Source organism: Dermochelys coriacea, chromosome 2, assembly GCF_009764565.3.
Source record: "Dermochelys coriacea isolate rDerCor1 chromosome 2, rDerCor1.pri.v4, whole genome shotgun sequence".
Lineage (NCBI taxonomy): Eukaryota > Metazoa > Chordata > Testudines > Dermochelyidae > Dermochelys > Dermochelys coriacea.
In genome coordinates, this window is record NC_050069.1 from 36259812 (window position 1) to 36381707 (window position 121896).

Genomic DNA, 121896 nt, shown 5'->3' on the forward strand with positions numbered 1-121896 from the left:
TCTCAGAGAATGTTGCCCTTGCAGCAACAGGTGAATGCCTTAATGAGACCCAGAAGCCTGTTCAACCTTTCCAGTGGGTGAAAATGTAATCACCAAGAAATTAGCTTGCAATGATTCATGGCAGCATATGTTACAGATACCATGACTATCATAGATACTACAGCACCCACAGATGTAGCAGTTAGAATAGAATTCATGATGTGGCTCCAAACTGTCATCCTCTATGCCTATTATACTAACATAATATTAAAGAAGTGCTTAGAGACCCCATTTTGCCAAGGTACTGTACATACATGTAAGAGTCTCTGCCTGGAAGAGCTTACAGTCTAAACAGACAATGCAGACAAAGGGTGGAGAGAGGAAATATCTCAATTTTACAGGTGGGGAACTGAGCTTAAAGAGCAGCTAAATCGATACTGTTTGCAGACCGTCTTTTGGTTCACTTTGCTTGTATGTTGTTTCTCTTTCCCCTACCCAGAGTCTGTCTTAGCTATTGCAACTGTAAGCTCTTTGAGGCAAGGACTGTCTATTACTCTGTGTTTATACAGTACTGAGCACAGCGGGGTTCCATTCTTGACTGTCTCTAGGCACTACCATACTACTAATACTCAATCATAGGAGAGAATGATGATTGCATGAGCATTCTACTAAATTCTCTCCAAAAGGGGATAGGAATACCAATGTACACCCTAGCACAACACAAGCAGACCCTGCTGATGTCATTGTTATATATTTTAAACACAGTGGCCTTGGTCCAGGCATTTCTGGCAGCAACTTCTATTGCCTTTCATCATTCTGCGGTGCAGTTATTGAGTGTGCTCTAGAACTAGAGTAGACATTGCCTCAGAGAGGACTCAGGTGCTGAATAAAGAGCTTGCTTATTAACCTCCTTTTCCCAATTGCTGTGCAAACAACTGTTTTCTTGTAAACATACCTCATTTGTGTAATAGATGAAAGGTGATATTCTTGGTTTCATGCTCATTGTGTGGTGTTATAAAACTAATGGAATGTTATGTTTGAAGTTCTGATTTTCTATTGCTTACTTATTTATTTTAAAATATATAAAATGAGTTTAATTATACAACTTGGGGCACATGTACAAAATTAAAAATATTAGTGTTCCACAGACTTGGGATCTGTTGAACTTACAGGCAAAATGAACTCCAGCACACAGGGCCTGTCTGCCCTCTGCCACATGGCATTTAAATAGCTTTAGGACTGTTAGCATTAATACCGCTCATAATCTCTACTGCCACAATGGGAAGGGATCTATTTCTTCAGTTCGCTGGGACTCAGATCATACAGGACTTTAGCATTCATAGTTAACACCTTAAGTTGCACACACTCTTATTCTTTATTTGTATTATGGTAGTGTCTAGAGGGCCCAAAATCATTGAGCAAGGCACTGCACAAACGTACAATAAGCATCAGTCCCTGTGCTGAAGAGTTTATAATCTATATGAACAAGACAAAGAGAAGGGAAAGGGGAGATTGAAGAGAGAGAGACAGAAAGAGATAAGGGGGATAGGGATGGAATGAAAGGAAGAAAAGGGAGATATAGAAGGAAGGAGGGGAATATAAAGGATAGGGAAGTAAGCCTGAAGTGTAATGAAGTGATTGTAAGGGAAGGGGCAAGCAAAGGTGGAACCAACAGCCAATCAGTAGAAGGGAAAGAATATCCAGAGTAAAAATCCAAGTTAAAAAATACTGTGATGACATCATCGGTGTCCAAAGTTTCCTGTTGAAACTGCTTCTGTAGCAGCACCCACCAGGTGAGTTGTGGGTGGAGGAATGCTTACCTATAATGACAATCTGGGTTTGGTTTGAGAAGAAGCATCTGAGCCATTTCAGGGTATTTATGTTTTTCTGTTTTAATGCACAATAGTAGTATGGTGTCAATTACTGCTCCAGCATAAAGTTATTCAATTTGTTCATCATAAGATCCTGTAATGCTTTGCTAGATATGGCTGAGTTTAGCTCAGGAATCGGCAACCTTTGGCATGCGGCCCAGAAGGGAAATCCGCTGGCGGGCCGGGACGGTTTGTTTACCTGCAGTGTCTGCAGGTTTGGCCAATCACAGCTCCCGCTGGCTGTGGTTTGCCGTTACAGGCCAACGGGGGCTGCGGGAAGTGATGGCACGCACATCCCTCAGCCCATGCCATTCCTGCAGCCCCCATTGGCCTGGAATGGCGAACCGCGGCCAGTGGGAGCTGCGATTGGCCGAACCTGTGGACGCTGCAGGTAAACAAATCATCCTGGCGCGCCAGCGGATTTCCCTGACGGGCCGTATGCCAAAGGTTGCCGATCCTTGGTTTACCTTAACTAAACTACTTTCTACACACAGTGCCATCTAGTGGCTGAACTGTATAATACAGTTTAGCATTCCATTACATCTCCCCCTTTAAGTTCTACTTTCCTACCATTTACACCAGGGGTCTCAAACACGTGGCCCGTGAGCCGCTGCGGACAGTCATAGCTCTCCTCACCCCCTGCTCTACCCCCCCCCCCCCGAGTGCACTGTGTCTCTGCTCCTCCGCCTACCTCCCAGTGCTTAGGACTTTCCAGCAGGGAGTGGGGACACAGCGCACTTAGGGAAGGAGGCGGAGAAGAGGCGGGGCCAGGGCAGGGATTTGGGGAAGGGGTTGGAATATGGGCAGGGAGGGGGTGGATTTCGGGGAAGGGGTTGGAATGGGGGCGAGGAAGGGGTGGGAAGAGGCGGGGCAGAACCGGGGCCTCATGGAAGGGGTGGAGGTACGTGTCATAAGTACTGGAAATAAGGGTGCTGGGGGTGCTGCTGCACTTCCTGGTATCCATTATATACAGGGTTTACAGTTTGGTTCAATGGCTCTCAGCACCCCCATTATACAATTTTTCCCAGCATCTGTGTATCTGGTGTATATAGAGCCATGTGAAAGAAGGGATGGAGGCAGTTATCTGACAGTCTGACAAATGCCATTATCATCTCATTATCTTGCATCTTAATTCCCATAACATCCTCTTCTCTGGTCTTTACAAATCCAATCTTGCCCAGCTCACATCTATTCAAAATACTGCAGCAAAGATCATTTCCCTAGCTTGTTGCTTTGATCATGCCACTCCACTCTTTGCCTTCCTCCACTGGCTCCCCTTACTCCATCACATCAAAGATGAGATTCTTATTATCAGTTTCAGGGCCCTCCAGGGCCAATTCTACCCTATATATCATCTGTTGCTCACCACTGAGATATTGACTCCCACTTCCGATCATCTCATGACTCCTTTGTCATGATGCCTACAAAAAACTTGGCAATGTTTAGGCAGCTGGTGTGCTGAGATCACTACCTGTTTTACTGGCCAATATTGTTACAATGTTTCCTTGTACTTCCTCATCTTTCTTTTTGTATCCACCTGTTGTCTCTTGTCTTAGAGAAGATCTTTGGGGCATGGATTGTCTTTTTGTATTGTGCACCTAGCACAATGTGGTCTTGGTTCATGACGGGCACTACTGCGATTAATAAATGGTGATTGATGAAACCAAGGGGGCATAGGGTTCACATGCAGCTCATCCAGGGAAGAACCAGATTTACCCAAAACCTTGATGGAAGTAATCTGTCATTTTAAATCTGATGCAATAGCATATGAGGAGCCAGTAGAGGCATTCAAAGAAGAAAGTGACCAAATTGGTTCAACAGGCCCAGAAGATGATTTAGAGGCTCAAAAATCAATGGTTTTCTTTTAAAGAATTGTTTTATTTTTTACTATTTATATTACCATAGCACTAGGAGCCCCACCCAAGGACCAGGACCCCATTGTGCTAGGTGCTGCATAAACAGAACAAAAGACAGTCTCTGCCCCAAAGAGCGTAAGACAAGACACAACAGATAGACAGAGAGCTTGATGGGAGAGTACAATGAGACAATACTGGTTAGCATGATAGGTATGGTCTCAGTACCCTATGTGCTATGGATCTAATTGTTAAGGTTTTTTTGTAGGCATCATGGAAAAATAGTTTTAAGGAGCGTTTTGCAGGAGGATAACGTGTTAGTTTTGTTGAGCTCCTCCCAAGCGTGAATGGAGGGTGCATCATGGAGTGATTAGAGGTGCAAGTCATCAGCTTGATAGTGAATGAAAGACGACAGATTTTTGCTGTGCATGGTTACCTAAGCCTAACATTACTATAGAAAATTCTATCCTGGGTATCTGGCTGGTGAATCTTGCCCATATGCTCAGGGTTTAGCTGATTGCCATATTTGGGGTAGGGAAGGAATTTTCCTCCAGGGCAGATTGGAGAGGCCCTGGAGGTTTTTCGCCTTCCTCTGTAGCATGGGGCATGGTTGACTGGAGGGAGGCTTCTCTGCTCCTTGAAGTTTTGAACCATGATTTGAGGACTTCAATAGCTCAGACATGGGTGAGGTTTTTCATAGGAGCGGGTGGGTGAGATTCTGTGGCCTGCGCTGTGCAGGAGGTCAGACTAGATGATCAGAGTGGTCCCTTCTGACCTTAGTATCTATGAATCTATGTATATTGGCTGTGTATTTGCTGATTAAGGCCTGGTCTACACTAAGAAATTAGGTTAATATAACTAAAGTAAAAGCTTTGTTATCCAGCATGTTGGAGGAATGGGGGGTGCCAGTAAGTTAAAATTCTGGTTAACTAAGAGGGAGGGAGTTTGGGTGCAGGAGGGGTTCAGGGCTGGGGTGCAGGAGGGGTGCGTTGTGCCGGATCCAGGTGGCGCTCACCTCGGTTGGCTCCCTGCAAGCGGCGCCATGTCCCTGCCGCTCCTAGGCGGAGGCGTGGCTAGGTGTGCTGCCTCTGCCCGCAAGCACCGCCCCCGCAGCTCCCGTTGGCCACGGTTCCCGGCCAACGGGAGCTGCAAAGCCAACGCTCGGGGCGGGGGCAGCGTGCAGAGCCGCCTGGCGCCTCTTCATGGAGGAGCAGCAGGCCCATGTCGCCGCGAGCCGGGAACCAGGCGGAGCCAGGCAGGGAGCCTGCCAGCCTCACGCCAACTGGACTACGCCCCGGACTTTCAAGGAAGAGCTGAACTGGCAGTTTATGGAGCTTTCCAGCTGGCAACGCGCCGGATAACACGACGTTTACTGCACAGTGCTCAGGACTGGGGAAAAGCCACCCCCCCCCACCCCGCGATAGTTAAACCCACCTCACCCCCATTGTTGCCAGCCCTAGGGTGACAGGATAATTCTCCTGTTGGGCCAGGAGGCAGATTATCTACGCTCCCTCCTTTTGGCGCAGGTAGTGCCCGCGCTGAGGCGCCGCCGCCATTTAGGTGTAGACAAGCCCCAAGCCGCACGATGGCCGGTGTCCTCCAGTGCCCAGAGGCTGGCGCCATCCCCCCCTCGCTCAGCTGGGCAGCGGTCACTAGTGCGGGAGGCTGCGGCCTGCGGCTGCCGGGAACCTGCGGGCGGGGCCAGCGGCGAGCAAGGCGACACCGAGGCGGGGGCGGGCCGCGGCGCAGCCACCTCGTCGCCCCCGCCCCCTCCGCGGCCAGCCGTGGGGGTGGAGCTCGGGCTTCTGCTCCTCTCCCCTCCGCCGGCTCCCCGCTCCCCGTCCGGGGGCCCGTGGAGAGCAAATCCATGCGCTCGGCCCTCCACTGCGCAGCTGCACTGGGCCCCGCCGGAGCGCGCGAGAAGCAGGCCGGGCCCGGCGGCGTCTCATGGATCCCCGAGCCGGCGGAGGAGGCGAGGGCCGCTAGCTCCCCCCGAGGCAGGCAGCTCCGCGGGGCTCAGGTCTGAGGGGGCGGCGGCGGCGGCGGCGGCTCTAGCGCGGGGCTCGGCGGCTACAGCTCCGCCCCCCGCGGCGGTGGTATGGCCCCTTGGTGGAGCACAAAAGGGTCCCCAGGCTGGCGGTCGGCGCAGCTCCTGTTCCTCGTCTTCTCCTGCTGCGGTAGGTACCCGTGTCCGAGGGGCCCGGGCCGCCCCCTGGGCAGGGGGCGCCCGCCTGCGGAGGGGGGCTTGGCGGATGAAGGCTGCTTTGTCTCCCTTCCCCTTCGTGTGTGTGAGGGGCGGGCATCGGAGCCCCGCTGCTGGGGAGAGGTTCCCCTAGTTCCCTACCTCCGCCCCGGCTTAATTACCCCGACCCGCTCTTCCCCCAAACCCCTTCCCCGGGCCTGATCTCGATTTAACCCTCTCCCCCAGGCCCTCTCTTCAGATCTCTTCTGCCTTATCTCCCTGTTGTTGTTCCAGCCTGTGGCGGTGGACTCTTCCCCAGGGCTCCCCTAAACTCAGCCTGGGACTTGGCCCAGATGCCTCCTTCCCCCTATGCACGCATCTGCAAACTCCAGGGCCGTTGTGTGACTGTAAAAATCACTGAATTAATAAATCCCTGCAAAGTGCTCCAGCCTGGCCAGTTTGAGACAGATGAGGCCTGGTCATTGCTGGACGTGATCCCCTGACTATGTCAGATGATAAAATGATAATGCTAATATTATATGATGAGTTCTTGACCCATCCTCACACAGAGAAAGGCCTTGAAGCAATTCCAGAACTCTGTGCTCTCGTTTTGGTTGAACAAAAACAACAACAACAAAAAAACCCTGTGTAATGATACTGTGTTTATTATATTAACATAAACATCCATATTTCTTTCCTAATCTCAGCCTTGTGTAAAGAAATACTTATTATTTCTATCCCTTGCAGCATTTCTCCTCCTAAAGTAATTCAGAATGATTTACAGACAATAGGCCAAATCCAGCAGTTGTTACTCAGATTTTACTGTGGAAAATTCCTGTGGGCTTCTTTTGGGAGTTCTTCCTGAGGACAGAATTTCATTACTGGGTTCTGGTGGTGTTTGTTTCATTAGGTCCCTCAGTGTGTTAAAGTGCTTCCTAAGGTAAATGATGTCTTATGCTGTAAAGAGCTTACAAACTGCAGCTCTGATTCAGCAAGCTGCTTAGGCACTTGCTAAACCTTAAGTATGTGCTTAAGTATATTGTTAAATTTGAGGCTTCTGGGTTTGTTGTGCTAATTAACAACAGGTGTAAGGCCCTGATCCTGCAAATACTTAGGGTATATCTACATTGCAGCTTGGGAACAAGGCTTCCAGCTGCGTTGAAAAACTCATGCTAGCTTTTCTGGAGGTAGTGCACAGAAAATAGCAATGTGGACATTGAAACTCTGGCAGACACTCAGGCTAGCCATGTGAGTTCAGACCAAGCAGGTTGGGAGGGCTTGAGAGTTTGAGCCACAGTGTCCATTTTTAGCTCGCACGGGGGGAGTGGAGCTAGTGCAATGCTGTGTACCCAGGCTGGGAGGCACAACAGCTGCAGTGTAGACACAACCTTAAGGATTCCTGCTCCTGAGATTTTTGCAGCAGTGTAGCTACACTAATGTAGTTACGGTGCTGACAGCACTGTAACCTGGCAAGGTTGATGCAGTGCACTACTGCAAGTTGGAAATGAGTAAATTGAATGGGTGCAAGTCCCATTTTACGTTAGAGGAGCACATCTATCCTGGAGGTCTGTGTTGATGTAGCTACTGCTATATTAACTGCAGTGGTGCACAAATCTATAGCTTGGACAAGCCCTTACATGTGTTTAAATTTACACATGTGAGTAATCCTATTGAAATCACACATGAGAGTACTTATCTGTGTAGAATGAGGCCTGATCTTGTATCACATTCTTCTGTAAAGACAAAGATAGGGAAAAGGAGTATAACTTTGTAAGTAAATTGGTTAAGGTTTGAAGTATGTGCACCAATATGGCATCAGCACAAATGAAATAAAGCCACAATTGGAAGAAAACTGATCCGTAGTACAGCAGGAAGTGGTAGGGAAGTCTTGGCCCAAGGCACTGGGCATACTATAGAATGTGCTATGACAGGAGTAGCCAACCTGAGCCTGAGAAGGAGCCAGAATTTACCAATGTACATTGCCAAAGAGTCACAGTAATATATCAGCAGCCCACTATCAGCTCCCCCCACCCTGCTCCCAGTGCCTCCAGGCCACCAGCAGCCCTGCAGATCAGCGCCTCCCAGTCAGCTGTTTAGTGGTGTGCAAGAGGCGGGGTGGGGGGAGCGAGAAAGGGCACTGGAGGCTGGAGGAGGGGGCAGGAAGGGGTGGAGTGGGGGCCTGTGGCAGAGCCAGGGATTGAGCTGTGAGCACCCCCCCACCACGTTGGAAAGTTGGCACCTGTAGCTCCAGCCCCGGGGTCGGTGCCTATACTAGGAGCTGCTTATTAATTTCTGAAGAGCCACAGGTTGGCTGCCCCTGTGCTATGAGATCTTTAATTTCCATGCAAAGGAGACATGACTTGGTTTTTTAGGAAACTGTGAATGCCCATCCATGCATTTTGCATGGCACTCAGCCACGATGAGTTAATTTTTTTTAATTGCTCTGTGGCTTTTTGACTGAACCAAACAAAAAGAAAATCCATGTTTTTTTTATAATGGTTCCTGATGTCATTTACAGTATTTGTACAGTATCATAAAACCATACATTTGCAAGAAGATGTCTAACATATCTGTATATTTTCAAAAAACAAAAATCTTCCTTGATCACACTATGCAGCTTTAGTCAAGGTTTTGACAAGGTTTTTATCAAAGACCTACTAGTCAAAGATAAGAGGACAACTGAGTCTGGGGGCTCCACAAATGATTTCCTTGGGCAATGCTTTGCTGAGCAGCTCAACCTCCTCTGTTATGTCTATAGCCCAGGAGAAAAAGGGTGCTGAGACTTCTACCCGGGTGCTGTCTCTAACCTTTCTTGAAGGACTTCTCTATCAGTCATTGTCCAACAGGTGTCTGACTTATTTGCTGACCAGGAAAATAAATTGCTGTAGGAAAAAATATTAAGTGTTCTGAGACTTGAGGTATTTTGTCCTGGACCAGTATTAGTCCAGGTTTTAGAGATATAAAAGAGTGATTTGATTTACAATAACCTTATTGTAAATCAGTTAGTTTTTCTTTTTTAGTTCATCTTGCAGAATTGCCATGAAAACATACCATTCCGGGTACAAATTTTGCTGTCCTACCAGTCTATAATGATGAGAGAGGGAGGAATAATAATTTACTAATCCATTTAAAAACAGTTTCTTGACTCAGGCAAGTGGGTGAGAAGAACTTTGCTAGGTTAATTTAGTTAATTTCTTAAAGAAATGATAATTCATGTAGGTTAATTTGAGAGCCAAAACACGTTCTCCCAACAAGATCATTTAGCGTAACAAATTGCTGTACACTAAATTCAGATTCTTCAGTTACTTTTTAGTAATATTTTTACAATTTACTCGACAAGCATATTTCCATAAACAGTCATTGTTTGTTGGAATTACTTTTAACACAACTATTAAAACCAGTATTTTAGAATGATTTTGTATTCCTTGAAAATAAAATAATAAATTTAATAGTACAAACCCATAAATATACTTTAGAGTCTGTTATCACAAAGGGTCCCAGAATTTGTCTGAATAAAATCTTTCACCATCTTCTGTGCAAAGGGGATAAAGCTAACTTGCTCTTCAAAATTGTGCTTAGGTGCCCTTTGGGACCAGGACCAGGTTAGGTATACTTACAATAGACCCATGCCTGTGGCTCCAACTGCAGGGTCATACTATGAAACCTAAATCCTAGCTTTAATTTAAAAAGTTTGTAGACTGCATGGTTGCAAAATGCTCAAAAATGTGACCTGCAAGTAACTGATTCAGTGATGTCTGCAGACTCGGAGAACCTCCAGTAAATGGAAGAGCAGCAGCCACTAGCACAACATTCTCAAACGCGGCCACAGTGGCCGTATGCAGCCACCAGGGGCTTTTCATGCGGCTATGACTGCCTCCTGGGTGGTGATGGGGGGGGGGGGGGGGGGGAGGCAAAGCATCAGCCCTTTGTACTCCTCCTTGTTGCTCCTGGATGCGCCGCTCTTCACTGCCTCTGGAGAGAGGTGGGGTGCAATGCTGCAGGAGCAAGGTGAGTTCTTGACCCACGCTGGCGGGAGCGGGTTTGGGTGGCAGGCTCCAACAGCAGGACTTCAGGAACCTGGCTGTGCGGCCCTGGGCTCCAATCACGGGGCAGTGGGTACTGACTCCTCCCCCCCACCCCCGGCTCTGGCCATGCAGCCCTGGCCTCCAGCTGCAGGGCTTCAGCTTTTGGCCCCTGGTTCCAGCTGTGGGGCAGCCGGCGCTGGCCCCTAGTTTCAGTCCCAGGCTCTGGCCACACAGTGGCAGCCGCTGGCCACAGGCACTGACCCCAGTCCCAGTTGACAGCAGTGGGCTCCAAGCACAGGGCTTTGGGCGCCAAAGTGAGCTACACTGAAGTGCACTAGTATGAGGCCTGCCTTTCTGCTTGAGATGATCTCGCTTGAAATGTAGACTTTTCTCTTTTTACAATATGAATACATCCTAAAATAAATGATTGGGAATTGAAGTCTGGCACATCAGAATAATCAGTAAAAACCTGCTGCTTTGAAAAATCCACACTTCTGAGCTGTGTAGTTAAGTTATCCCTGTGTAGAGACCGCTAGCTCTTGCCTCTGAGGAAGATGGATTACCTACCCTGATGGGAGAATCCCTCCTGTAGGCATAGGTAATATCTATGCTGAAGCACTACAGCCGCATCGTTGTGCTGCTGTAGCATTTTAAGTGTAGACAAGCCCTTAGTACTGCCATAGGGAGCCTCAGGCTCCCATGATTTCTTTTGAGACACTGAAGCTTGGGTGGAAGTTGTAAATAATCAAAGTTTTCCATAATCAGAGTTATAATAAAATGCATACAAATTATCCTTTATATAACAAAAGTCAGTGTTATCAAACAGTAGTTCTGACTACCTTTCCCCCCTTCGGTAGAGTTAAAGCAAGTTGTCTTCAAACGTACAATAACCTCAGAGGCTTAATTTACAAGATGTGGCAGTATTATGAACACCAAGGATGGGTGGTCTACTTCCCATACAAATCAGCACATTTAGTTTTCCACTTATCCTTCTTTGTATATGTGCTGCAGGAGTTTAGGGAAGAAACTACTGTAGCATGCTTGCCTTAAACTAAATGAAAATAGCTTTGATAGGTTATATACCACTATAATCTCAAATTGTTTCCAACAGAATAGTTATTTACCACTAGTTTGGAAACGTAACATTTAAAATCTTATATTGACATGGTAAAGTAAGGCAGGCTAAATCTGAATGTCTGCAAGGGGTGTTTCGGAGCATATCAATTGGGAAAAGGATATGTAAAATAATCATTTCACATCTTTGAATTGCAGCACTGTGCAGCTGAATGCCATATCCAGGGGCTGAATTGTATCCTGGGTTTAATTAGTGAAGGCATCTCTGTTGTGGAGACCACATCTTTCCATTTCCCTAACATGCTTCATGTCAGAAGGTACTGAAAGAGCAACCAATTTCATGGCCAAGATTTAATTAATAGCCCTGGGCAGGGCAGTTCACAAAGGCTGCAAAAGCTGTGGTGACAGAGGATCCCAAGTTGGAAAGGGCCTTCACAAGAAGGCACAGTCATGCCTTCTGTGTTGGGGAGGGAGAGGCAAGGGAATAAGTTCTCTTTAATAGGGAAGAGAAGGAACAATATGGCCCCGACTCTTGGTTTTCTTTTCTGTTTTTAATCTTTTAATTTTTTTTTAAATGGAGGGTGGAGAGAGAAGAAAGTAAGGGATCCACTTCTATTTTCACTGGGAGGGAGTGAGGATCAAGTCAGCATTTGAGTCCTTGCTTCTTTAAGAGTAGGAAAGGAAAGTAAGGAACAGAAGCACTTGATTCAGAAGAAGGATGCTAAGCCACTTGTGCATACCCAAGTGCAATTATGATTAGTCCTCAGGCAATGAGGTATCATGTAAATTTTGAATCCTGTTTGTCCTGATTGAGTGAATGAGCAAGCTGTTACTTGTGAATAGTCAGGTGATCCAATCCCCAGACTTTTACAGGGCGTGTTGGAGCTGCTCAGGGGCCTCTATATGCTTGTTGAGACATGAGTGCAGAAAAAATGATGGGGTCAGGCCCTTTCTAGCTGCCTTACCTGTTGAGTATATCCCCTCCCCTGGGGACCCAGCTAATTAGGCCTGAATGTTGCTGCTGTGTTGGCTGAAGTTGTTTCAGTGTCCCTTAGCTGTTACCTGATTGCTGTAGTATGCATGCTACTTAACTCCAGGCCCTGTCTCTTCTTTCCCCTGCTGTCACTCCTATGTGTGCACTCCCTCTCACAGTTATAATTAAAAGCATGAGTTGGGTAGCTTGATTACATAGGTGAGGACCAACTGAATAGGTTTGCTGGTAACCCTCTGTTGTTGAACTCTTTGTCCCTTGTGTTGGGAACTTAAAAAGCTGGTGGTTCTGGAACTTGGCGGCTAACAATTTGGAGCTTGGGGACTCAACTAAATCAGCTATAAAATGCAGTAGCATTTGAGAACCATGAACAGCCTCAGTAACTACAGAGGAAGTAAAATTATTAGTCTTAGGTCCTGCTTGGTTCTAAACTCTAGTCTAAATCTACACAAAGGCTATTCCTTGACAACTTCTTATGGTATTGCTTAACATTCTTTAGACAAAAAAAAAGTAAATTTAAATGTGCAGTATGGTTAGCAATAAACTACTAAACATATCTAAAATTTGAAACAAACTTCCACAGTTCCAACGTCTTGTGTGCATTATTTAAATTACATGATCCTTTCAAACAATAATTTTTTTCAAGGATTATAACTTGATTTGGGAAGAAAGTGTTTTGGAATAGCTTTAGAATCTATAAGATGCTGAATTCTTGCCTTCATGTAAAGGCCATGTTTGTAGATCAGAGGTCCTCAAACTATGGGGCACACCCCCCTAGGGGGGCATGGAGAAATGTTATGGGGGGTGTGGTGGGATCTGGGCTAGCCCCGACAAAGGGTGTTGGGGAGGGAGCACCGCCCAGCCCAGCTCCACTTCCACCACTTCTCTGCCTCAGCTGCGGCCCAGCTTCAGCCCCAGTCATGGCTCTGTTCCCGGCCCTGCCCCCAGCCTCAGCCCGTGGCCGTGGCTCCATTGCTGGTCCCAGACCTGCCCTCAGCTGCAGCCCCAGCCTCTCCCCACTGTCCATGCCCCCCCGCCCAAGCAGTGGCCCTGCTCCCAGCCCTGGCTTGGGGGGAGAAGGGCGGGGAGGGGTGCAGATAGGGATAAGGAGGGCGCAATCCTAAAAAGTTTGGGGACCACTAATGTAGATAAATGTAACAAAATTACTTGCGCGTATGCACATATGAAGCATTAAGTATATAAATTCCAACACCAGCAAGTTGTTCAGCGCTTCCTTAAAAAGGTCTGATGGTGAAATCTTGGAAATTTAGGGACATGTTTTAGAAATGCTTGAGGTTAACAACATTTATTTGAGGATGGTGATCAATCTTTTGCAGTTTCAAACTACCATTGTTTTGATCTTGTTCTACATTTTTGTCATCTAGAAATCTGCTGTTAATAACCTGTTTAAAATGTATACTGTAATTATAGAATTTTAAGCAATCCATTCTTTTGTACAAGGTAATGCAATTTAAAGAATTAAATAGAAATTAGAGGATCCAGTAAATCTACTTGAAATTAGCTTATCAGGAGCTCCACTGTAGGAGTGGTGGTATTTTTATGGTGACGTTCCATAGAGGCATTGTGAACAAATTGTGAATTTTGTTAGCAAAGAGGCTCTTAATTTGAGTAGAACATATTTTTATTACATTTTTTCTTTCTGTAAAACATAGTGTATTGAAGCCTAACTCAATAATTTTCACCCTCATAGGTGTATTCCTTCAACTGGAAATCTTCACCCATTTTTTTTTTTCTCCCCTCATCTGAGCAGAAAGGAAATTTCTGAGCTTGATTTCATCTTCTGTGACAGCATAGAGTACTCAATGACTACACTATCTTATTTTAAGGCATGTGTCAGCCTTTTAAATAATTATATAAAGTGCTACATTTTGGCGCAACAGTATTCCTTGTCTGCTAGGATTAATGTTTTTGTGAAGAACAAGCTGAGAACTTCCATGTTATCAGAAAACTTTGTGGATTGGGAGCCCAATCCAATGTCCATTAAAGTCAATGAAAAGACTCCCATTGACTTAATTGGGCATTGGATGCTAAACCAGGCCTGATTCAAACTCCTACTTGTCAATTGAAATTGATAAAGTTAGGGAATATCTGTGTTGGGTATTTCTAATATGAACATCTCTTTGGTATGCAAGTGCTAGTATATAATCTATTTTGCTTAAAATTAATTATCGGCAATAATAAATAGGGGTGGATCTTTCAACAGCCCACACAGCCTTGGCCTAGCTCTGCCTTGTTGTAGTCAATGGAAGTTTTTTTTTTTACTGTTGATATCAGTTGGCCTGAAGTTAGATCAACAATGACCGCTTTTGAAAAAAATCTCTCTCCTGAGGTCTCATTGCGGAGAAACTAAATGAATTCTTTGCATCGGTCTTCACGGCTCTGGATGTGATGGAGATTCCCAAACCTGAACCATTCTTTTTAAGTGACAGATATGAGGAATTGTCCCAGTTTGAGGTATCATTAAAGGAGGTTTTGGAACAAATTGATAAATTAAACAGCAGTAAGTCACCAGGACCAGATGGTATTCACCCAAGAGTTCTGAAGGAACTCAAATGTGAAATTGCAGAATTACTAACTGTAGTCTGTAACCTATCATTTAAATCAGCTTCTGTACCAGATGACTGGAGGATAGCTAATGTGACGCCAATTTTTAAAAAGGGCTCCAGAGGTCATCCCGGCAATTACAGGCCTTTAAGCTTGACTTCAGTACCTGGCAAATTAGTTGAAACTATAATAAAGAACAATATTGTCAGACATATAGATGAACATAATTTGTTGAAGAGTCAACATGGTTTTAGTAAAGGGAAATCATGCCTCACCAATCTACTAGAATTCTTTGAGAGGGTCAACAAGCATGTGGACCAAGGGGATCTAGTTGATATAGTGTACTTAGATTTTCAGAAAGCCTTTGACAAGGTCCCTCACCAAAGGTTCATGTGCAGAGTAAGCTGCCATGGGATAAGAGGGAAGGTGCTCTCATGGATTGGTAACTGGTTAAAAGATAGGAAACAAAGGGTAGGAATAAATGGTCAGTTTTCAAAATGGAGAGAGGTCAATAGTGGTGTCCCTGAGGGGTCTGTACTAGGACCAGTCCTATTCAACATATTCATAAATGATCTGGAAAAAGGGGTAAACAGTGAGGTGGCAAAATTTGCAGATGATACAAAATTACTAAAGATAGTTAAGACCCAGGCCTGCTTCGAAGAGCTACAAAAGGATCTCTCAAAATTGGGTGACCGGGCAACAAAATGGCAGATGAAATTTAATGTTGATAAATGAAAAGTAATGCACATTTGAAAGCATGATCCCAACTATACATATAAAATGATGGGGTCTAAATTAGCTGTTACCACTCAAGAAAGAGATCTTGGAGTCATTGTGGATAGTTCTCGGAAAACATAGGTTCAATGTGAAGCAGCAGTTAAAAAAGCGAACAGAATGCTGGGAATAAATAAGAAAGGGATAGGTAAAAGGACAGAAAATATATTGTTGCCTGTTTAAGTCCATGGTATGTCCACATATTGAATACTGTGTGCAGATGTGGTCGGATGAGATGAGACAGCTAAGGGAAGATATGATTGAGGTCAATAAAATCATGACTGGTGCAGAGAAAGTAGATAAGGAAATGTTGTTTACTATGTCTCATAACACAAGAACTAGGGGTCACCAAATGAAATTAATAGGCAGCAGGTTTAAAACAAATAAAAGGAAGTATTTTTTCACACAACGCACAGTCAACCTGTGGAACTCCTTTCCAGAGGATGTTGTGAAAGCCAAGACCATAACAGGGTTAAAAAAAGAACTAGATAAATTCATGAATAGGTCTATCGATGGCTATTAGCCAGGGTGGGCAGGAGTGGTGTCCTTAGCTTCCGTTTGCCAGATGATTAACTGTTCTGTTCATTCTCTCTGGGTCACCTGGCACTGGCCATTGTCGGAAGACAGGGTACTGGGCTAGATGGACCCTTGGTCTGACCCAAGAATAGCAAATATGGCAGGCAACCAGCTTGGCTTAACAGTGAAATCTTCAGTGAGCTTAAACTCAAAAAAGAAGCTTACAAGAAGTGGAAATTTGGACAGATGACTTGGGAGGAGTATAAAAATATTGTTAGAGCATGCAGGGGTGTAATCAGGAAGGCCAAGGCACTATTGGAATTGCAGCTAGCAAGGGACGTGAAGGGTAACAAGAAGGGTTTCTATAGGTATGTTAGCAACAAGAAGGTGGTCAGGGAAAGTGTGGTACCCTTACTGAATGGGGGAAGCAACATAGTGACAGATGATGTGGAAAAAGCTAAAGTACTCAATGCTTTTTTTGCCTTGGTCTTCACAGACGAGGTCAGCTTCCAGACTGCTGCACTGGGCAACACAGTATGGGGAAGAGGTGAGCAGCCCTCAGTGGTGAAAGAACAGGTTAAGGACTATTTAGAAAAGCTGGACATGCACAAAGTCTATGGGTCCAGATCTAATTTATCCAAAGGCGCTGAGGGAGTTGGGTGATCTGATTGCAGAGCCATTGGCCATTATCTCTGAAAATTCGTGGTGATCGGGGGAGGTCCCAGATGATTGGAAATATTAGTGCCCATATTTTAAGAAGGGAAGAAAGAGAACTCGGGGAACTACAGACCGGTTAGCTTCACTTCAGTCATCAGCAAAATCATGGAGCAGGTCTTCAAGGAATTCATTTTGAAGCACTTGGAGGAGAGGAAGGTGATCAGGAACAATCAACATGGATTCACCAAGGGCAAGTCATGCCTGACCAACCTGATTGCCTTCTATGATGAGATAATTTGCTCTGTGGCTATGGGGAAAGCAGGGGACATGATATACTTTGACTTTAGCAAAGCTTTTGATACAATCTCCCACAGTATTCTTGCCAGCAAGTTAAAGTAGTATGGATTGGATGAATGGACTATAAGGTGAATAGAAAACTGGCTAGATTGTCGGGCTCAATGGGTAGTGATCAACAGCTCGATGTCTAGTTGGCAGCTGGTATCAAGCGGAGTGCCCAAGGGGTCAGTCCTGGGACTGGTTTTGTTCAACATCTTTATTAATGATCTGGATGATAGGATGATTTTCATCTTCATCAAGTTCACAGATGATACTAAGCTGGGGGAGAGAGAGAGAGACGCTGGAGTGTAGGGATAGGGTCCAGAGTGACCTAGACAAATTGAAGGATTGGGCCAAAAGAAATCTGATGAGGTTTGACAAGGACAAGTGCAGAGTCCTGCACTTAGGACAGAAGAAGCCCATGCACTGCTACAGGCTGGGGACCGACTGGCTAAGCAGTAGTTCTGCAGAAAAGGATCTGGGATGAGAAGCTGAATGAGTTAGCAGCGTGCCCTTGTTGCCAAGAAGGCCAACAGCATATTAGGCTGTATTAGTAGGAGCATTGCCAGCAGATCGAGGGAAGTGATTATTCCCCCTCTGTTCGGCCCTGGTGAAGCCACAGCTGGAGTACTGTGTCTAGTTTTGGTCCCCCCACTACAGAAAGGATGTGGACAAATTGGAGAGAGTCCAGCGGAGGGCAACAAAAATGATTGGGGGTTGCGGCATATGACTTATGAGAGAGGCTGAGGGAACTGGGCTTCTTTAGTCTGCAGAAGAGAAGATGAAGAGGGATTTGATAGCAGCCTTCAACTACCTGAAGGGGGGTTCCTGAGAGGTTGGAGCTTGGCTGTTCTCAGTGGTGGCAGATGACAGAATAAGAAGCAATGGTCTCAAGTTACAGTGTGGGAGGTCTAGGTTGGATATTGGGAAACAGTATTTCACTAGGAAGGTGGTAAAGTAATGGAATGGGTTTCCTAGGAGGTGGTGCAATCTCTGTCCTTAGAAGTTTTTAAGGCCCATCTTGACAAAGCCCTGTTGGGATGATTTAGTTGGGGCTGGTCCTTCTTTGAGGACTACATGACTTCCTGAGGTCTCTTCCAACCCTAATATTCTATGATTTTATGACCCAGTAGGGCCATTCTTATGTTCTAGTAAAATCAGTATGTCTGATTCTGAAGCACTTTCATCATAAGTGAAGAAACTAATTTTAGATATTACATATGGTATACACATTTATATGCTTTAATTATTTGGTCATCAATTCAAATTAGTTTAAATAAAAAAAACACCTTGGTTTGTGGACTTCAGTTGGTGGTTAATGAAAGTTTTGACCACTCCCCAAAGTAGATCTTAAAAAAAAGAATTTGCCATATTGTATTGCAAACAACACATAGTGTTGTTGGTCATTCATCTTTCTAGTTGAGAATGAAAGGTTGGCCCTACTAAACAGCTCTGAATGATTCAGTTTCTTAGGAGAAAAAAGCCAACAAAAACAAATACCATGGTTTTATTTTTATCTGGCAGCATTTATAACAATTACCATTTGGGGACTGATCTAGGTGAATTCTTCAAGAATGAACATACAGGTTGCATGAGGGATCATCTTGGCTGGAGCTGCCCCAACACGCATGGTGATGACTGAATCCATAATACAGGTTATTTAATAGTGGACATACTATTCTCAATATATCCCAACATATCAGAGGATCAGTTTTTTTAATGCTGAACCGGATAGCAATTTGAGTATAAATGTCATAAAATATAGTATTACTATAGCTATCTCTGTGGCAAATACTTCAGTGTGAATAGGGCCTGCCCTTTACATTCAAAAATCTATGTATCTACTTGTTAGTTTTATTCAGTAACATTTAAATCCTGTAAATAAGGGAGGAGGAATTTTTTTAATGGAAAAGTAGGTACCATAAAATATTTTGAACTCCCTCTTAATACTTCTCTATAGATCTCTTAGTGCTGTCATCCTCTTCTTTAAGAGCAACCACAGCAGGCAATTAGTGTTTTTAAACTATGGTTCATTACTATTGATTATAAGCAAAGTTGCCAATATGGAATTGTGCACTGATGAAAATAGATTACATCCCTTACAAGTGTAACAGTACTTTTCATGCAAATTGACAACAAACGTACCCTAAAGAATACAACTGCTTCTCAATATATATATTTTTAGTTATGTTCACTGTATTTAAAATTTTAGAACGTGTAACATCGATTATTTGATAAAGATGCTGTCTGAATATTGAGAGTTTCACAACAAATTACCTTGTTTTTGTTTTTTTTAAAACTACCTTTGTACTTACTTTTAGGATTTCTTGCAAAAGAGCTTTCATTCATAAACCAGAGATTTTAGGTGCTGAGCTTCTTCAAAATGATTTTACACTGAAAGAAGTCAACCTAATTAGCTTCAAAATTCACTGTGTTTCACAAATATAATCTGCTAATAGAAATACTCCCAAAAGTTGGGGATTTGTATGTAACATGCAGTTTTGTATAGTAACTCTATACTTCTGTATTTTGTAAGTTCTCAGCGTGTCAGTTCAGGGTAGCTACACCTGTATTTCCCCTCAGTGGACTAGCAGGGTCATGCACTCTCAGGCTTCCAGCTTCCTAGTTGTTGCCTTTCTTGGGTGGAGACACGAGTGTCTCTCCCTTCTGACTGGAACATTTCCAGGCTGTATAGTTCCCCGCCTTCTCTATGTATTTCCCAGTAAAGACATTTTCCTTAAAAAGACCTGTTTGCTTTCCCTTCAGAGACTGATAAAAGTATCGCTACTAATAATAGGGCTGTCAAGTGATTAAAAAAAATTATTGCACGGTTAATCACACTGTTAAAAGTAATAGAATTCCATTTATTTAATTATTTTTGATGTTTTCTACACCTTCAAATATATTGATTTTGGTTACCACACAAAATACGAAGTGTACAGTGCTCACTTTAGATTTATTTTTGATTACAAATATTTGCACTTTAAAAAACAAAAGAAATAAATTGAAAAATACTATCTAATACAAGTACTGTAGTGCAGTCTCTTTATCATAAAAGTTGAACTTACAAATGTAGAATTACGTAAAAAAATGAAACAAACAAAAAATCTGCACTCAAAAGCAAAACAATGTAAAACTTTAGAGCCTGCAAGTCCACTCAGTCCTACTTCTTGTTCAGCCAATTGCTCAGACAAACAAGTTTGTTTACATTTGCAGGAGATAATGGTGTCAGCTTCTTATTTATAATGTCGTCTGAAAGTGAGAACAGGTGTTCGCATGGCATGTTGTAGCTGGCGTTGCAAGATATTTATGTGCAAGATGCACTAAAGATTCATATGTCTCATCATGCTTCGACCACCATTCTAGAGGGCGTGTGTCCATGCTGATGATGGATTCTGCTCGATAACAATCCAAAGCAGCGCAGACTGATGCATGTTAATTTTCATCATCTGAGTCAGATGCCAACAGCAGAAGATTGATTTTTCTTTTTTTGGTGGTTTCGAGTCTGTAGTTTTGCATTGGAGTGTTTCTATTTTAAGACTTCTGAAAGCATGCTTCACACCTCTTTACTCTCAGATTTTGGAAGGCACTTCAGATTCTTAAACCTTGGGTCGAGTGCTGTAGCTATGCTTAGAAATCCTCACACTGGTATCTTCTTTGCGTTTTGTCAAATCTGAAGTGAAAGTGTTCTTAAAATGAACAACATGTGCTGGGTCATCTGAGACTGCTATAACATGAGATATATAGCAGAAAGCAAGTAAAACAGAGCAGGATTCAGACAATTCTTCATGAAGGAATTCAGTCACAAATTTAATTAATGCATTATTTTTTTAATGAGCGTCGTCAGCATGTCCTCTGGAATGGTGGCTGAAGCACGGAGGCACATACAAATGTTTAGCATATTTGGCATGTAAATACCTTGTAATGCCAGCTACAGAAGTGCTATGCAAATGCCTGTTCTCACTTTTGGGTTACATTGAAAATAAGAAGCAGGCAGGATTATCTCCTGCAAATGTAAACAAACTTGTTTGTCTTAGCAATTGGTTGCACAAGAAGTAGGACTGAGTGGACTTTTTGTTTTTTTGAGTGCAATTATATAACAAAAAAAAATCTACTTTTTTAACATGCACTTTCACAATAGAGATTGCACTACAGTACTCATATGAGGTGAATTGAAAAATACTATTTCTTTTATCACTTTTACAGTGCAAATATTTGTAATCAAATAAATATAAAGTGAGCATTGTACACTTTGTATTCTGTCTTGTAATTGAAATCAATATATTTGAAAATGTTGAAACGTTAAAGAATATTTAAATTTAAATTGATATTCTATTTAACAGTGCGATTAAAACTGCGATTAATCACAATTTTTTTGAGTTAATGAGTGATTTTTTGCGTGAGTTAACTGTGATTAATCGACAACCCTAAATACGTTACCACACTTTTTTCCCAGTAAGGTTAAAAAAAATTAGCGAAAACATACTCAAACAATAAAAGAACCTACATGCATGCTAACAAACTTACCAGAGTTCATCCTAGCTCTAACATGGATACTAGCAGGCTAAATCCTTCATATATCCCTCCCTTCCCCCCAGTTTAGGGGAGTCCTTGTGGCTTACAAGTTTCACAGCTTCAGCTTTGATCAAGCACAAAGTCTTATGAGGCTTCAGAAGCAAGTCCTTTCAGTCCTTCCTGTAAGGATTTGGGTCTCTGGGGACCATGGGGTCTATCCAATTGCTGGATCAGGAAGAAGGCCCTGAGGCAGCCTAAACTCGGGCTTTTTATCCAAAAAGCTTTTCTTTGCTGATCTCTGGAGAATCTAGTTTGAACTAGTTTATGAATATCTCTACAGGCAGATTTCAAAGGCTGATAATCGAGGAAGTTCACTAGCATTCCTCCTCCCTACTGTAGAAGGCACATTTGCCTTCTGACAAAAAGAAATACTACACTACCCCAGGAGAGTGGACGAAAGCCTGAGTCTGACTGGGCAGTGGGGCCCAAGCCCCACCACTCTGGGCAGGGGCCAAGCCCAAGGGCTTCAGCCCCAGGTTGGGGGCCTGTAACCTGAGCCCCGCCACTCAAGGCTGAAGCCGTTGGGCTTTGGCCTGGAGCCCCACCAAGTCTAACACCAGCCCTCGTGACCTCATTAAAACAAGGTCGCGACTCACTTTGGTGTCCCGACCTACAGTTTGAGAACCGCTGGCAGACAGGAAACTCAGTACAAGCTGAGGAACCAGCATCAAGCTGTTTCTGCCTCTGGATCCCTGGGGTCTGGGCTAGGCTCGGGCACCGGCTGGGCTCTGGTGGGGAGCGGGTGAGAGTGTATGGGTTGCGGGGGGGGGGACAGTTGGGCTCTGGGGAGAGGGGGGTGTGGGTTTCTGGACCCCTGCTGGGCTCTGGCAGGAGGGGGCAGGGAAACAGGAACTGATTTGTCGTAGGGGTTTCCTTAACTCTCTACTTCTGGAGGAATTTTTGTGTGTCTATTGTTACAGACATAGTTGCTGATAGGTATTTTGAAATAAATTAACAAAATAATTGAAAATAGTGATTGTATAGTGTCGTTTTGGCAAATAAAATGTGCAGAATTTTGCAGAATTTTAAAAATATAGTGCACAATTTTTAATTTTTTGGCGCAGAATTCCCCCAAGAGTAATAGGTATTAATTCTAATTCAGTAAGGTTTTACTTAGTTCAGTAAACTTAATTGCATAAAACTTGTGTAGGATTTTACAGGATAGTGTCTGTTAGTCACACTGAGTATTAAGAAATACACAAATATTAATGAAATCTCTGACCACTCTGGTAAAGTAGTATTTCCAGTTAATGGATAGGAAACTGAGGTAAGGAGAAATTAAGTGGCTTCTCCAAAGTCACACAGGAATGTGGAACCAGAAATAGAGCAGATCTCCTAATTCCCAGTCTTAAACTATCCTTTTGTATACGTGTACATACTGTGAGAGAACCTGACAGGGAGTGCTGAGCACATGCAAGATATGCATGTGGTGTCTGACAAACACCTTGAAGAATGTGCATCTATAAAATGTGTGGGGAAGCGGAGGAATGGTGGTGTGGGGAAAGACAATATTCTAAAACATTTAAACAGTAAGGGAAGATAGGCCTCCCTTTCACCCCATGAAATAAAATTTTTTCTCATTGGAACTGAACACATAGTTATCCAGAGGGAAAGCCAAAAGGTTGAAATTCTCCTGTATTTCAAATCCACCCCTACCCCTTTCAACTTTATATCATATGTAAGAAGTAGCTCTTCAATTCTGTGCCCCCCCTTCCCCCCCCCCCCCGCCTCCCACACACCTAAATTCCCAGTCAGCTACCCTACCTCTACTCCTTCTTACCGGGAATGGCTGTAATTGGAAGACAGAAGCCATTGTTTTCTTTCTAAAAAGAAGCACCTGCTGCAAGTTGCTTGATGTGAGCCCATTGTTGAGAACTGCTGCAACTACTGAAATCTGCCTATTAGAATAAATCCTTATCTGGTGGGAACAGAGATGGCTTGGAGGGTCTTGCTGAAATTCTGACATCGTCCAGTTGTCTACTGATTGTCAAACATTAGCAGCAGCTTCACCTTTTTACATGCACCTCCTATACATACCTTCCTTCTCTGTCAGCTGGTAGAAGCAGTATCTCAGAGTTGCATAGTTTTCCTAATATCTCTTTGCATCCTCTCACTTAAACTTCGATTGACTTTTGCAAAGTTTACCTGTTTAATATGTAGAAGTTGCTGTAGAGTCCCAGTGTTTGCATTCATTTTGAGGTCGTTACATAGTGCTTGTTAGGCTGACTTTCAGAGATGCTTAGCCTCTCCAGTTGACTTTCTTGGAAGCTGTGGGTGCTCAGCATTTCCAGAAACCAGTCCATAAGCCTCATGTTCCATCTGAGACAGAAATGTGCTGCTGTTCTGATCACACAAATAATAGGATGCGTGTTCCCCCCTGTGCTGCTGCAGCAGTTAAATATACTTACCTGAACAGTTCTGTTGTTAGATATTGGTGAACACAGAACAATAAACCAGTTAACTATTTAACTAGTGCAGCAATACCTACATAGAAAAATAAAATTGGATTCCCTAAGGACTGAATACCAATCCCACCATGCTTTTGTTGACAGTCCTATATATTTTCTCCAACTACTTTCTTTTGTAGACAGTAACTGAATATATAATTTTTTTATATAGCTTTGAATATTCATATTTCATACTTTCATTCAGCACTTCTCTTAGGAGGGAGTGAGGAGAGGTTTTTTTTTTTTTTCCTGTGCTACAGTGGACCTGAAATTCTGTAGCAGCATGAAAAATGGGGACCAGGAGAGAGGAGAATCTTAATGTATGTTACCTTCTTATTACACTTAAAACATTTTAATTAGCTGAAAAGCTCAGTTCTTGAGTACTTGTCTGTACCTCTCAGTGCTGCGGGAATCAGCATTTAGTATAAAGCAGGACTTGAGGGAGGGATCTTAGACACAGAATGCAAGTAGGGAGCCACAAGCCAGTTTCAGGGGGTCTGTGATCCTGTGTGTTCTGTGGGGCAGAAGCCCTGAGCCCAGGGGTAGAGTTGCAGAAGGTCAGGGGGAGGTGTTGCACCCCCACCCTCCAAACTACCCCAGCCCCTGGTTAGGTCAGAGGCGGGGAGTTAGAGCCGGACAATGTGGGGCGGCTGCTGCTCTGACTTGTCTCCTGCTGCTAGTGCCCAGGGCTGTGGCTGTTCTTTAGCTCCCAGCCCCCTTTGACTGCTTGCGCAGCTGGTAAGAGCTGTCCAGGGGCTGGGGCGACCTGGCTTTGGGGCTGGCAGAGCCATCAGGGAGCTGTGACTGTGGGGAAGGCCTCTTCTTGCACATGGCCTCTAGCTACTCTCTCCCTTCATCCTGAGCTACACCCTAGCTTGCACATGGCCCTTAGTTGACCCCCTGCCTGAATCCTGACCTCCCCCTCTGTCTGCACACAGCTCCTAGCTGCTATTCTCCTTGCCCCCAATCTACACCCCTGCTTGCACACAGCTCTTAGCTGTCCCTCTCCTTGTACCAGGAGCTGCACCCCTCACTGCACAGCTCCTAGCAAACCCCTACCTGCACTCTGAGCCACTGTCAAGCTTTTTGATTTATAATTTTTGGTTGTGCCCCCCTCCCCTCCAACCCAGACAGGCTGGGTGGCCTGCTGAGGTGAGTAAGAGGAGCTGGCCCAAGCCCCAGTGGGCCCTGCCCTGTCCCCAAATAAATGTCAGACTAGGCCTATACCCGAGGGCCCCTGCTTGGTGGCTGGCACCCTGCAGAGCTGAAGCCTGGAGGCCCCCCGTGGGCCCTGGAGTTTTTTATAGTATGTTTGGCTTCAGAAAGAAAGATTGAAACCCACTGCTGTAGAATATGGTTTTGTTTCCCCTGCTGCTGATTAGAAGGGTCTTTTCAGCTGGGGAAGAATGGGCAGGCCTAAGAGCAACACTACTAAAGAAACTTTGGCCTGACCCACCCTCCCAGCCCTGAAGAGAATTCAGTTTTTTTGTCAGTCTCTAAAGTAAAACTACATAGCATGAAAAACACAGTATTTACCATTCCAAGTCCACTTGTTAAAGTCTTAAATTATAGTTTAAGCTAGCTGTTTTATGGTGATTTAAGATGTTGCAGCTGTCTGTCCCATTTGACAAATATTGTTACTAAGTAGACATTGTTCTTAAAGAGTTAAAAAATGTTGTGCAACAATATTAACTACCTGGTAATATCCCATGGCATAAATTCAAAGTCTTATCCTGTGGCTTCATTGGTTCAAATATTTTCAAATGCACTTCAAGCAGAGAAAAACTGAAGGCACTAATAATTCATTAGTGTATGGATTTACAAAGGTTTCTGTGGTTTTTTTGCTGCCAAAGATGGACAACAAATTCTTTGGTAGGCTCTTGTCTGACCTAGTTGGGCTTTTTCCTTTGTGAGACCTGGAATTTGAGAGGTTTCTTTCAAAGAGTATCTCACAGAATTGATCAGTGTTACTAGAGCCCAAGGCTACAAGTGAGTTTACACTTCTCTTCTGAGTGTGCAGGCATTTCTTACTCAGGTTATTGGTCTTCTGTTCCTGACCTTTATGGATGGCTAATCCCAATTTGAGCATGTGATCACAAAAAACAATCTGCTATTCAAGTTATTGTTGCTGTCCAAAGCTGCTGAGCCTGCTGGCTGCAGTGTTTGGACATGAACCTAATTCTCTGCTTGTCTTCCTGTATACATTTGTTTATATACTCACTTTTACATAGAGCCATAGCTGTGGTACTTCTGTACAGTAATGTTACATAACACTGTGAGATCTTAGTTGCTTCACAGGTGTGTGTGTGTGTGTGTGTGTGTGTGTTTTTAATGGCTGAAAGATCCAATCTTGAGCTCAGGTATTGTCAATGCTTCAGGTGGTGGTTAATCACTCAAATCAGTATGTGACTTTTGTGTAGTTAGAAATCTTTGATTTGAGCGAATTACTTGGACACATCAGATTGGGAGGGGGATTTTGATGTCTGAACTTGTTGGAAAATTATTTTTCTTTGAAATCTCCCTTTATCTTGAGCTCAGTTTGAGATTATTCTTGTAGATTACACACACATCAGACACCAAGAAAAAATGTTGAGTAAGTCTATTTAGTTTACTGAGCCAAAGATAGATTAAATAGATGTGTTGCTTTTGCCACAAAGATTTTGCCCTTGACACTATATTTATCATTTGTATTACTATAGTGTCTAGGAGACCTAGTCATAGACCAGGATTCCATTTTGCTGGGTGATGTACAACACAGAACAAAAAGATGATGCCAGCCTCAAAGACTTTTTACAATCTAAGTATAAGGCAAGAGACAATAGATGAATACTGACAGATAAATGGGGAGAGATGGGGAGTACAAGGAAACAATGGGACAATATTAGCAAAATTGATCGGTGACGCACAAGTTGAGTTTCCATGTGTATAGTTGTGGATTACTAACATTTCAATGCATGTCTGTTTGCCAGAGTATTGTTAAGGCTGTAAGTTTGATGTCAGAGGGTCGAGGAGAAAAGTCCTTTTGGTTGTTTTTTCCCCTGCATAAAATGTTGTACTTTCTGAAGATGTGATGTTTCAGGAAGGATTTGAATAAAGAGGGAGTTCAGCTGGAGCAGAAGGCGTGATAGAGAGTTCAGTGGTAACAGGTGGCATGACAAAGGCACAGAGGCAAGAATGAGGGGAATAATAAAAAGGGGAGATTGAGAGAAGTACAGTAGAACCTCAGTGTTACAAACACGTTGGGAATGGAGGTTGTTCATCACTCTGAATAAAACCTTATGGTGGTTCTTTCAAAAGTTTACAACTGAACATTGACTTAATACGGCTTTTAAACTTTACTATGCAGAAGAAAAATGCTGCTTTCCTTTAGTAGTTTTTGTTTAACACAGTACTGTACTATATTTGCTTTTTTTGGTCTCTGCTGCTGCCTTATTGTGTGGTTCCAAATGAGTGTGGTTGACTGATCAGTTTGTAACTCTCAGGTTCTACTGTAATTTGCAGTGTGCTTCCAGGGGATTGGATGTTTCTGAAGTTACCAAAGCCGCTGCCTTACAGAATTGTCCAAATGATTCCCTCCAGGAGTCACTGGGTGCAGGAATCATTAGGTGCAGTTTTATGGCCAATTTTATGTATGTATAGGCATACATGCTATGTATAGTCAGTCTGATCAAATGATTGTGGTGTAGGAAGCATATTTGCATATTCTGACTTGCTGTAGACTTTTATTTTTTTGGTTTTTAAATTGCCCAACAACTATTGATCACATCAAGAACATAAAATTTCTTTCCTACTCCGTTTCTGCCTTCAATGGGCTAAAGAGCTAGGTTTTAGTAATTGTCTTCCCATTCAAATGATTATGCATTCAGAAAGTTTGGATACAGTGCTTTCCTGTCAGGCCATGTCTACACTAGCACTTATATCATCAAAACTTTTGTCGCTCAGGTGCATGGGGGGGAAAAACACCTCCCTCCCCCCAAGTTTTGCCAGCATAAGCACTCCAATACACAGTGCTATGTCAGCAGAAGATGCTCTCCCACCGACATACTTACACTCATTAAGCTGGTTTTATTATGTCGACAGGAGAGCTGTCTCCCATCGACATAACACAGCTATGTGAACAATCTTACAGTTGCATAGCTGTATCAGTACAGCTGTGCCGTTGTAAGCTTCCTAGTGTAGACATAGTCTTAGGCCTGGTCTACAGTATGCAGTTATTTTGGAATTAGCTGAGTTAATTCAAAATAAAACTGATTCCGTCCACACGACCAAACCGTTTTTTTTGGTTTAAAGGGCTCTTTAATCAGATTTCTGTACTCCACTTTGGCAAATGGAGTAGCCCTAAAATCGAGATCGCAGTTCTGGGTTAGAGGTACTATGGACGCAATTAGACATTGATGGCCTCCGGGAGCTATCCCAGAATGCTCCCTTGTGACCGCTCTGGGCAACTCTCTCAACTCTGATGCAGTAGGCAGTAAAAGCCCTGGGAACTTTTGAATTTCATTTCCTGTTTGGTCACCATCAGCACAGGTGACCATCAGTACAGTCCACCATCCCAGGCGACCATGCAGAGTCCACCATCACAAGAGACCACACAGTCCCGGATTCGCAGACGAGCTCCAGCCTGGTCCGAACAGGAGGTACTGGATCTCATCGCATGCTGGGGAGACGAATCTGTTGTGGCAGAACTACGTTCCAAAAAAAGAAATGCAAATACGTACACTAAAGTCTCCAGGGCCATGTTGGAAAGAGGCTACTTCAGGGTCACAGAGCAGTGTCATACAAAAATCAAGTTGCACAGACAAGCGTAGCAAAAAGCCAGGGAGGCGAACGGGCTGTCTGGGTCACAGCCCCATACATGCCGCTTCTCCTGTGAGCTGCATTCAATTATGGGGGGTGACGCCACCGCTACGCCACCACTGTCCGTGGACACCTGCAAGGGGGGAGTTGCATGGAGTGAGGAGGATGAAGAGGACGACAGTGCACAGGCGGCAAGTGGGGAATCTGTTTTCCGCTCTAGCAGGAACTAGTCTTAACGCTGGAGCCAACAGCCTCCCCCCCACTCCCAAGGTGGGCTCCCGGACCATGACCCTGGAGAAGGCACTTCTGGTGAGTGAGAGCCTGATCGGAGCCACGCGGTGGGGGGTGGGAGGAAACCCAGCTGCGCTGGGCTGTTCACATTTAGTTTAAAGGGCTCATCCCTGCTCAGAGCCTCATTGGAGCCATGTCGTGGGGGTGGGGGTGGTGGGTGGGTTGTATGAATTGATCATCCCAGAGAGCCTGCAGGCCCTCCTTTTATATGGCAAACCCACCAGGCATTGCTTGCAATGGGAAAGGGCGCCCGGCAGTTTGAAAGCATTGAAATGGATGTGGAAGAAGCAGAACCCCGCATGCACATAGGGCTTACCATGGCTGCCTGCACGCTGAATTCTGTTGTCCGGCCGCGTGTGATGGCTTACTCATGCCAAAGTGCCAGGCACTTCAGTATAGAGGCAAAATGCGACCTTGTACAGAAAGAACATGTGCTGTATATTACGAATTGCCAGTTTCACTGAGAAAGAGCATCCCCTTTGTTCTCTAAAATGTATCTCTTTTAAAATATTACCCTCCCTTTTTCTCCTCCCACAGGCGCAAATGTTTCAACATGGCGCCGTCTACTCCGTTCCAGAGTCTGGTCCAGAGTAGAAGGTGGAAAATACAAACTCAGGACGACATGTTTGCTGAACTCATGCAGTCCTCCCGCACTGATAGGGCCCAGCTGAATGTGCGGAGGCAAACAATTGTGGAGTCCCGTAAAGCATTAAATGAACATGAAGAGAGGAGGGATGTGCGCGATGAGAGCAGGCAGGATGCTATGGTCAAGCTCATGGGGGAGCAAACTGTCATGCTCCGCTGTATGGTGGATCTAATGCGGGAAAGGCAGCAAGACCACAGACTGTCGCTGCAGCCCCTGTATAACTGCTCTCCCTCCTCCCCAAGTTCCATATCATCCTTACCCAGACGCCCAAGAACATGGGAGGGGGAGGCTACGGGGACCCACACACTCAACCCCAGAGGATTGCCCAAGCAGCAGAAACCTGGCATATCCAAAATTTTGATTTGTTTTCTGGACTTGTACTTCGCTCCTCCTCCTCCACTCCCCTAACCCAATACCACTCCCCCCCCCCCACGTTTCATAGAATCATAGAATCATAGAATATCAGGGTTGGAAGGGACCCCAGAAGGTCATCTAGTCCAACCCCCTGCTCAAAGCAGGACCAAGTCCCAGTTAAATCATCCCAGCCAGGGCTTTGTCAAGCCTGACCTTAAAAACCTCTAAGGAAGGAGATTCTACCACCTCCCTAGGTAACGCATTCCAGTGTTTCACCACCCTCTTAGTGAAAAAGTTTTTCCTAATATCCAATCTAAACCTCCCCCATTGCAACTTGAGACCATTACTCCTCGTTCTGTCATCTGCTACCATTGAGAACAGTCTAGAGCCATCCTCTTTGAAACCCCCTTTCAGGTAGTTGAAAGCAGCTATCAAATCCCCCCTCATTCTTCTCTTCTGCAGACTAAACAATCCCAGCTCCCTCAGCCTCTCCTCATAAGTCATGTGCTCTAGACCCCTAATCATTTTTGTTGCCCTTCGTTGTACTCTTTCCAATTTATCCACATCCTTCCTGTAGTGTGGGGCCCAAAACTGGACACAGTACTCCAGATGAGGCCTCACCAGTGTCGAATAGAGGGGAACGATCACGTCCCTCGATCTGCTCGCTATGCCCCTACTTATACAACCCAAAATGCCATTGGCCTTCTTGGCAACAAGGGCACACTGCTGACTCATATCCAGCTTCTCGTCCACTGTCACCCCTAGGTCCTTTTCCGCAGAACTGCTGCCGAGCCATTCGGTCCCTAGTCTGTAGCGGTGCATTGGATTCTTCCATCCTAAGTGCAGGACCCTGCATTTATCCTTATTGAACCTCATTAGATTTCTTTTGGCCCAATCCTCCAATTTGTCTAGGTCCTTCTGTATCCTATCCCTCCCCTCCAGCGTATCTACCACTCCTCCCAGTTTAGTATCATCCGCAAATTTGCTGAGAGTGCAATCCACACCATCCTCCAGATCATTTATGAAGATATTGAACAAAACGGGCCCCAGGACCAACCCCTGGGGCACTCCACTTGACACCGGCTGCCAACTAGACATGGAGCCATTGATCACTACCCGTTGAGCCCGACAATCTAGCCAGCTTTCTACCCACCTTATAGTGCATTCATCCAGCCCATACTTCCTTAACTTGCTGACAAGAATGCTGTGGGAGACCGTGTCAAAAGCTTTGCTAAAGTCAAGAAACAATACATCCACTGCTTTCCCTTCATCCACAGAACCAGTAATCTCATCATAAAAGGCGATTAGATTAGTCAGGCATGACCTTCCCTTGGTGAATCCATGCTGACTGTTCCTGATCACTTTCCTCTCCTCTAAGTGCTTCAGGATTGATTCTTTGAGGACCTGCTCCATGATTTTTCCAGGGACTGAGGTGAGGCTGACCGGCCTGTAGTTCCCAGGATCCTCCTCCTTCCCTTTTTTAAAGATGGGCACTACATTAGCCTTTTTCCAGTCATCCGGGACTTCCCCCGTTCGCCACGAGTTTTCAAAGATAATGGCCAAGGGCTCTGCAATCACAGCCGCCAATTCCCTCAGCACTCTCGGGTGCAATTCGTCCGGCCCCATGGACTTGTGCACGTCCAGCTTTTCTAAATAGTCCCTAACCACCTCTATCTCTACAGAGGGCTGGCCATCTCTTCCCCATTTTGTGTTGCCCAGCACAGCAGTCTGGGAGCTGACCTTGTTAGTGAAAACAGAGGCAAAAAAAGCATTGAGTACATTAGCTTTTTCCACATCCTCTGTCACTAGCTTGCCTCCCTCATTCAGTAAGGGGCCCACATTTTCCTTGGCTTTCTTCTTGTTGCCAACATACCTGAAGAAACCCTTCTTGTTACTCTTGACATCTCTTGCTAGCTGCAGCTCCAGGTGCGATTTGGCCCTCCTGATATCTTTCCTACATGCCCGAGCAATATTTTTATACTCTTCCCTGGTCATATGTCCAACCTTCCACTTCTTGTAAGCTTCTTTTTTATGTTTAAGATCCGCTAGGATTTCACCATTAAGCCAAGCTGGTCGCCTGCCATATTTACTATTCTTTCGACTCATCGGGATGGTTTGTCCCTGTAACCTCAACAGGGATTCCTTGAAATACAGCCAGCTCTCCTGGACTCCCTTCCCTTTCATGTTAGTCCCCCAGGGGATCGTGGCCATCTGTTCCCTGAGGGAGTCAAAGTCTGCTTTCCTGAAGTCCAGGGTCCGTATCCTGCTGCTTACCTTTCTTCCCTGCGTCAGGATCCTGAACTCAACCAACTCATGGTCACTGCCTCCCAGATTCCCATCCACTTTTGCTTCCCCCACTAATTCTACCCGGTTTGTGAGCAGCAGGTCAAGAAAAGCGCTCCCCCTAGTTGGCTCCCCTAGCACTTGCACCAGGAAATTGTCCCCTACGCTTTCCAAAAACTTCCTGGATTGTCTATGCACCGCTGTATTGCTCTCCCAGCAGATATCAGGAAAATTAAAGTCACCCATGAGAATCAGGGCATGCGATCTAGTAGCTTCCGTGAGTTGCCGGAAGAAAGCCTCATCCACCTCATCCCCCTGGTCCGGTGGTCTATAGCAGACTCCCACCATGACATCACTCTTGTTGCACACACTTCTAAACTTAATCCAGAGACACTCAGGTTTTTCCACAGTTTCGTACCGGAGCTCTGAGCAGTCATACTGCTCCCTTACATACAGTGCTACTCCCCCACCTTTTCTGCCCTGCCTGTCCTTCCTGAACAGTTTATAACCATCCATGACTGTACTCCAGTCATGTGAGTTATCCCACCAAGTCTCTGTTATTCCAATCACGTCATAATTCCTTGACATCACCAGGACCTCCAGTTCTCCCTGCTTGTTTCCAAGGCTTTGTGCATTTGTATATAAGCACTTGAGATAACCTGTTGATCGCCCCTCATTCCCAGTATGAGGCAGGAGCCCTCCCCTCACAGACCTTCCTGCCTGTGCTTCCTCCCGGTATCCCGCTTTCCCACTTACCTCAGGGCTTTGGTCTCCTTCCCCCGGTGAACCTAGTTTAAAGCCCTCCTCACTAGGTTAGCCAGCCTGCTGGCAAAGATGTTCTTCCCTCTCTTCGTAAGATGGAGCCCGTCTCTGCCCAGCACTCCTCCTTCATGGAACACCATCCCATGGTCAAAGAATCCAAAGCCTTCTCTCCGACACCACCTGCGTAGCCATTCGTTGACCTCCACGATTCGACAGTCCCTACCCAGGCCTTTTCCTTCCACGGGGAGGATGGACGAGAACACCACTTGCGCCTCCAACTCCTTTATCCTTCTTCCCAGAGCCACGTAGTCCGCAGTGATCCGCTCAAGGTCATTCTTGGCAGTATCATTGGTGCCCACGTGGAGAAGCAGGAAGGGGTAGCGATCCGAGGGCTTGATGAGTCTCGGCAGTCTCTCCGTCACATCACGAATCTTAGCCCCTGGCAAGCAGCAGACTTCTCGGTTTTCCCGGTCAGGGCGGCAGATAGATGACTCAGTCCCCCGGAGGAGAGAGTCCCCGACCACCACCACCCGCCTTCTCCTCTTGGGAGTGGTGGTCGTGGAACCCCTAACCTCAGGACATCGCATCTCATGCCTCCCAACCAGCGGAGTCTCCTTCCGCTTTCTCCCCCCAGACATATCATCTGGTCCACTCTCCGCATTGGTACCTGTGGAGAGAACATGAAAGCGGTTAGTTACCTGTGTCTGTGTTACTGGAACCCGGACATTCCGCTTACCTCTTCTGGAGGTCACATGTTGCCAAGCTTCTTCACTGGCCTCTTGGCTCCTCTGTGCAACCTGCTCTACATCTTTAGAGCTTTGTGCCCCTAGAAGGCTATCCTGAGTTTGGTCCAGAAAATCCTCAGTCTCTCGTATACAACGCAGGGTCGTTACCTGTTGCTCCAGACCTTCAATCTTCTCTTCCAATATGGAGACCAGCTTGCACTTTGTACAGACAAAGTCGCTTCTGTCCTGTGGAAGAAAGACTAACATGGCACATCCAGTGCAGGTCACAACAGCTGAATCCCCCCCTTCCATATCACCTACCTACTACGGAGCTTCCTCAGAGACGTTGGCAAGATGTAAGCCTCACTGGGCTCACTCCAGGCGAACTCCCAGGCAAACTCCTGCTGTGAGCTGCTCTGCTGTCCCCGATGCTCCGCTGGTTCGCTGCCGCTCAGCTGGTTCGCGAGGCTCTGGCTCGTTTCCCCCGGTCTGCCTTCTGATTTCTCTCAATGTGTTGTTGTGCAACAAATAATAATGTGTTTTAAACAATTGTGACTTTATTTCCTTTCATTTTATTTATATATATATATATATATATATAATAAAAAAATAGGGGGTGGGTAACTTCAAGAGAAACAAACACAACTGTCACACTGTACCCTGGCCAGTCATGAAACTGGCTTTCAAAGTTTCTCTGATGCGCAGCGCGCCCTGCTGCGCTCTTCTAATTGCCCTGTTGTCTGGCTGTGCGAAATTGGCTGCCAGGCGAGTTGCTTCAACCTTCCACCCCGCCATAAACGTCTCCCCCTTACTCTCTCTCAGATATTGTGGAGCTGTCATAAATATAAAGGGAAGGGTAACAACCTTCCTATATACAGTACTATAAAATCTCTCCTGGCCAGAGGCACAATATCCTTTTACCTGTAAAGGATTAAGAAGCTCGGGTAACCTGCCTGGCATCTGACCAAAAGAACCAATGAGGGGACAAGATACTTTCAAATCTAGTGGGCGGGGGAAAGGCTTTTGTCGGTCTGTTCTGTGTGCTTGCTGGAGAGAGATCAAGAAAGCAAGCAATCCAGCTCCATTAGGATTAGTAAGTTCTAGCAAGGAAATGCGTTAGTTTACTTTTGTTTTGGCTTGTGATTTTCTCTGTGCTGAGAGGAAGGTGTATTCCTGGCTTTCTTTTTGTAACTTTAAAGTTTTTGCCCAGAGGGAAATCCTCTGTGTTTTAAATCTGATTGCCCTGTGAGATTAACTTCCCTTCTAATTTTACAGAGGTGCTTCTTTTACCTTTTTTCTTTCTAATAAAGTTCTGGTTTTTTTTTTAAGAGCCTGACTGATTTCTCTATTGTCCTAACACCCAGGGGTTTGGGTCTGTGATCATTTTGTAACCAATGGGTTAGGATATTATTCTCAAGCTTCCCCAGGAAAGGGGGTATAAGGGCTTGGGGGGATATTTTGGGGGAATAGGAACTCCAAGTGGTCCTTTCCCTGCTTCTTTGTTAAATCACTTGGTGTGGCAGCGTACCCTCCAAAGGCAAAGAGTTTGTGCCCTGGCGAAGTTTTACCCTAACCTGATAGAAATAAGCTTGGGGGTCTTTCATGTGGGTCACCACATCTGTAGCCTAGAGTTCAGAGTGGGGAGGGAACCCTGAAAGGAGCATACAACAAGCAGCAATTACAATTGGAATATTGATTGTGCAGAGATCTAACAGAGTCAGTAAACTGCGCCAGCGCACTTTCAAACATCCAAAAGCACATTCTACCACCATTCTGCACTTGCTCTGCGTACAGTTGAACTGCTCCTTACTACTGTCCAGGGTGCCTGTGTATGGCTTCGTGAGCGATGGCATTAAGGGGTAGGCTTGGTCCCAGAGGATAACTATAGGCATTTCAACATCCCCAACAGTAATTTTCTGGTCTGGGGAGTAAATCCCTTCCTGCAGCTGTTCAAACAGACCAGAGTTCCTGAAGATGTAAGCGTCATGCACCTTTCCCAGCCATGCCACGTTGACGTTGGTGAAACGTCCCTTGTGATCCACTAATGCCTGCAGCACCATGGAAAAGTACCCCTTGCGGTTTATGTACCGGCCACCCCGGTGTTCTGGGGCCAAGATAGGGATATGCGTTCCTTCAATCACCCCACTGCAGTTAGGGAACACCAGCACATTAAAGCCATCCAAAATGGTCTGCACATTTCCCAAAGTCACTACCCTTGATAGCAGCTGGTCAATGATTGCGTTGGCTACTTGCAGCACAGCAGCCCCCACAGTAGGTTTGCCCTCTCCAAACTGGTTCTCGACTGACCGTTAGCTGTCGGGCGTTGCAAGCTTCCACAGGGCTATGGCCAATCACTTCTCAGCTGTGAGGGCTGTTCTCATTTTGGTGTCTGTGCACTTCAGGGCAGGGGACAGCAAGTCACAAAGTTCCATGAAAGTGGCCCTTCGCATATGAAAATTTCACAGCAGCTGGGAATCATCCCATACTTGCAACACTATGCAGCCCCACCAGTCTGTGCTTCTTTCCTGGGCCCACAGCATGAACCTGGCTCAGCGCCACCATGATCTCTCAATCGCCACATACTGTGCTTCTAGGAATGTCTGTGTCCATGTCCTCAGTAGTATAGTAATTGTGCTGTCGTCGCTTCCTTGCCCGGTTTTGCAGGTACTGCACATACTGCTAGATAATGCTCAAGGTATTTACAATGGTCAAAATTGCAGCGGATATCTGAGCGGGCTCCATGCTTGCCGCGCTGTGGCGCCTGCACAGGTAATCCTGGAAAAAGGGCATGAAATGTAGGAGAGCAGAGTGGCAGCGAAAGAGGTGCAGTTCGGTTCACAATAGCCAAAAAAAGGCGGGAAATGGTTGTCTTCTGTAGCTTTCACAGAGTGGGAGCCCAGGTCTCCATAAACAAGGGAAGTAGGGGTGCAGGGGGTGCTGCAACACCCCCAGACTTTGCACCCAGTGTGACCCCACACTGGGGGGCCCCGCTGCCACCTGGGGTCCTGGCTGCTGACTCCCAGCCCGAGGCCCCAGGTCCTTCCCCTCCCTCCAGAGCTTGAATGCTGTGAAAAAGCACTGGGAGGGAGGATGAGGAATTGGTAAGCATGGGGCTGCCAGCTCCTGGGGGGGAAGGGGGCACAGGGGGGAGCTCGGTGCCAGTGGATGCGCCGCACCTACTCTGCTCCAGCCCCAGAGCACCCAGGGAGCTGTCACCTATGCCGGACCACAGATGTTGCCGGACCAGGGAGTGCCAGATTAGAGACGTTCAACCTGTAATACTGTTGAAACATACATTTTCCCATTTTCCATGAAACATTTCACTAAATTTATAGCTATAATATTTACAATATCTTTGCAGCAGAGATTCCTCAGCTATAGAAATCTTGTTGTTTTTTTGCTCACCCTGGTTCGGCAGGAAACTTTGGTTGATAGCACCACGGGAGTGTAACTCAATTATCTGAGCATTTGTGCTCCCACTGAGAGTCTAATTTTGTATTATTAAAACAAATGATTACCTCTTCCTTTCTCTACCTGCAGTGGCAACAAACATCTTATTGAACAGCTTACAGTGTTAACATTATTTGACAAATGTTCAATTGAAAGTCCTGAGAACCCAATTCTTAATTCTAAAGAAAGATCATAGAGAACATGCAGTTAACAAGATTTATGTATTTTATTTAACCAACGATCCTGTCGTGTGTTCTTCAGCCAAACAGGAAATTTTAGATCAGAACAGATAATGCCTAAAAGCCAGTTGCACCCCATCCACAATATCTTTTTAAAATTGCCTATTGACATTTAACAATCATTACAAAATAAGTGAAGATTTGTATGGAAAGTAATATGCCCTTTCTTGCACATGCACAGGGGGTAGAGGTTATGTCTACAGAGCAAAGAAAAACATACAGATGGTCCATGGCAGCTGACTTGGCCTTGCAGAACTTGGGCTGTAGGGCTGTTTAATTGCTGCGTAGATTTCTGGGCTTGGGCTGCATGCATTTTGGAAGATGGGAGAATTCAACTTTCATGGTAAAATAAATAGAGAATCTGAAGTTTCTCACAGGTATTACTAAATACATTGTGTGAATATAATTGTGTGTAAGTACAGGTGAGTCGCATCATATGTGCATTTAACTTGCGCGAATTGAACTATACGCATGCAGCAAAAAAAAAAAAATTACAAGATACCTGTAAATAGTGCAGGCGATTCCACCCACCATTCCACTGGAACATATGCCCCAGAGTGAGATGGGAGTCGTGAATCTGCTGTTTCCTCAGTCAGTCTCAGTTCCCGTGTGCCTCTCATAGCGTGAGCATCTCTCCGCGCTGAGTGCGATTCTAGTGTTTAAAGATATGTATTTTTTATACAAGATGGCCCCTAAACACAAGCTAACTACCTCATCTGGTGCTCGACCGAAGAAACAGCGATCTGTTCCAATGCTGGAGGAAAAACTGGCTGTGCTGGACTTATTGAGAGACAATATGTCTGTCTCCAACGTGGCGCGTAAATATGGCTGCAACGAATCTAGCATCCATGCTATCAAGATTCGAGATGGAGAAATTCGTCAAGTTGTCATCAAGTGCTCCAATAACTGCTAAGACGACGAGCCAGGTGCATGATAAGACTTTAGTGAAGACTGAAAAGGCATTAAACTTATGGCTGGAAGACATGAACCGTAAACGTGTGCCTATCGATGACAACGCGTTGCGAGAAAAGGCTCAGCCTCTATGCGCTGTTCAAACCTCCCGCCGAAGAGGGAGAGCCTTCTGATGAGAAGGAATTCAAAGCCAGCCAAGGTTGGCTTAACAGTTTTAGGAACCGCTTCAACCTCAAAAATGTGCAGACTACTGGTGAAGCTGCATCTGCTAATGAAGAGTCAGCAAAACCCTACCCTGAACAATTAAAGAAAATCATAGAAGAAAAGGAATATCTTCCGGAACAAGATTTTAATGCTGATGAGACTGGGCTCTTCTGGAAAAAAATGCTCAACCACACTTACATTTTGAAATCTGAAAGACAAGCCTATGGCTTCAAAGCATCTAAAGACCGTGTGACTGTGATGTTTTGTGGCAATGCGACTGGGCATTTAATAAAGCCGGGCTTGCTCTACAGGGCTGCAAATCCCCGTGCCCTAAAAGGCAAGAACAAAAATCTCCTGCCTGTGTTCTGGCAATCAAATAAAAAGGCTTGGTGAAGACAGCATTATTTCTGGATTGGTTCCACAAGTGTTTCATTCTGGACGTCAAGCGGTACCTTGAAGAGAAAGGACTTGACCTTAAAGTGTTGCTGATCGTAGCTCCTGGCCACCCTGCGGCACTCCAGTTTGCGCATAACAAATTTGAAGTAGTCTTTCTCCCCCCCAATACCACCTCCAGCCTCTCGACCAAGGCATGATTTGCTGTTTCATGGCCACATACACGAGGCTTACGTTCTCACGGATACATAGTGCTATGGATGTTGATCCCAATCTTAATGTGATGGAGTGTTGGAAGTCCTTCAACATTGCCGAGTGCATCACTTATATTAAACAGGCAATGGATGCAGTCAAGCCTGAAACAGTCAATGCATGTTGGCGAAACCTATGGAAAGAATGTGTGAATGATTTTAAGGGTTTCCCGACCATTGACGAAGTGAAACACATTTGTTCAGGTGGCCAGGCAAGTGGGTGGTGATGGCTTTGTCAACATCCTTGAGGAAGAGATTGAAGAATTAATTGAGAGCCATAGAGAAACATTGACTAACAAAGAGTTAGAGGAACTGATAAAATCATCTATAGAAGTCAAAGATGATGACGATGAACAGGAAGAGCCAGCAAGTTGGAATCTTCATAAATTTGCTGAAGTGTTCCAAGCAACGAAACACTTGAATGATCTAATTTCTGAATATGATCCCTCTATGGAACGAAGCCTCAAAAACACGCATAGTATTACGGACGATTTGAGACCGTATCAAGAAATGTTTGAGCAGCTCAAGAGACAACAGCGACAGTTGCCGATCACCATATTTTTCAAGGAAAAACAACCAGCAGTAGATGAGCTTACGCAATCAACTTCTTGAGCTGAACCAGAGCCAACCGCTTCGTCTATGACTCGCTCTCCGTCACCCAAGCTTTCCGTCTCCTGGATCAACATCAAGCTCTGACAACCCCCTGTAATTAAAAATACAGTAATAAAGAGTACATATGCAAAATATAATGTTACAGTATATATTGTACATTACTGTATACACATTACTGTACAGGGTTGTATACACAAAACCATGTACAGTATACTGTACTTTATGGGCGATTTAAGGGATTTTCAAGAGTAATTTTGACTATACGCAACTTTTGCCTTATACACAGGGATTAGGTTCTAAAGTCAGTGTAAGATACAATTCCACTGTATTTAGGAAATATGTGAGTATGGTTCATCGTTCTTTCTGTAGTGACTAGGGGCTCCAACCAAGAGAGAGGCCCCATTGTCATAGGCAATGTACAGTCACATAAAGCTGGACCCAGCACACGCATGCTTACTAGTAGAGCTAGTGAGAAAATAGTCCCCAGTTTGGTCCTCTCTTCTCCCCCCACAGTCTGTTTTTTCAACCTCCTTTCCCGCCCCCCCCCCCCCCAAAAAAAAAGATTGTTGTGGAAGGCAGGCACCTTTTTTGAAAAATGTTATTTTGTCAAATAGTTTCAACCAAAAACATTTGTTCGGTCCTATGTATGGTCTAAGTGAGGGGTGGGCAAACTTTTTGGGCCTAGGGCCACTTCTGGGTGGGGAAATTGTATGCTGGGTCGGGGCAGGGAGTTGGGGTCCGGGAGGGAGTGTGGTGTGCAGGATTGGGCTCAGGGCAAGGGATTGGGGCAGAAGAGGGGTGTGGGGTGTATGAGGGGGCTCAGGGAAGGGAGTTGAGGTGCAGGAGGGCTGTGGGGTGCAAGAGGGGTTCTGGCTCCGGTCCGGTGCCGCTTACCTAAAGTGGCTATGGGGTGGCAGCAACGCTGCCTGCCCTGGCTCCACGCCACGCTGCTCTAGGAAGTGGCCGGCACCACATCCCTGTGCAGACCCTGGAGGAGAGGGGGCACAGGGCTCTGCGCGCTGCCCTTGTCACGTCTCCAGGGACCTCCCCCGAAGCTCCCATTGGCCGCGGTTCCCCGTTTCTGGCCAATGGGAGCTGTGGGGGGCGGTGCCTTGAGCCAAGGGCAGTGCGCGGAGCCCTTTGCCGTCGCCCCCCGGGGCCCCAGGGACGTGGTGCCAGCCGCTTCTGAAAGCGGTGCGGGGCCTGCAGCACCACGGGGGGAAATCCTGCAGGCCAGATCCAAATCCCTAGCAGTCCGGATATGGCCCAGGGGCCGTAGTTTGCCCACCCCTGGTCTAGGTGGACAACAGTCAAAGTGTGGGAGAACTGAGGCACACAGAAGTTGTTACTTTCCCAACAGTTACACAGATGGTAATCTCTCCTCTGTTTTTTCCACCAAATGCATCCGATGAAGTGAGCTGTAGCTCACGAAAGCTTATGCTCTAATAAATTTGTTAGTCTCTAAGGTGCCACAAGTACTCCTGTACTTTTTACAGATGGTAAAGTTTATGATGCATGTATTGTGCATGAGTGGGGAAGCCAAGAATTATTTAATCTCCAGACTTGCTTTTCTAAGACCCTAGTGGCACACTGAGCTAAGTCCTTCCTGAATTCTGATCCTTTTCTTCCAGTTTTACTCATACTAAGTAAGTGATTACACAGGTCACCTCAAATGAGTAGTGTAAAAGTTTTAATGGCACACCATCATGTATTTTGTGTACATCACAGAATACCTATTTTAGGAGAGTTTTTGTGATATACAAAAAATGTACTGGCACTGCCTCTTATCTCTCTGTTTTTGCAATGCCTTGGTTATTAGTGGTATCAATATACAGAGTATAGAGTGAGCCTTTAAAAAGCTATGATTCATCCAAAATAACTTTTCTAGAACTAAAATGGCACAGTTTAATGCTTGATATTTAGTCTTTCCAGGGTTATAAGCAAGTGTTGGGGTCATTAGTGAACTGAGAATCTTCCTTTCTCAATGGCTTAAAGTCACTTATTCTATCTCTGCAGGGCTTTAAGATATCAGACTTAATAATAGTGATATTTATGTATTAAGCATGCTGCTGGTACAGGGTTAACCTTATCTGTCCTGGGTCTGTGGCAGGAGGAGACCTTTCTGGGGCGTGTTGTACATTGTTTACATTTAAGGCAGCTTTATGTATTTGGTCAGGATTTGGGGATGTTAGAATAAATCTCGGGAAAAGATTTGTGTACCAAGTTCAGAACAGGCACTCACTGGTCAGAATAGTTTTTTTAACTCACAATTCTTTCAGTTTATCTCACGGATATGGGTCAGAGTTGTGGAGAGATATCTTCATATACTGTGTGTGTGAGTGAGAATATGAAAATATTAAAAGAATGGGAGACTTCAAAATTAAGCACACAAAAGTCAAAGAATACCAAAGATAATTGTGAACTGCAAAAATAAAATATGGGTTTGTGCATGCCAGTTTACTGTTTTGACTGTTTTTGTTTATTGCTGACTTGGATATATCTGGGATGTCAAGTCTGGTTTTGCTGGAGCACTTCCTGGAAGTGTAATGTGAGCTCTCTGTTTCAATTTCTCATCCTTTCAGCTAAGCTGTAACAAAAATGCCATTTCTTCAAAATGTACATTTGTCAATTAAGTTAAATGGATACTAAAAGAACATTTTTATTTGCTCTGACAAAACATCCTTTCCTTTCAATTGCTCAGCTTTCTGTCCCTTGACTCTAGTGATGTCATCTCACTGCTGGTTCAGTTGCTATGATATCTTCAGGCAAGGAAGGACCTGAATTTTTATTTAAAAAATGTTTAGGCAGGAGAAATAGAGTTGCACAGAGAAATAGTTAAAAACTTTTTTGTACACGTCATAACAAAGCAAAATATGAACACAAGCCCAATTTTTCCCTCTTCTGGTCACCTTCATTCTCTGCTTTGTGTGTATGAACTACAGTACAGAATTCATTTAATGAATCATAATTAGGGCCCTACCAAATTTACAGTCCATTTTGGTCAATTTCATGATCATAGGATTTTTAAAATAGTAAATTTCATGATTCATGGTTTTGTAATTTTTGAGGTCCTGACCCAAAAAGGAGGTTGCGTGTGTGTGTGTGTGTGTGTGTGTGTGTGTGTAAGGTTATTATAGAGGGTGGTTGAGATACTGTTACACTTGCTTCTGCACTGCAGCTGGTGGCGGTACTGCCTAGAGTGCTGGAGGCCAGGAGCTCGGCTCTGAAGGCAGAGCCACCGCCACCAGCAGCAGCACAGAAGTAAGGATGGCATAGTGTGGTATTACCACCCTTACTTCTGCGCTGCTGCCTGCAGAGTTGGGATCTTGACAAACTGGAGGAATGGTCTGAAGTAAATAGGATGAAACTCAATAAGGACAAATGCAAAGTACTCCATTTAGGAAGGAACAATCAGTTTCACACATACAAAATGGGAAATGATTGCCTAGGAAAGAGTACTGTGGAAAGGGATTTGGGGATCAAAGTGGATCACAAACTAAATATGAGTCAACAGTATAACACTATTGCAGAAAAGTGAACATCATTGTGGGATGTATTAGCAGGAGGGTTGTAAACAAGACATGAGAAGTAATTCTTTGCTTTACTCCTCTTTGATTAGGCCTCAACTGGAATATTGTGTACAATTCTCGGTGCCACATTTCAGTATGTGGATAAATTGGAGAGAGTCAAGAGAAGAGCAACAAAAATGATTAAGGTCTAGAGAACATGATCTACGAAGGAAAATTGAAAAAAATTGGGTTTGTTTAGTCTGGAAAAGAGAAGACTGAGAGGGGACATAAGTTTTCAAATATGTAAAAGGTTATTACAAGGAGGAGGAAGAAAAATTGTTGTTAACCTCTGAGCATAGGACAAGAAGCACTGTGCTTAAATTGCAGCAAGGGAGGTTTAGGCTGGATATTAGGAAAAGCTTCCCCCAACTGTCAGGGTGGTTAAGCACTGGAATAAATTGCCTAGGGAGGTTGTGGAGTTTCCCGTCTTTTGGAGACTTTTAAGAGCACGTTAGACAAACACCTGTCAGGAATGGTCTAGATAATTAATCCTGCCATGAGTGCAGGGGACTGGATTAGATGACCTCTTGAGATCCCTTCCAGTTGTATGATTCTATGATTTAGAAAAGCTGGACATGCACAAGTCCATGGGACCGTTCTCAGTATTGGCAGGTGATGGAACAAGGAGCACTGTGCTCAGATTTCAGTGGGGAAGGTCTAGGTTGGATATTACGAAAAACTATTTCACTAGGAGTGTGGTGAAGCACTGGAATGGGTTACCTAAGGGAGTGGTAGAATCACTATCCTTAGAGGTTTTTAAGGCCTGACTTGGCAAAGCCCTGGCTGGGATGATTTAGTTGGGGTTGGTCCTGCTTTGAGCAGGGGATTGGACTAGATGAGCTCCTGAGGTCTCTTCCAACCCTAATCTTCTATGATTCTTCTATGACGTGTTTTTCATGGCTGTGAATTTGGTAGGGCCGTAATCATCATCTTATTTCTGCTGAACGCCACCAAATTAAGGTTGGATAGTCAGTTGTGAACAAAACTGTTTATCCTATAGGTTTAAACCTTATTTTGCAGTTACCTCAGTGTTAATTTCTCTAAGGCCTGGTCTACACTACGAGTTTGTCAGATATAGCAGCATTAAATCGAATTAACCCTGCACCTGTCCACACAATGAAGCCATTTTTTTCAACATAAAGGGCTCTTAAAACCGATTTCTGTACTCCTCCCCAAAGAGGGGATTAGCATTGAAATTGACATCGCCATTTCAAATTAGGGTTCGTGTGGATGCAGTTTGAAGGTATTGGCCTCTGGGAGCTATCCCACAGTGCACCATTGTGACTGCTCTGGACAGCACTCTGAACTCGGATGCACTGGCCAGGTGTACAGGAAAAGCCCCAGGAACTTTTGAATCTCATTTCCTGTTTGGCCAGGCGAGCTCATCAGCACAGGTGACCATGCAGTCCCAGAATTGAAAAAAGAGCTCCAGCATGAACAGAACAGGAGGTACTGGATCTGATCGCTGTATGGGGAGAGGAATCCATGCTATCAGAATTACATTCCAAAAGACGAAATGCCAAAACAGATTTCAAAAAATCTCCGAGGCCATGAGGGACAGAGGCTACAGCAGGGACTCAGCACAGTGCCATGTGAAACTTAAGGAGCTCAGCCAAGCGTACCAGAAAACCAAAGAATCAAATGGATGCTCTGGGACTGAGCCCCAGACATGCCGCTTCTACGCTGAGCTGCACGCAATTCTAGGGGGGGCCGCCACCACTACCCGACCCCTGTCCATGGACTCCGATGATGGGATAGTCTCCGCTATGCCTGAGGATTTTGCGGATGGGGAAGATGAGGAGGAGGAGGAGAAGGAGGACGAGCTTGAGGAGAGCACACAGCACACTGTTCTCCCCGACAGCCAGGATCTTTTTATCATCCTGACTTAAATACCCTCCCAACCCAACGAAGCCAGAGAAGGGACCTCTGGTGAGTGTACCTTTTTAAAATACAATACACGTTATAAAAGAAAGTGTTTTTTAATGATTAAGTAGCCCTGAGGACTTGGGATGCATTCGTGGCCAGTACAGCTACTGGAAAAGTCTGTTAATGTATCTGGGGATGGAGCAGAAATCCTCCAGGGACATCTCCGTGAAGCTCTCCTGCTCTTCTAAAAGCCTTTGCAGAAGGTTTCTGGGGAGAGCAGCCTTATTCTGTCCTCCATGGTAGGACACTTTACCACGCCATGCTAGTAGCAAGTAATCTGGTATCATTGCATGACAAAGCGTGGCAGCGTATGGTCCCAGTGTTTGATGGCATTCAAGCAGCATCCGTTCTTTATCTCTCTGTGTTATCCTCAGGAGAGTGATATTGTTCATGGTAACCTATTTGAAATAGGGGAATTTAATTAAGGGAACAATCAGAGGTGGCCGTTTCTACTGGGCGGTTTGCCTGTGGTTGAAAGGAAATCCTCCCCGCAGTTAGCCATGCGGTGAGGAGGGGGGCCATTGGTGTTGAGCTGTTCATGTTTGGCTAGCAGGGATCTTCCCTGATACTAGCCACGCAATGGGGGGAGGGGTAAAGCGATCATCCCAGAGAATTGTATGGGGGGAGGGAGGGTTAGTTTGTTTTTTGCAGCTGCATGTTAACAGGAAAACCGCAGCACTAAATTGCCAACTCAGTGTGTGCTTTGCTTGGTATGGGAGAGGAGGGTGCTGCTGTTATGAGGGTTACAGAAGCCGAAATGGCTTACCATGGCTGCCTGCAAGCCGAATTCTGTGGCACTGCATGTGTGATCTCTAACACCAAAGCTGCAGGCACTCAATATAAGATGTAAAATGTGACCTTGTACCCAAATCACATGTGTTATTGTAAAGGAGCAGACTCACCCCTGCAGCACCTCCTGCTGGTTATCCAGAAATTAGCTCTTTCGAGCACGGAGTGCCCTTTTCAGGCCGGTGATCCGCACAGCTCTGGCCCCCGTGTTCCCCACAGACCCTGGTGCCCCTTTCTCTGGGGTTCTGCCCTCTGGCAGCACCCCCACACTCTGCCTCTGGGTCTCCCCTTCCTGGGGAACCCGCAACCCACTATCCCCACCTTGCCTCAGTCCGGGCTACTGCCAGTCATCAACTCACCCCCGCTCCCTGGGGCAGACTGCAGTGTAAAGGCCACTCATCATAGGCAAGGGGGTTCGGACTGGCTGCCTTCCTCTGCCTCCCAGTACCTCTGTGGGCCTTGGACCAGGCCCTACAACGTGGGGAGTTGCCAGCTTGGAGCGCCCCCGCTCAGCCTTCTCCTTCCCCAGCCCTGTACCACCCTCGGTACCCTGTGAGGCAGGCAGCTAGGCCTTGCTCTCTCCCAGCCTGGATAGAGACTCCTTGGGCCTCTGGCTCACAGCCTTTTTATATAGGCCCGCTGGGTGCCTGATTAGGGCATGGCTCAGCTGCGGCTGCTTCCGCAATCAGCTATCCCCAGTCACAGCTCTCTCCAGGGCTGCTTTTAACTCCTTCTATTTTAGGAGCAGGGTAGCCACTCCGCTACAGCTATGTAATGTGAATAGTGTTGTTCACTGTTAAAGAGTATAGCCATTGTTCTGTAAAATGTATCTTTTAAAATACTTCACTCCCTTTTGCGGCTGCTGGAGGAAAAAATGTTTCAAGCCTCCAGCCTTTGGAACAGAGGAGATCTCAGATAAGGCGACCGAAAAAAACCCATACGCGATGAAATGTTCTCTGAGCTCATGCAGTCGTCCAGCACTGACAGAGCTCAGCAGAATGTGTGGAGGGATGCAATAGCAGAGTACAGGAAAGTGGCCAATGAACATGAGGAGAGGTGGTGACAGGAAGGTCAGAGGCGGCATGAGGCAATGCTGGGGCTACTGCGGGATCAAATGGACATGCTCCGGCGTCTGGTGGAGGTTCATGAATGGCAGCAGGATCACAGACTGCTGCTGCAGCCCCTCTTCAGCCACCCTCCCTCCTCCCCAAGTTACATAGCCTCCTTACGCAGACACCCAAGAACCCGGGGGGGGGAGGGAGAAGCTCCGGGCACCCAACCACTCCACCCCAGTGGACAGCCCAAGCAACAGAAGGCTGTCATTCAAGAAGTTTTAAAGTGGCCTTTTCCTTCCCTCCTCCCACACCCCACCCGGGCTACCTTGTGAGTTATCTCCCTATTTTTATAATCAATTAATAAAGAATACATATTTTTTAAACAATAGTGACTTTATTTCCTTTGCAAGCAAGCTGTGATCGAAGGGGGGGCGGGTGGGTGGCTTACAGGGAATTTAGAGGCAACCAAGGGGGCGGGTTTTCATCAAGGAGAAATAAACAGAAGTGTCACACAATACCCTGGCCAGTCATGAAACTGGTTTTCAAAGCTTTTCTGATGCACAGCGCTTTCTCCTGTGCTCTTCAAACCGCCCTGGTGTCCGGCTGTGCATATTCAGCGGTGAGGCGAATCAACCTCCCACCCCGCCATAAATGTCTCCCCCTTACTCTCACAGAGATTGTGGAGCACACAGCAAGCAGCAATACAATGGGAATATTGGTTTTGCTGAGGTGTGAGCGAGTCAGTAAATTGCGCCTTCGACCCTTTAAACGTCCAAATGCACACTCTACCACCATTCTGCACTTGCTCAGCCTATAGTTGAACAGCTCCTTACTACTGTCCAGGGTGCCTGTGTACGACTACATGAGCCATGGCATTAAGGGGTAGGCTGGGTCCCCAAGGATAACTATAGACATTTCAATATCCCCAACAGTTATTTTCTGGTCTGGGAAGTAAATCCCTTCCTGCATCCGTTTAAACAGACCAGAGTTCCTGAAGACGCGAGCGTCATGAACCTTTCCCGGCCATCCCACGTTGATGTTGGTGAAACATCCCTTGTGATCCACCAGTGCTTGCAACACCATTGAAAAGTACCCCTTGCGGTTTATGTACTGGCTGCCTGGGTGCTCCAGTGCCAAGATAGGAATATGCGTTCCGTCTATCGCCCCACCACAATTAGGGAATCCCATTGCAGCAAAGCCATCTAGTATGACCTACACATTTCCCAGAGTCACTACTTTTGATAGCAGCAGCTCAATGACTGTGTTGGCTACTTGCATCACAGCAACCGCCACAGTATATTTGCCCACTCCAAATTGATTTCCGACTGACCGGTAGCTGTCGGGCATTGCAAGCTTCCACTATTCCACTATTCCGCTATTGCCACTCGCTTGTGAACTGTGAGGGCTGCTCTCATCTTGGTATTCTTGCGCTTCAAGGCGGGGAAAGCAAGTCGCAAAATTCCATGAAAGTGCCCTTATGCATGCAAAAGTTTCGCAGCCACTGGGAATCATCCCAAACCTGCAACGCTATGCTTTCCCACCACTATGTGCTTGTTTCCCGGGCCCAGAATTGGTGTTCAACGGCATGAGCCTGCCCCAGTAACACCATGATCTCCAAATTGCTGGGGACCATGGTTTTAGAGAAATATGTGTTCATGTCCTCATCACCGCGCTTCTGTCGCTTCCTGTCCTGGTTTTTCAGGTGCTGGTTCTGCATAAACCGCATGATAATGCACGAGGTGTTTACAATGGTCATAACTGCTGTGGTGAGCTGAATGGGCTCCATGCTTGCTGTGCTATGGCGTCTGCTCAGTCAATCCAGGGAAAAGAGTGCAAAATGATTGTCTGCTGTTGTTTTTACGGAGGGAGGGAGGGTTGACTGATGACATTTACCCATAACCACCCACGACAAATTTTTGGTCCCATCAGGCATTGGGAGCTCAGCCCAGAATTCCAATGGGCAGCGGGGACTGCGGGAACTGTGGGATAGCTACCCACAGTGCACCGCTCGGAATGTCGATGCTTGCCACGGTACTGTGGATGCACACCGCCGAATTAATGTGCTTAGTGTGGACGCATGCACTCAACTTTATACAGTCTGTCCCAAAAATCGACTTATGTAAAATCTGAGTACTTTCGTAGTGTAGACATGGCCTAAGGAAATGCATTTACTCTGACTGTACATTGGTGTAATGGAGAGCAGATTTAGGCCTTCAGTATTCAGGGTTGATGATTGTGCCCCTGCCTCATTCGGTGTTCAGGTAGGCAAGTGTGTAGTCAACAAGACCATGGTTTGTACGCACCTTGAAGTATAATATTGAATGATGATTTTTTACACATTGATTAAGACAGTCTTCTAGATTTGAGTCTGATAAACAATGCCATATAACGTTGACATGCATATATGCACGGTGATACTAAGACCATTGGAAGATCATTTAAAAAAACGAAACAAAACTTATTTTAATTTACCACATGTTTGGAAGTAAGATTTTTCAAACCACTGTGATTCTTGTAAATCAAAGTGAATCTCTATCAGTAGGTGCATGTTTAATTTAAGGTCTGTCTCCTATGTCAGATTAACTTTCTGTCCCCTTTGCTTAGGAGTTACAGTTTAAATAAAGATTGCAAACATTTGTTATAACGGCAAAAATATGTGGGAGAAATATTTTGTTTGCTCCAACTCTACAAGTGGTTGACTGTAATAAAATAACACAAGAATACATGTGCAACAAATAACTAATTTTTAAAATTTAGATTTTTAGACAATGTATTTTTTTCAAGATGCAGTCTGGTTAAATTTTATGTTTTGGCTTTGGTAAGACTTTTCTGATGATAAACAAGTGAATGTGTATCTGCATTGTGACTGAGCAGACCTGCAAAAGGGATGGCCACACATTTCTTGTTGAGTTAATGTTTGTCCGGTTACAAAGATAGACAGCCTTTGGAAAGCAGCTGAAGGAAACCAATCAGAATGGCTCATACAATGTATTGTGCTGAAAATTACAGCAAATTGAAGTGCACATAGTGTAGTAAAGCATTAAGAGCTGTTCATTTTGACACCTTATCCCTGATAATTATGTGTTCAACAGAAGTGCTTCCATCCAATGTGGTGCTATGGCATAATGCTAGCACGTTACATTTTAGCTTTTGTTAAATTAGCTATAGTTATCACTTTTTATAGCAATTTTGCCATGGCAGGTCTTCAATTTATAAACCTACATTTTAGGTTTCATAATCTGGCTATTAAAAATAATGGCCCAGACTTAATCTTGACATGGAAGGCTTCAGCTTGTGAGAAGACATGTCTGCAAAAATTCTGGAGGAGGGGAATAATTACTGGGTCTGATTGCAAAAATATAGCATGGTTAATTCTTCATATTTTTCACTTGGATAAAGACCTTTTTTTATTTCAGAAATCAGATGAATTTCTCTTTAAAACAGTCTTTGCATTTCTTCAGTCTTGTGTGTGTGTGTGTGTGTGTGTGTGTGTGTGTGTGTGTGTTTACACATTTCCCCCAAATTTAATTTAATAAATTGAATCAGTAAAGTATTCCCAGACAGTGCATGTATATATTACAAACGTGTTTTAGTTTGTGTGCACTGAAAAATATTCACACTTTAAAATAGGATTTACATAAATTGCAATATATATATCCAATCTGATTGAATACAATAATAGGGCTTACAGTTAAGGTGAAGTTTGCCGTTTCGCTCTTCAACACTGAGGCACAATTGGTTGTTTTTAATCTTAAAATTCCAAACTGTAACTGTTGATAGCCCAACATCGATAAGGATAGAAATACTAGTCTATGCAAGACTACCTTCTGATAGAAAATGAAGGCACAATTAGTCAAAGAAAAATTGTATGCAATCAGTGTTCAAGATGCTTATTTTTGTATCATTGTTCACCTTGTTCATCAGAAATTTCTCTTGTTTTTAGTCTGCACTGAACTTTGCCTACATCAGAGCACTTCAGATAATCTGTAACTTCCTGTACTTTTTACCAGTGCCATGGCATTTCTTTCTTCCCGGAAAAGTGTATGTCCGTCCTATTTGGACAACTGATTAATTTGCGCAAAAATCAGAGGAACAGACCATTTCAGCACTACATGTTCAGAGTTTAGTACTTTCTAAGAATCACTATTGGCTAATTATTTGGGTGAGGCATTCTTTCTTCCCATCTCAGGAGTAAGCCAAATTCACTATCCAGTTAGACAGGATGTTGATCAGAACTAAGAATTGTGAATTTAAAGGCTTGGATCACAACTCTGTCTGCTTCCACGGTGACCTAAGTGTGCGTCATCTCTGTACTCTGTAAGCGCGTGTCCAAATATTAGTCCTGATGGCATTCTGCACCAAAAAATTAAAAATTCTGCACACAATATTTTAAAATTCTGCAAATTTTATTTGTCAAATAAATGTGGAGGCTTCAGCCTGGCAGTGGGGAGCACAGGCCACTGGCTGCACAGAGGTGGGAGATCACTGTGCAGCTCCCCCATCTCTGTACTAAACAGACTTAGAGGTGAGGTTGCACCCAACCCTCACACAGCACTGGGACCTGGCCTGCCCCAGAAATACTCCAGGGCCCTGACCCTCTGTGTGGGCAGGCAGGCTCAGCAAGGCAGGATCCAAGTGTGGAGGGGCTTAATGTGGAGATATGCAGGTATGGGTTGAGAGGATTCTATGTGGGTCAATCCGAGTGCAGGCAGCTCAGTGGGGGATATGGTTGTGGGGGGGGAATCTGGATTCACGGACTTGGTGGGGGTTCTGGTGCAACAGTAACAGGGCTCGGGGGGCTCAGTGGGGGGTTCAGATGCTGGGGGAGTGGGGCTCAGTGGGGTGTGGATCCAGGTGCAGCTGGTTGGGGCTTGGTGGGGTGAGGATCTGGGTACTGGTGGCTTGTCAGGATGGTCCAAGTGCAGGGGAGTGAGGCTAGGCATGAGGACCTGGGTATTAGAGGATCTGGATGCATGGGGGTTGGGCGGATGGGGGAGCAGCTCCTTGTACACGGATCCCTAACTCTGCAGCTGAGGAGTGATGGGTGCAGGAAGCAGGGAAGGGAGGGGTGGGGAGTTTGCAGAGCTTCTTGCAGCTGGGGGAGAAATCTGGGCATGGGTCTGACAAGGCCCCTGATGCCATGCAGGGGAAGAGGAAGTACCTTCCTCCCCAGCCCAGCTGTGACTAGCAGCTGGGCCTGACGCAAGATAGGAGCCACCAGCCAGATCTTCCCCAGTCCTGCCTCCTGCCCCACAGTGATTTACTTCTCTGCTGGCTGCTCTGGGGACCCGAAACATATTTATGGGGAGGGTCGAATGACCACTCTTGTGGCTTCCCTGTCAAAGTCATTTTTTCTCTGGGGTAGCAAACAAATTTCCAGGGGACATAAATTCTGCGCATGCTCAGTGAGGCAGAATTCCCTCACGAGTAAAGTACTTCAGTTTCTATCCTTTCTTAAAAGGATTTTGAGGTGCTTTACAAGCATTAATGAATTAAACATCAAACATCATTAACTTTCCAGACTGTCTGTTTTATATCTACAGTCTGGTAGGTGGAGCCTACTCTATTTACTGTGACTCCTCCCAGCTTTACCCCCATCTCTTATCCTGACCTTTTTTCCTACGTGGTTCCATAGCCTTTTGGAATTGGGTGAGGAAAATATCCTGAGTAGTAACTACTCCCTATTCTATGTGGCTTTTTTCCATATATTAGTTCCCTTTCAACACTTAGGGGAGGGGAGCATATGGGCTTTTTTGATTCTTTGATCAAGCTGTTATGAAGTGACACTGCATGCTTCCTGCACCCCTCCTCCCCCCATTTCTGTCTGCTGGTAGGAAGAGTTATACATCTTCTCTCTCTCTCTCTCTCTGAGCTGAGATGCTAAGGGAGGTAGAGAAACCAAATTAGAAAATAAGAAATCATTTTGGGGGTTCAAAGTAGCAGGAAATTAATTTTAATTGGTCAGCCAAAATTGGCGACCTAGTAAAAGTGATCGCAGCTTTGTTTTGAAACTTGGAAAATGCTTTGGTAAATAGGTTGAGAACTCTTGATCTAACCTCATTACTTCCAATTTAAGTTCTGTTGCATGGTCCTAACAATTCCTATCCATTCTTGGTGTATAAAGCTGTTTTAAGGGTTATATGTTTCCATTCCAGTTTGTTCCTGACAGTCTAAGTTAGCTATAAATAGCTTTCTTAATCTTAAATAATTCCCGCTAACCTTTTTATAATTCTGTTGTTGTTGCTGCTGTTCTCTAAATTCCTTCCAGCTTTTCAATAGCTTTTGATATTGTGTCCAGAATATATGACATATTCTAGATGTGGTTTCATCAGAACTATTACCTTCTTAGTCTGTAACATCATGTTCCTATATATGCAGCCCAAAATTACTTTGGTTTTCTTCCTTTCTCAATCTCATTGGAAAAGCAAGATCATTTATAGTCTAGATCTTCTGGATATTGTTGCTTCTGAAGTCTTTCCTGTCTGCTGAATATCAGTTTTGGATGATTTTTCTCCCAGATGTATGGGCTTGTTTCAGTTCAGACAAATACCTTTTAGTTTTTCTGTACATATTTCTAACCTCTGTACATTCCTTCGTTTTCATCTGTTCCACTGTTCACTTTGCCTCCAAATTTAATAACATTTACAAATTTAATTTAGAATGCTTGTTACCTCAGCTAAAAAACACTAATGAAAATGTTGAATAATCCCTACTGCAATTCACTGGATAAAAGATCTGTAATTTAAAACAAAAGGTTTAATTATTTAATAATAATGCTTTTCTTATAATTGTTAAACCAGTAGAAAAACAGGACAAAGTTGGTTTGTGCTCCCTTGAGGCCACCATACCACCATTGTCACAAAATAACATCACTTTAAAGCAAAAGTGCTGCTTACAATACAGGCTCAGAAAAGCTAACTGTTATTAAAAACTTGAAAATAAATCAGAGGCACAAAAATTTCTTGTAATGTGAATATCTAGATTTCCCTCTGTAAAATGGAAACAGCTTTAAATTTGATATGTCATATAAGGCTATATTTTAAACTTTCGTGTAATGTGGTCAAAGAATTAATTGTGGGTTTAATTTTTGGATATGAGTATAGATAGTCCTTTCAATTTTGGCAATCCTATTTGTTCAGCTGGACTGAAACTATTCATCATTAATGAAGTTTTTGAAATTTTTCAAATTAATCTTTTTTGTTGGAATGTGGTGTTTCTTTAAACAACAAACCAAAACTCAATTTAGAGATCTTTGGATTTTGGTACAGTGTTCCTTGAAAATTTTTATCACAAATATTATTGAACTACCAAAATCATGATTGAAATTTCCAATAAAATTCACAAATTTTAGAAAAAAAAGGATCCTTTTCAAATACCGAGAAATGGAAACAATTTGGAAATTTTGTCTTTTTTTTTCTTCAGTTTTTTTCATCCCATGATTGTACAGTTTTTTTCTTGGGAAGTGAGTGAAAGAATAGTCTCACTCCATCTTTGCTGTTCCTTTGCTATCACACAGGAAGCATTTTTTTGTAACTACTAAACACAGCTGTTGAGCATTATGAGATGTGTTCTTGGCCATACGCTTTCCAATTTGTGTTAGAATTTTCAGAAACGCATACTTTCTCCTCATACTTTGTCCTGTCACTTTCTATATATTTTCCAGTAGACGAATAGAAGAACCCTTCTTCCTATCTCTTCCCCTCCCCTTCTACCCTTTCCCCCCAACATAGGTTCTGAATTAAGAACTTGGACAGATCTTTTTGGGGTTGAGTCCTGTTTGTGGCTGCAAAACTGTCTTACTGGTCTGTTTCAAGCTATAGGTTCTTTTATCTGATCAATGCATACCATTCATGAAAACAGCTGTCTTGTGTGATCTGCAACTTCACATATGGTAAATGGGCTGCTGCAGAGGCATGTATCCTTATTAGAAGACTCCAAAAACAGTGGTAAAGGTTATCAAAAATTGCAGAGGAAAGAAAGTGATAGTGAAAGTTGATGTGCCATAGGGAGAAATGCATGAAAAAACAGAGGAGTAGAAATGAAAAAAATATTACATAAAATGGGATGAAATGAACAAATGCAAAAAAACCCAACATGGAGAGCAACAAATTCCATCAGAGAAACATGAACTTAAATTTGTTACATAGTGTAGCAGAGCAGTGGCTGGCAATAAAAATATCCTTTTTTTTTGGCCCTCAGTTTTTAATACACTTTTTTCCATACAGTCTTTGAATGACACATTTAATTTGCAGTGCACATTGGTGGCTAGTCACTGGTTAGATCAAAATTTATCTTTTTGGATAGATGAGCAGGCAGCATTCATTAGCAAAGTTATCTCTCATGGATGTCTTTGTTTGCATAGCAATTGCTTTCCTTTTTGTTTCTCTGTTAAAAAAATATGGTTCATTAAACTAACATTCCCTGAAAAACAAAATGATTGAAATAAAGTAAAAATGTTACAGGAAATCCAAATCCTCTTTTTTTTTTTTAAATGTAGTGGAAGTTTCTCAAAACCCCAAAACTTACCAGGTTCTCCCTCCCTAATTTTCAAGTTTATTCAACCACGCCATACAGACTGATAAAAGTGCTTTGTTTTCCTCATAATTGTACAATAGTTTTGTTTTTCTAATCTCTTTCAAAGGTTATGTTGTAGAAGAGGCCTAGGATCTCAAATATTGAATATTAATAAAGCAGCTAAGTTTTGTTCTTTCTCTTTTCTATAGAAGGGTATCTGAAGAATTTTTACAAATTTTATCTTGGAAATTAGTTTATTCATTATGTTTAATTTTAGGAAATGGTGCTCTTGCAGAACATTCTGAAAATGTGCATATTTCAGGAGTGTCAACTGGTAAGTCATTTTTTGTAATGTTTAAATTTCATGCATGACTTAAATGGTAAATATTGAAAGCCACCTGGTATCTTAAGAAGAGATATTTGGCTATAAAAATTATTACTGCCTTTTGCAGCATGTAATAAGGAATGAAGCAACTGGAACATGGAAAAATTCTCATAAGATAAAATTGATACCTGCATGCTCATGAACAGATTATGCTTTTCTAAGTGGACTGCTTAATTATTTTTCCATACAAACATTGAACTAAGAGAAAAGTTGGTTTAAATTGAATTGATATTTTATTTCCACAGCAAAGTTTTGTGAAATGAAATTTATTGAAATGTAATTTTGGACACTCTTGCTATCAAAGAATAACAAATCCGGAAGTTATACATTTTGCTTGATTAGATTGACACAGTACCTGAAACTACTATTCATTTGACTGCACAGTTTCTTTAATAATAATAATAATAATAATACTAATAATAAAATTGCAGCTCAATGAAATTGAGGAACTGATGGATGATAGTGTAATACAGCCCATAGTGTGGACAGGCAGTGCTAAAGGGTTGCTCCACTCCTTTGCCAATATACTATACTACAATCTTGTCTGCAGCCTTCTAATTATTGTAGCTCTTGGGTCTTTTCTGAGGAGTAACTACCATTTGTGCTGAATTGTGTGTTTGTGGTGTGGACAAATGTCCACGAAGGACTAGGTGACACTCAAGTAATCTTCATTTGTAACTTCTGTCTCCAGAGATAAAAGGCTGGTAGATTGAAACACTGTCAGGTGGGCTGTGGGCAGAATTTTTCACGGCTCATACATATATTTAGGATATTTGTACTCTAGAGAATTAAGCTACTGATAAACATACAGGAGATAGCACCCATGTAAGGACCAGTAGTGCAAATTGGCTGTTTGGGGTGCAGTTTTATCTTGCAACCATCTTTTTACTGTACTGCACGGTTTCCATTACAGTGCCTTCTTGGTATCTATCCCACACTTTCTGGTACATATGCCTAAAGCAGTGGTGTTGCAGTGTACGCACACCCCGTTCCCCTTTGAGGTGGAGTGGGGTTGTGATTACAGTCTACCAGACATGGTAACAGTCTACCAGACTGTCCTGGGACTCAAAACAGTGCGGCTCAATGGACAGAGTCAAAGTGGCTGCCCTTGGTTCAGGGTTACGCGGCCTAGTTGCCAGAGTCAATATAGCAGCCCTCGGATGCAGGGCTGCACGGCGTAGTGGCCAGAGTCAAGGGCTGCCACCGTCTATGGCGAGAACGTTTATCACCCAGTCAGTGGATGTCCAACCACAACACAACTGACTTTTTACTGGTGGAAGATACCATTCATTCTGCCTCCCTGGGCCATTTCCTACCATGGTTCTAGAAGCTGTTGTCCAGGTCTCAAGGTTTCCTAAAACCAGGTAGCTCCCTGAAAGTCGGACTCCTGCTGGTTGACTATAGGTAGCAGGTCTCCAGTCCGGTCCCCGAGATCTTTGGTTCCTGCTGTCTGGGGCTGTAGCTGCTCCTGGTCTGGAGCCTCCACCAAGTGTGCTTCCTCATCGGTGGCCAGCACAGACTGAGCTGAGCTGCTCTCCTTTATACTAACACAGCAGTTGGAGCGTGCCCAGCAGGATCTGAGGGATAGGACTTCCTCTGACCATAGTGCAGAATTAAACCTTTCTTGCTTAGTGTGGGGTATTATGGGAGACTTCAAAAAGCATTCTCAGAGCCTAGTAAAATTGAGGGTGAAGAGATCTAGCTCCTATAATCTCATGGAGAAACTCCCATTAGTTCCTGGGAACCAGTGCCTTTTCCAAGTTGTCTTTTGAGAAGGAGGTCAGGATGTAAATTCAGCTCTCGCTTTTGCTCAGCGAAAGAGGTTTACAAAATTTGAAAATCCTATCTTTGGTGCGTGTGGTTTTTTTGTTTTTATTTTTATTGCAATACAGTGTCACGATTAAACTTCTCATTTTATATGAAGATACTTTTCTTTAGGTAAGTTTCTGATTAGTTGACCCTCTCCATCACATTACTTATTTTATTTTATTTTATTTCCATTGCTTGTCAGGTGATGACTCATCAAATTCAGATTACAGTAGACCTTTGCTGTCCTAGTGCTTCTGCATCATCATCATTTCCTCAGAATTGGTGTGCAGAGTAGTAAAGTGCCAGGCATGTATAAATAATAAATAGCACAGATGTTTACAGCTCTTATGCATAGTCATTGTTAAAAATGGGGTGGACCCAGCCTCACAAAAAATGTAAAATCTCGTGCCACAATTTTTTGTTAACTTCCTGGATTTCTTCTCCTTGACCTCATCCCTTTTCTCCTTGTGACAACCTGCATCATGTGTCACAATTCAGGGGGAGAAAGCATCTGCTGCTACCCCTTTTCATGTGTGGATGGGTAGAAAGTGGTGGAGTCTTGGGTCAGTCCCCTAACAATCTGACCAGCACAGCTGAGCTAATGCAGAGGGTGACCTGTGCTGTGCTAGGAAAAGGGAATAACAAAACTTCTCCCCGTGGTGTTAGGGCAGACTGTAAGGGTATGTCTACACTGCAATTAAAAACCCTCGGCTAGCTTGTGCCAGCTGACTTGGGCTTGGGCTGAGGGGCTAATTGTGGTTTTGATGTTTTGGGCTTGGGCTGGAGCATGGGCTACAGGACTTTGCGAGATGGAGGGTCTCAGAGCTTGGGCTGCGTGATGAGCCCAAACATCTACCTCACAATTAGACAGCCTAAGTCAGCTGGCACGGGCCAGCCATCGGTGTTTAATTGCAGCATAGACATACCCTAGGGGGTTGCCAGACCCTGAGGAGTAAGACAGCAATATGGTTCCTAATTTTTGTAAATGTCAGTTTCCAAATATATATATTCCCAGCTGGAAACAATAAATAAATAGTTTAATTTACCTATTACCTTCTTTCTCCTAAATGTGCATAGTGGAGATTTTTCATTGCAGAATTTTTTTTAGTTTCCTTGCCATTGACATGCTTTCTGTACATTAATGTCAGATTGTTTTGCAATATAATGTAATGATTAAAATGATTAAAAGGGAGAGGGGTGGAGGTGAGTTAAAGAATAAGTTCTGGAGAGAAAAAAAAACGCCAATTGATCCATCTGTACCCTGTTTTTAAATGTGTCCATGCCTTATGCTGCAGATGCGTGAAGTATGCACTTAAATCAGCAAGGATAAGGACATACTGCACATGTTCAATACCTGCCTTTCCAAGAACTATGATTGTATTTTCAAAGCTTTTCCCCCAAAAAATTTATCATTCCTCAGTGAGGATTACATACCCCAGTGAGTCAAAACAAAGTAATTTTATTAGGACATTTTAAAAAGACAAAACAACTTCCTTAAAGCCAGAAACAAATGTTTTTAAATAAGTTAACTGGTAGCCAAAAGCTTTTGCCCTTTTGATCTTTTCAAATTCAACTTTAAACTTGACATTGAAAAAAACAGGCATGAAACTTTTTTTCAGAAAGTTGTGATTAAAGAGGGGTTTAGAATGAAATGGCTCTCTTGACTTGTCTGTAGACTTCTGATGCTGCTATTCTAAAATTACATTACTAAACCATGCTTTAATAGCATAAAATAGCATGATCCCTGGTGTTTTTGTTGGTAACAGGTTATGTATGTCAGACTAGCACTTTCTCCTTAATATAAATGAGCATAGCTTTTTTCAGCATAGTGTTAAAAGACAAAAGCATATTGTCTGTGTTCTTGTATGAGCAGTTTTTTGCGTGTCAGCTGCCATTAGTATAACCAGTGTTTGGACATTCAAAAATATCCAGGTTGGGCAGAGAAGTGCCGGTTTGGAATTCTTCAAGGGGGCATTTCTTCAGTAAATAACACCTTCGGTAAAGAAGTACTTAATGAAAAAGACGGGAGTATTTTTTTCAATATTTCAACTTGTTCCTATGCTGTATTTGAAAATGTATTTTGTTCAATATAGTTAATATTGCTATCTTATTCCCTGAGTGATGACTCAAGTTCCTCCCCCTCTTACCCCTTTGTTTGTATGAGTCATTCACATGGCAACATGTGAGAGAAATATATTTTTAAAATGATAAATGTGATTATAGAAGCACACAAATAGGCAAGTGGTAGATGTAGTCCCTACAAAATTCCCTACAATTTAAATTGTCTAGATTGCAAGCTGATAATGGTGACCCTTTACAGACCCATTTTTATTGTGAAATTGAATTTACTGAATCAGTTTTACAAAACCCAAATAAATAATCTCAACTTGTACAGTTTTAACACCTCTATATTGGTGGTTTTTAAAAAAAGTTGTTTTTTTTTAAATCACTGTGTGCCTTGTTCATAAACATTGTTTGAGAACATTGTCAGTTTTGCAGAGCAGATGGTGGCTAGTGTTTTAGCTGTCTCCTCCAGCATTTCAGCTTAAGTTTTTTCAGTCTGTTCTAGTGGCTGGTAAATATTCTCCTAAAGACACTCTTCTGGCTCCTTTTCCCCTTTAACAATCCTATCATATCTGAGTCAACAATTTCTGAGGATTTCAGCCCCCTCCCCCCACACTAAAAAAAAATAAGAAAAGGGGGGGGGGGAGGGCTGAAATCCTCCCTATTTTTGACTTGAACTTTACCACAATCTTGGTCCTTTGTTCTGTTTTTGCTATAAAAACACTTTAAATCCCTTCACATTTCTTACTCAGCGGCATCCATAGCCTTACCGAGTCTGGTATAATGCAACATATTTGATCTTCTCCTGGTTCACACTTGTAGCTAATTTTTATCATTTTAACTACACTCCTTCTGTTATTATAAAGATAAATCCATAATCTGCTATCCCTTGCTCTTGTGAAATCTGTTTTTCCTGAAATGTTGCTCATTGTTACATCAGGTAACTTTACTTCTCTAGTTCTTGCTAGGTAAGTTGAGCTTTGTTTTCTTTACTATTCTGATATTATTAAACTAATGTATCATAATGTTTCCAGGAACTCTTTCTTTGCTTCTCTTCTTCGTTCATCCAGGGCACTCTGCTAATGGTTTAAAGTGATGTTTCCCAACCTGTGGAGATGGTAGCCTTCTACAGATTGGGGGTGGGGGAGGGACGAGGCATGGAGCAGAGGACAGTAGTTGTGGAAATGGGGACAGCTGCTTGGCCCTATAATGTGTACTTAAAGCTAGCCATAGCAATAGTCCATATGTGCAGGGATGCAGACTATGGCAGCAGCCCATCATACCCAGCTTGTCATACAGCAAATTACTTCAGTCATCAGAGCACATTGTGGCCCTTGGGTCACCTTCAACCTAAGCAACAGGTAGCCTTATATCTACAAGAAGGGGAAAAAACAGCAGAAGATAAATGACAGAAAAAATGAAAGATGATAGCAAAGGTACTGGGGGATTGGGGGTGGAGGACAGCCATCCACTAATGGGTTATAAGGAAGGGAAACTACACAAAAATATTGGGAGCTACTGGTATAAGGGAACCTGAAAAAAGCCATCCAACTTCTATGGCAATGTATCGACATCTATATGGGACAAGTGGAACCCCATCTGCTTACATATATTTTATAATCTATTGCCCCCTCTCGTGACCTAGTACAGTTGCCAGTATCTTTTTTTTTTTTCTTGTCCCAATCTTGCTCTGCTCATTACCTCCTGTTGTTTTTTCTTTTTTCTTAATTCACACAAATGCCCAGAAAGCTGGTTTCTTGTCCTATAATCCTAAACCCTGAATTTTTTTACCATCCTTTAAACCACACAGTCACTTACTTAAAGGGACAGTGTCAACCTGAAAATTGCATTTGTATGAAAACTTTGTATCCAGTGTAGTTACAAATAACATCTAAAGTCATCTAAAACTGAAACACTGTTAGTGAAAAAAATATTTCCCTCTTATCAGTTTTTCTGCACTGTGTGTACCAAGTATAACTGTTGATTCAGTTACACTTCTTGACTTCACTCTGAGCCCTGGTCTACACTAGAAGTTGAGGTCGAATTTATCAGCGTTAAATCGATTTAACCCTGCACCCATCCACATGACGAAGCCCTTTTTTTCGACTTAAAGGACTCTTAAAATTGATTTCCTTACTCCACCCACGACAAGGGGATTAGCGCTGAAATCGGCCTTGCCTGGTCAAATTTGGAGTACTGTGGATGCAATTAAAGGGTATTGGCCTCCAGGAGCTATCCCAGAGTGCTCCGTTATGACTGCTATGGACAACACTCTCAACTCAGATGCACTGGCCAGGTAGACAGGAAAAGGCCTGCAAACTTCTGAATTTCAGTTTCCTGTTTGACCAGTCTGGCAAGCTGCAGGTGACCATGCAGAGCTCATCAGCAGAGGTGACCATGATGGAGTCCCAAAATCGCAAAAGAGCTCCAGCATGGACCGAACGGGAGGTACAGGATCTGATCGCTGTATGTGGAGAAGAATCCGTGCTATCAGAACTAAGTTCCAGTTTTCGAAATGCCAAAAAGTTTTTGTCAAAGTCTCCATTAAGGGCAGAGGCCATAACGGGGACCCAAAGCAGTGCCGCATGAAACTTAAGGAGCTGAGGCAAGCCTACCAGAAAACCAGAGAGGCAAATGGCCACTCTGGGTCAGAGCCCAAAACATGCCGCTTCTATGATGAGCTGCATGCCATTTTAGGGGGTTTAGCCACCACTACCCCAGCTGTGTTGTTTGACTCCTTCAATGGAAATGGAGGCAACACGGAAGCAGGTTTTGGGGACAAGGGAGATAGTTCACCGCCAACAAGCGGAGAAACTGGTTTTCCTGGTTTTCCCAACAAGCCAGGAACTGTTTCTCACCCTGGACCTGGAGCCAGTACCCCCCAAACCCACCCAAGGCTGCCTCCCGGACCCGCCAGGTGGAGGAGGGACCGCTGGTGAGTGTACCTTTTAAAATAGTATAGAAGGTTTAAAAACAAGCATGTTTAATGATTAATTTGCCCTAGCATTCGCTGCTCTCCTGGATGTACTCCCAAAGCCTTTGCAAAAGGTTTCTGGGGAGGGCAGCCTTATTCCATCCATCATGGTAGGACACTTTACCACTCCAGGCCAGTAGCACGTACTCGGGAATCATTGTAGAACAAAGCATTGCAGTTTATGTTTGCTGGCCTTCAGACAACATCCGTTCTCTATCTCTCTCTGTTATCTTCAGGAGAGTGAAATCATTCATGGTCACCTGGTTGAAATAGGGTGCTTCTCTTAAGGGGACACTCAGAGGTTCCCATTCCTGATGGGCTGTTTGCCTGTGGCTGAACAGAAATGTTCCCCGCTGTTAGCTACAGAGAGGGGAGAGGGGCTAGCCACACGGTGGCGGGAGGCAAAATGCGACCTAGGAACGAAAGCACATGTGCTATGTATGTAATGTTAACAGCAAGGTTTACCGTGAAAGAGTGTACCCATTGTTCTAGAAAATGTCTTTTTAAATACCACTGTCCCTTTTTTTTTCTCCACCAGCTGCATGTGTTTTAAGGATCACAGAATCTTCTCCTTCCCAGAGGCTAGTGAAGATCAGAAGGTGAAAAAAACACACTCACGATGAAATGTTCTCTGAGCTCATGCTGTCCTCCCACACTGACAGAGCACAGACGAATGCGTGGAGGCAGACAATGTCAGAGTGCAGGAAAGCACAAATGACCGGGAGGAGAGGTGGCGGGCTGAAGAGAGGGCTGAAGCTGAAAGGTGGTGGCAGCGTGATGAAAGAAGTCAGGATTCAATGCGGAGGCTGCTGAAGGATCAAACTGATATGCACCAGCATATGGTTGAGCTGCAGGAAAGGCAGCGGGAACACAGACCGCCACTACAGCCCTTGTGTAACCAACCACCCTCCTCCCCAAGTTCCATAGCCGCCTCACCCAGATGCTCAAGAACGCGGTGGGGAGGCCTCTGGCCACCCAGCCACTTCACCCCAGAGGATTGCCCAAGCAACAGAAGGCTGGCATTCAATAAGTTACAAAGTTTTAAACTTTTAAAGTGCTGTATAGTCTTGTCCTTCCCTCCTCCACCACCTCTCCTGGGCTACCTTGGCAGTTATCCTCCTATTTGTGTGATGAATTAATAAAGAATGCATGAATGTGAAGCAACAGTGACTTTATTGCCTCTGCAAGTGGTGATGGAAGGGAGGAGAGGAGGGTGATTAGCTTACAGGGAAGTAGAGTGAATCAAGGGGGGTGGGGGTCATCAAGGAGAAACAAACAGAACTTTCACACCGTAGCCTGGCTAGTCATGAAACTGGTTTTCAAAGCTTCTCTGATGCGCACTGCGCCCTCCTGTGCTCTTCTAACCGCTCTGGTGTCTGGCTGAGCGTAACCAGCGGCGAGGCGATTTGCCTCAACCTCCCACCCCGCAATAAACGTCTCTCCCTTACTCTCACAGATATTGTGGAGCGCACAGCAAGCAATAACAACAGTGGGAATATTGGTTTCGCTGAGGTCTAACCGAGTCAGTGAACTGCGCCAGTGAACTTTTAAACATCCAGATGCACATTCTACCACCATTCTGCACTTGCTCAGCCTGTAGTTGAACAGCTCCTGACTACTGTCCAGGCTGCCTGTGTATGGCTTCATGAGCCATGGCATTAAGGGGTAGGCTGGGTCCCCAAGGATAACTATAGGCATTTCAACATCCCCAACGGTTATTTTCTGGTCTGGGAATAAAGTCCCTTCCTGCAGCTTTTGAAACAGACCAGAATTCCTGAAGATGCGAGCGTCATGTACCTTCCCTGCCCATCCCACGTTGTTGGTGAAACGTCCCTTGTGATCCACCAGTGCTTGCAGCCACCTGCAAAAGGGGCAAAAGTACCCCTTGCGGTTTATGTACTCGCCGGCTTGGTGCTCCGGTGCCAAGATAGGGATATGGGTTCTGTCTATGGCCCCACCACAGTTACAGAATCCCATTGCAGCAAAGCCATCCACTATGACCTGCACATTTCCCAGGGTTCCTACCCTTGATATCAGCAGATCTTTGATTGTGTTGGCTACTTGCATCACAGCAGCCTGCACAGTAGATTTGCCCACTCCAAATTGATTCCTGACTGACCGGTAGCTGTCTGGCGTTGCAAGCTTCCATAGGCCTTTTGCCACTCACTTCTCAACTGTGAGGGCTACTCTTATCTTGGTATTCTTGCGCCTCAGGGCAGGGGAAAGCAAGTCACAAAATTCCATGAAAGTGCCCTTACGCATACGAAAGTTTCGCAGCCACTGGGTATCATCCCAGACCTGCAACACTATGCGGTCCCACCACTGTGTGCTTGTTTCCCGGGCCCAGAATCTGCATTCCACTACATGAACCTGCCCCATTAGCACTATGATGCCCACATTGCCAAGGCCCATGCTTTGAGAGAAGTCTGTGTCCATGTCCTCATCACTCTCGTCATCACGCTGACGTCGCCTACTCACCTGGTTTCACTTCGCCAGGTTCTGGTGCTGCATATACTGCTGGATAATGTGTGTGGTGTTTAATGTGTTCCTGATTGCCAAAGTGATATGAGTGGGCTCCATGCTTGCCATGGTATGGCGTCTGCACAGAAAAAAGGCGCGGAATGATTGTCTGCTGTTGCTCTGACGGAGGGAGGGGCGACTGACGACATGGCTTACAGAGTTGGCTTACAGGGAATTAAAATCAACAAAGCGGGTGGCTTTACATCAAGGAGAAAGAAAAACAACTGTCACACAGAATGGCCCCCTCAAGGATTGAGCTCAAAACCCTGGGTTTAGCAGGCCAATGCTCAACCCACTAAGCTATCCCTCCCTCTGGTATTTCAGGCAGGACTGAATCTCCATTAAACTTTTCAAGGTGCCCTTGACAGACCTCACCAAAACGATTGTCAGCCGTTGATTTCACGGAGGGACGGAGGGGGGAGAAAATGAATACAAAAAAAATCTGGTCTATTTCTTGTTTTGATCCACTCCATCTATCTTTTACATCGGTGCAGTAGGACCGCTAGCCATCCTCATCTCCTGCCTGCTCACCATAAGATGGTACAATAGGACTGCCTGCAGGACTAAAGCGTATGACCTGGTCGAGTCGCTCCTAATTTAGTCCCTGCGCCCATGTCTGCACAGGCGCTCCTGACCAACCTTACCGAGGCAGCCAGGAGCACCTCGGACATGATGACTATAGTTTTCAAGCCTATTGCGCCGTCTGCTGCCACAAGGCAATGGGTTGCTGCTGCTGTGTAGCAATGCAGTACTCCATCTGCTAACACCCAGGAGACATACAGTGAGAGTGAGCTGAGCGGGCTCCATGCCTGCCGTGGTATGGCATCTGCACAGGTAACTCAGGAAAAAAGGCGTGAAACGATTTTCTGCTGTTGCTTTCACGGAGGGAGGGAGGGCCTGACGACGTACCCAGAACCACCCGTGACAATGTTTTTTGCCCCATCAGGCATTGGGATCTCAACCTAGAATTCCAATGGGCGGTGGAGACTGCGGGAACTGTGGGATAGCTACCCACAGTGCAACACTCCGGAAGTCGACACTAGCCTCAGTACTGTGGAAGCACTCCGCCGAGTTAATGCACTTAGAGCATTTTGTGTGGAGAGACACACAGTCGACTATATAAAAACGATTTCTAAAAAACTGACTTCTGTAAATTCGACATCATTTCGTAGTGTAGACATACCCGTATTCACACGTTCACGGCCACATGAAGAGGTGTTCAGGGCTTGTCTACATATGGAGGTATTCAGTAACAGCTGTTGCTTTTTAAATTCACACCCTGCCTTAATCCAAATTAACTTTGAAGTGTGGACAAGTGAAGTCATGCTCTTCCACAGGTCCTGCTCTGGGGTAACTACCATTAGTAGCAGTCATAGGTGCACACAGAAAAGGGGATGGGGAGCAGGAAAGATCCAGTCTGTCTTGTAAAGACCCTTATTGTCATCACCAAGGCTGTAATAAAGTATTAAAATGTTTTCTTTAAAAGAATTTAATATGCCTATTTTTTCCTACCCAGAAATATAATATTTTGAATTTAGTTATTTGTGTTTTTAAAAAAAGCATGTCTTTGATGTTCCTGCCATTTAATATCTTTCTTTGGTACATTAGCTGCCCTTAAAATTTTGTATCATTTTGAAAAATTCTTTTTTTCCCTTAGTGAAATTCTCCATTGTAAAAAAGATATTTTTATAATCTTTATTCCCTTTCAGAATGGTAGGGTTTTTTTTGAAGTGCACTCACTGTACAGTTGTTAATCCTGACTTTCCAGCCCTCTCTGCTGCTTTGAAAGTTTTGCTTACATTCGTTCTTGAGAATAGATTCATAGATTCCAAAGCCAGAAGGGGACCATTGTGATAATCTTATCTGATCTTCTGTATAGTGCAGGCCTTAGGACTCCCCCAAAATCATTCCTAGAGCATATCTTTTAGGAAAAACATCAAATTTGGTTTTAAAATAGCCAGTGATGGGGAATCCATCACAACCCTTGGTAAATTGTTCCAGCGGTTAATTACCCTGTTAAAAATGTAAGCTTTATTTCTAGTCTGAATTTGTCTAGCTTCAGCCATGGGGTCTTGTTAAACCTTCATTGAAGGTCCCAATATCCAACATTTTGTTCCCCATGTAGATATTTATAGATTGTAATAATCACTCCTTAATCTCTTTGTTAAGATAAATAGATTGAGCTCTTTAAGTCTACCACTCTAAGGCATGTTTTCTAATTCTTAAATCATTGTAGTGTTTTTTTATCTTAATTGTCTCCATTTTATCAATATTCTTCTTGAATTGTGGATACCAGAACTGGACGCAGTATTCTAGCAGCAGTCTCATCAGTGCAAAATGTAGAGATAAAGGAACCTCTCTACTATCTTTAGTAAATAACAGAATCTTCATACACCCAAATTAACACAATTTGTTGGGGGAAGAGTCAACATGATTTTTGTAAAGGGAAAAGCATGCTTCACCAATCTATTAGAATTCTTTGAGGAGGGTCAACAGACATGGAAAAGGGGTATAGTGTAGCTGGACTTTCATAAAGCAGTTGACAAAGTCCTACCCAAAGACGCTTAAGCAAAATAAGCAGTCATGGGATAAGGGGGAAGGTTGTCTCACGGATCAGTAACTGGGTAAAAGACAAGAAACAAAGGGTAGGAATAAATGAGTTTTTACGGTGGGGAGAGGTAAATAGCTGTGTTCCCCAAGGATCTGTACTGGGGCCAGTGCTGTTCGTCCCTTTTTCCAGATTATTTATGAATATATGTTGAACAGTGAGATGGCAAAGTTTTGCAAGTGATATAAAATTACTCAAGATAGTTAAGTGCGAAGCAGACTATAAAGGATTACAAAGGGTTCTCACCAAACTGGGTGACTAGGCAACAAAATAGCAGATGAAATTCTGTATTGATAAATGCAAAGTAATACATAAGCCCAACTATATATACAAAACGATGGGCTCTAAATTAACTGTTACCACTCAAGAAAGAAATCTTAGTATCATTGTGGATTGTTCTCCAAAAACATCTGCTCAATGGTCAGTGACAGTCAAAAAAAACTAAGAAGTTTAGGAACCATTAGGAAAAGGATAGGTAATAAGACAGTATCATAATGCCATTATATAAAGCCATGGTACACCCGCTCCTTCAATACTGCGTGCACTTCTGGTCACCCCATCTGAAAAAAAGATACTTAAAATGGGGAAAAGGGCAAAAAAAATAATTAAGGGTATGGAACAGTTTTCATATGAGGAGAGAGTAAAAAGACTGGGACTGCTCATCCTGGAAAAGAGAGGACTAAGGGGAGATATGAGAGATTTATAAAAGCATGGATGGTGTGAAGAAAGTGAATAAGGAAGTGTTATTTACCCCCTTACATAACACAATAACTAGAGTGTCACCCAATTAAATTAATAGGAAGCAGGTTTAAAACAAACAAAAGGAAGTACTTCACACAACGCACAGTCAACCTATGGAACTTGTCAAAGGTCAAAAGTATAAGTGGGCTTAAAAAAGAGTTAGATAAGTTCATGGAGGATATATCCATCAACAGCTATTAGCCAAGCTGGTCAGGAACACAGCTGCATACTCTGGTATCCTTAAGGACATGTCTACACTGCAGTTAGACAACCGTAGCTGGTCTGTGCCCCACTGACTCAGGCTTGTGGGATTCGGGCTAAGGGATGGTTTAATTGCAGTGTAAACATTCAGGCTTGGGCTGGATCCTGGGCTCTAGGACCCTCCCACCTCTCAAGGTCCTGGAATCTGGCCTCAAGCCCGAACAGCTACACTGTGGTTAAACAGCCCTTTAGCCTGAGCCAGCTGGCATGGGCAGCCATGGGTTTTTAATTGCAATGTAGACCTACCCTAAGCCTCTGACTGCCCACTCAGGCATTGCTCTGTTCTGTTCATTTCCTCTGATGAATCTGGAATTGGCCGCTGTCGGAATGCATCCGATGAAGTGAGCTGTAGCTCACGAAAGCTTATGCTCAAATAAATTTGTTAGTCTCTAAGGTGCCACAAGTACTCCTTTTCTTTTTGTCGGAAGGCAGGATGCTGGACTAGGCGGACCATTGCTCTTGACTAGTACGGCCATTTTTATGTTCTAATTGAGACTCCCCTCTTTATGTAACCAAGATCACATTAATCCTTTTGGCCACAACGTCACACTGGGAACTTACATTCAGCTGATTATCCACTCCTCATCTTTCAAAGTCATTGTTTCCCAGGATAGTCCCCATCATCGTGTAAATATGGCCTATATATTTGTTCCTAGATGTATACGTTTACTTTTAACTATTAAAATGCATACTGTACAACCTCACTATAACCCCCTTCGCAGTAGTGAACCTTCGGCTATAGCGAACCTAGTCCCTGGATCCCACCTCCAGTCCTGCCTGCTGTCCAGTCCGGTGGTGGGGCTGCAAGTGGTAGGGAGGAGGGCAGATAGCTCCTCCAGGGCCAGAAGAAGGAGGAGTATGGGGGACCTGAGGAGCTCTCAGCTCTGCTGCGGGGCTCAAGGTTTCAGCTGTCCCCCTCCACAACAGGGCTCTTTACCTGTAATGAACTGCTGGCTATAATGACCAAATAGCTCAGATCCCCAGGGGTTTGTTATAGTGAGGGTGTACTGTATTGTTTGCTTGCACCCAGCTTACCAAACTATCTTTATCAGTGACCTGTTCTATTCATCATTTACCGCTCCCCCAATTTTTGTTATCTGCAAACTTTTTTAGTGATGGTTTTGTTTTCTGTCATTTAATAAACAATATTAAATAATGTAGGGCCAAGAACTGATACATGCAGGACCCCACTTGATGATGATTCCCTGTTTACAATTCTATTTTGAGACCTATCAGTTAACCAGCTTTTAATCCATTTAATGTTTGCCATGTTCAATTTATCTTTAGTTTTTTAATCAAAATGTCATGCAATACCAAGTCAAATGTCTTAGAAGTCTTTTACATCAACACTATTACCCTTATCATCCAGATGTGTAATCTCGGCAAAAGAAGATACTAAGTTAGTTAGATAGGATATATTTTTCATAAACCCATACTGATTGGCATTAATTATATTAAGCAAATCTTGTTTTAGCCAGTCCATTATCTTGCTCAGGATCTATGTCAGACTGACAGGCCTATAATTACTTGGGTCACCCTGTTTATGCTTTTTAAATATTGGTGCAACATTAGCTTTCTTCTAGTTTCCTGGAACTTACTGAAAATCAATTTTAACGTTCCAGTGAGCTCTTCAGTTGGATCATTTAAAACTCTTGGATGCAAGTTATATGGACCTGCTTATTTAGAAATGTCTAACTTTAATAGCTGCTACTTTTCATTCCACTAGTATCTGTGAAGGATAGTAAGAATGTTATATGATATGACTACATCTTTTTTTCCCCCAATACAGAACAGAAATATTTATTGAACACTTCTTCCTTTTCTGCATTATTATTGATAATTCTGCCATTTCCATTGAGTAATGGACCAATAACATTGGCAGGATACTTTTTGTTTCTAGTATACTTTTATAAACTCCTTCTCTGCTGGTCATATATTTATCCTTGTATTTGCTTCCTTTATCAATTTTCTACAGTTCCTAGCTTTTGATTTATGTACTTTACTATCAGCTTCCCCTTCTATTTGTTTTAATTTTTTAAAAAAATAATATATAGCTGCCTTCACTTCCCCTTTAAATCAGGCCAGTTTTTTAATGAATACAGCCTTTTTCCTTGATTTTGGGTTTGTTTTTTTTTGACATCCAGTAAAGTGTTCTTGAACTATTCCCAATTATCATTCACATTTTCTGATTAAATTCTTCCTCTCAGCTGATCTGGCTAATAGTTGTTTTCAGTTTTGTGAAATTGGCCCTTTTAAAACACGAAGTATATATTTTATTACTGTCTGGACTTTATTCTGTTTGCACATTATAAATGTGTTCAAGTCATGATCACTTGTACCTAAGCTACTATTAACTTTCAGTTCTGTGATCAGTTCCTCTTTAGATGTGAAGACAAGGTCTGCCATAGAATTCTTGTGTGTTGGATGCAACACGTTTTGAGTTAGATGTTCTAAGTGTTTTAAATAATTTCCTAAGGGTGTTTTAGTAATGGAAGTATGAGACCACTACAATATGTCACTCAAATTGAAGTCCACCATGATCTCACAGCGTTTTTTCATACATGTTATAGATAGGTATAAAGAGCCAGTCATCTGTTCGCTAGTTTGATTTGAGCTGTGACAGACACCAGGTAATATCCTATCTTGTGCTTTGTCTGTTCTGACATTGATCTATAAACATTCGAGATAATTTTCTTCTGGGTTAACTTGGAAACAGGTAATGCAATTTGTGACAGAGAGCGATACTTCCCCTCTCCTTTTTCCCATTTGATCCTTCCTAAATAGGTTATAATCATCGATTAATGTTCTAATCATGTGACTCATCCCACCAAGTTTCAGTAATAGCAACAAGATCTCTAATTTATGTTCATAAATGAGCAATTTGAATTCATCTTGTTTGTTATCCATGTTCCTTGCATTTGTGCTGAGGCAGTTCATGAATTTCTTCTTTCATGTCCTTTCTTGATCAATTTTTTGTTCTCAGTGCTCTGTTTTTTGTGCTGATCTCTCATCTTCCTTTTCTACCTTCTCCTTTTGTTAACACTGTCGTGACTACTTTAGCCAGCCTCTTCCCAAGCAGATAATCTTCACCCCAGTTGTAGGATACCTATCCACACAATGCTACTCTCTCTTCCCATAGAAAGGGGACCAATATTCTACAAAACCAAAACCGTCTACTCTACATCACTTACCTAGCCAGTGGTTTATTTCCACCATCTTCTGCTTTGTCTTCCTTTGCTCGTGGGACAGGAAGGATCTCGGAGACTATCACCTTGATCTTCTTCTTCAGCACACTTCCAAGTTTCCTGAAGTAATTTGTTATCTATGAGCTGTCCCATAACACAGTGTCTTTAGTGTTGATGTGAACCAACAACTTCACAAGTTGTCCAATATTAGAGTGATATTTTATGTCTTGGCTCTGGGAAGGCAGCAGCACACTGTCCTGTTGTCCAGTTCCTTTGCAAAATGTTATTTCGATTCTTCTGAGTATTGAATCCTCAACAAGGATTTTCTGTCTTTATTGAACAGTTGGAAAACTTTTTGTGGGAAACTTGATTTTTTTCTTAAAGATTGGGCCGAGCTTCCATCCACAGGTGTGGATGTACATTTCTCCATCCCCTTGGACTGGCTGCATCTTGAGAGGTATCTTCCACAGTTCCCACACTGAGGGCCTGGTATCGATTGGAAACTTCTAGATGTATGGAATTCCTCCTGGTCTTGTTCTTCTCTGGTGGCCACAGCCTGCCCATCCTCATCAGTCTCCAGTCATGTAGAATGCTCACATGACCTCTTGCCTCTGATGGTTATGAACTGCCAGGCCTCAACAGACTTCTTGTCTCTCCAACTCCTTGGTGGCCAGCTCCTTTCTTTCTTGAACCTGAGGTGGGGTGAACCTTCTGATCCTGTTTCAGGAGAATGAGAACATGCCATGGATGTTGCAGGTCACCACCACTGTTCAGTCTCAGGCCATCTTGAAATCTCACAAGCACTGTATCTGGAAGAAAAGACTGTCACAACCTCTTTCTCAATTCCTTCCAAAACTCCAGTTAGCTGCCTCTGTTTGTGGCTCTCGAGTTGGCCCAGCAAGTGACTTTTTATAAGTGTCCCTGCTAAGCTCAATTTATCTCCATCCCTCCATCATGGAGCGATTAACCACTCAGAAACCTCAAACAGCTACAAGGGTCAGAGTCTCTCAGTTCTTGACAAGAATACTTGTTTCATTCTCTGTGTCTTGCTATTCCATATGTGGGCCTCAACTATGATAGCCAGGTTCTTTCTCTTCTTAAGCTAGTAACCAAGCAACCAGAATATAGAGATTCTATCGTGTTCCTATAAACAAACAATATGGGAGGAGATTTTCAAAGAAGTCAGTTGGGAGTTAGGCACCCAACTTTCTTCATCTCTTCCGCTCCCCGAGAGTTGACTAGTATTGGCCCTTAGCACCTTACAAAACTTCTCTCATGATTTTCAGGATGTCTCTATTCTTGCGGGGGGGGGGGGGGGGAGGAACCTTTTATTTCCTTCTCTTAGTAGATCCCAGCAAAACTGACTCAACTTAGCCCCTTCCCACAGCTGCTTTTCTCTCGAAAGGTCTAATCCTATATGGGTTGTGCCTTCACTGGTTGCGCCACTACTTGTCTTTTGGTTTGGATTCTTTTGATTTTATTAAGCTGTAGGGAGATTTCTCTCTTTCCTCCAACTTTGTTTAATCAGTTCAGGCAAAAAATGTAACCTTTAAATGCACAAATGCAAAGCCTGAAGGGGGGAATTTGTTTAACTTATTCAAACCTTGGGAATGAGGAAGCTGTTCTTTTTTGTTTCAGGCTCCCTTCCTTATCATATTCCTTTCTCCCTGTCCACCACTATCGCTCTTCTTTTAAATCCTATTTTTAACTTATATTTCAGTGCAGTGTTATGCCTGTACATTCTATTGCACCCATAGTCTCAATCCTTGCTCCTGTGCATCCTCCCTTCTTCACATCCTCCCTCCCCATGATAGATAGCACTGGATGCAACCCTATTCAGGAGGGGCTGCTTGATATCAATTTAACTGAAAACAATAGGACAGCAGCCATTTTAACAAGGAGAGTATGGAAAACAATGGGAAATGCTGGATATTTTAAATAAAGGCTAAAAATATAAATCATAGTAAAACTGAGAGTTGGCAAGGATGTATTGGCAACTTCCTCCATCACTATTTTCCCAATTAATTATAACTAAAGATACAATTTAGTCACGGAGGTCAGTGGCTGGAGCCAGCACTGTGTGCTCCCCCGCATGGCTGTGGAGGTCTTTCCCCCCTCCTCCGCGCCCCCCCCATAGCTGGGATTGTGCACCTCTGCTTTGCAGCTGGGGCTGAAGCGGGGCACTGCAGCGGGCTCCCCCCAACCATGGTTGCGGCCAGGGCTGTGCCTGGTGGTGGGGCTCCCCCCCCATGAGGCTCAGCTGTCATTCCCCCCAACCCTATCCTCTGGTTTTTTTAGTGAAGTCACTAGTGAATTTTTGTTTATTGATTGTGATCGGTCTGTGATTTTACTAAAAATAACCATGACAAACTCTTAACCTTAATTATAACCCAGTTGGCTTCACTATTTGGGCAGGACAGACTTGCTTTTTATTGCACATCTACCTAATTCTTCCTTTGGAAATGGAACTACCATTCACCACTATTCTAATATTATGCAATGTGTCAGCCTGTCCCGTAAATGCTTTAGTTTGTTCCTTCAGGTAGCTATCATATAAAATTCAGGGTACACCTCTTCAGCATTCTACCTGAATTGCTGAACCAGATATTATGTACTAAGACCACTCAGTACAGCAGACTTTCTAGGTTAGAACTCTTCTAACCCATTTACCTAGCAGCCTTGCCATTCACAGAAACTTGTGATAAAATCAGCTAATCTGCAACACTCACTAACTCCTACCATTCTTTACAGTTTTCCTTTGCACCTTCCATTGTGACCATATTGCATTCCCCCTTCACAAAGCTTATATATGTCCTGGAGTATTTTCTGATTGACTTCTCTTTTTATTCAGCTACTCTGTTGTTTGTGCTGGTTAGTGCCAGTGCTACAGCATCATCTGTCTGTCACTCTCATGCTCCCCAAACCACCCTGTTAACATAAAGTGATATATTATTAAAACTCATAAAATATCTGGTATAAAACAAAAATGGATAGAATTTCAAAAACTTCTGGCTAACCTGAAATTACCATCTGCTTCCAGCACATTAAATTCCGAAGTTCATTTGAGTTGAATATTCTGTGCCGAGAGTGACTCCTAGAGAAATCTACTCTCACATGTACAAATGCAAATTGACAAGAAAAATGAGATGTGTGTGAGCTCTGTCAAATTTATGCATTCCTACTTGCATCACATGAAAGACAAACAAGAACAAGCCTCAGTGAAATACACTTTTCTTAAAGCTAAGAAGTCAGGCAATGAATGGTCTGGCGTGTCACAAGAACACAAACTTGAGTGTATATCTGATAAGTTAAAGACCTGTGGGATGGTAAGTATAGTGAGGTTTGTAGTGATCCGGAGGAAGAGATTTATACATGTTTTAAAACAGAGCTGTTTGGTGTCAACATTGTTAGACTTCTGTCTTGTAGTCAGCTGAGTGATGTGGGTGATAGGTTATGATAGAGTGTTAAAGTTCTCTACCTGTGGCAAAAAGCAATCTTCAGGAGGAAAATTCCCTCAGTGATATGCAGGAATAACTGCTAGAATTTGTTTTTTGTTTGTTTGTTTTTTTTAACTGTGCTGGTAAAATGTAGAATTATTTTCAAATGAAGAATAGGCTGTGGTGACTTTTAAGTAGGGCTGCCGATTAATCAAAAAAATTAATCATGATTAATGGCAGTTTTAATCGCACTGTTAAACAATGGAATACCAATTGAAATAGATTAAATATTTTGCATGTTTTTTTTACTTTTTCATGTATATTGTATTCTGTGTTATAATTGAATTCAAAGTGTATATTTATTTTTATTACAAATATTTGCACTGTAAAAAATGATAAACAAAAGAATTAGTATTTTTCAATTCACTTCATACAAGTACTGTAGTGCAATCTCTGTCGTGAAAGTGCAGTTTACAAATGTAGATATTTTTTGTTAAATAACTGCATTCAAAAACAAAATAATGTAAAACTTCAGAGCCTACAAGCCCACTCAGTACTACTTCTTTGTCAGCCAATTGCCAAGACAAACATGTTTGTTTACATTTACAGGCGATAATGCGGCACTCTTATTTACAGTGTCACCAGAAAGTGAGAATAGGCATTTGCATGTCATTTTTGTAGCTGGCATTGCAAGGTATTTACGTGCCAGATGCACTAAAGATTCATATGCCTCTTCATGCTTCAGCCATCATTCCAGAGGACATGCTTCCATGCTAATGATGCTTGTTAAAAAAAAATAATGTGTTAATTAAATTTATGACTGAACTCCTTGGGGGAGAATTGTAGGTCTCCTGCTCTGTTGTACCTGCATTCTGTCATATATTTCCTGTTAAAGCAGTCTCAGATGATCACCCAGTACATGTTGTTCATTTTAAGAACACTTTCACTTCAGATTTGACAAAAAGAAAAGAAGGTACCAATGTGAGATTTCTAAAGATAGCTGCAGCACTCAACCCTATGTTTAAGAATTTGAAATGCCTTCCAAAATCTGAGAGGGACAGGGTGTGGAGCATGCTTTCAGAAGAGCGTCACTCTAATGTGGAAACTACAGAACCCGAAGCACCAAAAAAGAAAATCAACCTTCTGCTGGTGCCATCTGACTCAGATAATGAAAATGAATGTGCGTTGGTCCACATTGCTTTGGATTGTTATCGAGCAGAACCCGTCATCAGCATGGACACAGGTCCCCTGGAATGGTGGTTGAAGCATGAAGGGATATATGAATCTTTAGCGCATTTGGCACGTAAATATCTTGTGATGCTGGCTACAACAGTGCCATTAGAACGCAGGTTCTCACTTTCAGGAGACATTGTAAACACGAAGCTGACAGCGTTGTAAACAAGAAGCTGATGCATTATCAGCAAATATAAATAAACTTGTTTGTCTGAGTGATTGGTTGAACAAGAAGTAGGACTGTTTGGACTTGTAGGCTCTAAAGTTTTACATTGTTTTATATTTTTGAATGTAGCTTTTTTTGTATACAATTCTACATTTGTAAGTTGAACTTTCATGATAAAGAGATTGCACTACGGTACTTGTATTAGGTGAATTCAAAATACTATTTTTTTGTTTTTTTTACAGTGCAAATACTTGTAATCAAAAATAAATATAAAGTGAGCACTTTACACTTGATATTCTGTGTTGTAATTGAAATCAATATATTTGAAAATGTAGAAAACATCCAAAAATATTTAAATAAACGGTATTCTGTTATTATTTAACAGTGCGATTAATCATGATTAATTTTTTTAATCACTTGACAGCCCTACTTTTAAGATTTCTTGGATTTAAGTGCCATGAGCTACTCAGAAAATTTCATTCTAATTGATTTTGTGTTTTTAGCAGGCTGATAGTTAGACAAAGGCAGTTATAGTTGAAATGTAAGCATGGTTTCAAATGGATAAAGATGTGGAGTTCACTCTAAGAATATATATGTATTGTAGAATCCAGCAGTTAAAGCATAAAGATGCTTTAAAAATCTTTCTTTTTTTTAGTGGAAGCAATAAAAACCCTAGCAAGTAACCATGTATGTTACAGGTTCTCCCATTCTGTTTCTCTTTAAGAACAAAAATCACATGCAGTACATTGTGGTGCCTCTGATTTGCTTAGGGCCCTACCAAATTCACAGTCCATTTTGGTCAATTTCACGGTGATAGGATTTTAAAAATCATAAATTTCATTATTTCAGCTATTTAAATCTGAAATTTCATGGTGTTGTAATTGTAGGGGTCGTGATCCAAAAAGGAGTTGTGGGGGAGGGTAACAAGGTTTTTGTAGGGGGAGGTTTACGGTACTGCTACCCTTACTTTTGCACTGCTGCTGACGACAGCACTGCCTTAAGGGCTGGGCAGCTGGAAAGCAGCAGCGGCTGCTGGCTGGGAGCTGCCACTCTCTGACCGCCCAGCTCTGAAGGCAGCAGCACAGAAGTAAGGGTGGCATGGCATGGTATGGTATGGTATGGTATTGTCATCCTTACTTCTGCATTGCTGCCTTCAGAGCTGGGCGCCCGGCCAATGGCTGCTGCTCTCTGGTTGCCCAGCTCTGAAGACAGCACAGAAGTAAGGGTGGCAATACCGTGACCTCCTTAAAATACTGTGACCCCCTTGCAACATCCCCCCCTTGTAACTCACTTTTTGGTTAGGACCCTCAATTTGAGAAACGCTGATCTCCCCCCATGAAATCTGATCTTTTAAGTGCTTTTCCCTATACAATACAGATTTCATGGGAGGAGGCCAGATTTCGTGGTCCATGACATGTTTTCCATGGCCGTGACTGGTAGGGCCCTACTCATAGACAGTAGTCATAATATGATTCAATGTACATGCTCTTAAGGCATTGAAACAATCTTTGCCATGTTTCAAGGCCTTATGCTAATACCGGTCTGTGGAATTTGTCAGTTATATAGCTAATAAATACTGCAACTTCCTTACTGATAATACTAAACGAACAGAATTTTCATGTTGATTTTTTTTTTAAAAAACTTGCATAACAAGTGAAAATTGTTTTTGGTGCCATCATTTTCACAAATGACTTACTGTTACAATTTAATTTCTTTAGCAAATGGCTGGGAGAGGTTAATTGTGGGTGGTTGGGGAGTTTGGTATGGGAGGAAACAAATCGAGAATGGGAAGAGGTTGTAAGACAGTTTCTTCATAGATCTACAGCTATTGCCTGTTTTGGGGACAAGCTTTTCTTAATAAATGTGTTATGTATGTCTTGTAATGAATATAGAGTTTTAGAAAGTTCAGCTTCATAAATTTGATGAACAGATGTTTTGGTGCATGTTTTGGGGTTCTAATAGTGTTTCTTTCACTTGCCCTGATATTATATATGTAAGCAAATTCAAAAATTTCTTAAAATGTGTCATATAGCAAACATATGTCAGGTTGCAAACATGCAAAACCAGATGGATTTTCTAATTGTGTGTGTTTCACTTGAAATATACTACTTTTAGTTAAGATCTGTATTTTGTCAGTAATAAGTACTTGTCAAGAATAATGTTTCATTTAAAATCTTTAGATGTATTTTTCGTCTCTTACTCTGGTTTTTTGTTCATGTTAGTAGGATATTCAATGAAAATAGTAAACTTTTAAAATTTTTCTTGCTATTCATGGAGTCTGATTCTTGTCAGTAACATGAGATAACATGAGTATCAAACACAAACAGTGTGTATTTCAGTGCTAGCACATAGAAATGCAGTTAACATTCCAAAGTATAATGGGGTAAGAGCACCACCTATGGGGTTTCCTGGAAACTAAACCAATTAACTTTTACTAAGTGAACAATTTATTGAATAATGAATAAAAAGATATATTTCTTTATTTTTATCTTTGCTTTTTTGCCATATAGTTAGCCCAATCTTATGCGTACCATAAGTACGGCACCTCTATATAACTCATCTATTTAATTATATAGCTTTTTAAAAAATTACTACTTTTAATAAGCAATTTTTTCTTATACTCAAAATGAACTTGTTTTACTTGATTATATTTATTCTCATAAAGAGAAGGTAAGCACATTTGCCAATATTTGAATGGTTTTTTTAAACTTCATAGCTCTTGAAAGAAATGGATTTACATTGATTGTGCCATACCAGAATATTAAAGTTGGGAAAGGGGTAGAAATTATCACAACTATAGTGTGTATGTTACAATTAGTCCAACATTTTCAAACAAATGTTTTTTGTTGTTTTATTTTTTTAAATGGCCTGTTTCGGGGGGGTGGGGGGATTGTGAAACCAATTAACTTCTTAAATTTTTTTATTCAGATTATAAATTGAATCTTTTATGTGGTCCATTATTATATGACCCCGGAAACCTCTCTGGACCACCAAATAGCTCACATTTTTGTTAATTATTTTGTATTCATTTGTTGTATTTTTTGTGTTGCCAATTTTGATTGGTCATAGCTAAATGATTTTGAAAATGTTGTCTTTGAAACAAAAAATCTATAAATCTACAAAACAATTTTGAAAAAATCAGTCCATAATGAAAATGATTCCCAAAATTTCATATTTCTTGTAAAAGTTTGACTACCTCTAGTGTGTGGGAATATATGAGGTGAAATTATAGTAATATTGCCAATTCCAAACATTCAAAAAACAAAAAATTGTGTGCAAAATGGAGATATTTTACGAGTAATAAATTCTCCATGTGCCTTCTGCTTTTTGAACCAGATCTGCAACCAGGAGAACAATGAACTGTTGAAAATGAAAACTGAGCTTCTGGAGTGTTCAGATGGCTTTGTCTAGGGCTTAAAGAAAAAACAGTATAGCAAGATTTGCAATAACATTGCAAAAGTTAGCAAAATTGGTATAGAGAAAAACACGACTGAATTATACGGTATAATTGTGTATAGTGGCCACCTGGATCATGAGAGCAAAGCTGAAATATTTTTTGTAGTCACTACAGTCCAGAGGTGGAATGAGTCCCAGAAGTAAATGCAGTTAAACAAAGGTTTTGACAAGTGACCACCTGCAGAGGTCAGGAATGGATCCCCCCCAAATGGTTCTTGGAGGGAGAGGCTGGTCTCCTTTCTCTGGAGCATCAGAGAATGAGAGATGACCGCTACTGGAGATGGGACATTGGGCAGGGTGGGCCAGGACTCTGAGGTGTCACTGAGCATTCTCTCTCTCAGGTGCTTGTCTGACTGGTTCTTGCTCACATGCTCAGGGTCTAACTTATTGTCATATGTGGATTTGGGAAGGAATTTCCTCCCGGGTCAGGTTGGCAGTGTTGGTTTGGGTTTTTTTGCCTTCCTCTGCAGTGTGTGGATCAGATCACTCACCAGCATTATCAGACTTAATCTTTTCTCAAGCATTGGTGCTTTTCAGTCCCTCCTACTCTCTGTCTATGGCATTTAATAATCTTATTTCGTGGGCTGTAATATTTTGGCCTGATTTCGTTTGTTGGGTTTCGTGTGTGTGTGCTGTGTGGTATTGATCTATGATATACAGGCTATCAGACTGGATGATCTGGTGAATCCTTCTGACCTTAAACTCTGACTCTAATATTGAGCACAATCAGTACTTTGCTTTCAAAGCACTTGCTATCATGAGGAAAATTCACCTCCGTGCAGACTACTTAAATCCAACTTACTCCTCAAAATATGGTTTAAGTGGTGGATGGGCTTTGTGCTGGCTCTTCAGACAAAGGTGGATTTCACCTATTTATGAATTTTTTTCTTTATTGCACTCTTTCCTAAAGCATCTATAATGTCTGAGTACCATAGTTAAATTTTACTGAAAGAATGCATCATGTCCCAAATTACTGTATGTCTTACTTTAGACAGTATTGCTTTCTTAAAGGTGAGCATACCCCATGCAAATCAGGAGTCAGATTTTCAAGGGTGTTCCAATTCTCATATTGAAGAGAAACTCTGAGCAAAGGAGGGAGGAGTGTGGTGGTGTGCTTTAAAAGGGTTGTAGTAGACTCTTTCCAATCTTTTAGTGTGAATTAGAGAAAATGGCGTACTCTGCACCAAAGTCCCCTGTGGGGGGTAATCCAAGTAACACCCTTACCAGCTAGATAGTGATATCCCCATTTTACAGATGGGGAAACTCGGGTGTATGTTGCTTATAGCAAGACCAAGGGCATGGAGGAAGATTGCGACAGTTGGGATTAATAATTGAGCATGGATTGGAAGCCAGGAAACACCTCTTTCTAGATAAGTATTCTGACCTGTGCCTTTCATGGGCCATACTGGCTGTTGTTATCCAAACTTAATGTCATTGCTTTCTACTGATACAATGGTTTTAATCTGTAAAAGTAGAATTTTTTATTTTATTTTCTGGTAAACCTTGATTCATTTTGTTTTGCTAGTTTTTGAAATATGTAGTGAGTAAATTGCTTTCAATATCTTTCAGCTTGTGGAGATAGTCCAGAACAAATTAGAACACCAAGTGGGGTAATCACGAGTCCAGGCTGGCCTTTTGAATATCCTGCCAGAATCAACTGTAGCTGGTATATCCATGCAAACCCAGGGGAAATCATCACTATAAGGTAATTTTGCTTTGTACCACCCTGGTGTATTGAATAGTCATTAATTGCATATTGCTAACTATGACTTACTTATTTCTCAGCCTTCTCTATTCAAAATTCAGTATTTGTAGTATTAACCCCAAGATCTGTCTTTATATTTTTCTACAGCTATTTTACTTCTACTTTGGCTTGTAGCATTTGTCACCTGGGCCCAATTCTGCAATCTCGCTGTACTCAAAGGCCGAGATTTTCAAAAGAGCGCAGTACCCAGCAGCTACCAATGGGGGCTACTGAATGCTGAGTTGTTTTTTAAAAATTGGTCACTTATTTAGATACATGAATGGGATCTAAGTGCTTCTGAAGACCTGAAACATGGCTCAAGGTCTGGGTCTGAGCACTTCAGAAAATCTGATGCAAAATTCTCAGGGAAAGTGGTAGGAGTTTTGGATGTACAAGTAAGTTATTCAGGGTTTATGTAAGTAGAGCCCTGCAAATCTGCAGATACCTGTGGATTGTTTTTGCGGATTGTGGATCCGATGCAGATACAAATTTTGTATCTGGTCAGGGCTCTTTATGTAAGTACTCAGAAGAAGAAATAAACAGAATGCTAATTTTATAAATGTTAAATAGAATGCCTGCATTCAATGGTAAGTTATAATGGAAAACTTGATCATTTTAATGTAGTCTTTGGTGCTGAAGAGACAAAGTTGCTGCAGCTTTTCCATTAATAATTTCTTTTGGTTTACTTTTTTTAAACCACAGGTTCATAATAGCGGTCATGCTTTCATACTTATTCAATTTGCTTTTAATTTCTCTGTAGCTCTACGATCCATCAGTTTTGTCAACGTTTTTTTAAAAAGTACATGGGAAATTCCAAAATGCTGCAATGTTGATAGATTTCATCTTCCAGAAATCTAAAATAATCACAAGGAACAGTTACAAATTTTGCAAAGGTTTACTTTTATTTTTTGATATCTATTTCATATTCTGTGGCCTGCGCTGTGCAGGAGGTCGGACTAGATGATCAGAATGGTCCCTTCTGACCTTAGTATCTATGAATCTATATGCCTTGTAAGTTTATAAAGGAAATACTATCCTGTCTTCTGTACCATATGTTCAGGTACTTATCAGTTCACACTCTCCCCATCCCTCCATAACTTCCAGGGAAATCAAAATTTGTTTTAACAACAACTTACAAGTTAGAACTGGGACTGTACACTGTCCAGTGCTAATTATGAAACTGCTTTAGCTGCAGATTTTGTTTGTTCCCTGTGCAGACTTGCTGACCCAGGCAGAAAGAAGGGTTCTATCAAAATAAACACTTGGCTAAGAATGTAGTCTTTTAAAAATTGTTTCAGTTCAGAGCTTTTATTTCTAACCAAATCTTTTTTTTACAGTGGCATGTCATGAAGTTGCAGGGTACAGTGGATGCCACTGTTCAACCACAAAAAATGTTTCCTAAAATCTTTATTCTAAGTTAGGTTTATAAGATTTGTTATACGTCAGCGCTAGCTTTCTTCTATCAATGTACTGCGTTTTATTAGCCATGCCGTTTCTGGTCTAGTGCTTTGTTCTCTGCACTGGCCTACTTTTGCCCAGGCACAAAGATATGTATGGCTGGGAGCCAAATCACTCCGTGGTAATGGCATCTTGTGACTCAACTGTCTTTTTAGTGTAGTCAGGATCTAGCACAGTTCAGTCAGCTAGTGTGGACAGGGCCAAATCATTTTAAAAATAATTCTCCTCATACAGTTTGGCTCCATCTACAATGGCAAGCCCAACCATAGAAAGCTGCTTTAGCTGAAACAATGTTGAGACGTGGTTTAAATAAAATATCTTAATATGATTTCATATCATTAGAGATTGGGCCTATAAAAAGTACCTTTGCAACCAGAAGAGTTAAAATCTTTTTTAAAATGAAAGGTAAAATTCTGTCAAACACAGAAGTTGCTAAGTGTCAGGGGCAATAGCCTAACTGCTTGGAATGGGTGGGGAATTACAAACATGGATATCTAGGATCCTGGTAATGGAAAGACCATCTCCATTACATCACTACAAAGTGTATAGTAAAATTCTGTCTGCAAAAAGACAATAAGACCTTACTGACCATTTTCTTAGTTTTTTCAACTTCATACCAGTACAAACTCCTTCCACTCATTTCCATTTTAAACAGCAATAATTTATCAAATAACTTGTAAAATAGCCACTTCATTAGCAAAGTTTGACTCTTTGTATCTTTTGCAGTTTTCAAGATTTTGATGTTCAGGGATCACGACGATGCAGTTCGGATTGGTTAACAATAGGAACCTACAAGAATGTGGAAGGTTATAGAGCATGTGGCTCCTCCATTCCATTACCATACATCTCTTCACAAGACCATGTTTGGATCAGATTTCATTCGGATGACACTATCTCTAGGAAAGGCTTCAGACTGGCCTACTTTGCTGGTATGTTTCAAATAAGGATCATTGATATGTTTTCTTATTACTAGGGCTGTTGAATAATCACAGTTAACTCACATGATTAACCAAAAGAAAATCAATTGCGATTAATCGCACTGTTAAACAATAGAGTACCAATTGAAATTTATTAAATATTTTTGGATGTTTTTCCACATTTTTAAATATATTGATTTCAATTAAAACACAGATTACAAAGTGTCCAATGCCCACTTTATATAATTTTTTGTTACAAATATGTGCACTGTAAAAAACAAAAGAAATAGTATTTTCAATTCACCTAATACAAGTACTGTAGTGCGATCTCTTTATCATGAGATTGTAACTTAAATGAAAGGTTTTTTGTTACGTAACTGCACTCAAAAACAAAACAATGTAAAACTTTAGAGCCTCCAAGTCCACTCAGTCCTTTTTCTTGTTCAGCCAATCGCGAAGAGAAACAAGTTTGTTTACATTTACAGGAGATAATGCTATCTACTTCTTAATTACAGTATCACCTGAAAGTCAGAACATGTGTTCGCATGGCACTGTTGTAGCTGCCATCACAAGATATATATGTGCCAGATACACTAAAGATTCATGCTTCAGCCATCATTCCAGAGGACATGCTTCCATGCTGATGATGCTTGTTAAAAAAAAAAAAAAATACGTTAATTAAATTTGTGACTGAACTCCTTGAGGGAGAATTGTAGGTCTCCTGCTCTGTTGTACCTGCATTCTGTCATATATTTCCTGTTAAAGCAGTCTCAGATGATCACCCAGTACATGTTTTTCATTTTAAGAACACTTTCACTGCAAATTTGACAAAAAGAAAAGAAAGTACCAATGTGAGATTTCTAAAGATAGCTGCAGCACTTAACCCAGTGTTTAAGAATCTGAAGTGCCTTCCAAAATCTGAGAGGGACAAGGTGTGGAGCATGCTTTCAGAAGTCTTAAAAGAGCAACACTCTAATGTGGAAACTATAGAACCCAAATCACCAAAAAAGAAAATCAACCTTCTGCTGGTGGCGTTTGACTCAGATGATGAAAATGAATATGCGTTGGTCTGCACTGCTTTGGATCATTATTGAGCAGAACCTGTCATCAGCATGGATGTATGTCTTCTGGAATGGTGGTTGAAGTACCAAGGGATGTATGAATCTTTAGCACATCTGGCATTGCAATATCTTGCAACACTGGCTGCAACAGTGCCATGCAAATGCCTGTTCTCACTTTCAGGTGATCTTGTAAACAAGAAGCAGGCAGCATTATCATCTCCTGCAAATGTAAACAGACTTGCTTGTCTGAGAGATTGGCTGAACAAGAAGTAGGACTGAGTGGACTTGGAGGCTCTAAAGTTTTACATAGTTTTGTTTTTGAATGCAGGTTTTTTTGGTTCATCTACATTTGTAAGTTAAACTTTCATGATAGAGATTCCACTATAGTACTTGTATTAGGTGAATTGAAAAATATTATTTCTTTTGTTTTTTTACAGTGCAATTATTTGTAATAAAAAATAAATATTAAGTGAGCACTGTACACTTTGTATTCTGTGTTGTAACTGAAATCAATATATTTGAAAATGTAGAAAACATCCAAAAATATTTAAATGAATGGTATTCTTTTACTGTTTAACAGCACAATTGATCATGATGAATTTTTTTAATCACTTGACAGACCTACTTATTACATTAAAGTTTCTTTTAGTCTAGATTTTTATAACCTGCACAGTTCCTTTCAGCAGCATCAAAAATATAGTATCTTTTACACTCAAGTAATGGTGCATTGTGATGGAAGGGAAATATACATTGCCTGAAGTATTTTAATAGGTTGGGAACTTTAAAATATAACTGCTGACCTAGAGTTTATGCAAAAAGAAAAGGAGTACTTGTGGCACCTTAGAGACTAACACATTTATTTAAGCATAAGCTTTCGTGAGCTACAGTTCACTTCATCGGATGCACCTTCATCGGAAGTGAACTGTAGCTCACGAAAGCTTATGCTCAATAAACTTGTTAGTGTCTAAGGTGCCACAAGTACTCCTTTTCTTTTTGCGAATACAGACTAACACGGCTGCTACTCTGAAACCTAGAGTTTATGGTAATGAACAAAGTGAATGAGGTTGAAAAGAGCTCCATTATAAAGCAGCCTGTTTAGCTACCCATAATTTTTTTTAAAAATTGCTTGAGCTTGAAATTCTCAACCTCAAAATTGAATGCTTTTAGTAAAATTTTTAAGTAAATTGTTTCACTTTTTTGTGTTGCTTAAGTGTCTCTGGGAAGAGGAAGGAAGTACTTTTTAGATATCTAGGTTTAATTTTTTTTATTTTGTATCTCAAATGGCTGTAAATACCAATTTCAAACTTGGTATAATTGAGTACTTAGTCCAAACTTGGTACTAGGTTAACAATTGTGCATGCAAAAATGCACAAATTTAATCTCTTTCTGATAAATTATTCTCTGTGCATATGACCTATTAGGTAATCCTCAGTAGATAATAGACAGAGTTTGGCAGGGACTCCTTGCCCAGCCTGGAGGGCAATTCTTGAGCTTCCACTTCTCCCATTGGAGAGAAAGGGAAGCTGGTAGCAGGGCAGAGAGTAGATTACCAGGTTGCTCTCCGGCTTTAAAAGAAGGGCAAGAGAGGCTATCATCTGACTTATGTTTTATATGATGACATGGTGTTAGAATAATTCTTTCTGAGAAGCTGAAGCGAAATGCATTTAACTCTATGCAATGAGAGGGATACAGCAAACTTAACAGGAAAACAAGTACTTCAAACTACCATGCCTTGTGTATTACGCACCGTTGATTTTACTCCTGAGGACATAAGACAATCATGTATTGCACAGACATATAACAGACCTAACCTCTCATGATTTATGTTGTTTTTCAACTTAATCCATTTTATTCAGTTTAGACAATAAAAAGAATCCAGTTTGACTTAGTTTCTACATACCTTGATTTTTATTTTATTTTATTTTTTTTTAACCAGTGCACTGTTGTAGTATTCAAGTTGCAAACACTTCAAGGAATGCTTAAATCCAAAACTGTTGTCAGGCATTTTTTAATTCAAAATATTTTTACTAATTTATGTTATTAGACAGTTTTTACATAAATCTAATTTTTGGTCCTGAGCTACTAGTTTCCTTTTAACTTTTTAATAAACTTGATGCACCGTTTTGAAGATGTTCAACTTTAAATTTAGTACGGTAGCTGCTTCAGTTGACTAAAGCAGTCCTCAAGTGTCCCTTGCACAACGAAGGACTGGGAGATTCACACCGATCTTGTCTCTGTATGAACCCTGCTGTTTGTACAGGGAGACCTTGAAACGCAAACATAGTTTCCTCTGAGCATTCAAACATACCAGCTGTTATTATGTGTACATTTAAGCAGCTATTGCAGAGAGCTGTTATTTCACTGAAACAAGTCTACGCTATAGGTGAGACAATGGTCAATATGTTGTTGTTTCTTTCTAGATGGTCAGGAGAAAACACAGTAAGATGTGATTAACTTAAATGGATATATTTGCCATGAGTAATGGTTGTAACATTAGGCCCTTAGTTTGTACTTCTGCAGTGGCTAAAGAATACTAACATCATCTAAATAACTGACATCTGATAATTGTGTGCAGCACTAAAAGTACCCACTTATGTTTCTTAAAATGAAATCTCTTATTAATAGGAAGTCTATAATGTATAATTATGACTAAAAGTTATTAATTGTGTGATGATAGTAATTTGCCATGCAGTATACCTAATCATGAGTAGAGAAATGTTGAGGAAATAAAAGAAATCAAACACTCTCTGAAAATAAGTAGTAGTAATGGTATCTTGTCATGTCAACAGACCTGTACCACCTGTGGTGGCTTACTTACAAAAGGCAAAAGTATACCTCATTACAATACTTCAGCTACCCAGCTATTAACTAACTTAGTTTCTGCTTGATTTGGGTCAGCCAGTTCAATAACAGTATCTGATCATTAATCTCTATAGGAATGGAGTTGATGCATGTCCATATCACAAAATCAGCTGATGAAGAAACGTATTTATGCCACCATTACAACCAGCATTAATGAGCACCATTCTTGGCAAGTTTGGTGATTCATAGATCATAAGCCCAGAAGGGACCCTTGTGATCATCAAGTCTAGACCTCATGTATAACACAAACCATAGGACTTATGTGAATTAATTCATGTTTGAATTAGAGCATATTTTTTAGAGTAACATCCAGCCTTGACTTAAGGATTTCCAGTGATGGAGAATCCCCCACAGCCCTTGTTAAGATTTTTCTGTAATTAATTACCCTCAATGTTAAAAATGTATGCCTTATTTCTAATCTAAACATGTCCAGCTTCAACATGTTCTTCTTTTAGTGATGGCATGTCAGTTCCACTGTAATTGTGTGTGCGCCTTATGCACAGATGTTGGAGATTTTCTTCCTTCAACAGTGCCCATAGGGGTGGCTCGCTTGTCCCCTGTTGCTGCACAACATGGCATGCTGGTATAAGAGGGTGGAGCTGCTCCCAACCCTCCTTAGTGCCTTCTTACCTCCAGAGACAGTTGTTGGCGCAATCTCAGACGTGTTTACTCAAGTGTATCCCTCACTTGTTGTAAATAGTTGGAATTTATTAGTTTTAGTTTTTCAAGTAAGTTAATGCCAGGTTTTGTTTTTGTGTTCTTTGGGACCAATTCTTTCCTTTTGGTACCAGGCTTGGTACTGGAATGATGCCTCGCTCCCTAGGATTTAAGTCCTGTGGGACACATTCAAAGCCTGTGCCAGTCAGTAGTCCTCTTTCACTTTGAAGTGCTTGGGTGTGGCCCATGTTAGTGACAAGTGTCACATTGGCAAGGGCATCAAACCCCATTCAAAAAAGGATAGAGCATTGAGGCTTAAGTGCTTGCTTATGGAAATAGCACTTTGACTCCCCACTGGCCAAGGCATCACATTGGGAGAGTGCTTCAAGTACGTCAGCATTGGCATGGCCTGCTCCACCGGGCTCAAAGTTCCCCAGCACTGAAGAAGAGACCCAGACCTTCCTCAGGTTCAGCATCTCATTCATCTACCTCTGTACCAATGTAGGACAGAGGTGAAGACTCTACTCAGGGTGAGGCTCAGAGAACTTCTCCAGAAGCCTCACCTTCTAAGAGGGGTTTGCTGCCTTTGGAGCCTGTGACAGGTCCATCAAGGCTGTCCCCTGAGAAACATTTGAGGGGCCAGCAGTCTGGGGTGTTATACATATACATATACATATCTGCAAGAGACTTGCTTAGCCTCTTAGTACCGGTTCGCATTTAAAACTGTCCAACTGGTTCCTGCTTACCCCTCACCTCACCATCATCATGAGTCATCATGACACTCTTGGGGAGCGCATCAGACATGATGGCACCAGCAATGTCATTCCCCGGAACCCGATGTTGAGATAGGGACTGGGTACTAAGAATGTCACTCTCCAATGTCCAGTACTGTGATGGATCCTGGCCAACCAGACCCTTATCGATTAGATTCTCCATCACAGATTATGGAGTTGCCCCCACCTCAGATGCTAGTTGCATCTTGTTCTTCAATATCACCAGATGAAGCTATTGACTCATTGGGAGAGTCACCTCTCCAGAAGACTGCAAGGACCATTAAAACCTCCTGATAAGTGGCCTCAGTGCTCGGCATCCAGGCAGAAGAGGTATATGAGGGTTCTCACAAGTTGGTAGACATCCTGGTGTCAGACACCTCTGCCAGTCAACAAGGCAGTCATGGAGCTGGTCAAGATTCTTTGGCACACACTCTTCCCTGTCTCCCACAGCAAAACAAGCTGAGAGGAGATGCTTAATCCACTCTAATGGGTATGAGTATTTTTACATTAATCCCTTCCCAGGTTCTTTTGTGATGGCAGCTGCAAACACGTAGGAAAGACAGACAACAAGCCTCTTCCCCTAAAAATAAGGACTCAAAAAAACTAAACTTGTTTGGTTATAAACTTTATTAAGAATATAGGAACGGTGATACTGGGTCAGACCAAAGGTCCATCTAGCCCAGTGTCCAATGCCAGGTGAACCAGAGGGAATGAACAGAACAGGTAATCATCAAGTGATCCATCCCCTGTTGCCCATCCCAGCTTCTGGCAAACAGAGGCTAGGGACACCATCCGTGCCCATCCTGGCTAATAGCCATTGATGGACCTATCCTCCATGAACTTACCTAGTTCTTTTTTGAATCCTGTTATAGTCCTGGTCTTAACAACATCCTCTGGCAAGGAGTTCCACAGGTTGACTGTGTGTTGTGTGAAAAAATACTTCCTTTTGTTTGTTTTAAACCTGCTTCCTATTAATTTCATTTGGTGGCCCCTAGTTCTTGTATTATGAAAAGAAGTAAATAACACTTCCTTATTTACTTTCTCCATACCAGTCATGATTTTATAGCTGTCTATCATATCCCCCCCCCTTAGTCATCTGTTTTTCCCGCTGAAAAGTCGACTCCAAGATCTTTCTCGAGTGGTGAAAGCTAATTTAGACCCCATCATTTTATATTGTGACAAAGTTCCTCCTCTGCCTTGGTGGATCCTGTGCTTATTGGCGGATTTGCTTGCCTCAGAGATTTGCTGTTCACTCAGCTAACCTCATCACTGGCCAGCATGGGGAAAAGGAAGCAGAACAATCCCCACAGTCTCTGTTGGTCCACCTAGTGGGTTGGGGGACAGGCCAGGGACCTTCCCCTCTGGTGGGGCACACAGTCCGGTCAACTTGGTTGAGTTCAGGATCCTGACGCAGGGAAGAAAGGTAAGCAGCAGGATACGGACCCTGGACTTCAGGAAAGCAGACTTTGACTCCCTCAGGGAACAGATGGCCAGGATCCCCTGGGGGACTAACATGAAAGGGAAGGGAGTCCAGGAGAGCTGGCTGTATTTCAAGGAATCCCTGTTGAGGTTACAGGGACAAACCATCCCGATGAGTCGAAAGAATAGTAAATATGGCAGGCGACCAGCTTGGCTTAATGGTGAAATCCTAGCGGATCTTAAACATAAAAAAGAAGCTTACAAGAAGTGGAAGGTTGGACATATGACCAGGGAAGAGTATAAAAATATTGCTCGGGCATGTAGGAAAGATATCAGGAGGGCCAAATCGCACCTGGAGCTGCAGCTAGCAAGAGATGTCAAGAGTAACAAGAAGGGTTTCTTCAGGTATGTTGGCAACAAGAAGAAAGCCAAGGAAAATGTGGGCCCCTTACTGAATGAGGGAGGCAAGCTAGTGACAGAGGATGTGGAAAAAGCTAATGTACTCAATGCTTTTTTTGCCTCTGTTTTCACTAACAAGGTCAGCTCCCAGACTGCTGTGCTGGGCAACACAAAATGGGGAAGAGATGGCCAGCCCTCTGTAGAGATAGAGGTGGTTAGGGACTATTTAGAAAAGCTGGACGTGCACAAGTCCATGGGGCCGGACGAATTGCATCCGAGAGTGCTGAGGGAATTGGCGGCTGTGATTGCAGAGCCCTTGGCCATTATCTTTGAAAACTCGTGGCGAACGGGGGAAGTCCCGGATGACTGGAAAAAGGCTAATGTAGTGCCCATCTTTAAAAAAGGGAAGAAGGAGGATCCTGGGAACTACAGGCCGGTCAGCCTCACCTCAGTCCCTGGAAAAATCATGGAGCAGGTCCTCAAAGAATCAATCCTGAAGCACTTAGAGGAGAGGAAAGTGATCAGGAACAGTCAGCATGGATTCACCAAGGGAAGGTCATGCCTGACTAATCTAATCGCCTTTTATGATGAGATTACTGGTTCTGTGGATGAAGGGAAAGCAGTGGATGTATTGTTTCTTGACTTTAGCAAAGCTTTTGACACGGTCTCCCACAGCATTCTTGTCAGCAAGTTAAGGAAGTATGGGCTGGATGAATGCACTATAAGGTGGGTAGAAAGCTGGCTAGATTTTCGGGCTCAACGGGTAGTGATCAATGGCTCCATGTCTAGTTGGCAGCCGGTGTCAAGTGGAGTGCCCCAGGGGTCGGTCCTGGGGCCCGTTTTGTTCAATATCTTCATAAATGATCTGGAGGATGGTGTGGATTGCACTCTCAGCAAATTTGCGGATGATACTAAACTGGGAGGAGTGGTAGATACGCTGGAGGGGAGGGATAGGATACAGAAGGACCTAGACAAATTGGAAGATTGGGCCAAAAGAAATCTAATGAGGTTCAATAAGGATAAATGCAGGGTCCTGCACTTAGGATGGAAGAATCCAATGCACCGCTACAGACTAGGGACCGAATGGCTCGGCAGCAGTTCTGCGGAAAAGGACCTAGGGGTGACAGTGGACGAGAAGCTGGATATGAGTCAGCAGTGTGCCCTTGTTGCCAAGAAGGCCAATGGCATTTTGGGTTGTATAAGTAGGGGCATAGCGAGCAGATCGAGGGACGTGATCGTTCCCCTCTATTCGACACTGGTGAGGCCTCATCTGGAGTACTGTGTCCAGTTTTGGGCCCCACACTACAGGAAGGATGTGGATAAATTGGAAAGAGTACAACGAAGGGCAACAAAAATGATTAGGGGTCTAGAGCACATGACTTATGAGGAGAGGCTGAGGGAGCTGGGATTGTTTAGTCTGCAGAAGAGAAGAATGAGGGGAGATTTGATAGCTGCTTTCAACTACCTGAAAGGGGGTTTCAAAGAGGATGGCTCTAGACTGTTCTCAATGGTAGCAGATGACAGAACGAGGAGTAATGGTCTCAAGTTGCAATGGGGGAGGTTTAGATTGGATATTAGGAAAAACTTTTTCACTAAGAGGGTGGTGAAACACTGGAATGCGTTACCTAGGGAGGTGGTAGAATCTCCTTCCTTAGAGGTTTTTAAGGTCAGGCTTGACAAAGCCCTGGCTGGGATGATTTAACTGGGACTTGGTCCTGCTTTGAGCAGGGGGTTGGACTAGATGACCTTCTGGGGTCCCTTCCAACCCTGATATTCTATGATTCTATGATTCTATGATTCTAACTCCTCCAATAGGGAGTTGGGGGGGATGGGGAGGAACCCAGGCCTGCCCTCTACTCCAGGTTCCAGCCCAGGGCCTTGTGGATCACAGCTGTCTCTAGTGTTTTGTGTAACACCTGTGTGACAGCTACAACTCCCTGGGCTACTTCCACATGGCCTCCTCCCAACACCTTCTGTATCCTCACCCCAGGACCTTCCTCATGATGCCAGACAGCGTTTGTACTCCTCAGTCCTCCAGCAGCACACCCTCTTGCTCTCAGCTCTTTGCGCGCTTTGCACTGACTGAAGTGAGGTCCTTTTTAAACCAGGTGCCCTGATTAGCCTGTGCCTTAATTTATTCTAGCAGCTTCTTAATTGGCTTCAGGTGTCCTAATTAGTCTGTCTGTCTTAATTGGTTCCAGCAAGTTCCTGATTGTTCTGGAACTGCCCCTGTTATCTGACCCAGGGAAAAGGGACATGCTTAACCTGGGGCTAATATATCTGCCTTCTATCAGTTGCCTTCTATCATACTTTACTTGGAGTGCACCAGGCTGCAGCCCCTATTCTGGCTCCTCTTAGACATCTTGTTAAGATTTTGGTTGCACTTTTCCCCTCGCCTTTTTATTTATGCACTCCGTATCCGTGGCCCTGCAAAGTCACAGGACCTCCTGGTCAACCTCCTCCTGGCCCTGGCTAAAATGGCCATCTATAAAATAAGGGTGAGGAGGTTGGCCAATGGAGTCTCCTGTGACTGTGGGGCCTATTTCCGATCCTCCATCCGTTCGCGTATCCAGGCAGAGTTCCTCTGTGCAGCGTCCACTGACTCCCTTGATGCCTTCGAGGAGCAGTGGGCGCTGTCCAGGGTTCTCTGCTCGGTGTACGTCTGGTACTGTTTGTTTGACCCTTTGACCGCACTCCTGTCCCTGTTATTTCATTAGTTGTCCCCCGGAATTACTTGGTTTATAGGTCCTGTGGATCCCCACTAGGGCTGACGGGGGGATCCTTTAGCAGTAGGTGGGCTTCCACCTGCCCACTTCCTGGATCCCAATAGGATTACTCTCCTGTAGCCATCTGGCCCGACCCTGTGACAATATGTATAGTTGGGATTATGTTTGCCAATGTGCATTACTTTGCATTTATCAACATTGAATTTCATCTGCCATTTTGTTTCCCACTCACCCAGTTTTGAGAGATCCTTTTTTTTCTCTTTGCATTCTACCTGGGACTTAACTATCTTGAGTAGTTTTGTATCGTCTGCAAATTTTGCTCACTGTTTACCCCTTTTTCTAGATCATTTATGAATATGTTGAATAGGACTGGTCCCAGTACAGACCCCTGGAGGACACGACTGTTTACCTCTTTCCATTCTGAAAACTGACCATTTACTCCTACCCTTTGTCTCCTATCTTTTAACCAGTTACCAGTCTATGAGAGGACCTTCCCTCTTATCCCATGACCGCTTACTTTGCTTAAGAGCCTTTGGTGAGGGACCTTGTCAAAGGCTTTCTAAAAATCTAAATACACTTTATCCACTGGATCCCCCTTGTCCACATTCTTGTTGACCCCCTCAAAGAATTCTAGTAGATTGGTGGGACATGATTTCCCTTTACAAAAACCATGTTGACTATTCCCCAAATAATTATGTCCATCTATGTGTCTGACAATTTTGTTCATTATTATAATTTCAACCAGTTTGCCCGGTACTGAAGTCAGGCTTACTGACCTGTAATTGCCAGAGTCCCCTCTGGAGCCCTTTTTAAAAAATTGGCATTGCATTAGCTATCCTCCAGTCATTTGGTACAGAAGTTGATATAAATGATAGGTTACCAAACCACAGTTCTAGTATTTCTGCAATTTCACATTTGAGTTCCTTCAGAACTCTTGGGTAAATACCATCTGGTCCTGGTGATTTATTACTGTTAATTTATCAGTTTGTTCCAAAACCTCCTGTAGTGACACCTCAATCTGGGACAGTTCCTCAGATTTGTCACCTAAAAAGAATGGCTCAGATTTGGGAATCTCCCTTTCATTCTCAACCATGAAGACAGATGCAAAGAATTCAGTTAGTTTCTCCGCAAGGGCCTTATCGTCCTTGAATGCTCCTTTAGCATCTCGATCATCCAGTGACCCCACTGGTTGTTTAGCAGGCTTCCTGCTTAGACTTGAAATTAGATGAAGGTTTCTAACCATCAGAGGAGTGAAGTTTTGGAATAGCCTTCCAAGGGAAGCAGTGGGGACAAAAGATCTATCTGGCTTTAAGATTCTACTCGATAAGTTTATGGAGGAGATGGTATGATGGGATAATGTGATTTTGGTAATTAATTGATCTTTAAATATTCAGGGTAAATAGGCCTAATCCCTTGAGATGGGATATTAGATGGATGAGATCTGAGTTACCCAGGAAAGAATTTTCTGTAGTATCTGGCTGATGAATCTTGCCCATATACTCAGGTTTTAGCTGATCGCCATATTTGGGGTTGGGAAGGAATTTTCCTCCAGGGCAGATTGGAGAGGCCCTGGAGGTTTTTCGCCTTTCTCTGTAGCATGGGGCACGGTTCACCTGAGGGAGGATTCTCTGCTCCTTGAAGTCTTTAAACCATGATTTGAGGACTTCAGTAGCTCAAACATAGGTGAGTTTTTTCGTGGGAGTGGGTGGGTGAGATTCTGTGGCCTGCGTTGTGCAGGAGGTCGGACTAGATGATCAGAATGGTCCCTTCTGACCTTAGTATCTATGATGTACTTACACAAAAAAAAATTGGTATTACTTTTTGAGTCTTTGGTTAGCTGTTCTTCACATTCTTTTTTGGCCTTTCTAATTATATGTTTACACTTCATTCGCCAGAGTTTATACTCCTTTCTGTTTTCCTCATTAAGTTTTAACTTCCACTTTTTAAAAGATGCCTTTTTGCCTTTCACTACTTCTTTTACTTTGTTGTTTAGCCATGGTAGCTCTTTTTTGGTTCTCTTACTATTTTTTTAATTTGGGGGCATACATTTAAGTTGAGTCTCTATTATGGTGTCTTTTAAAAGTTTCCATGCAGCTTGCAGGGATTTATCTTTTGGTGCTGTACCTTTTACCTCAGGGTCTGCTGCTCAAGATCGCAAACTAGCAAGTGCTCCTGAGTCAATATGACTACATGCTGTGGGAGAACATTGCTAACTTAAAGGACAAGTTAGTAGAGGATTGCAAACAAGAATTCTCAGTAATGGTGGAGGAGGGTAAACTGGTCACCAGGACTGCTCTCCAGATCAGTCTGTATAGTGAATATTCAGCAGCTCAGAACATCCCGACTACCTGCAGAAGTCCAACAGACCATACAGGACCTTCTGTCTGAAGGGTCCTACTCTTGTCTCTGGGAAAATTGATGACAGGCTTCGCAGCCTTAAAGATTCTAGGGCAACACTCAGAGCCTTTGGAATGTACACTTCAGTGACAAAAAGAAAGCACTATCAACAACAACTTTTCAACATCCTAGCTTTGCTCCCGATTCCCAGGATCCATCTAGGGAAAAAAAGAAGAAATTATAGAAGGCACATTCCGTCACTGTCCCCTTCAGCATCCCCAGGCTTATCCTGTCTAGCTGCCTTCTCCAAGCATGCATTTTGACAGAGTTGTTGAGGACAGTATACCAGTCTCCTCACTTCTGTCTGTTCCCTTTTTTTGTATTTACCAGTTGCTTGTCCTGCTTCCTAAGTACCTGGATCCACGTAACATCAGACCATTGGATCTTAAGTACAAGGGAATGGGGGTATGCCATCCAGTTTACTTCAAACCCCTCACTGCCCACTGTCCCTCTTCAGGGACCATTCTCTTCATCAGGCGGTCCGATCTCTTCTTCAGACAGGGGGCCAAAGAGGAGTACCATTGAACCCAGGGGAAAAGGCTTTTATTTCATGATTCCCAAGTTAAAAGTAGGCATCAGCTCCATTTCAGATGTAAGAGAGTTGAACAAATTCCTGAAGAAAATACAGTTCCATATGGTTACCCTAGTATCAATTGTCCCTTCCTTGAACAAGGAGACCGGTATGCTGCCCTTGACTTGAGGGGCGCTTTCTTACATACCAAAATGTCTTGACCATCTAAAATTTCTCATTCTTGGTGAATGGCTGTCACTATCAGTTCACAGTACTTCTGTTTGGCCTGGCAGCTGCTCCTCAGGTATTCATGAAGTGCATTATGGTATTAGCAGCTAATCTTCAAAAATTAGGGGTAATGGACAACTAATTTATCTGCGGTCAATCAGAGTATCAGTCCTGTCTAGCATATCAACTGCTCTATCCATATTCAACACTCTGTGGCTCCTAGTGAATTGAGAAAAATTAATTCTGAGGTCTGCACAGACAACGGAATTCATTGGAGAAGTCCTCTACTCCACAAAGGCCAGGGCTTTTCTGCCAAAAACCAGATTTGAAACCATTCAAAAACTAGTACTTCAAATGAAAGCTTACCCACTCAGAACAGCATGCAAGTGCCTCGGTTGGTTAGGTCACATAGCAACATGTACCTATGTAGTGCAATGCTCCAGACTGCGACTCAGGATGCTACAGACATGGGTATCATAAATATATACCCTGAATTGTGACACTTTGGACAAGGTGGTTCAATTGCCTGAGCTAGTCTTGTCTCTGGATTGGTGAACAGACCTTATAAAAGCTTGTGTGGGAGTTCCCTTCCTTCCCACACTACCAATACCCACTCTAGTCACAGACCTGTCATCCCTAGGTTGGGGAGCTCACATTGGGTCCCTGAAGACTCATGGTTTTGATCATTTCAGAACTCAGAGGCTCCTATAAATGTCAGAGTTAAGAGCAACAGGTCTAGTTCACTCAATCTTCCTCCCCCATGTTGTCTGACAGACAACTCGGCGACCATGTTTTATCTAAATAGGCAAAGGGGAGCACAATCAAAATAACTCTGTCAGGACTCTTCTTTAGCCCACTCAATTCACCTTAAAGCTACTTACTTTCTGGGGAAACAGAATACAATGTCAAATCAACTGAGCTGATCCTTAACTGATCAACACAAGTGGTAATTGGCCCATGCTATGTCTGGGCATATCTTCCAACTTGGAATGGATTCCCAAAGTAGTAGTCTCAGCCCAGGCTCCCTAATAGATGCCTTTCTCCTGTCTTGGGACAATTGCTATCTATATACCTTCCCTCCAATTCCTTGGTCCTCAGAGTAGTATCCAAAATAAAAAAGAATCATACTTGTCTCATCTTTATAGCACCAGTGGTGCACCAGCACCTCCTATTCCTCCCATTGGATCCAGACATAATTTCTCGAGACCACAGCAACATTCTGCACTCCAGCCTCCACGCTCTCCATCTCACGCACGGATGCTTTGACGGATGTCCTTTGAAAGGTTCTGCTCACAGAATGTCCAGGAGTCACTTCTAAATAGTGGAAAACCCTCAACTAGGATCACTTACCTGGCTAAATATAGGTGCTTCTCCATTTGGTCTCATGAGAAAGGTGAATCTTGACCAGCTCCAGTATTGCCTTGTTGATTGGCAAAAGTGGCCGAAACCAGGATGTTGTGCTGGACTGTGTTCTAGATCTAAAACAGAATCCCTTAGTTCTGTAAGGGTGCATTTGGCTGCTATCTCAGCTTTCCGTATATGGATGGATAATAAGCCCCTTTTCTCCCACCACATTTTTACTCAATTCCTGAAGGGCCTGGCCAAATGATAACCTCAAGTGTGGGACCCCATTCCTCCTTGGGATCTCAGCTAAGTCCTGGCAAGTCTAATGGGACACTCCTTTGAAACCCTCATGACTTGCTCTCCTTTACCCACTTTTACAATTTTTTTTTACAAGGATAGGGTTTATCACAGGCTGCACCCAAAAATCCTCACAAAAGTAGTCGCATCTGTTTACCCAAATTTTTTCAAAAACCCCATCACATACGCATGAAGAAAGGCTTCACTCATTCAATGTGAAAAGAGCATTAACTTTCTACCTAGAGCATACTAAATCATTCCAGACTTCTATGCAGCTGTTTGTCACAGTTGTGGATAGAATTAAGGTCAATCCAGTTTCCTTCTAGAGAATTTTCTGGATCTCTTCCTGCATCAATTTATGCTATCAACTAACTAACATGACCCCAGCAGCTAGAGTACTGGTGCATTCCACTAGAGCACCAGTAGCTTCTGCAGCTTTCCTGGTTGAGTACCCATTACAGACATTTATAAAACATCAAATTGGTCTTCAGCCAACACCTTCACTTCTCATTATGCTATTACCTGACAGTTCAGAGACGTTGCCAGCTTCAGACAGGTGGTTTTACAATCACTGTTCAGATAGACTCCCCTCTGTAGCTGTATAGACGAGTCCCCTACAGTGGAACTGACATGAGCCATCACTCAAAGAAGAATAAACAGTTACCTATCTTACCATAACAGTAGTTCATCAAGATGAGTTGCACGTATCCATTCCATGACTTGCCAGCCTTCCCCTCTCTATCAGAGTATGTCCAGTACGAAGGAACTGGGGGGAAATCGGGGGGTGGATCCGCCCTCTTATACCAACACGCAGTGGCACGTGGCAACACAGGGCTCTCAAACTGTCCCTGAGGGGAAGGTACCACTGAGGGGAAAAAAACATTCTGACATCTGTGCACAAGGCACATGCACATCTAGAGTGGAATGGATGTATGCAGCACATCTCAAAGAAGAACAATTATAGAAAGGTGGGTAACCGTTTCTTATACATTTGTCTGCTAGACCGAAGAGCCCTGTCATAGCCCCTGTCTCTTCTTTTCCTTGGTTCATGTCAGCTACTGCATTGTGCTACTCCCCTCTCAATTCTGCCCATATATCATAGACCCATAGGGTTAGAAGGGGCTGTAAGGGTCATCTAGTGTAACCCCTGGCCAAGATGCAGGATTTGTTGTGTCTGGACCATCCAAGACAGATGGCTATCCAACCTGTTTTTTTGAAAACCTCCAGTGAAGGAGATTCCATGACCTCCCTAGGCATTGTCCTACTCTTCTTACTGTTAGGAAGCTTTTTCCTAACATTTAATCTAAATCTGCTATGCTGTAGTTTGAACCCATTGTCTCTTGTCCTGCCCTCTGTGGTGAGAGACAATTTTTCTCCATCTTTTTTATGGCAGTCTTTCAACTATTTGAAGACCACTATCATTTCTCCCCCTTAATTGACTCTCTTCCAAACTATACCTACCCATTTGCTCATATGACTTGCATTCCATCCCTTTGATCATCTTTGTCACTCACCTCTGGATCCTTTCCAGTTTCTCTACATTTTTTCTATACATTGGTGTCCAAAATTGGACACAGTATTCCAGCTGAGGTCTTACCAGTGCCAAGTAGAGCAGTACTATCATCTTCCATGACTTGCATGCTATGCCTCTGGTTAATGAAACCCAAATTGCATTTTTTTTTTGCAACAGCATTGCATTGTTGACTCGTGTTGAGGTTGTGATCCATCACAATTCCCAAATCCTTCTCAACGGTACTGCTGTCAAGCCAGTTTTCCCCCATTCTCTATTTGTACATTAGGTTTTTCTTCCGAGTGTAGTGCCTTACATTTGTCTTTGAATTTCATTTTGTTGTCTATAGCCCAGTTCTCCAATTTGTCAAGATCCCTTTGAATTTTATCTCTATCCTCCAAAGTGTTGGCATTCCCCCTCCCACAGCTTTGTCTCATCTGCAAATATGATCAATATGCTCTCTCTTCCTACCTCAAGGTAATTAATAAAGATGTTAAGTAACACCGGACCCAGAACATAGCCCTGTGAAACCCCGCTTGAGACCTCCCTCCAATCTGACATCATTACATTAATAGCTGCTTTTTGTTTGCAGTTGTTTAACCAATTATGTATCCGCTTAATGGTAGTTCTACCAAGCCCGCATATCTCCAACTTACTTATGAGAATGTCGTGTGGGACTGTCAAAAGCTTTGCTAAAGTCCAGGTATATTATGTCCACCACATTTCCCCTATCCATCAAACTACTTACCTTGTCAAAGAGGGAAATCAAGCTGGTTTGGTATGATTTGTTCCTAGTAAATCCATGTATGGTTTACTAGACTCTTTGAATCCCCTGGGAACTCTGCTGTTCTCCTGTTCACTCATTCTGGTTTGTCTGCTCTAGCTCTGGCTGTTGAACTTGACTCTGCACCACCCAAACCCTTTCTAAGCTCACTCAAACATCCATTTTCATTACAGCTTCCAGCAGCATTACAACACACAATACTATAAAACATGAATTGCCAGTGAGCATTTTACTTGGCTGGCAGGCTCAATAACTAAAAATTATCAAATATAAGCTGCTTGTCTTCATTGTCACCATCGTTCACTGCCTAACTCCCACCTTACCTATCTTGTTTCATCATACTGAGATGTTATCTCTGGCCTATGGCCTACCTTCTGATGCCCACTTGTTAAATTTCCAAACAAGCATCTTCATGCATTCTCCCATGCTGCCCTTCACATCTGGGAAGTACTTCTGTTAAATATCCACAAATCTACTTCGTTATCGTCCTTCGATCCCTCCTTAAAACTCTCCTTTGCTGTGATTCCACCACTTCCTTAGGAACAGGTTACCTAGGGAGATAGTGGAAACCCATTCACTGGAGGTTTTTAAGAACAGGTTAGACAAATACCTGTTGGGGATGGTCTTGGTTTATATAACCCTGTCTCAGTGCAGAAGAATGGACACTAAATGACCTCTTAGGGTTTGTTCTAGCTCAATGTTTCTATGATTCTATGCCTACAAAAAACTTAAGGAGAAACTGTTTGGCTGTGGATGCACTGATGCCACTGTCTGTCATGCTGCCCAATATTCTCTCATTGTTTCCTTGTATTCCCTTGTCTGTATCCATCTGTTGTCTCTTATCCTATATTTAGATTGTAAGCTCTTTGGGGCTGGGACTGTCTTTTCGTTCCGTTTGTACACCACCTAGGACAGTGGGTCCTGGCTCATCTCTATGGCTCGTAAATGCTTTTGTATTTCCCAGGAAATTCATTTTTGGGTTAAGAATACTTCTTTCATTTAAAGTTATCCAGTAGTGAATGTGGTGCTGTACGTTAGATCAACGTGCCAAACCATAACAAGTCTGTGTCCTGAGGAGCTTCATTTAAAGACACAACAGGTATAACAGTTCTTCATCATAATGCTTTGTAGAATAGGTAGGTAATTAGAGTGTTTGTTTGTTTTAAGGAATATCAAGAAACCTTTTCATCCAAATGAGTACCTTTTTCCAGAAAGTTTAAAAGCATGTGAAAGTAAGAGCTTAGATGTAAATCACTTCTGCCTTTATTATTATGGTATTGCTTTTAATTATTGCCTCTTTTAGCACCAGTAACCCTCAGAAACTGTCTTCTGTCTCGTTGATCAACCCTTTTCCAATTATGTATTCAGAATACTGAGGATTTAAAAAAAATTTCTTTACTTATTACTAAAGGAAACTGTGGTTGCAATCTTGCAATATGATCAGTGCAGGCCCAACAGTTCATCCACATAGATCCAATTGCAGGACCAGGGCCTATATATATATATATATATATATATATATATATATATATATATATGCAAATGTCTACAGTATTTTTAATAATTCTGTAAAGAGCATCTTTTCTAAAATGATAGTATTGTATTAATCCAAATATTGAGTCACCTGGCCTTCATTAGCTTCTTTGGGAATTTATCTCAAATTCTCAAATACACCTTGGTAACTCCAAACTTTAGTTGTGCCATAATGTGTGGGGGTGTATAGAGACGACAAGCTGCTAATTTGCAGTTTAGAGTTTATATTTATTGTCAGTGAAAAGGCTTTTTAAAAAAAAAGACAAGTCAATCTGTTCCTTTAGTTAAATATTTTGATGTGCTAATATTAAATAGTATTTTATTGGTAAAACAAGGCAATGTCACTAATATCAAATCTGGTTTTCCTTTAGTTGCTGCCCTAACAAGATCAGCATTTTCTAAAGCGCAATCACTGACTGATTTCGTATCCCTTCTGTGCCCTGCTCTCGCTACGTGTCTATCTGTTTTTCAGTTAAGCACTCTTGGATAGTGCTCACTGGGTTTATCACTTGTTTGCTTTTTATTTTTCTGTGTTGTTGTTGTTTTTTAAAAAAAAAAAAAAGCCTTTAGATTTTAAAATGCCGGAGGTGCTGTGTCATCCTGTAACTATGTTCCTTTCCTTTTTAATTGCTTAGATGATAAACTTCATATTTAGTTGATCTTTTGCAGGATAGTATTAGATGTTTAGGTTGAAGGAGAGGAACAGAGAAGTGACTTGGCCTTAGGTCACTCAGCAGGTCATTAGTGGAGCTGGAAATACAACCTACATCTCCTGAGTCATAGTCCTGTGCCCTAACCATTGGAGAATACAGCCTCTGTATTGCTTTATTTTAAATACACCATGTCTATTGTTCTGTTTAAAGCTGTGTTAATCAAGCTAAGTTCTTGAGGATGTGCTATACCGAGTCCATCCATCATACTACTTTTAAACAGTACCTGGGAGCTTTGTACATATGGATCCAACTAACCTAGCTTATAACATGGTTTGGCAAAAACTTTTTTTAAAAACCTATTCACATTTATTTAAACATGGTTCTAATGTTTTTGTCCCAATCTGATTGCATAACCAAATTATAAGTGTTCTCAAACCATGCTTTACAGATGAGTATAGGTGAAGTCTTAATAAATTAATCTTTGACAAGAAGTGCTATTGCAACTACAAATGGCTCTGGAAGACAGGAGTGGCCAATACAGTGTGTGGCTCTCAGGATAGGTCTTAATACTGAATACAGTACTAAATACCTTGATGCTGGTTTTAGTATCTCCCAATGCAATCAAGATCTCGGTATACCTGTCAGGTATCAGGCCCACCACCTGCTATCTCCAGTTTCCTGGCTATATATTTTTGTTTTCTGTTTTGCCTGCCTGCTGCTGGGCTCTGCTCTCCTATTTGTTTCAGGTTAGGCAGGAGAAAAGTAGGAGCAGCCAAAGAGAGTGATCCTCGTCTTGGTGCTGTGGGAGGACTGATGAGGGGTATAATGGCTCCCAGCTCCTCCTCTTTCCTATGGATTCCTAGTTGCAGAGCAGGAGCTGGGAAGCATGCAACATGCCGTGAAGGGGAGTGGAGTCTGCTGCTCTAGTGAAAAAGAGCCTGTTCCCTATGAGATACTGGGTTATGACAATCTTGTGGTTTGGGTGGGAGGGGGAATTGATTTTTATCTAACCCTTATTATCTAATCATTTTAGGTATCTTTGTGCAGACAAGGGGGCCAGATTTTCTACTGTTGTAAATTGTCATGGCTCTGTTGACTTCAGTGGAGCTATCTTGATTTAAAGAAGTTGAGAATCAGGCTCAAGCTGTCATATTGGCAGAATTTGCTGTTTTAAAATACTGTATTAAATTTGGATGTGTTTGGGGTTGCAATTATTTACAGAAACCTAAATAGTTATAAGGTACTCTGTAACCACATGATATTTATAATTAATATGCAATGATGACCAGTAAGTACTGGAGTCTAATAGAAGTTATGTATTTTTACAAATTGTTAAATGTGTGTTTTCAGGAAAATCTGATGAACCAAGATGTGATTGTAACCAGTTTCATTGTGCTAATGGAAAATGCATTCCAGAAACTTGGAAATGTAATAACATGGATGAATGTGGAGACAACTCTGATGAAGAAATCTGTGCCATAGCTAATCCTCCAACAGCTTCTTCCTTTCAACCTTGTGCTTACAACCAGTTTCAATGTCTTTCTCGCTTCACCAAAGTTTACACCTGCCTTCCAGAATCTTTAAAATGTGATGGAAACATTGATTGTCTTGACTTAGGAGATGAAGTGGACTGTGATGTGCCAACATGTGGGCAATGGTTAAAATATTTTTATGGTACTTTCAATTCTCCCAATTACCCAGACTTTTATCCTCCAGGAAGCAACTGCACCTGGCTAATAGACACTGGTGATCATCGCAAAGTAATTTTGCGCTTCACTGATTTTAAACTTGATGGTGCTGGTTATGGAGACTATGTCAAAATATATGATGGATTAGAAGAAAATCCACGCAAGCTTTTGCGTGTGTTAACTGCATTTGACTCTCATGCACCCCTTACAGTTGTTTCTTCTTCTGGGCAGATAAGAGTGCATTTTTGTGCTGACAAAGTAAACGTTGCAAGAGGATTTAATGCTACGTATCAAGTAGATGGCTTCTGTTTGCCATGGGAAATTCCATGTGGTGGAAACTGGGGTTGCTACACAGAGCAACAGCGCTGTGATGGCTATTGGCATTGCCCAAATGGAAGGGATGAAACCAATTGCAGCGTGTGCCAAAAAGAAGAGTTTCCCTGCTCTCGAAATGGTGTTTGCTATCCTCGTTCAGATCGCTGCAACTATCAGAATCATTGCCCTAATGGTTCAGATGAGAAGAATTGCTTCTTTTGCCAACCTGGAAATTTTCACTGTAAAAATAATCGCTGTGTGTTTGAGAGCTGGGTATGTGATTCTCAAGATGACTGTGGTGATGGTAGTGATGAAGAGAATTGCCCGGTCATTGTACCCACCAGAGTAATAACAGCAGCTGTCATTGGGAGCCTTATCTGTGGATTGCTGCTTGTCATTGCACTGGGATGTACTTGTAAGCTGTACTCACTGAGGATGTTTGAACGAAGGTAAGTAGCACATGTTCCCAAAGCTAAGATAAAGTATTGTAATTATATAATGTACACAGTAAACAATTTAACATAAGCATATATCAATAAGAATGGTCTTATTAGTATTGTATAATTTCTAAAGGTATTCTTCCCTCTCTATATTTTTGAAATTCTTATTGGCAGTGATGGTGGGGATGACGGGAAAGAATAATTTTGATCACTTGCCTGTGGGCAGCTAAAATGTAATATTTAGTTGTCCAACAGAAAAAAAATGAAAAGTTGCTAATTTTCAGGCTGTGGTCTCATTCTGAAGTAAGTTAAAATTAAATATTGTTGCCATGATTGACTGGCAGCATTTCTGTGCGTTCTGCTTGTTGTGTTTTGGACTGTCATGTGCCAGGGTTTCTCATTCTTCTTTTTCTTAGTGTGTCTACCTCTCACTGACTTGTGTGTTAAATTTTGTCCTTATTTTAATGTGAATTAGAATGCTGCTTTTGTCACCAGTCTTGTACTGAGAGCAGCACTGGAATTGTGTAATCATGTGATCAAACTCAATTAAAAATTCTACCACCATAAATAATATGAATCTTATCAATTTTGTTATGGTCTAATCCCTATCTATGAATACATGCTATCTGTTTATGTACTATGTAACTTTTATTTCTTCTTGAAAGATCATTTGAAACACAATTGTCAAGGGTTGAAGCTGAGTTGTTAAGAAGAGAAGCTCCTCCATCTTATGGACAGTTAATTGCTCAAGGCTTAATTCCACCGGTTGAAGATTTTCCTGTTTGTTCACCAAACCAGGTAAGGTGTTTCTGATTATCCCAAAATAGCAGGCCATCCAATTTAAATTTTTACAAACTTTGCTTTCTAACTACCATAATTTGGGTTTTGAGATTTATCACTTTCTTCAGCCACATCAATATTTTTGTACCACAATTACTTTTAAATATTGGACAACTCTCCATCATAAGAGATGGTGACAGCACACAACTAAATCACTTTGCAAACAATTTCAACAATTTTTTTAAAGGAATGCCAATATCTCTCAATAGTAAAAGGCATGTTATGTGAAAAGTTGCTACTGGTAGGTGCAGTGGTGGACGTTGTGTATATAGTGCATACAAAGAACATTAAGGTTGCCAAGTCAATCACTCAAAAGTCCCGTTCCCCCCCCCGTTTCCCTTCCCTGGGACCATGGCATGCTACGGTCTCAAGGGTTCAAGCCGTGCAGGTCCTGTCTGAAGCCTATGCCAAAGGGAGGACCCACATGACTCCTGTTTAAAGTGTTTGTGGGAAGTCAATCAGACTGAGAAGTGCAAGATCTGTAGAGGCTTCACCAAAGAACTAAAAAGGACTTCAGGCTAAAATTCTCCACATGGAGTCAGCCCTTCATCCCTAGGCAGCACAGGTGGCATCTGACCCTAAGTCCAGCACTTCAGTGCGGAGTGCACTGGCCTCAGTAAGAGAGGCTGTGGCACCGAGAAAGGACTCGGATTCCAGAGATCCGCAGCATTGCCACTCCCTGGCACCGAAGACAACCTCCGATGCAAGTGCCCCTATTTGCCAGTGCCGCATAAAAGGAAGAAGATTTAAGAAGAGAGGTTGTTCTCCGACTAGAGCAGTGGAATGAGGAAATACCAGCGATGTGTGTCCTGTGCCAGGACACCCTCGTTCAGCTCCAACTCAGCCAACACCATCGACTCTGGCCTCACCGGGGAGTCCGTCAAGTCTGGTTCTAGTGAACTCCTCAATGCGGGAGCCTCGGGAGGTGGACTTAGACCTTCCCTCCACACTGGACACCTTTGAGGTGGCTAGACACCTCATAGCAATGACGGCACAATCCCTTGTGCAGGCTCCAGCACCACCATTGGCATTGCAAAGAGGTCCTGTGCCCTCCAGGGACAAGCCAGCAATGATGCAGCACCGCTCCAGATGGAGTCCTTGTGGGACTTGGAGGTGGAGTTCATTTGCTTCTAGGTGAAGCCAGCACTATTCCAGACAAGAGGAGAGGCAGCCATTGCCTATTATGTCATGGCCACCACAGTGTCAGGCACTGGCTCAGTGGCTCTTCTGGACCCTGTGGGCCTACCACTGGGGCAAGATCCTTGTCAGTGGTTTTGGAGGTGCTGGCCCCTCCATCATCAACATCTGTAGCCCAGGAACCTCTCTGGGGACAGGAGATGGGCATGCAGGCAGGCACTGAGATGGGCACGGAGACCAGCACAGCTCCCAGTGCCATGCAGGGTGTTTCAGCGCAAGGGGATCGCCGCGAGCCAGAGGGTCAGGAAAACCCAGAGCCCCCGCAGGCATCTTCTTCATCCTCCCCAGATGAAGTGGTGGCAGGCATATCTACCATGTTGCCGGCCATGGACAACAGAACCCACCAGGAGTTAATCAGTAGGGTGGCTGAAAATTTGGGCATGCAGGTAAAGGAGAAGTCGGAGAAATTCAACTTCCAGGTCGACGTTTTGGTGCTGAGAGGTCCCTCAAGGGTGGCTTTGTCCCTCATTAAGGCTATCCACAACACTACTAAAGCGTTATGGCAAACACCCATCTCTCTACCCCCCATGACTAATGGGCTGGAGAGGAAGTATTTTGTGCCGTTCAAAGGGTATGAGTACCTATTCAGGTTTCAGAGTAGCAGCCGTGTTAGTCTGTATTCGCAAAAAAGAAAAGGAGTACTTGTGGCACCTTAGAGACTAACAAATTTATATGAGCATAAACTTTCGTGAGCTACAGCTCACTTCATCCGATGCTCATATAAATTTGTTAGTCTCTAAGGTGCCACAAGTACTCCTTTTCTTTTTTGCGAATACCTATTCACTCACCCTTAGCTGGGAACTTTGGTGGTGGAGGCAGCCAACCAGAAGGAAAGACAGGGACAGCAAGACCGACACCTAAATCCAAGGAGAAAAAAAGCTGGACCTTTTTGGTAGGAAGATGTATTCTATTGGGGGGCTCCAGCTTTGCATTGCTAACCATCAGGCAGTCCTTAGCCGCTACAGTGTTAATTCTTGGAACATGTCCAAGTTTAAAGAACTACTTTTGACGGACTCCCATTCAGAGTTTGCTGCCATCCTTGAGGAAGGCAAGGTTGTCACAAGGCCCTCCTTACAGGCCTCCTTAGATTCAGCGGACTCGGCAACCTATACCATGGCAACAGCTATAGCCAGGAGAAGAAGCCCATGGCTTCAGGTGTCAGGACTCCCACATGAGGTCCAGCAGACCTTTCAGGACTTGCCTTTCAACTGCATAGGGCTATTTTTGGAGCAAACAGACACTAAGCTCCACAGCCTAAAGGATTCAAGGGCAATTCTGAAGTCCCTGGGGCTTCATACACCAGCCCCCAAAGAAACCATTTTAAACCGCAGCTTGCTCCTTGATTCTACCCAGCTCCTCCTAAGCAGGACTATGGCAGAAAGCGGGGCAGAAGTAACAGATGGAGACCCTCTCAGTCCTCCTCTAATCAGGGACAGGGCTAAGCAAAGTAGCCTCCAAGCCAAACTTTTGAAAATGCGCCCAGGGGTGACGCACCAGTTCAGATCACGAATCCTTCCCCTCCCTTTATGAATTCTCTATCCCATTTCTACGATGCCTGGGCAGAAATCACCTCAGACAACTCAGTCTTAAGCATGGGAGAATTAGGATATTCTCTCCAATTCTGTTCCCTCCCGCCTTCCCACCCTTCTTCCCCATCCCTCTTCAGGGACCCTTCTCATGAGCAGCTTCTCATGCAGAAGGTGCAGATGCTCCTACATCTTGGGGCGGTAGAGGAGGTCACTCCAGAATTAAGGGGCAAGGGGTTCTATTTCTGGTATTTCCTAATCCTGAAGACCAAGGGTGGGCTCAGACCTATTCTAAACCTGTGAAACCTCAACAAATTCATGAGGAAGATAAAGTTTTGCATGGTCTTCCTGGCTTCCATCATCCTCTCTCTGGATTCGGGGGACTGGTACATCTCCCTCGACTTGAAGGATGTATATTTTCACGTGTCCATAGTCCCGTCCCACAGATGGTTTTTCCACTTGGTGGTCAGCAACACTCACTATGAGTTTACAGTTCTCCCCTTCAGCCTCTTGGCGGCCCACCGGGTGTTCACCAAGTGTATGTCGGTCATGGCAGCCTTCCTGTGGAAATGGCAGGTGCAAGTATTCCCATACCTCATTGACTGAGTAATCAAAGGGCAGTCCAAGGCTGAAGTGAAGACTGCATGTGAGCCTAGTTCAGACAATGTTCCTCAGGCTCGGCCTCATACTGAATGTAGCAAAGTCGACCCTAACCCTGACTCGGAGAATAGAGTTCATCAGAGCTCTCCTGGACTCGAGTCAGAAACTCACTTTCTTACCATGGGCGCCATCATAGAGGAACTCAGCTGATACCCTGCCACTACAGCACAAAGTTGCCTGAAGCTTCTCGGCCATACGGCCACTTGAACGTATGTAGTACGGCATGCCAGGCTGCGGCTCTGTCCCCTTCAGGCATGGCTAGCCTCAGTGTACAGGCTGAATCGGGACCACCTAGACAAGTTGGTTAAACTAACTCCCCCAGTTATCAAGTCCCTCAGGTGGTGTCTCGACCCACAAGCAGTGTGTGCAGAAGTGCGCTTTTTTTCCAGGCTCCAACCCTCGCTGTCTCTAGTAACGGACGCGTTGGCATTGGGTTGGGGGGGACACTTAGGCAGACTCGGGGCCTCTGGTCCCAGGTAGAACTTTCATTGCACATCAACGTCAGAGAGCTTGGAGCGGTCCGCCTTGCTTCCCAGACATTCCAGGCCCATCTGGAGGGCACGTGTATCAGTATTGACCGACAACACATCAGCAATGTTCTATATAAACAGACAGCGTGGTGCTTGTTCCTCTCCCCTGTGCCGGGAAGCTCTTAAACTATGGGACTTTTGCATCGCTCATTCGATACATCTAGAGGCATCATACTTTTCAGATTCCCAAAACGAGTTGGCCAATCATCTCAGCAGGTCATTTCACAATCACGAGTGGTCCCTCCGCCTGGATGTTGTGATCAACATCTTTCAACGGTGGGGGTTTCCCCAAATAGTTTTTGTTTGCAAATTACAACAGGAAGCATCACCAGTTTTGCTCCCTCCTGAATCACAGCCCGGGCTCACTCGCAAATGCTTTTCTCCTCCCTTGGAAGGACCACCTACTATACACTTTCCCATCTTTCCCACTTGTACACTAGGTACTGCTGAAAGTCAGACGGGAGAGAGCATCAATGATCTTAATAGCACCAGCGTGGCTTCTTCAACACCAGTTTACCACGCTTCTAGACCTGTCGTGGACACGCCAATAACCCTGCCTCTGGGCCCATATTTGATCACCCAGGACCCCAGCTACCTCCAGTATCCCAATCTGCAGTCTCTCCATCTCATGGCATGGAAACGCCATGGCTGAATCCCTTGGAGCTCACGTGCTCAGAGTCTGTAAGAGATGTCCTCCTTAGCAGCAGGAAGCCATCCACTAGGTCCACCTATCTGGCAAAGTGGAAAAAATTCTCCATTTGGGCATTACAGAAGCACACTCCACCCTTACAGGCATCAGTTTCCTTTATCCTGGACTATTTGCTGCATCTAAAACAGAAAGGTCTGTCAGTATCATTAATAAAAGTGCACCTGGCAGCTATCTCTGCTTTCCACCCCAGTTCAGCTGGACGCTCAGTTTTTCACGAGCCCTATGGTGGGCCGCTTCCTCCCAATGGGATCTCAACCTTGTGCTCTCTGGACTGATGGAACCTCCTTTTAAGCCGTTGGCAACATGCTCCCTCCTCTACTTCTCCTGAAAAGTAGCATTCTTGAAGAAGAAAAAATGGTTACCTACCTCTCCTCACTGGTGTTCTTTGAGATGTGCTGCTCATATCCATTCCAATACCCACCCACCTTCTCTCTTGGAGTATCTGACAAGAAGGAACTGAAGAGCTGGAGGGTTGGCAGGGACCTATATACACTGCCATGCAGACATGACTCCAGAGGGCTCCACAGCCGACCAGACGGGTACTGCTAGGGGAAAAACCTTCCAACGACTGCACATGGCACTCACACACCTACTTGGAATGGACATGAGCAACGCATCTCAAAGAATTACAGTTAGGAGAGGTAGGTAACTGTTGGGTTTTTTGTTTGTTTGTTTTTTTTACCATAATTTGGATCCGTTGTGCATACACATGTTGATTAAAGAGCTAAAATTAAAACTCTTCATCCAGTAAGGTGTCTACCAGCTCTGTCTATAATATATGCCTAAGTTCCCAAAGCTGACTGTATTTAAAGAAAAACTTAAAACGTCTTTCCTCAAACTTCCCTTTAACTGCACATCTTGAAATCTCTTGACACTTCATTGAGTGGCTACTCTCTCACGGAGCCTTTTGGGAAAACTTGGTGAACTCCAAAGTACATATTATTTTCAGGAAAATGCCATCAGGTACCAGTCCAACTAATGTAAAGAGCATCCATAAGCTGTGATGCTAATAAATACTTGTAGTAGTCAATGTTGAATGTTTTGTCTTAAGTTAAGTCTTCTACTTTTTACTCTCCTTAACACAGGAGCTACCCATACATCAGACTTTTTAATGTTAACTCATATTAGAGCTATTTGGTGATCTGAGATTCCAGGTTTCAGACGTGACTGAGATAGTTTTGCATAGAAATTGGGTGAGTGTTACTTTCCTAATAGTAACCATGGGGGTGTGAGTGATTGCTGGACCCAGACTAAAAGGCTAGTCTATAAAAGAGGCTTATTGGAACATCTCTGAGGTTTTGGTTTTTTTATTTTCCTGCCTTCTCTGTCAATTACAAACATTAAACAATCCCGTCAAAATAAGTGTCCTACTCGGAAGATGTTGCTAATCAAGTCTGTATTTTCCACTGAATGCATCCAATGAAGTGAGCTGTAGCTCACGAAAGCTTACGTTCAAATAAATTTGTTAGTCTCTAAGGTGCCACAAGTACTCCTTTTCTTTTTTGCGAATACAGACTAACACAGCTGCTACTCTGAAACCTGTTTTCTAATAGTGTATATTAAAGCAAAAAGGAACAGCTGGCTTAATTGATGGAAGCAGGTGAAGACACAAAGTCAACAACAACAGATAACTTCACAGCTTTTGTAGGAAATGCTATCCTCCATATTTATCCTGGCAAAGATAGCTCTTCCCTCTGTCTGGAAATATTTCATGTTCAACATGTTCTATCAGCTGTAGAGGATTCTGAGCTGAACGTATGTAATAGATGTTGGAATCTGCCTCCATATGAGGCCTGTTGAAAAAAATGTTTTGTATTTACAGATGTGGCTCATGAAACTTGACATTTCTTTTCCTATTTTAAGCATAGACAGTTTGTCTTATGATTCAGGAATGCAGGCTGTTTAAGCTGAACATCATAAATCCCAGTTGGACACAACCAAGTTCTTTCAGTGTTCTGGTAATATTCAGAATAAAGAAAATAACAGGACATATAGAAATTGGTAAGAGATTAGTTCCTCTCTGTAACAGAGAAAAGAAGGAATATTCTTCACAGAACAGTTGTTTTTCTTCAGGCAACTAGAATGATGGAATTCTGTTGGGAATTCAGTAAAATAAATCAAAATGACTTTTGTTCCTTAATCAAAATTGCTTCCAGATCAGAGGAAGTAGCTCTGTACTACTTGTATAAAATATCCTTGTGACCCTCTTGTGATGTGTGTAGGACTCTGTACTTCCTTTATAGGAGTAAATTTGAATAGTAGTATAGATTTATAGAGAGATTTTATAGAGTGTCAATAGCCCTTCATGTCTTTCTGAATCTCATAGACTCTAAGGAGATATAATTTTAGTGAAGAGGTCTATACTGCAGTTTTGAGAGGAGATAAGTAAGAGGGAATGATAAAAGTATAAAGAATATTGAATGGTACGAAGCAGATAAATCAGGCTCTTCTGTTTACCTCTTTTCATAATATGAGATCAGAATGTATATGTGAATTTTCTTAATAAACCACAAGGTAGTGCATTAAAACATTTATAATAACGTTTGGAAGTAAAGTACAGTAGAAACTAATAAATGGGATTTACTGCAGATTACTGAAATTTACAAATTACCAAATGTAAAACACGGAATATAGTAATACTACATCACAAAACATATTCACATGTATATGCATAAAACCTCTTTTTTCACCCCAATTTCTCCATCATTTATCCTCATTTAGAGAGAGAGTGTATGTGTGTGTGCGCGCGCATGTGTATTTATGTATTTATTTAGCCATGGAAGCAGTATCTTAAAGAAATTTTTCTGTTATTGTGCTACAAACTGAGATTGCTGGTCTTCTTTTTCCAGATCAACCCTATTACTCTGGGGTAAATTGTCCTCTTCCCAGTATGCCAAATACGGATATGTTTTGTGTTAGGAAAGTTGTCTGCCAAGATAGATATCAGTTAATTTTTTGTTTCCTAATTGACCAGGTGCCATCACTTCTGTTAAGGTTAGATTTCTATATAGAAGGGGGGTTTTTTTAGGCATTATGTTTCTTAACTTTTTCTAACTTGAACTATGGGAGAGAAGGCCAGTGAAACTTAGTTTTGATTTCTAAATAGATTAGCAAAAAGAAAAGGAGTACTTGTGGCACCTTAGAGACTAACAAATTTATTAGAGCATAAGCTTTCGTGAGCTACAGCTCACTTCATCGGATGCTGAGCTCTGGCTCACGAAAGCTTATGCTCTAATAAATTTGTTAGTCTCTAAGGTGCCACAAGTACTCCTTTTCTTTTTGCGAATACAGACTAACACGGCTGCTATTCTGAAACCTAAATAGATTAGAAGTTTCTTTATTGAATAGCTGGCTAATCATATGTATTCTATGGTGCTCTGAATCTTTAAAACTCTGGTTTATGATTTGGGTTAAAATCTATATTATTTGCAGTGGGTGTCATTGATGACAGAAGAAAAGGAGTACTTGTGGCACCTTAGAGACTAACAAATTTAAATAGATTTCCACTCCATACGGCTAAATTCAGTGCCTTGCATAATGACAGGTTTCAGAGTAGCAGCCATGTTAGTCTGTATTTGCAAAAAGAAAAGGAGTACTTGTGGCACTTTAGAGACTAACAAGTTTTAAAAAAAATGTTTGTTAGTCTCTAAGGTGCCACAAGTACTCCTTTTCTTTTTGCGAATACAGACTAACACGGCTGCTACTCTGAAACCTGTCATTGATGAGAGAGAACAACATACCTTGTCTCTAATTCTGTCCCAAACTCATAGCGTAGCCTTTGCTGAAAGATGTGTATACATTTCTGGCAGGTGTGTTTCTTTTTATATATATATATAAATCCTTGGTAGCCTAGCAGTTTTTACATTCCCACAATCTTTTGTTCAGTAAAGACCTAGTGTTTGGCTGGATTACAACAAACTCCTAATCTACTACTGTTCTGAGCTGGCTGGCTTGATGATACCATAGAATATTTGGAATATAATGGGTCTGTACAAAGTGTCTGCAATCATTTTTCCAACAATTGTTTATCTTTAATTAATCCTGTTTGATCAGGGTTTGTATAAACTGAGAACATGAACTACAGTTGGCTAGCTAGTATTTTTACTAAAGCCTCTGTCATAATTCAATAGTGATATGAGTCTCTAGGAGCTGCATAAGGTAAGGTGTTTTCCAACTTTAGGGATAACAACCACAGTCAGAGTCTATGAAAGAAGGTAAAGTTCCTCTTCCAACAGAATAGTGAGATTTGAAGGATACCCATCAAGGAACCACTAATACCTCCTTTAATACCTTGTAAAATTTTATCCTACACTTTATATTAAATGTATGCAAGCATTTATGCAAAATTTAAGAGCTAATTTCATTCCTTTGCCAACAACTGGGAAGCTCCTATTTAGGAACAGATGCAACATTACAAAATAGAGGCATGTTGTCTAAGGCGGTGGAGAGAATATTATCTGAACTGTTTATAAATTACCCACCAATTCATGCAGGTTTGGGTTTTTTTAAGTTCTTGTCATTTGCCAGAGCTAGTCATAAAGGACCACGTCTTCCTCCAATTACAAAAATGGATGTATTCCTAATTTTCTATTGATGTCAATAGTTATTCTGATGTAAAACTTGTGTGAAGAAGAGAATCACATCTAGTGTGTTCCAAAATAGGAATATGAAATGGAGAAGGAAAAAATAATTCTTCCGGTTTTTAATCTGCATATGTAAAGTTGCAAAGAATTCTTCATATTGATTTTTTTAAAGTATTCTTTTTAATGTTAAATCAGGATGTCTTAAGTATTTATTCCTGATATCTTGATCAGCAGACACATTTCAAATTTGCAGACACTTGCTAGAATTTAAGCTACAAGTATATGGCTAAGATTTTCCAAAAGTTACTTGTGACTTAGGGTGATTTTCACAAATAGGACGCTACAGATAGGCGCCCAATTCTATAGTTAGGGCATCTAAATAAGTAGCTTGTTGGTTTTTTTCAGAAATGCTGAGCTTCTTAGAAGTTCTTGTTGAGATTAATAGAAGCTGCTGGCTGCTCTGCACTTCTAAAATGACTATTTGTTTATTTAGATGCCTAACTTTAGACTCCTGTTTTTGAAAACCTTAACCTTTGTGTATAGGCTTCATTATCACTTAAGCTTAGAAATTTGGTGTTTGTGTTCAGCTTTCCTGTCTCATTCTCCTTCTGACCCAAAATGTTTGCCAAATCTTGTCACTTCTTTTGAACAGCACTTCTAAAATCCCTTATTTTAGCCTTCCAAATAAGTCATTTTTGATATACCTTGGTTATCTTGTACCTCAACAACTTCAGCTTCCCTGCATTTCATTGTGCAGCTCCTTTACCCTCCCCTATTGCTCTTCTAACCAAATTACATCCCTTTTCATGTCCATTCACCTCATACAGGTCCTTGAATTTTGCAAAACCACATCCCATTTACATTACTGTTCTAATTTCCTCCTCCTCCCCCCCCCCCCAAGCCTTCATGTTAGTTGCCCCATTTATAGTATTTTCCACACCTTACAGGATCTAGGCATCTTCCATACCAATCTTATACTCAGAATAGTCTCCCACTACTCATATTCCCAACCTCTCCATTTAAATCCCTCTAAAATTTGCACTTAGTGAAGCCTTTAATTGTTCTCCCAAATATTCCAACAGCATTCCAAGATATCTACAGCCTGTGTATTGCCTGGACTATATTTGATTTTAATTTAGGTTCTTGCCCCAAATTCATCACTGTAGTATCTGAGCACCTAGATTTAGATCTCTCTTGTTAGAGGGCTTTCCCTTCACCCTCTCTCCTGGTTCTTGTCACGCAGAGACAGAGCAAAAGACCAGAAGTCCGAAGTGCAGACAATGCGATGTTTATTGGTGTTTAGTTCCAAGCAAACATATTCCGAAGCCCTTCATACCAGTCAGGCTTACCTTTATACAGCGATAGAGTTTTCCCCTTCCCCTCTCCCAACTATAGTTCTATACACCAATAGAACCCCTTCTTCTTCTAACCCCTAGCTCTGCACACCAATGGAGCTCCCTCTTCCCAGTGTTCTGTTTTCAGCTCTGATGCCGCAGAGCATTTACCCTGTGTCTCCCTTCCCAGCTCTGATGCTGCAAAGCCTTGCCTCATTCCCCTATTCCCAGTCCACCATTCTCCCATTACCATTCCCAATTCCTTCTTCTTAGCCGGCACAGATATACCTGGAATGCATGCCCCTAGTCACATCCCTTATAATTTACCGTCATGTTCCGTTCTGGAGGGTTTTGAGTAGGGGTCTTCATCCCACCCCTTTTGTACCCCCCCATCCTCCCTTGCCCCATCAAATGGTTGCCTGACCTTGCTTTGAGATAAGGAGTTGAGGGAGTCAGCAAGCATGTGTGCTCATATATTACATTCCCACCATGCTCAGTAACACTTTTAACTGCTCTATCCCTTATCTCTTCCCATTGTACGAAAAGCCCCATCTGGTTGCGGGAAATGCAACACAGTGTCTTTGTTAATTGTTCTTCACACATATTAGTATAGTATATAAAAATATCAGAAAGTCAAACCCAAAATTCTATCTCAGGCTGACAAACAAGCCTATATGCTAACATCTCTCATTTAGGTTGTGTGCTCCTTTGGGCAGGAGTTGTATCTTCCTCCTTTTCTGGCACACAGTCAGCTCTCAGTGACTAATTTGTGTGTCATTTTTTTCAGGCTTCAGTTTTGGAAAACCTGAGACTAGCAGTGCGATCTCAGCTTGGATTTACCTCAATCAGACTTCCGATTGCTGGCAGGTCAAGTAACATTTGGAATCGAATTTTTAATTTTGCAAGGTCCCGTCATTCTGGATCACTGGCAGTAGTCTCAGCAGATGGAGATGATGTTGTTGCTAGTCAGAGTACTAGCAGAGAAGCTGAAAGAAATAATACTCACAGAAGTCTATTTTCAGTTGAATCTGATGACACAGACACAGAAAATGAAAGAAGAGACACAGCAGGAGCAGTTGGTGGTGTTGCTGCCACTTTGCCTCAAAAAATTCCACCTGCAACAGCAATAGAAGCAACAGTAGGAGCGTGTGGAAGTTCCTCAGCTCAGAATACCAGTGGCGGTAATACAGATAATGGAAGAGAAATGACAAGTGTAGAACCCCCAAGTGCAAGTCCAGCACGCCACCAGCTCACCAGTGCACTAAGTCGTATGACTCAAGGATTACGTTGGGTACGCTTTACTTTAGGGAGATCAAGCTCAGTAAATCAGAACCAAAGTCCTTTAAGACAGCTTGATAATGGTGTAAGTGGAAGAGATGAAGATGACGATGTTGAAATGTTAATTCCAGTTTCTGATGTAGCATCAGACTTTGATATGAATGACTGTTCAAGACCTCTGCTTGATCTCTCCTCAGATCAAAGACAAGGGCTTAGGCAGCCTTACAGTGCAATGCATCATGGAGTAAGGTCATGTAAACGAGATGGCCCATGTGAGCGCTGTGGTATTGTACACACTGCCCAGATACCCGACACTTGCTTAGAAGCAGCACTGAAAAATGAAACTAGTGACGATGAGGCATTGTTACTTTGTTAGGTACGGATTGAATAGGGGAGATTGAATACAAGTTGGAGCAATATCAGTCATTGTTTTGTACTTCATAGATAAGAAAGCTAGATTCTAGTTTTAAAAAGTCCAGGGTAAAATCATGTGATTAACATGTTTTTGCCTGTGTGGTTGAATAAACATTTCTTATACTGGGTAATTCTGGACTACTAAAGTAAACGTTTTAATGACTCGGAATAAATGTATCCAGTATAAATGAGTTACTCTTTAAGTAACCAGGGTTCATCCAGTTAGTTTCAAATTAGTTTATCCTGGTACTGTAGTTCACAATAGAAACATGGCTACTCAAGACTTACTGACTGCCTGTTTGTTTACTCCATATTAACAGGTTAATTTGTATAGAATTTTTCCTTTGGAAATTGAATCCATTGTATTATTGCCAACATACTTGTAACTTAATATACTAAATGCTGGTAAGGATTGTTAATGTAAAAATGTGTATTTTTCCTTTTGAGGTTTATATAACATTTTGTCTAAATATTCTTGAATTACATCATGTGAACTTTTTCAAAGGGAGAGACTTTCACCATAACATTTTTTTCTTTCAAAAGTTCAAAATACAGTGATGTATCAAATTTAGATATAATTAGATAAACTGATGGCAAAAGCCCTTTTACAGTCTTTATAACATTGGAATCTGACATTTAATAAATTGCAGTCCAATATGGTACAACTCTGTAGGATATAAAATCCCAGGTCATTCGTTATCTCAGTTTGAGGACAAAAAATCAAATAACTGAAGATGTTACAATATGCATTCTTAAAAATATCTGATGTAGGTACATTACTAAACAGGATACATTCCAACTAGTAATAGATCTTTCCCTAGTAATATAGGTATAAAGCTTATTTGGATTCAAGGGATTTGCACTAAAATCATATTGAGGTCTCTAATGAGCTTAGTGCACAAGCACTATCACTTTAAGTACTATTCTCTAATATTGCAATTGCTATATATTTCCATGGCTCTTTTCTTGGGGAGTTGCATTTTGTTACAATTGAATTTCCTTGACTAAATCCCTATTTATTCATTGTATTTAAAAAAAAATTGATTTACTTGGTTTCAGACTGGTTGTTCAAAAAAAAAAAAAAAAAACAAAAAAAAATCTCTTCAGTATATCCATGTAATTTTTTTTTTTGGTAATATTACAAGTTGGAGCAAAACAGATCAGTGAAAAAATTGTTTATAATTTCCAATTTTGTGATAAGCAGGTAAATGTGTGGCAACTAGCGTGATAACAGGAATCTACATCTTTTAAAAACAAAAACAAAAAAAATTGTCTACTGTCTTATTTATTCTTTGCCAGTCTGTTTTGAGTAGGCTTAGTGATTCAGTATGAAAAATGTATTTGTGTGTGACTGTATGCTATTTATTAAATTTTAAATACTTTGCTGAATGTCATTTTAAAGCATGTTTAAAGTCTTGTGTATTTCTGTCATGTTATGCTGTCAGGCAGAACTGACTAAAGTTTTAATATGTATCAAAATTAAAAAGAATTTTTTTTTATGTTTTGAGGTACTTTTTAAAGATAAAAACAAGTTGATCTTTGGCTTTATTTTTTTGTTTTTTTAAACCCTAATCTATGGACAAACACATCTAAAAGAAAAAAATTGAATAGATTGTAAAGTAGACATCTCACTCGCTCTCTTCATTCACAGTCAGCAATCTGAGAAAATGAAGCAAAATTTTACAACCTGTAGGTTGACTTTATTCTCAAGAGGTAACAGGTATATATCCAGCTCAGGGTATGATCCTGCACATTGAGCTTTGAGAAACCTATGTGCAGTACACGTGTTGAGGACTTTTTGAAATTAGTCATTCTTCAGTTCCAAATGCAAGCATTAAATGCAGTTGTCCCAGAGGTGTTAAGGTACAAATCATTAGCTCCAGTTTTTTCAGCCCTTATCCTCATTGACTAATACCATATTCTGTTTATTTTAGCAGGACTACTTGCAGAGCAAGTTACTATGCAGCATAGAATCATAGAATCATAGAATATCAGGGTTGGAAGGGACCCCAGAAGGTCATCTAGTCCAACCCCCTGCTCAAAGCAGGACCAAGTCCCAGTTAAATCATCCTAGCCAGGACTTTGTCAAGCCTGACCTTAAAAACCTCTAAGGAAGGAGATTCTACCACCTCCCTAGGTAACGCATTCCAGTGTTTCACCACCCTCTTAGTGAAAAAGTTTTTCCTAATATCCAATCTAAACCTCCCCCATTGCAACTTGAGACCATTACTCCTCGTTCTGTCATCTGCTACCATTGAGAACAGTCTAGAGCCATCCTCTTTGAAACCCCCTTTCAGGTAGTTGAAAGCAGCTATCAAATCCCCCCTCATTCTTCTCTTCTGCAGACTAACCAATCCCAGCTCCCTCAGCCTCTCCTCATAAGTCATGTGCTCTAGACCCCTAATCATTTTTGTTGCCCTTCGCTGTACTCTTTCCAATTTATCCACATCCTTCTTGTAGTGTGGGGCCCAAAACTGGACACAGTACTCCAGATGAGGCCTCACCAGTGTCGAATAGAGGGGAACGATCACGTCCCTCGATCTGCTCGCTATGCCCCTACTTATACATCCCAAAATGCCATTGGCCTTCTTGGCAACAAGGGCACACTGCTGACTCATATCCAGCTTCTCGTCCACTGTCACCCCTAGGTCCT

At 42.6% G+C, this 121896-nt stretch overlaps 1 protein-coding gene across 2 annotated transcripts; it reads left to right on the top strand.

Annotated features, from left to right (window-relative positions):
* The first annotated feature begins 5480 nt into the window (after positions 1–5480).
* On the top strand, positions 5481–120774 carry LRP12 (LDL receptor related protein 12). 2 transcript variants are annotated; one of them, XM_038392364.2, is made up of 7 exons: positions 5481–5880; positions 55895–55951; positions 82026–82161; positions 84385–84587; positions 105080–106181; positions 106838–106970; positions 118339–120774. In XM_038392364.2, the coding sequence occupies exons 1-7, from the start codon at positions 5802–5804 to the stop codon at positions 119203–119205; spliced, it is 2577 nt and encodes an 858-aa protein (XP_038248292.1). In that variant the 5' UTR covers positions 5481–5801; the 3' UTR covers positions 119206–120774. The 2 variants fall into 2 exon arrangements, with proteins under 2 accessions (XP_038248292.1, XP_038248293.1); XM_038392365.2 differs by lacking the exon at positions 55895–55951 and having other exon boundaries at positions 5490–5880.
* Positions 120775–121896: the final 1122 nt, after the last annotated feature.

What these genes read in the sequence shown, in the direction of transcription:
- LRP12 (XM_038392364.2), top strand. Translation starts at nt 5,802, where the DNA reads ATGGCCCCTTGGTGGAGCACAAAAGGGTCCCCAGGCTGGCGGTCGGCG. An exon ending in CCTCGTCTTCTCCTGCTGCG is followed by an intron (nt 5,881 to 55,894) that starts GTAGGTACCCGT and finishes GTTTAATTTTAG; the next exon opens with GAAATGGTGCTCTTGCAGAA. An exon ending in TATTTCAGGAGTGTCAACTG is followed by an intron (nt 55,952 to 82,025) that starts GTAAGTCATTTT and finishes AATATCTTTCAG; the next exon opens with CTTGTGGAGATAGTCCAGAA.